The sequence below is a fragment of the Mya arenaria genome, chromosome 5 (genome assembly GCF_026914265.1).
Source record: "Mya arenaria isolate MELC-2E11 chromosome 5, ASM2691426v1".
Taxonomy (NCBI): Eukaryota; Metazoa; Mollusca; class Bivalvia; order Myida; family Myidae; genus Mya; species Mya arenaria.
Window position 1 is genome coordinate 27,190,525 of NC_069126.1, and position 144,179 is coordinate 27,334,703.

Consider the following 144,179-nt stretch of genomic DNA (forward strand, 5'->3'; position numbering starts at 1 on the left):
AGTACGCGGCTGAATCCACATGATTCTGACAAAAAATCAAAACAATCGGCCAAAGTTGCAGTATGCGTATTTGACTATATGATCCTATAACTGTCAAATTTCTAGTACTAAAAAAGGCACCTCAGAACGCCTAGAATGTACCAGATTGTTTTCAATAGTTTCTGAGGGGCATGACCCCAGACCCCATATGTTATATCTATGTTGATTATCACAATTTGTAGATGCGAACAATTCTGTTGACAAACACTATTGCACCCCCTACCCTTCATTTCAGAATTTTATTGATTGAAAGTAATTAATTAACATGTACACGAGATGCATAAAAAACGAAATCATATGATTATTTATATTAGCTTATATACTAAGTTGACATTTGTCTATAAATGTATATCAACATGTAAATAAATCATGTTAATAAGTATACATCATCGTTTAAATTAAATGTTTAATAAAGCTGGGTGTAATTAATCGCTTCATTTGCGTCATACATTAAAAGCTTCAAAACGAGTGCGCAGTCATGCGTGTAGCGGAACAGTAAGTGAAGCGGGTAACTTCCTCCTTTCACGCTACAGGGGAGCGCATACACTCCTTGCATTCAGCTAAATCGAAACAAGGAAAACGCATTGAATTGAACTGAGGTAGAAACACCCAAATGCTTATATAATTAAAATTACACAAGGAAAGAATTCGCGTACCTTCGTGGTAACACTGAAAATGGAGTAAAGTGTTAAAATGCGGTAATAAGTGAAGTCATAAAAATGGACCCCAGACAAATATTCGACCTCTCGAAGCTTGATGACCTTACGGAAAGGTCCATTTGTGACACCCTAAAATCCAGATATCGCCACGATGTCATCTATGTAAGTAATATATTTAATATTGAGTTAAACAGTATATATTTAAGAACATCACACGATTAACTGTTCCATAAATCCGAAAATGTAGGCTGTATTCTAAGAATATTCTTATGATTCTTAAAAACAGTGAACATTGGCTGTTTTGTACGTGTCAAGTTCAAGTTTCAAGATTTATCATTGTCAAGACCCGTAATGTTTGTAATATGTGTTAACATTAAACAGAACAAAGTAGAATACACAAAAAAAACATATGAAATAAAACAGCATACATTAATGCAGAATGATACCCATTAAAACACTTATATTAAACCTAAATTAAAGCAAATGATTAAACTGAAACTGAAACTGATTTATTTCATTAAACGCCTATTTCTATATAAATATTCAATGGCGTTGTACACACAATACAAAATATAAGAATCACAAATTATAGAACAAAATCAAACACTGAGACATATACCATATAAAACATGTCAAACGTAGGTAGCAAAACTATAAAACAATAAGAGAATTATTAAAATATTAACAATTCACGATACATACTACTTCTAAAAATTTAAATAACCTGCTTTAAAAAATGGATCGTTGTGAGTAAAATAAATTTATACATCGATGCCACGAATAACAGAGGCTCGAATCAGCTGAATTATATTAATAAAAATAAAAATAAATTATACATGAGCTTGATTAAGATGATAAAAGTACACTCAACTTAAGACTTTAAACACTTTAAATTACAATATATTACAATAAAAAATAAATCAGGATTCTAAAAATTCATATAAATTTCACAGAACACAAATAACAGAAACACGGATAAGTCCAATCAGTCTATCTTCTATTAAAACCACAGTATGAAAAATGACTAGAAAAATGCATAAAAATCTCTAAAGAAGTGAGTTTTAAGATTCTTTTTGAACTGTTCTATGGAAGACGAGTTCTTGACGTGTACAGGCAGTTTATTCCAAAGAACTGGGCCTGCTGTAGCGAAACCCCGGTCAGAGAATGTTTTTCGCCTATTAAATGGGACATCGTAAATAAGTTCCGACGTAGCAGAGGATCTCAAACCGGCACGTCGATGCATTTTTACGGTCAATAGTTCCGTGAGATATGATGGGGCATTTCCGGTTGAACAATTAAACATTAAACACAGTATCTTAAATTGAATTCGTGCTTTAACTGGCAGCCAATTGAGCTCGAATAACGCGTCTTTAGCACTGTCATATTTTCCACGCTGAAGAACAAGTTTCGCACACATATTTTGTATACGCTGCAATTTATATAAATCACAATCAGCTATTCCGTAAAGTAATGCATTACAATAATCGAGATGGGAGATGACAAGCGACAAAACAAGAATTTTGGTAGCGTCTACGGTCAGATATTTACGGATACTTTTAATCCTCAGATAGTTAAACATAGCACTTTTACACTTAATTCGAATATGTTCTTTAAAATTTAGAAACTGGTCAAGGTAAGCGCCCAAATATCGCACAACTTTCACGGACGGGATATTGTCACCTACAATGTTGATTTCAGTTGTGCAACATTTATTTAGTTGAGAACTATGTCCGAATAAAATAAACTCTGTCTTCGATGTGTTCATCTTAAGTTTATTCGCGTTCATCCACTCATTTATTGTGGTCGCACACTCTTCAAGCTCTTGTATGGCACTGTGCTCCTCAAGCTCCGAGGCAGGCCGGAAACGCTTGCCGGCAATATGGTCATCGGCAAACCCGTACACGGAAATTGACGGTGGAATGACGTCAAACAGTGTGCCAACTTCCCTGAGGAACACTGCATTCCAGTGACCTCGAGGATGACATGGCGGCGTTGACACTCACACGGCAACTTCTGGGACGCAGATACGAATCGACCCACGCCAAGGCCGAGTCAGCAATGCCATACTGTTTGTGGAGGACATCAAGCAGGATGCCGTGGTCTACAGTATCGAAGGCGGCGCTGAGGTCGAGTGCAATCAATGCCGTCACTTCCTGTTTCTCCATGCCGTCCAGCAAGTCGTTGACCAATCTGACTATTGCCGTTTCACACGAGTGATAGCGTCTATATGCAGACTGGTTCACCGGAAGGAGACTGTTGGCTTCGACGTGCTCATTTAGTCTTAGTAAGGCTGCCTTTTCAATCACTTTTGAGAGGAACGACAGGTTACTAACAGGTCTATAATTAGATAGATGAAGCTCGAGTCCCGCTTTCTTCAGTAGTGGTCGAACGATAGCCTGTTTCCAATTGGATGGAAATACACCTTCTGCTAGTGATAAATTGACAATTCGCGTAATACATGGTAAAAGTTCGTTTAGAAATGACTTCAATATATGAGTTGGTAAGATGTCAATGCTACAAGACTTGGTATTCAGTTCACTTATAATTCGCTTAACGTCCGTTTGCGAAAGCTCCTGGAAACTGTTGAAACACAAGGTGTCCTTAGGAATAGGCTCAAAACACTGGTAGTCATTGAGTGCATTTCTGATAGTGGCAATTTTGTCCATAAAAAAATCTGCGAATTGTTCAGCTAACGTTGTGTCGTTCACGGCAGAGGGCATTGGATTTTCAGATTTGGTGCCAGTAAGTTCGGACACTATACGATACAGGTGTTTGGTATTTCCTTTTGCGTTTTCAATTTTGTCAACCATGACTGTTTTCTTCTGTTTGCAGATTTCATAAATGTACAAACTTCTGATTTGTTTAAAATATTCAAATTGGTCCTGTTGTCTGTACTTCCTCCAAATACGTTCAGCTTTACGTAAGGTACGCTTAAGCTTCATGATGTTATCATTGAACCATGCTTTTTGTTTCCTGACAACTAGAGTTTTCTCTTTAACAGGGGCATGCTTGTCAACAATATTTTGTAATTCTGTTTCAAATGTGCACACTAAGGTATCAATGTCCACGGAATCAAATGGCATATTCAATAAGTCACTGGAAAATTCGTTGCTGCAAACATTCTTCCAGTTTCTATACGTAACATGTTTGCTTACAATGTTGTCTTTTTCTACACTAATTACTGATTTCACAACGCAGTGATCCGATATATATGGACCCTGTTCACACTTGACTACGCTAATGCCATGAACAACTTCAGTAATGACTAGATCCAAACAGTGTCCACCAGTATGAGTGCTAAAGTTGACATGCTGTTGTAAACCCATCTCATCAAGACAATTGTTAAAGTTCGTGGTTACATTGTTTTCCTCATTTATGTGTAAATTAAAATCGCCCATCAGTATGAGACCTGAATGGGACGGAAGGACTTCTTCAACAAAGGAGAAAAAATCAGCGATGAATTGTTCAGACGTGGCAAGACAGGGAGGTCGATAAATTCCCACTACATGTACCGTTATACTTTTAAATATCAGTTGCCAAATCCCATACTCAAAACTGTGTTTCGTTCCTTTTTCTAGTCTTCTCATTTCGATACCAGTTTTACATACTAATGCAACTCCACCCTTATATTAAACCTAAATTAAAGCAAATGATTAGTATATTCTCTGTAAAGCACCATTGTTCATTGGGTCGAATATGATTAATACAAGACAGACTTAGACAATAGACATTAACTATTAACTACTATATAAATTAGCCTAAGCGCTCCGACTATTAAATCTGACTTATGAAGATTTTAAAAAGGATAAAAAGGCTATTAAATAGAAAAGAATCAAAATAGTACATTTGACATATAAACAGTAGAGAATTAGATGGAGCCTGAATAACACCATCATAACTTAGGTGTTATAAACTTGAAAATTAGAATACCATGATAATAATGCTGTCGATAAAACATCATTTATAAACATAGAACGAATGTTTAATAGTTGATGACACATTTAGTCGGCTATTTTTCGAACAAGTACATAACTATACATGTAGAACATAACGCACCAGTCAATTGTAACCACAGCCTTCCCAGGTGGAAATGGGCCGTGTTTTACCTTTCCGGTAGCCCTCAGTGCCGAGGGAATGTGGTGGTTTTGTTTTCGCTGTGAAAATAGCGGGGAAAGGGCCTTACCTAGGTGTCCTGGGTTGATGGGGCATTTGGCTGGGATGTTACCAGCAGTTTGTCCCCGCAGGGTGAAGATTTTACCCGGGCTTGGCTGGACCGAAAGTCAAAGTCCCCACTATTCCCCGGACCTGGGGGTGCCGTGGTTAAAATTGACTGGTGCATTATTGTCAGTACTGGCCTCAGAGTCAAACAAAAACTTGTACTTTCTCTTTGTTAAATGCAGATTTTTCATAATTGTATTTTTCTTTTACAGACGAATGTTCAAGACATTCTAATTGCAATTAATCCAGAGAAGCCGTTGAAAATTTACGATGAGCAGGTAAATGTTTTTAAATGTACTTTCGTAATCATTTTCAAGTCAGTTTAACAAGAAGTTGCTTCGACAACACGTTTTGCATGTTGTGGAATGTTTATTTTTCAAGTTCAAAATTCTTAACTTTAAACATCATCAGTAAACGCAGTAAAAGCCAAAAATTGCCCTACCATTTAACACAATTGGCCATTCAGGTCTTTGTTTCTGAGAAAACATTGTTGCCAGCGGCATCGTTTTTTAAATTTTAAAAAAGTGAACTATTTTATGATGTGTTCATGTCTTTGAATAAAGCAAGTATACGACTGCAACCGTTGTCTCAAATTTAGCTTAACTGGAGAAGTTGTAATATTCTCTTTAAAACATATCTTCATATTTGTAATATGCTGATGTATTATCATCATATGAGTAAATACGGTTTAAACCAAATATGTTACAACGGATCACAAGTGTATCCAATTAACTTTCAGACCAGTAAATATTTGAATGCTTAAAACCAACGATGATACTAACAACGTATTTAACTCTAACGAGGCCCATTTTTCTTTTAAACATGAACAAACACATCAGATTCCGGATCTATTGTTCGACCGCCGAATATAATGAACTGGATAATAACGACACTTCAAATAACCATTATTTACTTTTGGCTCTGGCAATACATTTATTAATCAATATAAAGTCTATTTACGTAACAGTCTCACTATTCACATTTATTAGCATGAGTTGTTAAAACTCAATATATATATATAATATAATATGTTCTGTAATAATGTCATTATATCTTTAAGCGAGCATGACTTTGCTCAGTATACCGCAGCTATAGTATATGATATGACAACATGTGAAATTCAAGAGAGCTGCCTTCTGGAGAGGTTTTTTTCATACAGTTTACTGAAACAAAATGGACAAACTAAATCATTTGTAGACTCTACAATTCTCATTTTCAAAAAGCGCACAAATTGACATCTTCTAATGCCATATGTTCTACCGCAATAAGAACTCAATTATCAATGTATGGATTATCCAATTTTAAAGAACAAAAATCATTAAAACATCGTATATGATGTTGCAGTTTAGGATTCTTCTGTTATACGTAAACTGGTAAAATTCAGGTACAGATAAAGACATTAGCCTTCATATTTTTTTTAATTAATAGCAACATACATGTAGCCGCAAGTTCCCGCGTTAAAAGAGCGCAAATAATATCGCTTATTTATTTCTTAACTGTACCAAAACTATATGCATTTTTGGTTCTGATCATTAAAGTTAAATGTGTTAACACGATAATGCATGAAAATCAAAAATAAATGAAAAAAATTGCGTGTACACCGTTGACCCTGGTTGTATGATTTACAGACTCACAGAAGATACCACCCGGATAAAGTGGCACTGGAACACGAGCCGCACGTATTTCATGTTGCGGCGTTATCCTATGTGCGAATGCTGGATACTTGCGAAAATCAGGTAACCGCCAGCATACTTAATATTCCCAACTGTTAATTTATTTCTGCGATACTATGCCCTCGTGTCTTATCATGCACACAAATAACGTACAAAGGTCTTAAAAACCCCGGTAGTTTTGGTAATCCCCAATACTTTCACTGACTATGACATGAGAGAAGCCCCCTCCCCCTTACCGTAAGTATCTCCACTGACCAATAACGAGGAAAACCCCAGGCGTATTCACTTACTATTAGGTTAACCCACATTTTTTTCACTGACCATGATAATGGGGAATCCCTAGTATATCATCTGACAATGACATAAGGGTACCCCCTGCATATTCACTGACCATGGCATGAGGGTAACTTCTAGTATATTTACTGACCATTACATGAAGGTAACCCCCTGTATATTCACTTAACATGACCTGAGGGTAACCCCCTGCATATTCACCGACCAAGGCATGAGGGTAACTTCCAGTATATTTACTGACCATGACATGAGGGATTGCTAAGGTACGTTGGACTCCCCCTGTTTATTCGGTGACAAGGACACGAGGGTAGTCCCCCCAGTATATTATTAACTGACCATGGCATAAGGTTATCCTCAAATATATCACTATAATAATAATAATAATAATAATAATAATAATAATAATAATAATAATAATAATAAAAATATAATAATAATAATAATAATATAATAATAATAATAATAATAATAATAATAATAATAATAATAATAATAATAATAATAACTTTATTTCATGAAGATAACACATTAAGTTACATAAGTAACTTCTTTACAATGTGGTTCTCAGTGGATTCTAAAAGCATATAAATATACATTTCTCATTCAAACAATAACAAACAAGACGACATTCAAACACAACATATACTATGTTCGAAATTCTGAAAGACAAAATCAATCGCATTTAAACAAACAATTTAAACAGACAATCATTCACTAAAGTGAATGTTCTAGTCACTGACCTTGACTAGAGGTTTACCCGAATAATGCACCAGTCAATTGTAACGACGGCCCCAGAGGTCCGGGGATATACCAGGGAGGGCCGGGGAAATGGGCCGTGTTTTTACCTTCCCGGTGGCCCCGCAGTGCCGGGTGAATGCGGTGGTTTTGTATTCGCGCCAAATTTAGCCTTAATTAGGGTCCCTGTGATGCGGGGGGGGGGCATTTGGCGGGGATTTTATCATCAGTTCGTCCTCGCAGGGAGGGGGTTTTACCAAGGCTTGGCTGGACCGAAAGTGAAAGTCCCCGCTATTCCCCGGACCTGGAGGGGCCATGGTTACATACATACGTAAAATATATATCATAACAATATAGTATGTGAACGCAATTTTCAAGTCTAAGTTAATACTCTATACAAGATTCCCGCCTGCAATTTAAGTTTGCATTACAAATACAGCAAAGAAATGACTGAGAACATCTCTGTGTATAGTAGCACTCGTAACCAGTCAATGTTATTTTAGTAAAACTGCATTTCAAATAACATCAATCACAATTTCCATGCTGCTGTCTGCTAAATAATTTTATTCTTAAAAAAACACACAAAACAAACAATGCATTGTCATTTTAATTACGCTAAAGTTTGAATTATTTAAGTGTACACCTGTACCGGAGTACAGGTAGGTACGCCCCTGCAAATACATGAATCAGTATGCCTTAAAATTAAAATATTTCATACCTTAACAGACATAAAACTGGGAAGTATTTTGGATTATATTGAAAATGCACTTGTTCTGGATGATGACGTTTCATTGCTAAAATCTCTTCAGTTGACATTTGGATACACCTAACAATTGTCATGATGTTTATGTTAAATTAATGCGCCAAGTTTCATCTTCCATCCTGTTTATCTGTATTATATACCATTGCCCAATATTGCAGATATGATGTTTTTATAAAACAATATTAAAGCGTATGGTTTTCACTCTTCGCTGTGATAGCGATTTTCTAGTTAAGAAAACACACACACACACACACACACACACACACACACACACACACACACACACACTGAGGGTCACTTGACATTATAAGGACCAGCCAGGCAGCCCCCGAAGGTGCACCTTGGTGTCCATTCACCTTCAGGGGCTGCGTGGCTAGTCCTTATAATGCCATATGGCCCAACATGGTTCGTTATATTTCTTGTCTTATACCGAACGTTTCATGTAACCATTCAGTATTTTCTAAAATGGGTTTGATGTGTTTTATTATTAAACAAAGCACTTTGAACTATGAACTTTTATTCGTATCAATATATGTATCGGACTATTACAGTATTTACACTTCGATAAAATTATTTAAAGAACAATAACAAAGATAATTGAATAAGTTTTATTTTAAAGAAGTTTTATTTGCAACATGTATTCGCCGTTGTTAAAATCGCAAGCCGCACTCAACAATTTTATGACGTCAGTGGTCAATATATTATTTTTGGCAAGGTAAGGACCGGATTAAAATATGATATGGACCACTGAAATCATAAAACTGGATTTTTATCAAAATACAGTGACGTAAGGACCGATCGACTTTTCATATATATACAAATAGGGACATATTTATGTAAGGTATAGTATTAAAATATATAGTGGGATACCCCTCTCACTATATGCAGACATTCACGAAAAATCTGACCTCAAAGGAACATGTTTAATTGAACATGATTGGCATTTGTTATTTGAACTAACTAAAGCTTTTAAAAATCCGAATTCAACAATAATATTCCAGGTCATCATTGTGTCTGGCGAGAGCGGAGCGGGGAAAACGGAGAGTACCAAGTATATGTTAAAACACATCGTGCACATGTGTCAGAGTAATAACATGGCGCTACACGAGAAACTCATTGAGGTAAGTATTAAACATTATGGGTTTGGGGAGGGGGGGGGGGGGGCACACGGTGAAACACATTGTGCACACGTGTCAGAGTGATAACATGGCGCTACACGAGAAACTCATTGAGTTAAGTATTAAACATTATGGGTTTGGGGAAGGAGGGGGGGGGGGCACAGGGTGAAACACATCGTGCACACGTGTCAGAGTGATAACATGGCGCTACACGAGAAACTCATTGAGGTAAGTATTAAACATTATGGGTTTGGGGGGGGCACACGGTGAAACACATCGTGCACATGTGTCAGAGTGATAACATGGCGCTACACGAGAAACTCATTGAGGTAAGTATAAAACATTATGTGTTTGGGGGGGGGGCACACGGTGAAACACATCGTGCACATGTGTCAGAGTGATAACATGGCGCTACACGAGAAACTCATTGAGGTAAGTATTAAGCATTATGGGTTTGGGGAGGGGGGGGGCACACGGTGAAACACATCGTGCACATGTGTCAGAGTGATAACATGGCGCTACACGAGAAACTCATTGAGGTAAGTATTAAACAATATGGGTTTGGGGGAGGAGGGGGGGGGCACACGGTGAAACACATCGTGCACATGTGTCAGAGTGATAACATGGCGCTACACGAGAAACTCATTGAGGTAAGTATTAAACATTATGGGTTTGGGGAAGGAGGGGGGGGGGCACAGGGTGAAACACATCGTGCACACGTGTCAGAGTGATAACATGGCGCTACACGAGAAACTCATTGAGGTAAGTATTAAACATTATGGGTTTGGGGGGGGGGGCACACGGTGAAACACATCGTGCACACGTGTCAGAGTGATAACATGGCGCTACACGAGAAACTCATTGAGGTAAGTATTAAACATTATGTGTTTGGGGGGGGGGGGCACACGGTGAAACACATCGTGCACATGTGTCAGAGTGATAACATGGCGCTACACGAGAAACTCATTGAGGTAAGTATTAAACAATATGGGTTTGGGGGAGGGGGGGGGGGCACACGGTGAAACACATCGTGCACATGTGTCAGAGTGATAACATAGTGCTACACGAGAAACTCATTGAGGTAAGTATTAAGCATTATGGGTTTGGGGAGGGGGGGGGGCACACGGTGAAACACATCGTGCACACGTGTCAGAGTGATAACATGGCGCTACACGAGAAACTCATTGAGGTAAGTATTAAACATTATGGGTTTGGGGAGGGGGGGGGGCACACGGTGAAACACATCGTGCACATGTGTCAGAGTGATAACATGGCGCTACACGAGAAACTCATTGAGGTAAGTATTAAACATTATGGGTTTGGGGAGGGGGGGGGGGGGCACACGGTGAAACACATCGTCCACATGTGTCAGAGCGATAACATGGCGCTACACAAGAAACTCATTGAGGTAAGTATTAAACATTATGGGTTTGGGGAGGGGGGGGGGGCACACGGTGAAACACATCGTGCACATGTGTCAGAGCGATAACATGGCGCTACACAAGAAACTCATTGAGGTAAGTATTAAGCATTATGGGTTTGGGGAGGGGGGGGGGGCACACGGTGAAACACATCGTGCACATGTGTCAGAGCGATAACATGGCGCTACACAAGAAACTCATTGAGGTAAGTATTAAACAATATGGGTTTGGGGAGGGGGGGGGGGCACACGGTGAAACACATCGTGCACATGTGTCAGAGTGATAAAATAACGCTACACGAGTAACTCATTGAGGTAAGTATTAAACATTATGGGTTTGGGGAGGGGGGGGGCACACGGTGAAACACATCGTGCACACGTGTCAGAGTGATAACATGGCGCTACACGAGAAACTCATTGAGGTAAGTATTAAACATTATGGGTTTGGGGAGGGGGGGGGGGGGCACACGGTGAAACACATCGTGCACACGTGTCAGAGTGATAACATGGCGCTACACGAGAAACTCATTGAGGTAAGTATTAAGCATTATGGGTTTGGGGAGGGGAGGGGGCACACGGTGAAACACATCGTGCACATGTGTCAGAGTGATAACATGGCGCTACACGAGAAACTCATTGAGGTAAGTATTAAACATTATGGGTTTGGGGAGGGGGGGGGCACACGGTGAAACACATTGTGCACACGTGTCAGAGTGATAACATGGCGCTACACGAGAAACTCATTGAGGTAAGTATTAAACAATATGGGTTTGGGGGAGGAGGGGGGGGGCACACGGTGAAACACATCGTGCACATGTGTCAGAGTGATAACATGGCGCTACACGAGAAACTCATTGAGGTAAGTATTAAACATTATGGGTTTGGGGAGGGGGGGGGGCACACGGTGAAACACATTGTGCACACGTGTCAGAGTGATAACATGGCGCTACACGAGAAACTCATTGAGGTAAGTATTAAGCATTATGGGTTTGGGGAGGGGGGGGGGCACACGGTGAAACACATCGTGCACATGTGTCAGAGTGATAACATGGCGCTACACGAGAAACTCATTGAGGTAAGTATTAAACATTATGGGTTTGGGGAGGGGAGGGGGCACACGGTGAAACACATCGTGCACATGTGTCAGAGTGATAACATGGCGCTACACGAGAAACTCATTGAGGTAAGTATTAAACATTATGGGTTTGGGGAGCACACTGTGAAACACATCGTACACATGTGTCAGGGTTAAATCATGCCGCTACACGAGAAACTCATTGAGGTAAATATTAAACATTGTGTGTATGGGAGGCACACGGTGAAATACATCATGTAAATGTGTCACTATGGCGCTTTAAAAGAAAATCAAACACACATCAAGACGGGTCGTATACCTTGCGTATGTGTGAGGTGTGGTGAGAAATACATGGTGAAAATCATCAAATAGCGCTGCACAATAAATATCGCTCGAACAATAAAGGTGGGACATATTGCTAGCGTGTGTGGATGGGTATGGGGCTGCACAATAAATAGCGCTCGAACAATAAAGGTGGGACATATTGCTAGCGTGTGTGTGGATGGGTATGGGGCTGCACAATAAATAGCGCTCGAACAATAAAGGTGGGACATATTGCTAGCGTGTGTGTTGATGGGTATGGGGCTGCACAATAAATAGCGCTCGAACAATAAAGGTGGGACGTATTGCTAGCGTGTGTGGATGGGTACGGGGCTGCACAATAAATAGCGCTCGAACAATAAAGGTGGGACATATTGCTAGCGTGTGTGTGGATGGGTACGGGGCTGCACAATAAATAGCGCTCGAACAATAAAGGTGGGACATATTGCTAGCGTGTGTGTGGATGGGTATGGGGCTGCACAATAAATAACGCTCGAACAATAAAGGTGGGACATATTGCTAGCGCGTGTGTGGATGGGTATGGGGCTGCACAATAAATAGCGCTCGAACAATAAAGGTGGGACATATTGCTAGCGCGTGTGTGGATGGGTATGGGGCTGCACAATAAATAGCGCTCGAACAATAAAGGTGAGACATATTGCTAGCGCGTGTGTGGATGGGTATGGGGCTGCACAACAAATAGCGCTCGAACAATAAAGGTGAGACATATTGCTAGCGCGTTTGTGGATGGGTATGGGGCTGTACAATAAATAGTGCTCGAACAATAAAGGTGGGACGTATTGCTAGCGTGTGTGTGGATGGGTATGGGGCTGCACAATAAATAGCGCTCGAACAATAAAGGTGGGGCGTATTGCTAGCGTGTGTGTTGATGGTTATGGGGCTGCACAATAAATAACGCTCGAACAATAAAGGTGGGACATATTGCTAGCGCGTGTGTGGATGGGTATGGGGCTGCACAATAAATAGCGCTCGAACAATAAAGGTGGGACATATTGCTAGCGCGTGTGTGGATGGGTATGGGGCTGCACAATAAATAGCGCTCGAACAATAAAGGTGGGACGTATTGCTAGCGCGTGTGTGGATGGGTATGGGGCTGCACAATAAATAGCGCTCGAACAATAAAGGTGGGACGTATTGCTAGCGCGTGTGTGGATGGGTATGGGGCTGCACAATAAATAGCGCTCGAACAATAAAGGTGGGACATATTGCTAGCGCGTGTGTGGATGGGTATGGGGCTGCACAATAAATAGCGCTCGAACAATAAAGGTGGGACATATTGCTAGCGCGTGTGTGGATGGGTATGGGGCTGCACAATAAATTTCGCTCGAACAATAAAGGTGGGACGTATTGCTAGCGTGTGTGTGGATGGGTATGGGGCTGCACAATAAATAGCGCTCGAACAATAAAGGTGGGACGTATTGCTAGCGTGTGTGTTGATGGGTATGGGGCTGCACAATAAATAACGCTCGAACAATAAAGGTGGGACATATTGCTAGCGCGTGTGTGGATGGGTATGGGGCTGCACAATAAATAGCGCTCGAACAATAAAGGTGGGACATATTGCTAGCGTGTGTGTGGATGGGTATGGGACTGCACAATAAATAGCGCTCGAACAATAAAGGTGGGACATATTGCTAGCGCGTGTGTTGATGGGTATGGGGCTGCACAATAAATAGCGCTCGACTAATAAAGGTGGGACATATTGCTAGCGTGTGTGTGGATGGGTATGGGGCTGCACAATAAATAGCGCTCGAACAATAAAGGTGGGGCGTATTGCTAGCGCGTGTGTGGATGGGTATGGGGCTGCACAATAAATAGCGCTCGAACAATAAAGGTGGGACATATTGCTAGCGTGTGTGTTGATGGGTATGGGGCTGCACAATAAATAGCGCTCGAACAATAAAGGTGGGACATATTGCTAGCGTGTGTGTGGATGGGTATGGGGCTGCACAATAAATAGCGCTCGAACAATAAAGGTGGGACATATTGCTAGCGCGTGTGTTGATTGGTATGGGGCTGCACAATAAATAGCGCTCGAACAATAAAGGTGGGGCGTATTGCTAGCGCGTGTGTTGATGGGTATTGGGCTGCACAATAAATAGCGCTCGAACAATAAAGGTGGGACATATTGCTAGCGCGTGTGTGGATGGGTATGGGGCTGCACAATAAATATCGCTCGAACAATAAAGGTGGGACATATTGCTAGCGTGTGTGTTGATGGGTATGGGGCTGCACAATAAATAGCGCTCGAACAATAAAGGTGGGACATATTGCTAGCGCGTGTGTGGATGGGTATGGGGCTGCACAATAAATAGCGCTCGAACAATAAAGGTGGGACGTATTGCTAGCGTGTGTGTGGATGGGTATGGGACTGCACAATAAATAGCGCTCGAACAATAAAGGTGAGACATATTGCTAGCGTGTGTGTGGATGGGTATGGGACTGCACAATAAATAGCGCTCGAACAATAAAGGTGGGACGTATTGCTAGCGCGTGTGTTGATGGGTATGGGGCTGCACAATAAATAGCGCTCGAACAATAAAGGTGGGACGTATTGCTAGCGCGTGTGTTGATGGGTATGGGGCTGCACAATAAATAGCGCTCGAACAATAAAGGTCGGGCATATTGCTAGCGTGTGTGTTGATGGGTATGGGGCTGCACAATAAATAGCGCTCGAACAATAAAGGTGAGGCGTATTGCTAGCGTGTGTGTGGATGGTATGGGGCTGCACAATAAATAGCGCTCGAACAATAAAGATGGGGCGTATTGCTAGCGCGTGTGTGGATGGGTATGGGGCTGCAAAATACTGTCGTTTACGTCAGTTATATACAAAGCGTGTATGTAGGGTGATGACTCTGCAGAAACATTATATAGGGTGGTGAAGATATCGTGTACCTGTGTTTGTGTGTTGTGGTGGTGGTAGGCATGTCGCTACACAAGAAACTTCTTAAAGTGGAAAGAGGATTTTTGACATTATTGGACCTTTTATAGTAACATGGGACAGGGTTTGTTGGGAATTCCCAAGTACATGGTTAAACAGTCTGTAAGACACATGGGATTTCTGAAGAACTCATTGAGGTGTTGAAATACCAAAGCCATTGCAAAGCTACATTGAGGTTGTTAAGCATTATTTTTTCCATAAGTTTTATATTTTGATTGGAAAACAAATTAGCATATTAACAAACAGTGTTTATCACTCGTAAAACAAATATCATATTGTATTTTACCTTTTTGATGTTTCAGATAAACCCTTTGCTGGAAGCCTTTGGCAATGCTCAGACTTCTTTGAATGAAAACTCAAGCCGATTTGCAAAATATTTGGATGTTAGTTTTACAGACAAGGGCCAGCTTGCAGGAGGTAAAACTCAGTTGAAAAACTTTGGTTAATGTATTATGTGTTGAAATTGAAAACAGCTTCATGCGTATTAGCGATACCTTACAACAATATTCGTGTACTAGATAGAGTTCATCTAACCTTTAAGTTGATTCATTTAACTGAACTGGTGTTGTGAATTTGGCTATTTTCTCGATATCATTTTGAAGATTTAGGTTTTCCTAATCGGTTGAAACCATTGTCTTACAGCTGCAGTTAGGGACTACATGCTTGAAAAGTCAAGAGTTGTCCATCAAAGTCTCGGGGAGGCCAATTTTCACATTTTCTATGCTCTGTTTGCTGGATGTCCCACAGATGAACTGGGTGATGTGTTTTTGAATAAGTCTGCCACAGAGTACAGGTATCATGTTTTTTGTGCTAGGCTTAAGCGAACATGTTAAGTAAACATCTATTTTACCATATCTATTTTTGACAATGAATGAGCACTACAACTAGTTGTTTAAAAATCAATAATCCCTCTTATACGTTACATTAAAGGCGGTTAGGCAGAAATTGTATATGATTACTATACTTTTACGTATTTTATGTCTATGTACCAGAACATCATCGTAGCAGCGTACAATAAATATGATAATATCAATATACCTTAAGGATTTTGAAGAGCAATCCACATCGGCTACACAGAAGAAACTACGAAAAGCATGCACGAATATTTAAACAAACAATGACAGTCCTGGAAAAGATAGGGGCGGTATGTATATGTACTTAAACTTACAACTCTCTTGATCACAAGAAAATAAAAAAGTCCCTCAAGAAATGTGTTTGATTGCTTGTAGATAATCAAGTATTTAAATAAAGACAAAACACAGTTAAATGTTGCTTCCTAGGCACTTGAATAGAGTTAGGTTGATTATCCTAAATGTTGCACTGTTTGATAAGAGAGAGAGATACAGCGATGATAATGTAAGGCGCCATAATGATATTCTGGAATGAGTATTTATTTCTTAGAATTGAGGTATAGCAATGCAGTACTGATTATGTTGGGAGAAGAACTGATTATGTTGGGATCAGAACTGTTTATTTTGAAACTGTACTGATTATGTTGGGACAAGTACTGATTGCGGTTGGATCATTAAGTAAGATGTTGGAAGCAGTAATGCTTCTGTTTGAAACAGTAATAATAATGTCGGGAGCAATACTGATAATGTTTGGAGCAGTAAAGGATATGTTGGTTGGAGTACTGATTGCGCTGGTAGCAGTCATGATTATGTTTGGAGCAATAATGATTATATTGGATTCAGAAATGATTATGTTTGGAGCAGTACTGATTAGGTTTGGAGCATAAGGATTATGTTGGGAGCAATAATAATATGATGTATGCTAAAGGAGAGAGATACTGTGATGATGATGCTGGGAGCGGTTATTCATGTGGCAGAAATTGAGTTCGAGGAAGGACATGCAGGAGAAACACAGATAAAAGATGGTCACGCTTTTGAATATGGTACGCGTAACATAGAATGAAATAGTTCCAATCTTGTACAGATATCAGCTGACGTGATGGTTTCCATTAATATCCAATGCTTAAATCATTTCATATTTTTTCGAAAAAACACACCCCGAATACAATGCAAACCAATCGGTAACATCTATGTGGCATTTTAAGATAAAGCACTCAACGATATACATTTTTGTGACTGATACTATCGCTATCTAAAACAGTTTAACTTTACACGTGTCTTGTATTTTAGCATCAACACTGCTGTCGTTGGAAGTAGAGGACTTTGGTGAGGCACTGATTTCAAGCAAGCTGGTTGTCAACGGTAAATGATACGTCTTCATATATAATCAACCTTAGTTATGGTATGGTATGCAGGATTACTGAAAAAAATGTTTTGAATAGAAAATATAATAAGAAGTATAATGACTGAACAATTACAAATTAAATAATTCATTTCACGTTTTTGTCATTTATATGTTTATACGGTCATGTAACCTAAACCCTGTTTTGACCATTGATAAAACATTAATTTCTTTAGCCGAGCAAAAGATTCGGTATAAGACGGTGCGCCAAGCAATTACAAATTAAATAATTCATTTCACGTTTTAGTCATTTATATGTTTATACGGTCATGTAACCTAAACCCTGTTTTGACCATTGATAAAACATTAATTTCTTTAGCCGAGCAAAAGATTCGGTATAAGACGGTGCGCCAAGCTGAAGATGGAAGAGATGCACTTGCCAAAGTCCTGTACGAGAGGCTATTTGGTTGGCTCGTCAGGCAGATAAATTCCACCCTCCACCCAGGAGATGACTAGTAAGTAAACATACTGAAAAAAGACTGAGTAACGTTGAATGAGTAACAGCATTGTAACTCCCGTTTTTCGCCATCGGGTAATTAACACTTAACTTATACGAATGGCACCAACTCTAGGCCAAAAATCCGCAACATTATTTGTGCGTGTTTTTTATTACTTTGTCAAGATTTCATCATGGCAAAACTCAGAGACCATCATTTGTTTAATTACCACTTAAAATATTTATGTTGCTGACTTTTGGCAATTCTTGTAAAGGTTTATCAATGTCAAGCTTTCGACATATCCACATTTATTCCAGTTGCATGTTGACCTGTCTGCACAAATCTTTACCAAATTAAATTAGGAACATTTGAATCTATTCATTTGCATACATACTTCTTCCATTAAACATAAACACCCTGTTTGTTTGTTTAACAGCTCAAATGCGGCTACAAGTATAGGCATATTAGATATAGCAGGATTCGAGAAAATGAAACAGAACAGCTTTGAGCAACTTTGCATCAACTTAGTGAACGAAAAACTTCAGAACTTCATGAATGACAGCATATTTACAATGGAGATGGAGATTTATCACCACGAAGGAATTAAACTCAAAGGAATTGCTTTCCAGAATAATGATGACCTCATTACTATGTTTGAAACAGTAAGAAGCAAGTATTGTTTTTCGAGTGATGATACATCGATAATAATGCTTGCTATCGAAATAAACACCGATCGTACATTGTAAGAGGAGATGCTCGTAATCCGTAATCGCATTTTGTATTCTATTATTCTCTTCTATTCGTATATATTATACTTGCAGAAAGACACCGGTCTCTTAGCAAAACTTGACGAACAGTCCCTCCTCACCCATGGGTCTGATGGAGGGTTTGTAATAGCCATAAAGTCGGCATTTGAGGGCAACACAAAATTTCCAAGAAATCCCAAGGATGCGATGTTTTCTATAAGGCATTTTGCGGCGGTTGTAAGTAGTTTATTGTATGCTTATAGTTCTTCTTGTAGTACAAATGCGCAAACTATCACTACAGCAACAACGACAATAAAGACAACATCTGCTTGAAATAATAATGTTATGAAAATGATAACTAGTAGAGTTTTATTTCGAAAATATACGTATGATAATGATGGAAGATGTTTAACCCCTGTAAGTGATACGCCAATTATTTGTCACAGGTCGAGTATGATTCGGTTGGTTTTGTTGAGAAGAACCGGGATCGGCTAAATCCCGAAGTGTTGGAGGCGCTCCGAAGGAGTGACAATCCCTTCATAAGTGACCTTTTTACGGTCAAACGTGGTCCTACAGGCACTATTTCAGAGTAAGCGTTTCTATATTCGAAATTCATCATAATTTAGAATACAGGATTGTAGCTAGTTATGTTTGTGTGTGTATAAAGGCATTATCATTGTTGTAATAAGGGAACATTGTGTTATATTATACGACATTTCTTTCATTAAAATAACAAAATTGAATTCATAAGCATTATGCATAAATGTTTGTCATTGTAGACTCTATGCACCCTTCCGACCATCTGTACGAACAGAACAGCGCAATAAACTAGGTCAGACAAAACTCGGAATGTCCGTTGGTGGAAGGAATTTAGCGGTTGAACTTGGACGGACTATGAAGCAGAAATACGGGGATATTTTACCACCAGGTGTACACAGCAGAGGACAACCAGGGGCGAAAAAAGGACAAACTGTCGTAGCATACTTCAGGGTAACAAATGTTCCCATTAAGAACGTAAAAAAGTGCAAATCTAAAGTATGAATTGTAAGATCGAACGTTTTTAATATATCCGACCGACAAACTTGGATGTCCAGTGACCATAAATTATTTTGATACCATTTCTGAGGGTTTTATATGTAGAATGAGAATATGTTAATATTGTACCGATAGCAATATTACAACCACGCTACTTTGGACTCCAACTATTTTAAAATCGGACATTTCACGTCCAATTTTCGTTGAAATAAAGCACAGTACGAACTGCAAACGCACATTCTATGTGTAATTTAGCTTTGGCTATTTAGATTTAATATAAGGAATCAGCAAGCAATCGACTTTCAAATGATACCAGTATTACATGGGGTCAACAGACATCAACATTTAACAGAATGGTTAATGGAGCTATCAAAGAGATAATCTTAAATGACAAAATAACTGCAGTTATGATTACATACCTTTTCTTTACAGCAATCGTTGTTGCAACTTGTCGGAAAGCTAAGGAATGTTGAACGCCCATATTTCGTCAAGTAAGAATACCAGATTTGTTCTGTTGTTGTTTGTGGATGTTTGTGTTGTTGTTCTGAGTTAATGATTTTGGCCTCGTGCCATTGAACGGCGTTGATGTTTAAGCTTCACATGTAGAAATAAAACATGACAAATTATTTTAACATATTTTGTTACCGCAGGTGTATAAAGGCAAACCCAGCTCATGCCGCAGACCGTTTTGAGGACCAAATTGTCAGTGATCAGTTGAAATACAACGGCCTCGCTGAAATAGCAAAGATCAGGAAGATGGGGTTTGCTGTGAGGATGATGTACAAAGATTTTGTGAAAAAGTAATGTGCTCCGAGTGCTTTTTCTTCCAATACATTGTAGTTGTAGAAAGCCGTTTTAGTTTGATTGTATTATTTGGTTATAAGATCGTGCTTATAAGATTTAGAAGTTGACGTACTCATAACTTTCTTTGTTTGGGTTAGATTCGCAGAAATTGTTGAGGGATACGAATTGCCTTCGGATACCATTGAATGTGTGCAATTTATTCTCAGACGAATAAACACACATGAATCAGAAAGACGTTTCGGGAAAACGAAGGTAGTAAATGTAAAATTTGACTCCAAATTTTTTGACAATGACATTATAACAATATTGATATGTTGGATATGGTTTTGCTATTATTCTTTGAATCACAAATGCCAACTTCTTTTTCATATTTAAGCTGATCAAGAACTACGTCTACTCTCCTACTCCTACTACTACTACCACTTCTACCACTACTACAACTACTACTCCTACTCGTACTACTACTCCTACTACTACAACTACCACTACTATCACTACTACCACCACTACTACTACTACTTCTACTACTAGTACTACTCCTACTCCTACTCCTACTCCTACTACTACTCCTACTACTACTCATACTAACCCTTTCCTACTACTACTACTACTACTACTACTACTACTACTACTACTACTACTACTACTTCTACTACTACTCCTACTACTACTACTACTACTACTCCTACTACTACTACTACTCCTACTACTACTACTACTACTACTACTACTACTACTACTACTACTCCTACTACTACTAGTACTACTAGTACTACTACTACTACTACTACTCCTACTACTACTACTACTACTACTACTACTACTACTACTACTACTCCTACTACTACTACTACTACTACTACTACTACTACTACTACTACTACTACTAGTACTACTAGTACTACTACTACTACTACTACTACTACTAGTACTACTAGTGCTACTACTACTACTACTACTACTACTACTTCTACTACTACTACTACTACTACTACTACTACTACTACTACTACTACTACTACTACTACTACTACTACTAGTACTACTAGTGCTACTACTACTACTACTACTACTACTACTACTACTACTTCTACTACTACTACTACTACTACTACTACTACTACTACTACTACTACTACTACTACTACTACTACTTCTACTACTACTAACTAACTATAGTGAACTTTAGATATGTAATTATCTGAAATCGTCCTTGTTTTTCTTTTCGGTTTAGATTTTTTTGACGCAGGAGTTAGACAACAGACTCAACAGGAAATTACATGAAGTGCAAGAAGAAAAAAGAAGGAAAAGGGAAGAGGAAAGGCGACGCCAAGAAGCGGAACAGAAACGTATTGAAGACGAAAAGCGACGGAAGGAAAATGAACGACACATGCAGGAAGACAGAGCCAGAAAATTAGGCAGGGATGAACAAGAAGACCCAACGTTTGCGTTTCACAGCGGAAGAAATGACGTTATGGAAGAGCACTCTATATATGATCGAGTAGGGGTAAGTGAAATTAAGTAAAACTTCAATTGATAGTTTATATACGTTGTATTTTGTAAGTTTATACAATATATTCTTAATAAACAGGATGAAGACTCTGATAGAAGCTCACCAATTCCTGGAAACCAAGAAGATACTTTTGTCAAAAGCCAAGCCAATAAGGTAACAATTCGTCCGCTTCAGTTAGCATGAAAAGCCATTTATTTCCTTTTAAGTCACTATATTTACAATAAATTCACAAACTGATAAAACAAACGCTAACATGAATAATTGCTGTCCTATAAATATCTGAAGTCTTTTGTATTATTATTATTATTATTATTATTATTATTATTATTATTATACAATTGGCATTTTGTACAAATGTATATACAGAAACAAGAGAATAGCAAGACAAGTTCGAGTTCCAAGTCTCCTAAATAGTAAGACATTGATTTATTTCTCTTTTGTATAATTTTGCGTATATCGCTCTACTATTGAACGATTCATTATCCGTCTACGCTATAACATACTTATCAAGCGTTAATTTGTATAACCTTGTTACAGCCGTACTAAACATCGTTTGTTTTAATAAACATTTTAGAGAATTATGCACATACATTTTGCATGTCCAATACCTAAGTACCATACAGGTTTTGTTAAGGAAGTAAATAGAGATGTTACGATACGTTCAGTGCTACGTCGTCCAGATATGTAGACAATTTTAAAGCGTATGAGTTTCGTCTTTACGTTTTGTCGGTAAACGGGACAGGTGTAAATTTTGTGATCTACGTTAACATATCATTTCCGTCCGTACAAGATAAACGCTTACAACATCTACAAAACAATGAAGAAATGAGTTTTTGTGTGAATTAGTCAGCTTATCCGTATAAATGGAATATTTCGAAAACGCCTTGTATGACGAAGCGAACCTTCTACTTTTCGAACAAGTACACATACAAGAAGTATTTCGGAACATTTTGTTTGTATTAAAGTTTCTACTTCAGTTTTGAATGATATTTAACTACTATTTCAGTTTTTGGGATATTCCTCAAATGATAACGCGAGAACTGAGTTCTAGAGATGTGGATGAAGAAAGAAGTTTGCAGGTTTTGAAAGGGATCACTTACGTGCTGCTATTCTTGGGAATATTTTGGTGTGCAATTGTTCAGAAAATCAGCCTGGTAACGCTTGTTGCCCACCAGTATCCGAGACAGGATAATGCGACCGAATCTGAAGTGCAGGTTTGTGGTCATAAAATGAACAATAAATTATCTTCAAATGTTGTACAAATGGCATTTTATTGAAATTCAGATCTTACTAATTTGTATGAAATATTACAAACTGTACAATATTTATTAACCAGTCAAGACACAGTCACACTAGTCTAGTGGTTCCACGACATAACAGGTGAAATTGTCTTGTGACGCTACACACAACTATACTTATAGTCTGGGTCGGTCAAACGTTCAGCTGAGCGACCTCACGACATGTATAATGATAGTCACGACTAATTCTAAGACAGGGTCGTAAGATATGTTGTGGCGGTCGCAAAACTGATCGTGCGACTGATCCTCTAAGAATTGTCTTCTGTAAGATTTTTGAATGAAACCCCGATTGTGATCGTAGGATTACAAGAGTTTTTAGTCACAATGCCACAAAACGTAGCCTTTGGCTTACGATAAAACTTATTTTATTAGATATGACTCAGACTTAAGTATAAAACTATGCTCGTACAAAACTTACTTTTAAAACACTTTCAAATTCAGTCTCGAAAACTTGAGGCAACAGGCAGACATTTACTTCTAACGCTAGCGATATTTCTACCTTATGGCTTCACGTTTTTGTCGTGTACATTCAAATGGCTGTTTGGGCGGCTGCCAATGCCTAGCTGTGGAACATTACTTTTTGTAAGTAAATTATTTTGCATGCATGTCAACAATAAAAACATTGTCTACCATAAGTGCATAAAACTTATAGCATCATGCTTGTGTCGATTTCCAGTACTAGTGCCAATTTAAGAGACTATGAAAGGGTTCCGTTTGATAGGATTGGACCCAAAACGTTTGAAACAAATGCAGAAATACATATCGCCACAAAAGCTCTCTTTTCAAACGAACCTCTTAACCTCTGACCATTCCTCAAAGAGTGTAAACTAATTGCTACTGAGTGTTAATCTGTTCTTAAATAAGTTGTAAAATTTAACCTGATATTAGGAGGTTTAGGTAGCGTAGGATCGTATCTGATCATTGTCTGATCAAACTGTGTCGTTTTCACCATCGCTAAATCATAAAACAATAATCTTCTGTTTCAGTGTTTGCTGATGGAATTCGTCCATTCTGTTGGCCTGTGTCTGCTTGCCTTTGTTATACTACCTGATATGGACCCAATGAGAGGAATTATGTTACTGAATGGAATCGCTTTCCTCCCATCCATACTATTTCCCATTTGTGGTTCGGCTGTGAAACACCATGGTCAAAAGAAGAGAAACGCACTGACAACATTGATTGTGTTTTGTTTAAACATTCTCGTAGTTTTAGTGCAAGTGGGTTTCATAGCTGTTGTGCTGATGTATGACAATTTTATTGAGACGAGTCACATCGATGTGGAATATTACACTTCGGGTTTGTTTATAGCAGCAATGGTATTTGTATCATTTTCGTGGTGGGAAAATTTCACTGATGACAGGTTTTGTGGGACGACAAGCTATGGCGGATGCACCAAAAGCTGGTTATTAAAAATGAAGTTTGAACTACAAGAGTCAAGACCAATTGTTTTTTTATTCACCAGTTTTCTTAAGATCGCCGTTACAATTGTAGCGAGTTGGCTCACCAAAATGTATAAACCGCTATCAGAGGATGAATTTTCTCATGTCCATAGCATAGCAGATGTACCAATCAAAGACGCCTTAGATTACATTGAATCACAACCGTTGAAAGAAAACGTTGCAATGCTTGCACTTGTACTCGTAACTTTCTTCGGAAACTACTTTGCCACGACTTGTTGTAAACTGAAACTGCAGACGGTATCATTTAACATTCCCCTGTTGCTTTCGACACCTACGGCTGTTGTCTTGGTAGCGTTAGATTGCGACTATGAGATTTTAAACATTTTTACGAATGAGGGTCAGAACGACTGTAGCAATGATGACTTTATTCGCAAAGCCCTGGTGTATATATGTGGAGGAATAGTCTGGGCTTCGCTGTACTGGCTTTGTCGTCATATATTCTACCCTGATATTGAACGACTCGCTAAGCAAGAAAGGTAAATCCGACGAACGGTATGGTTTCAGTACATTCACATGTTATATAACGTTGTTACTGTGTTTTCCATTGAATGGTTAATTTGGTAATACTGCATTTTGAAGTTTATCATTAACGTTTGGACTGAAAACTTTTTGCTGATTTCTTTCAGGCTGTTCATGAATCCATTTTACTGCAGCGTTTTGTTTGAGCAAAATTTGATACTGAATCGACGACGGCACAACAGAAGAGTCATTCGAGAAGTTAAAGAAGATAGCAAAGTGTACTACAGGTATATTTTCCTCATATTTATACCAGCAGCATGTCTGCAGCATCGAGCGACTGATCGTTTCGTAACACATGTTTGTCTACTGCTTAACGGAATTCTTTAATCGATATGTTTCTTATGGTATTGACATTTCAAAAACAGTCCCGATATTACATATTCATCGCCTATAAACATATTTAATAAGGAGTTTTGAAACATCCGTATATATTGTTGATTTTTCTTCAGCCTTTCCCATTATAACTATAAAATAAACATCGAGGGTGAAGAAGTGGAAGATTTAAATAAAGTAAATGATACATCAAAATCTAAAGAAAATGAAGAGAGTGAGGAAGCAGAGGACCAGACGAACCCGAAATTTCAGGAAGTCCCAATGATATATGCATGTGCGACAATGTGGCATGAAAATAAACAGGAAATGCTGCAGTTGTTGAAGTCAATATTTAGGTAAGTCTGACACCGATAAAACCAAACATTGACACCTATAACACCAACCATTGACACTGATAACACCAACGATTGACACCGATAACACCAACCATTGACACCGATAACACGAACCTTTAACACAGATAACACCATTTATTGACACCGATAACACCAACCTTTGGCACAGATAACACCATTTATTGACACCGATAACACCAACCTTTAGCACCGATATCACGAACGACTGACACCGATAACACCAACAATAACACAGATAGATAACACCAAACATTTACACAGATAACACCAAACATTGACACCGATAACACCAACGATTGACACCGATGACACCAACCATTGACACAGATAACACCATTTATTGACACCGACAACACCAACCTTTGGCACCGATAACACGAATGATTGAGACCAATAACACCAACCATGACGAAGATAACACCAAACATTTACACAGATAACACCAAACATTGACACCGATAACACCAACCATTGACACCAATAACACCAAACATTGACAGCGATAACACCAACAATTGACACCGATAACACGAACGATTGACACCGATAACACAAAACATTGACAGCGAATACACCAACCACTGACACCGATAAAACCAACCATTGACACCGATAACTTCAAACATTGACAGCCATATCACCAACCATTGACAGCGAATACACCAACCGCTGACACCGATAAAACCAACCATTGACAGCGAATACACCAACCGCTGACTTCGATAAAACCAACCATTGACACCGATAACTGACACCGATAACACCAAACATTGACACCGATAACACAACCATTGACACAGATAACACCAAGCATTGACACCGATAACACCAGACATTGACACAGATAACACCAACCATTTACACCGATAACACAAACATTTGACACAGATAACACTTAACATTAACACAGATAACACCAACCATTGACAATGATAACACCAACATTTGATACATATAACACCTAACATGGACACAGATAACACCAAAAAATGACACCGAAAAAACAAGACCAATTGGAACAGATAGCAACATCATATAACACCGATAACATCAACAATTGACATTAATTGAAACCGATAACACCATCAGTTGACATCGTAAAGACTAACATTTGACACGGATAACACCTACAAATAAAGCAATGACACCAACACATGTCATCGATTACACCGACAATTGACACAGATAATACAAACAATTGATACTGATATAACGAACACTTGCACTATCTTTGCTTTTGACAATGAAGCTTTTTATTTCCTTAGGATGGATAAAGATCAAAACCTGCGTCGTCATTCTGAAACAATTTCTGGCAAACGTGACAAGGACTTTTACGACTTTGAAGGTACAATTAAGGGATTTGACGTTTAAAAAATGACATTTCAATTTTATAAATGCGAATATCAAAATGTATTCTGTTTTTAATGCAGTTTGGTATACATGTATGGTAGGATAAACACACTTAACCTCTTACAGCTCACATCTTTTTTGATGACGCGATGAACGGCACGTTACCTAACGACTTTGTCAGACTGTTGTTATCCGTGATTGATGAAGCTCTAAGGTAAATAATGCATACAGTTCTGGTTTTTTAACAACAAAATGTATAAGTTGCTTAATAATTAGTACGTACATGATTAAAATTCAAGACTTTGCCATAAGTAACTGTTTATTAACACAACTTCCAAAGTATGACTTTGCTTAAACCAACAGCATAATAAATTTATATTGGATCACTTTAATTGTATAGCTCAGTTCATCACAGACGAATGAAGATGAAAAACACGTTCATCGTCCCTACTCCATATGGCGGACAGATTGTTTATCCTATGCCTGGTGACAACTTCCTGTTTGTTCATCTTAAAGACAAGTCCAAGATAAGGCACAAGAAAAGATGGTCTCAGGTGAAAACATTGATCACCCTTTCGTTTTCCCTATTTCGGTTTTCTTATTCAAGTACTATAAACTAATAAGAAAATCATTTACATTTACATTGAGTTATGGAACCTCTTTTATTTCATGTATATCGATGAAATAATGAAAACTATTGGTGAATGATAACTTGATTGTGATAACTTGGCGAAGACACTCGTGATTTTTTTGTTTATGTGACCACTGGTAAAATAGAATAGGATCTTTCACTGAATTCAACAAATATCCTCTATAATAACATTTATATTTAAACAATAATTAACTTATTGTATTTGATTCTGCTGAGAAACAGAAGAGCTCTTTGTTCATTGGTTTTTTTTTCAAAATATAAACGTTTTTGCGGAACGTAGCTCGTAGTAATCAAAGTGCGTTTGCTTACTTGCAGGTCATGTACATGTACTATTTACTGGGATTTCGAATCGTGCGATTGTCCGCGGAAACAATCAAAAAAGCTTTAAACGATGAAGACAAGATAAATAACTTGATAAGTTGGGGAGAAGGCGTCGAGGCCAGTGCCGGGAATATCGGCTATAGCCATGTGTTCAGGGCATTTGATGACCAAACTCTTCGAAAGGTACACTATTACTTATAAAGCTATTCATCGTGGAGACGAATAGTAAACATACTTTAATGGGGCGAGGAATCAAGTGACTTTCTCATGATTCTGTCAAAGAAGTGATTTAGAAGTAAACGTCACTTACTTGTTTGTTTACATCGGTTGTGACCTGTGGCGACCTATGTGAGAACCCCTTTAAGTCACGTGATTCCTCACCCTGATATCGGACTAACTGAATAAGAGGGACCATTGTGTGATCCCCACTCTGAGATTCGTCGATGATTGGTATTGGCTATCACCCATGAATGGTCAATGGTTACTAACAGTGTGCATATCATAATGTAAAACTGCTTCATGTGTGTAGCTCTGAAGAGCTTTACATTTTGCATTACGTTCACAGCTCTTCAGAGCTTTAAATTTTGTATTACGTTCACAGCTCTGAATAGCTGTAAATGTTGTACTACGCTCATAACGTTCATCGTAAAATAAAGTCTTACACCCACTATTATATTGTAATCAAAATACCAATAATTACACTAATAAATTTGTAAAAAGAGAAAGCGTAAATGTATTACTCGGATGTTGATTTAGTAAATAATTGTATGTTTTTGTCATACATTTCCTAGCTGAACAATACGTATCTGTTGGCTCTTGATGGAGATGTTGATTTTACTCCTGGCGCTGTAAAACTCTTGGTGGATCGTATGAAGAAGAGCGAAAAAGTCGGTGCAGCTTGTGGACGAATACATCCAATTGGAACCGGTATTTGAAGTATTTAGTTTGAAACCTGCTGCAATTTACTTACATCCCAAGTGTTTACAAATGTGTTAAAGGGGGGCAATCAAGTTTTACACTTGATAGACGCACAAAAGAACCGTTTTAAATTTAATGCACTATTGTGTTTACATTATTTGACCTACATGATTTTAACAAGAAATGCATATGATTTTGTATAGATACAAAAATATCAGCCTTGATAAGTGAGGTTTTGAATTAGTAGTTACGTAGCCACAAATGTACAGTTAAAAAGCGCCAAAATATCGCTAACATTTTTTATCTGTACGAAAAGCATGTTATATTTGACTATATTGACTTAAAGATCAAAGCAATAAGGCCATTTCTTTGTGTGATAAATAAAAATATCAATATTTTGACGTTTTTTTTCTACTGGAAAATATGTGGCCACGAAGCTAAAAATTGAAACTCCATTTAAAAAAGCTTATACTTTGGTAAAACCAACCCACGTGACGCCTTTTACTGTTGGTTTCATCGCAAATGCATTTTTTATGACTGATAAACAAAATGTTAAAAAATATACTAAAAGTACAAAATTTAAAGCTGTCACAGTTTCTATATTGTCTCTGAATTTCAACTCAAAGAGGATGTTAATTAGCCTATTTTGCAATGTTTGGCCATTAAATATTTGTTTGATACTTTATTCTCAGTTAAAAGAATCTATGTTTTCTGTACAGAAAACCCTTTAAAATGGTACTAAATAATAAAGGGCCACCAGGTTCCCAAATTTACATATGTGTGTATCGGATACACTAAGTAAAACAGTTTCAAGTACTACACTGGTCAAGGGGAGAAACAAGCTTAAGGCGCTTTAGATTCAAATTTGAAATAATAAGATGTTGCTTCAGTTTTAGCGAAACTGCATAAATGTATGTATATTTGCGTTCAGCTTGAATAGTGTTCCAATATTTTTTTATTTGTCTTAGGTCCAGTGGTGTTGTTTCAGAAGTTTGAATATGCCATTGCTCACTGGTTACAGAAGGCAACCGAACATGTTCTAGGATGCGTATTGTGTAGCCCAGGGTGTTTTTCTATGTTTCGTGGATCGGCCTTGATGGATGATAATGTGATGAAAAAATATACGATTCTTCCGACAGAGGCTTCACATCACTTGATGTACGATCAAGGTAATGACAGCTTATTATCATAATTATGTTCTGTTGTCTGTTTGTTTGTTTTTGAAAATGTATACTCCTCTTGCGCTTTCTAAAATAAAAATAAAAATATATCCTTGCAACTGCATTTTAATTTCGATGATCGCAACATCTTCAGAATACCTAAGTTATTACCTTCGGAATCATAATACAAAAGTGACGCTTATAATTGGTCATATGACGTTTTATCGCAGCTAAGTATACGTGTCTTCCAATGAACAATTGACGTCACTGTATAAACAGACAAATCTATCCTACGCTTAGTTTTCTTGAAGAGTTATTTTAAGCGTTGTAGATTGACTATCCTAGAGAAAATTTGCAAACAATAAATATTAAAAAATAATTGAATATTTTAGAATTGCTGTTCAGTGCGCAGATAATTGTGAAGTTCTTCACCAGCAGTACACTGACCATATGTTTTCATACACCGATGAACTGTGGACTACTTTAGCACATTTACTTCCACGCCTTTAGCTCTTAATTTGAAAATTGCATATTATTGCAGGTGAAGATCGATGGTTGTGTACGTTGCTTCTTCAGCAGGGCTACCGGGTCGATTATGCGGCTGGTTCAGATGCATTTACATATGCACCAGAAGGATTTGCAGAATTTTTCAATCAACGACGCCGTTGGATGCCCTCGACGGTTTTCAACATCATTGACTTGTTGGCGGACTACCAAAACACAGTTTATATCAACACCAATATAAGCATGCTGTATATCATTTATCAAGGAGCACTATTGTTGTCTACTTCGATCGGACCCGCAACAGTTCTTATGATGATCGCCAGTGCAAATTTGATCGTGTTTGGTACAAGTCTTATTTGGGCGTACATTATTGCTCTTTTACCAGCCGTGTTCTTTTGCATCATTTGTTTCTTTACGAAACCAAAAGTTCAAATCCAAGTTGCCGAATTACTGACGGGCCTGTACGCATTTGTCATGGTAGTAGTTATTGTGGGAACGATTGTTATTGCAGTAAAGGACAGTCCGTTTCATCCTAGTGTTTTGTTTATGTCCTGCTTAGTGTTGGCGTTTGCATTCGCCGCATTCCTTCATCCGAAGGAATGGACTTGTGTTGTGTACGGAATACTGTATTTCGTACTCATCCCAACAGGATTTCTACTGCTCGTAATTTACTCAATAGCAAATCTCCATGTAGTTTCTTGGGGAACGCGCGAAGTCCCAAAGGAGAAAACAGAAAAAGAATTGGAAGAAGAGAAAAAAGCACAAGAAGAAAAACAACGGAAAAAGAAAGAATCAAGTTTCTTCGGAAAATTTCTTCCGTCCTTTCCAACAAAAGAATTCAAAGATATGATGAATGTATTTGTGGAAAAAAGTAAAACGGAAAAATTGCCTGAAGGTAGTGAAACAGTGGAGCTGTTGCGAGGTATAAATGAAAACATGTCTGATTTGAAAAATTACATGAAAAAATCGATTAATCCTTCAGAAGAAGCAAGGCACAACCCAACAGTAAGAATAAATGTCCAAGAGCCAGTGATTGAGAAGCAAGAGGACTTTAATTCTAAACATACTAGGACAACACACAAAGGAATCCTTAAACATGTTAAGGAGGAGCATAAAGCACCCGAACGTGACGATTTGGACAATCCCGCATGGGCCGAAATCCCAGAGCTTACGCATGGTAGGAAGATTAAAATGGTGGAAGAAGAGCTGAATTTCTGGCAAAACTTCATAAGCAAGTATGTCAAACATTCAGTAATTTGATTTTCTATAGTATCTTACAGTGAATATTTATTTTAGTCAAATAAATTATATTCTGTTTTATTTTCAGATATCTCCACCCGTTAGAGTTTTCTAGTCAAAAGAAAAAGAATGATGAAAATGCTCTGCTTGAATTGCGGACAAACATATCGACCGGAATGATTGTGACAAATCTGCTATGGATTGCTTTGAACTTCATGTTTCAATATACAAGCCCAACAAAAATCAAACTATTTGGCACGACGGTATATTTAAACTTGCTTCTATTTTATGAAAATCAGTTTATATTTAAGACACACCATGATCAATAATCATCAAAAGTATCTGCACATCTGAGGAGATATTATTGAGTATATAATTTGAACATTTAAGTAATAAAATCGCAATAATGACTTTAAAACTAATTTTAAACCGCAGCTTTATAAACGAAAATGTATTCATCGTTATTTCATACAAATTAAGAGCGAAACAGATGTGGAAAATTTGGAGGAAGGCAATATGGAAATAGACACAGACAGCGGCCCAATCAAGGGTTTGGAGGTGGACATTCTTGGGCTGCTATTTATTATCTTCTACGTGCTTATTCTTCTTGTCCAGTTCATTGGAATGCTCTTGCACAGATACGGAACTATTCTGCATCTTTTGTCAGTCACAAAAATGCCAAGTATTCGCTCGAAGGTAACCATTGTTCGTTGGCTTCAAATCGGTCATGTGGGTTTCCTCTGGGCACTCCCGCATTTCTCCTCTACATAAGATAACACATTGTGTTGCGGCGTGCCAAAGAATGCTGTTCAAATAATGTTGTTATAACTTCGTTCACATTCGTTTTCAAATCAATAACTAAAATTAATTGATGTATTTTTTTAAATGAAAACAAACACGAAGAAAATGACCTTTAAAAATAAAAATCAATTATGATATATCAGTATCGTCTTTCAGAAAACATCCTTGTTAGACAAACAAACAAATATTAGTACTCGGGAAGCTAAATTATTGTGTGAAAAGCTGCTTAATGTTAGCGACGATGATGAATCGGAAAGTGAAGAAGAAAATGAACAAGACAAAATACAACAACTTGAGGCGCTTCAACGCACTGGTGTCAGGTACACTGTCATGAGTATTTATCATCGTTCCTGCAGTTATAGTTACCAACAAAATATAAAAATACACTATTACTAATGGTATTATATCGATTTTAATTAAACACGAACACTAACATCATTAGAAAGACTGGGAAAAGAGCTTTGATACCGGCGAAGATAAACCTACAGTGAGAGTAGAACTAGTGCTTTGCAATATTAGCTTGTGTCAGGCGGCGGTTTGGAGTGTTGTCAGGTTAAAGTAGCTGTAAAGAAATGTTAAATGTGTAGGCGTAAAGCAGTTATTTACAAATACATTTTATCATAAATGTATCTGGATATATGCATTGAGCCTGCGCGGGACATCGTTTGTGCTCCTTATGGCTTGATTCCATACCCTTTGTTATTGGTCCCAGATACCACCTGTTTGTCAAAGGAAGTGAATGCATGAACGCACAGTCATGCTTCTAAATTGTGCACAATTCCTTATGACCATCATCCAATATTCCAGTTGTTATACAATTCTTTTACAAATATTAATAAAGCATTGTTATGATATAATTGGAGGCGAAGAGTTATCATTATTTTACAACACAAACTATCACATTGCCATCTTAATTTGATGCTTAAATGTCCATTCAATTCACAATTCCACAATTTTGTATGTTGTTATAAAAAGTATTTCCATTTCCTAAAACTATTTATTTTAATGGAATAAGTGTACTTAACAATAGTTACTATTATTATATCGTTGCCCTAGTTTTTATTAACTCCTGAAAGAGTAAATAAGTTTGCCTCAGGTTAGTTTTCTAAGGGTCATACGTCTGATAATATTAAGTTAAAGTTACATTACTTGTTATAAAGGAGTATATTGTTACTGGTAATAAATAAAAACGATGAATCTTTTCATGTTATTGTAAATTTCAGACGTCCAATTACATTCAATGCTAACAAGCTTGATTCAACAACACGCATGCGCGAGTCTCTGAGAATGCGCAACTTCAATTCAAATCTTGCTTCGAGCATAAACGTTCTCCATCAAGATCTTCAAGCAAACAGGGATCGAATGTCAAGTCCGCAATCAAACATAAGGCAGCGGAGTGAATATGAACGAAGACGACAGAGGCTGACTGACGACAGAGTGCGTCCCCTGGAAAGGAGAGTAAAACTTCGGCCTGGTCATGAGATGATCGAAAATGACGTTCGGAGGAAATATAGGTAAACGTTATGAAGGCAGTGACTCACAGTGTGCAAAAAGTTTGATCAATACTCAACGGTAATCGTTATATGGAGAGTCCATTTGCACTCTGTAGCATCACTGTGTGGCCTGCATCATAATCCTGTTTTTATTCATCTGTTACATTGAAATTGGATTATCGTTCAATATCTACATATTTATTTTAACGAACTGCGTATTACTACTTTTGGAATACGAACATTCTTTTGAAATATTCTTTATATTGCACATGTAATTAACAATACTATTAATTAATTAATTAATTAAACAAATTCAAATTAAGTATTAGTTCTGTGGTTATATTAATTCTATATGATTTAAGTATTACTCTTTGCATTTTAATCGTAGTAAACGATTTTCATGAGTATCAATTAGTTAAGCTTAATATCTATGCGAAAAACTATAGAAACAAGCTCAGTAGCAAAAAATTTAAACATAAACCCCGTTTAATGGCACTTACGTCTAAAATTATAATCATACTGGAACTGTTGATATTAAAGTAACAGATATGACCGGAGAAACGGGAGAAACAGAGATATGGACCTTATACCCGAAGAGTCTAGGGGTCCGAGTGATCCAGTGTATAATGAAATAAAAGCACAAGGTAAACATTTTTAAACGAACGATTTTACTTTGTATCGGGTTTCATTAAAGATGCACTCTTACTTCCAAATAAGATTTACCACAACTAATATCACTGTTTTGAACTTTTGATATATCAAAAAGATGAATAAATATAGAAAACATTGGTTCTTATGAAGTATACCGAGGAGTTTAATTTGATAGAAAGGTGCAGATATTATTGTATTTCTACATTGTGAGACTATAGTAGATCATAATTCACCAATCATATAATATTTTTTTGCGTTTTTAGCAATTAAAACACGGTTACAAACTTGTTACCAGTAATTGATATTTTCCATAAATGTATTATTTAGGAAGTAGTAAAAGATGTATCACTCAAAATTTATATTTGATATGCATGTGTATGTATTGATTTTGAATAAGAGTGTCGATTTAATGTTTACAAACAAATACATATAATTCCCCATAGTCAAGTGTATTCGAACATTACATGTATACCATGTTTCTGAGGTTAATGATTCGTTGTTCCTATTTCTAGGCACAATGGGTCGACGTCTTGGGCGCAGACTTAGAATGTTTGAGCATGCATCCCGGGGGCATCAAAGAAACGGGAGTGCATTTCGAGGGCATCAAAGTAACGAATCGCCCAATACAGCAGACAGTCGATTTTGATGAACTTGTGAAAAGGATCGAGTTCTCTGAATATTCTGTTGATGATGATGATAGGACAATTAAATCTGAGTTTGATAGGGATTTAAACACACACTCGATCTACTATTCGAACAACTATTCGAAAATATTCATATTCTTATAAGATACAATATTCCAAATTCTATCATGGAGATTAACTTTTCTAAGGAGAGCACACAGCACCAATTTAAATAAAACAAGTACAACGTCTTGTTCTTTGAAGCCTTTTGATATAAATGACAAATTGCACTGCATTTAAAAAAGACGTATAGGTCTTGATTGATTTAAGTTATTTAACACTGTACTATATTTACACAAGATGTGATAACAAAAATAGCCGTGTGGGCAACTGTATCCAATTGGAAATATTTGTCCATTTCCCATAGAAAACAATCTCAGGTGCATAGGGACGGTTTACAATGTAAGGATGCTTTATATTTAAATACGTTGTAAATAGATCGCGCAGTAATTTCAATTTAGCAGTTACACCTATGGGCAATACTCTTAGGAATCTTAATTATTTATGCAAAAATTAAAGTCACCAGTGCCAATATGAAATTATTAACACACATTGCATGTTTAAACACTACACTGTTATTATTAATTTTACGTAGTACTTCTACTGATATACAGGCGTACATTCAATGTTGATTTCGATTGACAATTGCTGAAGAGTTCCGACTGCTACTGATCAGCTTCAAGGATGAACTGATCTATGAGAAGCTACCGACTAGATTGTCTGTGAAATAGCTTTGCACATGACCATTAGTGTAGTCACAACTGTACTTTTGTATGTTTTATGCACATTTTACAAAACATTTTACAAAACAACCGTTCTTTATATGTCATAGATACATACACATTTTTATATCTTATATTTTATATCAAATAATATTTCTAAATGTCCGAAGTATTTTTCTGAATATGCCAAATATTATCTTTCATTGATTTACTTTCGTTGGGGGAAGGCGGTGTGGTTGAAAACATTTACATTACATGTACGATAAAGACTTACCAATGAATTATGATTATTCGGGGAGTAAATTAGTATTGCTCCCCCTTGCTTCAATTTAATATAACTATGCATTGTTACTATACATTTTTTATATGAATGCTCTCTATCTTTATTGCTGAAACGTTTTTAACTCTATTGATTAACAAATTATTTTGTAAATAAGTAAAACTATGCATTGGCTCTATACAGTTGCAATGTAAATGTTCCTTATCTTTATTGCTGAAACATTATTTATCTCTATTGATTAACAATCTTTTTTGTATATGAGTAATATCTTCAAACCATACGTGAGTAAGATTGTTTATTATAGTGGATGGTGACATGAAACAAAATAAATGATGTAACATACGTTAATAAACACCCGTTCCCGTTGGCCTATGTTACTATACGTTTGTTTCTTGGTTTATATTAATGAACACTCTAAAATTTTAATAGACGAGTACAGTTTCGTTCGACCTAAAGCCATCTTTAAATGCTTAATTTTTCAGACACATATGTTTAAAAATATTTAACTTTTTTCATGTTTTAATAAAACAATTTTAAAAAACACTTTTGTTTTACTGATTCAATTGTCATGTAGTCAGCGATAACAAGTTCTTGGTTAGACAATAGTATTAACCTTTTTCAATGAAATTTCTGATTAAATTTAAAATTTCCTATATGAAGAGAAGATAAGTAAAATGAAAAAAATAAGACAAAATGATAACACTTTTTTTATAAAAGAAACATTAGTTTGAAGTGTATGTAATAAAATGAATCACTAACCGCACTTCATTTGTTACTATGTAAAAATGGTTACATTAAATATATTTTTCATTTAGCAAAGATATTATAATTAACATTAGAGAGGGAGAGACACAGAGGGAGAGTGAGAGAGGGGGGGTGAGAGAGAGGGGTGAGAAAGAGGGATGAGAGAGGGTGGGGAGAGAAAGAGGGGGAGAGGGGGTAAGAGAGAGGGGGTGAGAGAGAGAGAGGGAGAAAGGGGTGAGAAAAAGGGAGGGGTTGGAGAGAGGGGTGAAAGGGACAGAGAGAGGGGGTGAGAGAGAGATGGGAGAGAGAGGGGGTGAGAGAGAGAGGGGGTGGGGAGAGAGAGGTGGAAGAGAGGGGGTGAGTGGGAGAGGGGTTGAGAGAGAGAGAGAGAGAGAGAGAGAGGGGGAGTGAGAAAGAGAGAGGGTGAGAGAGAGGGGAGGGGGAGAGAGGGGGGAGAGAGGGGGTGAGAGGGACAGAGAAAGGGTGAGAGAGAGGGGATGAGAGAGAGAGAATGAGAGAGAGGGGATTGAGAGAGGGTGAGAGGCAGAGGGAGGGTTAGAGAGAGAGGAAAGAGAGAGGGGGTGAGAGAGAGAAAAGGAAAGGGAGAGGGAGATAGAGAGGGAAAGAGATAATTAAGACGGAAGGTAGGAGAAGGGAAAGAAACATAAGGTTATAAGATTGCGTGAAAAAGTATGATGAGCAGAGAAAGAGATGAGTGTATGGGAAAAAAAAATGAGTTAATTATACTCATTCACCGATTAAGTAATACTTTTATGACTTCCGTTTTTTTGTCTTTAATCTATTTATATCATTAATACAGATTCTATAAATATATGTACCAGTATCATAACAAAGCGTTACTGTGACGCGTTTGGCTATGACAATGAAAGGTGCTAAAAATGCAATGAATGGAAAAGGGTTTACAACTTCAGTTGCATACCGGCAGTACATGTTTAACTGATATTGCTATTTAAATGTTTAAAACATAACCCATTGTGATGCCACAACATATGTATTTATAATCGATGGCAGGATTTTGCTGTCTGTTATGTTTTTTACACTGTCACTCATCAGTTTACCTCGTTTTTTTATTCTCGATTGAATATAATTTTGAATATACTTTTCTTTTTTAAAGCCATTTCAAATGATATCAGAATAATATCGGTTCACCAGGCATCGGGAATTCACATATTGTGTATCGGATACTTTAAAGTATACCGTACATCAGAATACAAGTGTGTGCTTGGATTAGAAAATCCATATGCGCTTGTACAACATAAACAACAAAGTTGTTTTTTTAATTGTACCTATGGAAAAATGGCGGAAAGTAGTGAAACAGGGTTTAATCGAAAGTATGAACGATTTAAAATCTACACGTGAATGCGTTTAAATTTATCGAAGGAAACCAGACTCGCGCCAAGTGTAATATGAGGAAGAGGAAGACGATACCAAACACAATGGCCAGCAAATAAATAAATAAAATTCTAATATGACACGGTTAAAGGTGTGATTTAGAGAGCGAGGGTATGGTGATTTAGAGAGCAAGGTTGTGGTGATTTAGAGAGCGAGGGTGGGGGTGATTTAGAGAGCGAGAGTGGTGTGATTTAGAGAGCGAGGGTGGGGGTGATTTAGAAAGCGAGGGTGGGGTGATTTAGAGAGCCACGCATGGGTCTAAATCCCGGAACTTAAGCGTGGCAGGAAAATTTAAATTGAGAAAGAAGAGTTATCTTTCCGGCAAAACTTCATCAGCTTGAATTTTAAACAGATTTGCGGTGTTGAAATAAATATGCATTGTATTAAAGATGTACTCTCACAGACTGAACGATTTGACAACATTTTTGTCGTAGAACGAGCCATTTTTTTCCGAAAATGCATTAAAACCACTTACATAAGACTGCTGACAAAAAAAATCGATCGCAGATTTTTCCATTTAAGTTCAAAAATTGATGTTTTGTGCAGTTTTCTTAAACCGTTAGTAACGGTAAAGCCATAAAACATTTATTTTCAAAAGGAAATATGAAAATCTACGATCTGATCTTTTGTCAGCAATTTTTAATCGTTGGTTTGCAGAGATTTACGCAAAAAATTGCTCTTTCCAAAACAAAAAATAAAAAAAGTTGTAAAAACAGCATATCTGTGAGAGTGCACCTTTAAATGTTAAAGTTATTATATTTAAAATGTGCGTCTCTCAAATAGTTGTTCCCGATAAGAGTGGTCAAGTCAACACAAATAGGATGATAAAAAGTCTTTGCTTTAGCAAACATGATAACAGGATTGTTTGTGACAAAACCGGTATGGTTTTGGGTTACAGACCACTAAATAAATATTCTATATATTCTAACGTATATTGGCAAATTTGCATATTCCCTCACTTTTGTAACATTTTCTTCATATTGTGTTACTTTTTCCCCTTTACTGAAATGAAAAGTAAACTTGGGACGATTTTACTGGGGGTGGGGAGTGGCGGGTCACCCCTGGTTCCCCTTGTGTCATTTATTTCGGTGAAACCCTTAATAAAATTGTATATAACTATTAAACAACGGAATATTTTAACATAAAAAAATATTAAGTTTACATAAGTGTTACTTGCAGCACAAGTATTCTTAACATACTCTAGCTTAACAATTTTATCAAGGACATAATTATGAAATTTGAGCAAAGTTGTTTTGCCAATTGCATTCTATACGTCTGCTGTCAAGGGCGAAGCGCAGGTAGAATATCTTGAGGCAGGACAATTTATATAGACGATAGAATGAACTCCAGAATGTGGGTAACTCTTTATCATTTTCTACGTGATCGTATTCACTGTTCATTTAATATGCTTGCTCTTGCATAAAAACGCTCCCTTTTTATAACACCTTTATTCAGTCACAACAAGCCAAATTTTCGGAGATTTATGCATTTAGTACGCATTTTAAAGACACAAAGAAGCTGTAGATATTCCCTTCCAATGAAAGTGCTAATCAATTATGTAAATATTGTATAGTAATTGAGTTCTGCAATTTGTGCAATTTAGCCTGAAGTTTTGCGTGTGTTCGCACGAAATGGCAGATCGCTGTATTCCATATTTCAGAAAACATTAAGACTAATATTAGCAATCATTAAGTTCGATCCATGTGAAAACAGCAAAAATGATGGTAATACTGTACTGATATAGATAACAAATCTTCTTTGAAACTGAAGGGTCAAGACCCTTGTTATTTGGTATGCAACCTCATGTTGTTGCCCTTTACCAAGATTGTTTAAATTATGTGCCTTGGTTCGAATCCCGCAAAGTCCCTTGGTTACCAGGTTTTCTATATACTTACATAGTAAACATTTTCAAAATCGTCTTCTCTTAAACTTCAATGCCAAGACTTTTGATTATTGGAAGGTAGCTTATTAAAGAATTGGCTGTTTACCAAGATTGCTTAATTCATGTACCTGGGGTCAAAGCGGCCTGCCCTTGGGATCCCAGGTTTACTATATATTCTTATAAAGTGAATAGAAAATATCTTCTCTAAACCACCAGGTCAAGACTTTTGATAGATTGTATTTAGCCTCTTGCAATGGCTTTTAACTAATATAGTTCAAATTATTTCCCTGGGGCCAAAGTGTGCCTTAGGAGTTCCAGGATTTCTATATTCGTATGCAGTAAAAACCTTTGGAAACCTCATTTGAAACCAATGGCATAGACCCTTGATATTTGGTTTGTAGCGTCATATATTGGTCTTTTACCAAGTTTGATAAAATTATGGTCTTTCAGCCCAAACTTGCCGTCCCCCTGTGGTACCAGGAATTCTGTAATCTTAGTTACTATGTGTTGTAATTTTAAAAACCTTTGAAACTACATGACACAGACCATTTGTATTTGGTATGTATTCTTATGTTGTTGGTATTACCAACATTGTTCGCCCCTGGAGTCAAAGCTGACCACATTACCTAAATTAATAGCAACCATTGACGTCCTTAGCAACTAAATTATTTCCGACTATCCACTTACTTACCTAGTAAAAAATAAATTACAACCATGACTTTCTTACCAACTACCTTCATACATAGTAATCAATAAATTCCTTAGCAAGGAGGGACTATCTTCTTGTGATCCACTTACTTCCCTTGTAACAAATGAATTCCTAAACTAGCAATGCCATTTTTAAGGACTGAATGACTTCTTTAGCAACCTATAACTTCTTAGCAACCATCTACATCCACAGTAACCGAGTACTTTCTTAGCAATATATGTATTCCTTAGCAACCACTTACTGTTTTAGCAACCGATTACCTAATAAGCTGCTATGTACTTCCTTAGCAGCAAATGACTGCATTACACAATTTCTTCATTTATAGCAACCAGTTATTACCATAACAACTACCTACATCCATATCAACCAATGATATCCTACACAACAATTGACTTCCATATCAGTCGGCTTCCATTGTCATCACACACATTGTCCCTTGGAACAACCAGCTGACAATGTTTTGACTTCCTTATTAGTCATGACATTACTCGGCAACCACTTACGTCTTAGGCAAGCAACATCAACCTTAAAAACCACTGACTTGTTGGACATTTTAAATAGGTGATCATGTTCATGTAGGGACAGTTTGTCCCTTTTGTTTTTGTTATATGAATGTTGAGCTGGCTCGACAAACAACATTTCACAATCAGAACCGAACGTTGAAACAGCGTTAGAAATATGACGTATGAATACGGTAAATGTACTTAAATCCACATTGTAACAACGTTGACATCACGATGTTGTGTATTTTGACAAAATTCCTAAACAACTATGTTTTATATTTTGACATATCCATATTAAAATGTTTGCAATTTTTATCTTTGTTTATACATTCTTTTATAAGAAAAGTTTATATAAAATTATACATAACACTCTACATAATGGGGACTTGTGGATTGAAAATTGGTTTAGTATGAGATATTCATAACCTTGAGCTTAACTCCATTGGTGAGGGATAATAAGTCTTATTTGGAAGTATTCATGTTTAATATAAGCCTAAGACTTAAGCTTAAGTATCTGTAAATTCCACAATACACAGGCTCCAATTTTTCGAAACTTCTTATGGTTAACAGGCTTGAGTACCTTATTTCAATAAGCCAAAATACATGCTTAAATTTTATTCTGAATAATGAAAAATGTTTTTTTTGTTATTATCATAAAGATATTCCTGTTTAAAGTGTATAAAAACTTAAAGAAGTAAATATAACGCAAATTATAAAAAAACAAATAATAGTGAGCTTAGCTTATCCTGTTATAAGAGAGTTTCGAGAAATTGGGGACTGGTGTTTTTACGTTGAAATCTCAACGTCTACAACACTTTCGAGACGTAACATTCTTCACAAACGTTTCAACGTTGAAGAATGGCTTTCAACGTTGTTGAGCCTGCTGGATCTTTTATTACAGTATGAATCCCGACTCTGTTGGCTCAGTGTCTTACCCAGTCAATGTTTACACATTTTCGCAAATTCTGATGTTGCCATTTGAACCAAGGGTTAATGTTTCCCGGTAATGCATCTGAAAACCTATATTATAAATATTTTACCCTTTGATACCGAAATTGCATATAAATAAATTTTAAGTGTAAATAAACTATTCTGTTTTAGTGAGGTGCGAGCACATGCCAGTAGAGTCAATGAAAAAATAGAAAACTGACAGCAACAGCTCATGCTCATATACACAAACATAAGGATAACTTACATATAATAGGCTTTAAGCCTTTTGTAGAATCGCGTTTCTAATGTTGTTCAAAATCGTGGACTTCAAAGACAATATTTGAGTATATATATTAACGTTTGTCAGTTTCTTACTTTTAACACTCCTTTTTTATATTGTTCTACAAAAAAAACGTGCATTTTACAAAAAAAAATCATTAGCAAATCTATTCACATACAGTAACTTGCAGTTTTTAGAAAAATGATTTCCCTTTCCAAAACGAAGTTTTACAAATCGTTTTAAGTGTTTAAATAAACCTTGCAACATTGATTACCATGAATAGAGATAGACGTGCAACATTGATTACCATGAATAGAGATAGACATGCAACATTGATTACCATGAATAGAGATAGACGTGCAACATTGATTACCATGAATAGAGATAGACGTGCAACATTGATTACCATGAATAGAGATAGACGTGCAACATTGATTACCATGAATAGAGATAGACATGCAACATTGATTACCATGAATAGAGATAGACATGCAACATTGATTACCATGAATAGAGATAGACATGCAACATTGATTACCATGAATAGAGATAGACATGCAACATTGATTACCATGAATAGAGATAGACATGCAACATTGATTACCATGAATAGAGATAGACATGCAACATTGATTACCATGAATAGAGATAGACATGCAACATTGATTACCATGAATAGAGATAGACATGCAACATTGATTACCATGAATAGAGATAGACATGCAACATTGATTACCATGAATAGAGATAGACATGCAACATTGATTACCATGAATAGAGATAGACATGCAACATTGATTACCATGAATAGAGATAGACATGCAACATTGATTACCATGAATAGAGATAGACATGCAACATTGATTACCATGAATAGAGATAGACATGCAACATTGATTACCATGAATAGAGATAGACATGCAACATTGATTACCATGAATAGAGATAGACATGCAACATTGATTACCATGAATAGAGATAGACATGCAACATTGATTACCATGAATAGAGATAGACATGCAACATTGATTACCATGAATAGAGATAGACGTGCAACATTGATTACCATGAATAGAGATAGACATGCAACATTGATTACCATGAATAGAGATAGACATGCAACATTGATTACCATGAATAGAGATAGACATGCAACATTGATTACCATGAATAGAGATAGACATGCTGTTGAACAAATTATTGCACAGTTGTATCATTATAATTATTTGTTCTTGCGTGAATCTGCGTCTTTTGAATATTCTCTATATTGCATGTGATTTTGATATGATGACACGTATACAAAAAAGTTTATCAAGTGTCTTATACAGTCGAACCCCGCTAGCTCGAACTCGATTGGCTCGAAATCCTCGTTTGCTCGAACTGGACTTAACAAATAAGTTTATAAAGTGTCTTATACAGTCGAACCCCGATGGCTCGAACTCGATTGGCTCGAAATCCTCGTTTGCTCGAACTGGACGTAACAAATAAGTTTATAAAGTGTCTTATACAGTCGAACCCAGATGGCTCGTACTCGCTTTGCTCGAATTTCTCGTTTGCTCGAACTGGACATAACAAATAAGTTTATCAAGTGTCTTATACAGTCGAACCCAGTTGGCTCGTACTCGCTTTGCTCGAATTCCTCGTTTGCTCGAACTGGACGTAAAAAATAAGCTTATTATGTGTCATAGAAGTAAAAACGATCTAAGAACTGGAATATAGATAATTTTTATACACTGTCAATAACGATAGTACAGCTGTGACCGGTAGAATCATGGCTCATAAACAGGGAGAGTCTGTGGGCCGCGCTATTCAGTGAATGATGAAGTGAAAATACTGGGTAAAAGATATTGTGGTTATACATAAAAGAAACGACAATTTATCTAAATATCATAATTTGTTTTTTTACTAACAAGATCTTTATCTCGACAGCGTTTCAATTGATCATAAAAGCATACAAATATGGCCACAAAAATGCAGTATATGGTAAACACCCATGAAATCAAAATGTTTCTTTCTTTTTATTCGCGCATGGAAAACGTTTATCGCACATTTTACAATGTGCACTAATGCAGCAAATTGACTTTATTAGTGCTTTCCTTAATGTTTGTACCTCCGATTTCAGGAACTTCAAATGTACGAAATATTGCTCTAATAGTATCGAAGAAACAAAACGCGAAATACAACAAACAGATGCAAAACAAGCAGTCGCTTTTGAACTAAATGCAGACAGACCGAGCTTTTTCATCAAAATATCATGTTATATATTTTAAGTAAATTAAAAAGTAAAAGTAATTAATAGTTAGATGACATGATGTAAAATTTAAATGATTAAGAATGGGCGGAGTGCACAGAGCGAACGAGCCTTACTTTATCATTTAAATGTTACTTCAGGTCATCTGACTGTTTAAGAATACAACCTCATTGGCTGATACATTGTCAACGTAAAGTCTGCCACAGGAAGTGTATATTGAATAAGTGGCAGTAGGTGGACCTTTAAACACCCGCGAAAGTTGAAATTCTTAATGATTAAGTCTAGTACTTAATGATTGCCTTTCTTCAATTTCATTGGCTGAAAATGCAGCTTGTTTTCTAAATGGAATTGGTTTTCTTGTGCAACTTAGCTAGAAGTAGGGATTTCGCTTTTCTTGAAGTTTCATTTTTATTATTTTAACTACGAGAGTTTACAGTGAAGTCTACGGCGGAGGGTGTTGGCGCTTCTGTCCCAGAGTACACTCCAACCCACGTTGGATCGATTTCGCTTGGCTCGATTTCCTTGTTGGCTCAAACTGGATATGAAGGATCATTTTTTTACTGTAAGGATTCCCGTTTGGCTCGAGTTTCGAAAGGCTCGAAGTATTTTGGCCGGTCCCTGAGATTTCGAGCCAACGGGGTTTGCGTATAAGTACTTCACGTGAACATTTCCAATAAAAAAGAAACATTTATTTTCATACCTTGGATCTAGTGCTATATACGATAGACACTTATCGGTAGTGCAAAAGTAGACATTGCATTATTATTTCTTTACGAAGGATATACGTTCAATTAGTGATCTGTTACGTCTGTCACGTGTTCCCAAAGAAAGATGAAAATCTAACAATTTATTAATATTGGTCAAAACACGCAATCCGTGATATTTGTCTTTTTTGAGACAGAAACGCGATGAGTGCATATACATTTTGTAAAAATAATCTTAAAAACTTTAATTCTATTATAAGTAATCGAATCAATAAAATCACATCGATTTGTTTTACAAATGTATATTCTCTCTAAACAATTTATTCCTTTTAAATAAGGTAACATGAAATTCGATATATGAAATGCAGTGAATAGAAATACCCATTCAGTACGTCAACCAATAGAATGGCGAGAGCTACTTCCTTCTCTATTCAGAATTAAATTCTACACCCCGCTCTTAAACCCGATATTATTTTATAATGACATAGTGCCGGGACGCATGACTTACTTCAAACGTAGTTCGCTGTTTGATCGTTGCGGTCAAAAAGAAAAGTAGTCCTTGAAGTTCGTCGTTCGTGTCTGCGATTGCAAATTCAGACGATATAAGTAATAAAGATTTGTGTTGGAACTATAACTGTTATGAATAGAGACGATCACAAGAAAAGATGTCTTAGTTAGCATTTGGATGGCAATAGTAAGTTACATCTTAGTTATATGTTAATTTACTCGTTTTAACAGAATGCGACAAAATATACCAATTGGGCCGGTTGTTCAAAACTTTGTTAAAGTTATCAACGTTGTTAACGTGATCGCTGTTAACGTTCAAATCTGTATTGATCTGTACGTTTCACGGAAACACTTATAAATGCTCTATTCAGTTTTTTTACGAATTTTGTGACGATATTTTAGCTGTACCTGTTTTTTTTATTGAAATATGAGAGCACATCATAGAATATTTCACCTTTGAATGTAAACAACGGTAATCAAGTTTGTGTTTTGTGTTCTGAACAATCCGTCCGATAGTATTTAAATCATTAATACCAGTAACTATATTCACTGGATTCTTTAATGTTCGGTATGATTAAAATTATGCTAAATCATTATTGATATAGATTTGTACATTTCGTGAAGTCGATCTACTCTTTATTGCGGAATATAATTTACATTTTATACTATGTAGCATTTTATTTTTACCTTATTAAGCTATTTACATATTAAGTTAATACGAAAAAAAGCTTGCTAAAAAGCAATCACGATCGAGGTGAATATTCAATACATAACAAAGGAAGATAGAGTGGCATAAATTTGAAGGCATACGTTCTCCATGAATACCCCATGAGCCATATGCCTCGTAGGTTTTCAATGTGAAGCGCGAAATTCGATACACACAAGTTTTGACAATACCTTAAAACGTAAAATATTGCGAATAATTGTAGATTTAGGAATGGCAATTTCGTGTTCTACATACTTAAATGTAAGTCGATACCAAGGTTATACTAGATAAGTGAAAAAGCCTCAACTATTTCGTTTCGAATTTAACTACGGCTATGTATCGTTCCATCACTGTATCTATTTCATGATATTATATCTAAACCTAACCATACTTTGTGTTTTGTGTAATTTATCAATTATTATAGTATGGTGGTCCACCGTGCCCAAGCGGAAACGGCCTTAGGTTATAACGTGGACCACCTGCATGCGATATGTGTTCGTCCCCAAACGTTTACTAGTTAATTAAAAAATATAAAAAACCTTCATTACATTGAAGTTTTCTACACTCATTGACTGATCTACATATTTGTATTTTGAGAGTAAACGTATCGAAATAGCAATGGACAAATTTCATTACAAGATTTGCGTATTTGTAAAAAGGCGTATGAATTAAAGTTCAAGGACAATACTAGTAACAACATCAATCGTATCTGTTCGGTAGTTTCCGTATTGATTCGGAAACGGAGCGAAAGTAATACCTAGATTTCGGTCATATCAATTCGCGGTTGTGCGGTATGCGCTAGTACGTCGATGTATCATATCCAGTGTGGAATACCTTAAATTTAAATATATCACCTGTCAAAATGACACTACATGTTCATAGAAGTGTCCACTGTTAACGGCAAAGACATGTTTTAAATAGGTGTCCTGGCGAAAGTTTAAATTGACTTCGGTACGCCTGATCAATACAGATTTCAAACAAGAGTATCCTTGTTTTGTATCCTAACTCACAAAAATGAGTCATTTTTTTATAATTGTTGCTCGAATTAATTATTGCCGCTGTCAATACATAAATTATTTCTTATGCCGACCATCAAAATGTGGTCAACACTTAACCTATGTATGATTGACACGTAAGGGAGAGTGTGTAGCCAGTGTGTGTGCACCACGTGATAAACTGCGTCATAAATGCTACGTCGGAAGGCAATATTTTGCCTCGAATGAAGAATAAACAAAGATAACTTTCCTATTTCTTCACCATTTTAAAGGAAACAAAGCGCAGTCTACGCCGCTTTACAAACCTTTTCGCAATACGGCCGTCTGACGGAGCACTGTCAAAACATTATTTCGGAAACAGTTTTGTCGAAGTGTTTGATGAAACTAATCACCTTATCAAACTCAGGTAATAAAACGAAGACGTGGCTCTTTAAGCGGCTTAGAACGCCCTTTGTTCCATTCCTGACGTACTTAAAGAAAAGTTATCTTTGATTGAAGTCTTCATTTTAAGCAAAATATTGCCTTCTGACGTAGCATTTATTTATGACGTGGTACACACACACTGGTAACGGTAGTTGTCCAAGTTCGTGTTGATATGGACTACCTTTAGCATTCTCCGATCGCTAGATTTGTTATACGTTTTGAGGGAATAACCGATAAAGAGGGCACATACAAAATATACGCAAAACAGGTTATCGCAAAACGCATTTACCGTATTTTCCCATGTTAACAACAGGAAGGAACTGTACATGACCTACAGAAAAGGCGTATATGTATCAGTGAACCTATAGGCTACACGCACACGCGCTGATATCGACTTCGTACACAATTTGAAATAAAACTTTAACAACTTATACGTATACTGGTAATTAAACGTACAAGTAGTGTCTTGTAACCTCTCCTTGTTTTTGTTTTTGTTTTTAAAAAGCGACACATGTTATTGATATAAAATAACAAGCGAACATGATTTCTCTATTGAAATGCTTCACATTTAATAATACTCTCTTAAATTTAAGATTAATGAAAAACAAAAATAATGAATTTAAGATATACAATGTTTTTTATGTTGTTGTTGTTTTTTTCAGAATGTATAACAACTCGTCACACTCCATGTGACTAGCACAGGAAGTGACGTCATGGAGATGGCAGAGATTCTGGATTCTGATCTCTCTCGATTGGACAACCTTACAGATGAGACCATCTTGAAGGCACTGAAGGGAAGATATGACAGGGATCTGATTTACGTAAGCTTTATTCATATATAAGTATTGTAATACCACAATGAGCCGCAACAAGCATAAATGTTGTTAAAATATGATAATGACGTCATAGATTCTCTGGACTTAAAATATATTGGCTTCGTCCATGATGGTCCATGGTTCTTAAATGGCCTAGCATCAGCTTTATACAAGTGACCCCCTCCCAATTCCGTGTATAGAAGACAACGTCTGTGTATTTACCTTGAATTTTATTGCTGTCTGCTGTCTGCTGTCTATCAGATCTCAGATCTGAGTGTCCTGCTGTGCCGTTCTGGAGGTTTAAATATAGAAATGAACTAATTATCTTGTCTAAAAGATTGTTTGTTTTTTATTTGTTTTGTTTTTCAAATTATAATATAATTAATGCTACAACGCTTTTGAATAAGAGTAAGAAAAATGTTATAAGTAAAATATGATAGTCAATTAATATGATTTAACCATAATGCTCCATAATTAGGATATTGCATTGGTGACCATGTATTTAAAATGGAAATAAAATATAATTTATATAACTATTAAAACACTTGTTGTTCTTACTTATTTATTTTTTAGTTCTCATCGGTTAAATTAAGAAATACAATGCCCATGCAAATTGTTTATACAATAATTGGTTATTTATTAGTGAGACAATAAGATAATCTACTCTAAAAGTGTCGAATCTAAATGGCCCTGAGCCATAAACAAATACACAGATAATTGACCACTGCTGTGACTTCAGTCAATGGATGCACAGCAGAGAATTGTCATGCCAAACATTCCTTTAACTATACTAAGAAGTTAATGCTCATTTTGAATTAAAAATTAAAGGAGTTAGTAGGTTCGCTCTCACCCGAATATGGTTTCCTGCGCCCCGTATATCCCATATCGGGTCACCTACTTACCCCGTTACGGATTATATTACCTCGACAACCTTTTTATATGTTTACATGATTCATTTATTCATCGGAATATTCATCGGAAAATAGGCGCCGTTTTTGTACTATATATTTGGTGACCAATATGGAAAAACGGATTTGGAAAAGGGAGAATCGGGTAATGCTCATCTGACTTGATTTCGTTCATATATGATTTAATTTGACCAAAAATCAGCAGGAGCCTCAAAATGTCGATGGGCATCCTTCATACCAAAATTTATGTGAAAAGCTACAGAAACAAGCTCAGTAGCAAAAGGTTTAAACATAAACCCGGTTTAATGGCACTGGGCAAACGACATATAACATAAAAACAAAAATTCACAAATAAGGAACACGGAAGAACAGCACAAAACTCCACAAACAGCACAATGCATACATACTATATATATATATATATATTAGGATTGTTAGGTACTGCCTTTGAACGGTCAGTAAAATGTAAATTTACTGGGAGTAAACCTCACTCTTATCCCAACAATCGTAAATAAAGAAAAACGCAAAAGTTGTGGAAAATGTGCTCATTGACTAGATTGACGAAGAAATTTGTGAACAATATTCTCGTTCATAAAGAAAAAAAAAACAATATAATTTTGAAATATATCCACGCTGACAACAGAAATACGAAATATACATAGTGAAAAAATGTACTTCGATGTCCCTTGAAAATAAAAAGTGTATACTTGTCATTACTATAAAAAAAATTCTCCTCTGAGTGTAATCGATCTGTCAAAATTCAGGAAGAATAAATTGGCTGCCAGCAAATGAATGGTTATTTAAATTGTATACAATTGTGTAATTATTAATCCTTGAAGAGATATTCCCCTGTGAATGATTTTGCTATTTTGTTTAACCCTTTGAAAGTTGGTTCCTCTATAGTGCAGACAAAAGAGCTCGTTCGTTTGCTGAAACTTCCTGGTCTTAAAAATATTAGGAGTTGATTTTAATGATATAGCCCATGTTAACATGCATTTTTAATGTTTGAATATTAAACATTTTTTATTTACAGTCTGACGATATTTTTTGTTATATTTGGTTTGCACTTTAAAAAAATTAAGAAAGCCGAGAACCCGTTGTCTAAGTATGAATATGTATTTAGTTCACTTTAATATCGTATGGCAACTTTAAACGAAAATCAACCTATTGTATTACACTTAATTTTGAAATAAACATGTTTTGTATTTATTATTCTCCTGCTTTAAATTGCTTTAATAGTAAAAAGCGTTCCATGTGATGGTCTTAAGTTTTCGTTTACTTATAAGTTATTTTCTAGTCGATTTCCAATGGTACTTTGTATCTATCTTATCGTTTCATTACCTTTTGAATAAATACATGTTCATTTCTAATGAATTGAATATAGTTTGACATATGGAAACTGTTTCGTTTCATTTATTTAGAAACACCCACAAGATGTTTGTATACAGATATGCATGAAAAGGCTGCGTGATATAAATTAATATACATTTGAATACGTTTCTATGTTCTTGTTTTTGCACTATTACGAACATTGAAAGTCAGTGAGTTGTTATAGAGTAAGATCAGAATTATGTTTAACAATTACAATAAACAAATATACATACAAATATAACAATACAAAACATATGCTATATCCATACAAAATATACAACCATATCCATACAAAATATACAACCATATCCATACAAAACATACAACCATATCCATACAAAATATACAACCATATCAATACAAAATATACAACCATATCCATACAAAAAATACAACCATATCCATACAAAACATACAACCATATCCATACAAAACATACAGCCATATCCATACAAAACATACAGCCATATCCATACAAAACATACAACCATATCCATACAAAACATACAGCCATATCCATACAAAACATACAGCCATATCCATACAAAACATACAGCCATATCCATACAAAACATACAGCCATATCCATACAAAACATACAACCATATCCATACAAAACATACAACCATATCCATACAAAACATACAACCATATCCATACAAAACATACAGCCATATCCATACAAAACATACAGCCATATCCATACAAAACATACAGCCATATCCATACAAAACATACAGCAATATCCATACAAAACATACAGCCATATCCATACAAAACATACAGCCATATCCATACAAAACATTCAGCCATATCCATACAAAACATACAGCCATATCCATACAAACATACAACCATATCCATACAAAACATACAGCCATATCCATACAAAGCATACAACCATATCCATACAAAACATACAGCCATATCCATACAAAACATACAGCCATATCCATACAAAAAATACAACCATATCCATACAAAACATACAACCATATCCATACAAAACATACAGCCATATCCATACAAAACATACAACCATATCCATACAAAAAATACAACCATATCGATACAAACATACAGCCATATCCATACAAAACATACAACCATATCGATACAAACATACAGCCATATCCATACAAAACAAACAACCATATCCATACAAAACATACAACCATATCCATACAAAACATACAGCCATATCCATACAAAACATACATCCATATCCATACAAAACATACAATCCATACAAAACATAATACCATATCCGTACAAAACATACAACCATATCCATACAAAACATAATACCATATCCGTACAAAACATACAACCATATCTTTACAAAACATACAACCATATCCGTACAAAACATACAACCATATCCATACAAAACATAATACCATATCCATACAAAACATACAACCATAACCATACAAAACATACAACCATATCCATACAAAACATACAGCCATATCCATACAAAACATACAGCCATATCCATACAAAACATACAGCCATATCCATACAAAACATACAGCCATATCCATACAAAACATACAGCCATATCCATACAAATCATACATCCATATCCATACAAAACATACAGCCATATCCATACAAAACATACAGCCATATGCATACATAACATACATCTATATCCATACAAAACATACAACCATATGCATACAAAACATATGCTATATGCATACAAAACATACATCCATATCCATACAAAACATACATCCATATCCATACACAACATACAACCATATCCATACAAAACATACATCCATATCCATACAAAACATACATCCATATCCATACACAACATACAACCATATCCATACAAAACATACATCCATATCCATACACAACATACATCCATATCCATACAAAACATACATCCATATCCATACACAACATACAACCATATCCATACAAAACATACATCCATATCCATACAAAACATACATCCATATCCATACACAACATACAGCCATATCCATACAAAACATACATCCATATCCATACATAACATACATCCATATCCATACAAAACATACAACCATATCCATACAAAACATACATCCATATCCATACATAACATACAACCATATGCATACAAAACATATGCGATATGCATACAAAACATACAAACATATCCATACAAAACATACAACCATATCAATACAAAACATAAAACCATTGATTGATATCTGTACAGATACAGAATCGTCGGTTACCCCGACTCACTACTGCGCTGTGCTTCGTTGTGCACCGTGGGGGATTTGGCTGAGAGCATTTCGTAACCATAAATAATTAATGAGGCAGTTTCATTGGTTCCGCAAGGAATCAGATGCGTTCCCGTTGAAAAATATGCTTGCCAATGCCGGAATTGAACCGGGTCCGCCTTTTTAGTTAAAAAATAATAAAGATCAGTCCAGACCACTCGGAATGAAGGCTAGTGCAGCTACAAGGTTATCAAAGACTATCTTATGGTCACATGCGAAATCATTGGAAGAATAGTTGCCTCCCCTGCATGCATATTCTTTAAAACGAAAAGTTGTCGGAATTTAGTGCCGAAGTTGCTTACGATGGAACTGCAGCAAAAATGTTAAGTTCATGTTTTGTTTGAAAAGTTTACAACCCTTTGTGTGTGCCAATAATACAACTGCATATACAATGGACCCGCTCTTTTCAAAAAGAGCATGTTGATAGTCTATTAAAGTAACATTCAGTTGTTGCACAGAATAAATGTATTGTTTAGCGCGCTATTCACTGACTAGTTATTTGCATACTTTAATATTATCGTCATATTGTAAGTACAATAGCCAAGTCGCAGTTCAACTACCTGTTTAAAACAATCCGATGTTACAAAAATCTACTGGACCAAATAGCTCAGCTGATTTTTGAACTCCTTTAAGAATGGCATGATTCAAAATTATCAGTGTTTTACTGTTACTGAAAGAATTATACTCGTATATATTGTATTGATCGTTGCGTATTCAGTGTGTGTAAACCATATAATAAATTATGTCATATATGCTACGTTGGAAGGCAACATTTTGCTTTAAATCAAAGATAACTTTTCTTTCACTACACCATTTTAAATCAAACAAAGGGCAGTCTACGCCGCTTAAAGAGCCCCGCAATCGTTTTATTACCGAAGTTTGCAATGGTGATTAGTTTCATCAAACACTTCGACAAACCTGTTTCCAAATAATGTTTTGACAGTGCTCCATGAGACGGCCAGTAAGCGGCGCTGACTGCGCTATGTTTCATTTGTTTCATTTAAAATGGTGAAATTTAGAAATGGTGAAGTAATCTTTGTTTAAAGTCTTCATTCGAAGCAAAAACTTGGCTTCCGACGTAACATTTATGACGCAATTAATCACGTGGTATACACACAGTGTCATTATTCTTTCGAAAAATAGAACTTGAGCAGAACATGTACTCTAAAATCATAAATTGTTATCAAGATTTTTTTTGCTATAGAATCACTTTTCTTTTTAATAATGACCATAAATTTATTTATCAACATAACTTATGAAAGAATGCACGTTTAACAGAATACAAACATATAAGGTTTTGTATAATGTTATGCTGCTGTTCGGTAACATGAGTTGAGATCGGGATCAAGAATTGGTATGTATGTTATATCGAGGCCGGGTATACAAGGTAATATGACACCAAAGCAGAAGTTCATTGCTATCAAACTACTTTGCTAATATATTGACACAATGAAAACAAGTACAAATGTCCTCAAGTTAAGGTGTTAAACTGTTTAGCACAACGTTTTTCTCAGGGAAATACCCCTTCTTTGTCGGTGAATATTTTTTTCAAATACAAAAGCGGAAGTATTCATTTATGTCTTGGAGATCGTGACCAAGGCTGAAATTCAATCTATATATATATGTATAATAAACTTTATGAAATGAATGCGAATAATTTAGCAATACAGGAAATAATACAGCAAATTATAAAATCACATGATATAATCGTGATCCTTAATTCGTCAGTCGAACTAATTATAAAGACATTGTCTCTCACGGTGCTTATTAAGTTACTGTTTATTGATTTGATTCCAATGCCAACTGCGTTATAAATGTGCTAGCTATGTTATTAAAGGGACACACTATAGGTTGATCCAAAAATAAAAATTAATGTTAATGCGTTATTATTTTTAACTCATCTGACTTGTATGATCAAAACAAAGTATATGATCTGTGTTCATATCAAAATGATTGGCCTTTATAATCCACCAATTTTCCAAGTAAAAAAGTGGCAAAATAATGCTAATAATTTATTATCTGTTCACAAATCATATGAGTTTTTTTTTGTTTTGATCATTAAAGTCAAGAGCGTCGGACATGCACATAATAATGTATTAAAATTAAAAACAATATGTGCTTAGTGTGTGGTCGGCATTAGGCATTTGTGCAATTAAACTAAACATTCAATCCACCCTAGACCAGACAACATGAACGCAGGAATAATTGATATAGTATATTAAGTATTCAGCAAAGCTTTTGTAATGTTGTCACCCGTAGACTCTCATACATTGATGTTTCTGGTATGGCTGGTCTTGTTTTAATGGTCTTTAAAATTTAAATACTAATCGAAGAAAGTACTAGGGAGCGTTTAAAGTGTAGCATTAAATATGTATTACTGTCAATGTACAGAATCTATCGTTCATATACATGTATAAGTATTTCATAATTGGGCAGTATTTCTGTTCGTAAGATCAATCTTATAGAATGTTATCAATAACTCATAAGTCATACTGTGTCGATATCATTAGTCTGTAAAAGTGTTTATACTTTTATATCTATTTAATAATTTTAAAAAATGTTTCCTAGATACATATTCATTCAATACCCGAAAACAGCAAAAATCAGAAAATTACGGCCCTGACGTAATCTTTGTATCTGGTACATATAGTTGCATAATAGTGTACAACGGGAATGACGTCACATCCTTTGCGCAAGCGGTGTTGATTATAAACCTGTAATTTTATACAGCGAATATTATCTTTCTATATTTGTTACGCGGCAGCCTCTCGATCATTAAAAAGTGAGGAAATAAACCCAGTATATATTATAGTTTGGCATAGCCTGTCCAATCCTTTGTAAATTCCTTTGTATGCATGTTTCTACTGATAAAAAATATATAATGTCCTACTCTTTCATTTGCAGACGAAAGTACGAGATATTCTTATCGCCATCAACCCAAGAAAACCACTCCCAATTTATGAAAATGAGGTAACTACGCTAAGATATGTATTTTCTTTCACCTTGCATACAGATGTGATATCTATTTCGACTAAAATGGGAAAAATGCATATCAGCATCTATAGATGATTTTATGAAACATGCTTTTGTTTCAAATGAAACAATTGAAATGTCCGGGGCAAGTCATTGTGAAATACTGCATTCATGCACAATATTTATGACGGTGTTAAATTCTTCCTCATTATAAGCGAAATGTAGATTTTAAGATAGAAGAAGTTTTGTGTCAAAGCCAATATAACCATTGCGTGCAAGGTATGTATTATTTCAATGCAAATGTTATTCAATCCGTTTATACCAGATTTTATAAGTTGAAAATTTCCCTTGATAAGCATTGTCATTCTTTCAGAACTGCTACATTTGGTGTTAAATATTCAGTTCAGTATGCAATGATACTAGCACAGGGTAAAGTGGTTTAGACGTCCTCCTGTCACTCAAAAGAGCAGCTTTAGACTCTCAAAATGAACGCAAAACTCCCTATTTCGCGAAACATCTATATTCCATTTCAGCGGGATTAAGTTCTGCTTTATATATTTGTTATGGTATAATTTGGTTAATATTTATATTCTGAAGATCTTTTGAACTTATATTTATGAAAATCACTATAAACAAAATTGCATTCAGCAAAATCAAGGCTAAATAAGAAATTTGGCTTTAAATGGGCTCGCTCATGATTTTGGACCAACAAATTGTTTTCCCGCAACTGCAGCTGAAAACACTTATTTTAACATTATTTTACTCGATGATATCGAAATTGCAGAAAAAAATACAATAAAAGTATAACAATAATATCTTGGTTTAAGTTGGTTTGCTACACTTTATTTCGAAACACACAAGTGCTTTAAACAACCTATGGTCGAGTACCTTCTTGAGCGAGTTGTTCTCCTTCCAGGTTCATGAGACGTATCACTGGGACCGGTTCACGGGGGATTGTGAGCCGCATGTGTTCCATATCGCCGCTTCAGCGTACAAGCGTATGCGCGACACTGAGACGGACCAGGTTATTTTCTTTAGAGATTTCACAAGAATAATCTTTTGAGATTACCTAATACCCCATCCACAATCAGTGCAAGCTTAAAAATATATCGTGGTGTACATTTGTTAACAGATCTTCAAACTTTTTTTTCACCAAGGATTGTCCTCATTATGTACGGAATATAAATGAAGTGACCTTAAAACCAGCTTATAATTTGCGTGTATCGAATATCAAATTGCATCCATTTAAACATTTCTAGCTATGCGTAAATATGTAATGTGTGTTTTCATCCTTGCAAAAAATACTCACTTGTTAAGTAATTCTGTTCTCCAGGTCATCATCGTGTCTGGTGAGAGCGGAGCGGGCAAAACGGAGAGTACCAAGTACATGGTAAAACACATAGTACATATGTGCCAGAGTGGTAACATGGATCTACACGAGAAAATCATTGAGGTACGGATAGTTAAGTTCGAAATTTTGAAGTCTTCGGAGGAGAGAATACAATAGTACATTTGTATCACATGTTTCATAAATTAATACCAGACGATTCGTAGCCATTGTACAGCTATATTTACGTCCAACTCGACATATAATTAAACAAACATAAACAAAGTTCTTTAGATTAATTTCCTATTTACTTAGGTGAATCCATTGTTGGAGGCTTTTGGGAATGCCAAAACGATCCTGAACGAAAACTCGAGCCGGTTTGCCAAATACCTTGACATCACTTTCAAAGAAGATGGACAGCTTGCAGGGGGTAGGGCCAGTATTTATTTCCTAATGGGTGGATGCTACACATGCAAATTTAGACATTAGATATGTATCTGTCTTGTTACAATATAACTATGCCATGCAATTAGAGCCTAAAAGGTTGAGACAAAATTTTAACGTTATTTGCGATAACTTAACAGCTGTGGTTCGAGACTACATGTTGGAGAAGTCCCGAGTAGTGTTCCAGAGCCCGGATGAAGGCATCTTCCACATTTTCTACGCTCTCTTCTACGGTTGTCCTCCAGAAAAGATGGAGGACCTGTTTCTCGCATCAGACATGGACCAGTTCAGGTTTTAATCTATTTTAACCCTTTACATTTTCGACGCCTGTTTATCGTCCACATATTAATTGCTCCCTTCTACCGTTGGGTTAGGGTTAGAACATCTTCATCGCTTAAGATATAGACCAGTACAGAAAGTAACTTTTATACTAGTACCTCGCTCCAGACGGGAAACAGTAAAGGCAAGGAACAACTGGTGTTATGTTATGCATATTAGAGAAACAGAGGTAAATATTGGTGAATAATAACTTGATTATTTATTTTCACTATGAATCGAGTGAAAAATGCATAGAAAGACCGTAAAAATGAATTTAAGCTTTAAACAATTTAGGCACATCTATTGGTCGATAATGTTCTAGCATACATTACTTCATCAGTTCTTTCTTTTACATATCAGTGTTGTGTGTAAAATGATGGTGTTTCGATTTGTGTGTACATTGTAGTTCAGCTGATCATATGTCATATGTATTGATTTTAACAGATTTCTGAAACTGTATTTTATTGTTATTTTTCAGGATTATGCGAAGTGACGCGTACGCCGTTTACAAAAAGGATGAATACAAGGAAATGTACAACAAAATCATGCACATCTTAGATCTTATCAAAGCAGTAAGTCTTCTATAAAAAAAGAATCTGACATTTGCTCCATACCCCCCTTGCATGAATACTTTTTACAGTTCAGCCGAACACCATGACACCTTAATTCAATAAATAAAACACGAAGTGTCATTCGGAACTTCACGGCCATTTTTATCGAAAACAACCTCGGATGTATTTGGACGGTTTACATACTCAGAAATCGGTATGTTTACGTCCGCTGCAAGTAGATCGCGTAGTTATTTAATTTAGCAGCTAAACTTAATGACTTAGCTCTTGGGAATCTTAACCTGTTTGCAATAATACACTTCTCTGGCTATAAATTTTAACTTAGATCAATAAATACAGGCTACAACTACATTTAATTAATGATATAATTAAGAAATAATACGAAATACTTCAACAGATGTACCGTCATACATCCAAGGTTGTTTTCAATAAAAAAAATGGCCGAGAAGCTCCGAATGACGAAGTGTAGAGTTTCTTTCGTTCGTACCGTTTAATTCAACAACGCAAACGGTTGTTAAGATGTACTTTGTTTTGCAAATCAAAACATCATGGCCTTATAAATTTAAATTGATTATATATTGGTATTTTCAGAGATTCTCCCCTTTACATTGTTTAACCTGGCAATACCTAGGGTTGCTTCTATACTGGTTCTGTCATAAACACTCATGACCATATGCTTTGGTTGTATAAGCATTGGATAAACCTTGTGTCTAGAATTTCAATTAGTATGCAGTTATGTTTTATGAATAAGTTATTGCGTTTCTACTAGTCGTTTTCCTGTTCTAATTTGTTCATTCTTAGTTAAATTTATGGTCCTACTTTTGACGATCTTATCTTTTTGGGTTGTAATTAGTTGCTGCAGAGGTGGTTACTAAATGTGTAGAGAAGTATGTAACGGTTAATTGAATTTCAATGTGCATTTATCGTACAATTTGCATTCGCCCCTCGCTTACCTGTAGTCACATTCTAGGACAGAGAAGTCATGCATATGATGCTAGCAGCTGTCATCAACATCACAGAAATAGAGTTTGAGGAAGATGATAAAGGAGCTGCGACCATTAAAGATGCAGCTCCTTTTGTGCATGGTATGTAAGCCAATCATAAACAGTCGCTATGTCAAAGTGGTTGGGACCTCGGGAAATACTTCGAGATAACAAACATTCCATATAAAAGAAATATAAACCATGCCTAACTTAACCCAACCATTCGCATAAAGATCGACATACCCAGACGATCGTGATAACAGAGTTCGACATAGCGATTATCGACTTTAAATGTTCATACGAGTAACTCCTACAACATAAATCATAAGTATGTTTTGTAAACCATCACTTCCTTCTCGCCATGGAATTTAATTAAATACCCTTGGGCTATGTACCCTTGATATTTTTAAGTCAATGGTTGCCACACTAGTATATAATAGTTGTATTTTGCATAAAATTAACATATGATTAAGTGTATGAAAACAATATGCATAATGTTATACATTAAACCCCATAAAGGTAGAATAATAGTTTATTTAATGATCATTTAGATAATGATTCACTCAAGCTTCCACACAGCTTCCACACTTCTATGTATTTTTCAGCTTCACTTCTTCTACAGCTGGATGAAGAGCTTTTGGGCGAGGCCCTTATTTCAAGTAGACGGAAACTAAAAGGTAATATTGTTTTTAACCGTAATTGTTTGTATCGGTTAGTTTCTGAGGAAACGGTTATCGGAACATTTTCAAGGCCAATTTGAAATTATGATGTTGCAGAAAGTGGTCCAACATTATAATTACATATCCCCATTGCAATCCTGAAACAATCCAAATCTTCTTTAGGGAACAATATCCATTTGAAATTTTGACAAATGCTTTCTACAGTACTATTGTAAACTATATAAAAATGAAATAATACAATGGAAGCTGCAGGGACAAGACCAGTACTGCAATAGCACACATTAAAAGAAACATATACTGACAAGGCAGGCTAAGGTCTAACAAAAACTTATCGGGGGACACACACACACAAAAAACGAAGACAGACCAAATACGTATTATCATATATTTGCTTGGATTACCGCATTGGAACGGTCAGCGAACCAGGAATTCACTGGAGTTTTCACAGTTTTGAGTACTCAATCTAAGACTTGTCCCAGCATTTATCAATAATAGCAACATTTAAACTTAACATAAAACCAAATGGAAACCATGCCTTTTTCTCTTTTTGTGTCTTTATTTTGTTGTTCTGCCTTTTGAGGTTACACGTTAGAAGTGTTGATCAAGATTGTAGTATGTTTTTGTCTACATGGCCTGTCCCTTTTGTTCGTATTGCACGTTTTAATTGTGTGTCCCATCTCATTCTGCAACTTGCTGCTTTATCCTTACCAAAGAGGGCATAGTGGCAAGCTACAAGACAGTGAAGCAGGCTGAGGACGGGAGAGACGCACTTGCCAAGATCCTGTACGAGAGAATGTTCGGATGGCTGGTCAGGGTCGTCAACCAAAGCCTGCACCCGGATAGACTTGGGTGAGTCGGAAAGTCTGTGTAATTGTCTTAATTGTACTAGAGTAATAATTTATGAATTTTAAGACATTGTTGCAAAGTTATTTTAAAGGTGTCTTACCTTACAGTATTTATTTATTGTTTATGTAATCATGTTTTCGAAAGTTTCAGCAAGTTCCGACAACGATTGCTCAAATTTCTAAGCGTGTTACATTATTGTATTAAACGTTGGCTGTTTCAGCTGATACCAAATATTCAGTTTTCTAAGCTTCATGAGAATAAAGTATAACAGTTCAATATTTGGAACGGAATCGTTTTTAGTGACTGTATGACAACCATACCCAAACAGACAAAATCCTTCACCAGTTCTTGTAAAAACGGACAAAATCCCCCACGCTTTGTACTATGTTTCATATTGTTTCTGCGTAGAAATGCTGTAAAATTAGATTTAATGATATAGTATATGGTTTGTAATATGTTCGTATATATGTTAAAACTACATTCGAAAAGGGTCAGAAAAAAATATATGATACGTGTGGATTTAATCCGCCTATTCAAAAATAGTGGATGGAGGATTTTGTACAGGATATTTTGTCCTTGTCTCATGCTGATTGGTTTGTTTTTTTGATTGCGTTGGTTACGACATTTTTAAAAAGAACACGTGTAACTCTTAAACATTACCATGTTTATTTAGTATCAACATATTTTCTTTGTCCAGGACAAATATTTGTGGAAATATAGGAATCCTCGATATTGCTGGTTTTGAAAAACTCAGGAAAAATAGCTTCGAACAGTTGTGCATTAACATAGTGAACGAAAAACTCCAAAACTTCATGAATCGGAGGATATTTACGATGGAGATGGAAATTTATCAAGATGAAAACATTCACCTGGATGGTATAAGCTTCAAGAACAATGATGACATCATCGAGATGTTTGAGCAGGTATGTCTTAAGTTGAATTGAAGCCGCTTTACACTTCACATTGTCAGTAAAAAAATGAAATTATAACTAGTACACAGCCAAACTTTTGAAATGAATAAGCACGTACTTATTTTCAGCCCAAAACTGGGTTGTTAGCGGTCCTAGATGAAGTTTCCAACTTCAAGCAAGGGTCGGACCAGGCGTTTGCTCTTCAAATCAAGAAGGCTTTTAAAGAACATCCAAACTTCGTGAACCAAGGCGTAGAAACAATGTTTGGAATCAGCCACTTCGCTGCTATGGTGAGTGGTACATACGAGGCGTAGACTATTTTAGTATGATTATTGTTTGAACTTTTGAGATAATGTTCATGTCTATTTCATATTAAGTGTGCTTCCTATAACATGTTCATAAAATGGTTCGTATGTTGCATGGCCTGGTGGCCTAACTGCAAAATTATCATTGTAATTGTCACATAGAGTTATTCCATATTTTACCATGCAGTCGTCTTTGAAAACCCGTCAGAGAGAACATATTTTTTGATAACATTACAAACATCTCTACCATTTCGAATCGTTTTTCACCATTTCAGTGAAGACATTATATGATTGAACAACAATTTCATTAATTGATCAATGAATTTTCACTTGGCTAGTTGGCGGAAACAATTTTACCTTTTAGAGCATTTCTTTAGCCAGACTCCTTTGAAATTAGGTTATTACTGCAGCCGGAGCTGGAGGGTGTTGACATCAATGCATCGTTGCTGTAAATAAACAGTCTAAATTAAATCGAGGCAACATTTTAAGGGTACAATTAGGGCACTGTCATAGTCTGGATGTTGGCGTCGTCGTTGTTGTCGTACTGCAAAAACTAAATCTTTGGCATAACTCAGCAAAATATATTCAAAATGCAACTTGTTTTGCCAGATACGATTCGACCATAAATACCCATAATAATGACTTTAATAAATGTGATTAAGCTACTTGTTAGACTGAAAAGAAAGTAGATTAGCGCTGACAATGGCTTCGGGGCGCCCTTGTTTATACATCTTATGTACTTTAACATATTTTTGTTTGTTTTAACAACAGGTCCCCTACGACGCTGAAGGCTTTATGGAGAAAAACAGAGATCGCCTCAATCCTGAACTGATGGACGTTATGAAAGCAAGCACCGACGAGTTCATAAGTGATCTGTTTTCCGTGAAAAGGGGACCTACGGGCACAATATCATCGTAGGAATTTTAATAATATAAAGTATCCAAGTACATTTATTATTACATGTATGATGACATAAACAAAAACAAAAAAGCGAGTACGTGTATAATAATAGTGACAGCTATAAATGCCTCCATGTTCCTGAATATACCAGAGATTTTTTTTCCTTTGTCTAACTATATTTACTTCACTGTTCCGAATTCTTATCATTAACTTCGTCTATATATAAGAGCTTATAAATCATTTGACAAACATTTAATTTGATATTAACATAAAGAAAGCAATAGTAGTGTATACTTGATCATTAATTTTGTTTATTTAAGGACACACATGAACTACCGTCAGTCCACTCGTCATCGGCCGGGCCATCAGGTGACTAGCACTCAGTTAGCCAAGGTTAACATCATATATATTATCTTGGTGGTTTTGCTTTCTAATATTTATATAACATGCCTGCATGACACATAAACAAAATAATCAAAAAATAGAACAACAATATAACATAAACCCCAATAGGATTAAATTCCTTTAAAGTGACGCTTGTATATGTTATTAGTGCAAAAGGCTCGGGTTTGAAAGTACATGTATTATTATAGAACTATGTGGTCATAATATATATGTAGCTGGTATATTCATAGACACTTTGTATTTTGCACTGGATAAAATTTATTATAACGCTTTTTTGATTCCTAGCGCTATAACAATAATCTCCTGCAATGTTTTCCCTACATTATTGTGTAAACAATACAATAAACCGGTTAAGGAAACATATGTCAATATATCCCGTCTGTATGTGTTAACAATTCGCCTCAAAATATGCGTCTTTCGAAACGCTTTAGCCCAGGGTTGATTAAAAGACATTGAGTGCGATGAAAGAAAAAAGTAGTTCGTCTTGATTTAGAAGTATCAAGCCAAATTGAATATCACAAATCTACATATTAGTTTTTGAAACTCATTTGAAAGACAATTCATATGTAATGTAATGTGAAGAATATTGTTTACATACATATCTCATAAATCAACAATTATAATGTAACGCAGGTGAAGCTTAAGCAGACACCAAAGGGACAGGAGCTTGCTGCCCAGCTGGGCAAGAGCTTGAAGACCAAGTTTGGGACTGTGCACAAACCGTCCAAAACAAACAGACCAACACCGCCTGATCAAACCCTGGTCGCATTTTTCAGGGTATTACACTTTATTAAGTACACGTTAATAAACTTTTATCTTAAGCTGTATTCATGTCAGCTGAACCTTTACTGAAATAAAAAGCAATGAATCATCTAATAATCAAAATGGAAGTTAACAGTTAAGGACACATAATGCAAACAGTAATTACTGATTAATAGATAGGCAACCCGATAAAGGGGGACATATTTTGACAAATAAAAGCATAATGTTTCATTCATATGAAGTACTTATCAAATGTATTTGATAATTATTTTTCGCAGAAATCTCTGCTAGACCTACTTGCAAAGCTCGGATCTGCGGAACCTTTCTTTGTCCGGTAAATGATTTTGAACTTTTAATGGGATTTTGTAAATAAACAATGACTCAACTGTGTTTTTTTATATTAAATGGTTAATTTATTAAAATAATTTAAATGAATGAAGAACAATTAAGCTTAAATAGCATAAACTTCTTTTCAACGACTGTTTTTTTTTATTGTTTTCGCCTTAAACATTATGTACTTTATCTAATTGTTGTTCGCCAGATGTATTAAGGCTAACAACACCCATCGAGAGAATGAGTTTGATAGTCAAGTGGTGAACGACCAGCTGAAATATAACGGCTTAGCCGAAGTTGCCAAGATACGGAAAATGGGATTCGCTGTCAGGAAACCGTTTCAAGAATTTGTGACTAGGCAAGTTTCTTCTATAGTTCTTTTATGCGGACAGGACCTTTTTAACAGGACAGTTTCTTGTCGCTTGGAATATCAAGCAACTGTTCTTAAGAACAGATTTAAGCGTCTCCTACACCAATGTTTGAACGTTGACCATGATGTGTTTACTTGCAATGAACCGAGACCGCAAATTTATACTTTGGATGCATTATGTGGTTTCTAATGGCCCGTCTTCCAGAATCAAAATAACATTTGTTTACGATTGTTCTATTATTTTATGTGTTTTTGTCATTAAATAATTAGTATGATCAAGGAAGATGTAAAGACTATCATGTGTATTGGAATTAAACATTTTGAAAGTTGATGTAAAGGATTATTATATTCAATAATTTTATCCTCTACACTTTTTTATCAAACAAAATAAAATGCCAACAAGCACGTCATGCTACAGAAGCACATACCGTGTTCTTTAACATAACTAGCTCTTATTTTGAATGACTGTTATCAGGTACCGATGCTTGTCTTCTTTCTTGATCCCCTCTGGAGAACTGCGAGGTCAGGCTGAGCAAATCCTGCTGCAGTCTCCGGCAAAATATCACAAGTGTTTCAGACTTGGAAAAACAAAGGTATCACATGCACTTTTTCAAACAATTAGTCTTTCGTTATTCAAGATGATAATTTCAAGCTATTTAACGAAACAGTAGTCATGCTGTTATTCTTCTTGTTTTAATAAGAACAAACAGAAACTAACTGAACCCCAATATCAATATAGTAAGCATGTTCTTTGTCATTATTGTAACCATAACAAAGTTAAGCTGTTGCTGATTTTATTCTCCTCAAAGGTCTTCTTTACTCACGAATTGGACACGCATTTCGAAGTACTACTTCATCTGCGACGGAAGATTGCATCAAAACAAGTAACAAAAGTCATGAAACGAGTTGCACAAATCAAGAAAGCGGAACGGCTCGAACGCGAGAGACAAGAGATTGAACGTAAGCGTCTGGAACAGGAGCGCTTGGAGCATGAACAGCAAGAGAAGGAAAAAAAGGAACGCGAGAGTCAAAACAGCGTTTACGAAAACCCAGATGTCACACAAGAAGAACACTCAGACCAAGAAAATACGGCTAGTTCCGATGAGGATAACACTGGAAATGATCCACTGATAACTTTGGGTGGAACTGCAAAACCTATATTAGGTGGTACTTTTGACCGAACAAAGGAAAGCACTTATACAGGAGGAAGCTTTAAAGACTATAGAGGAACTAGGGTAAATATATGACTTACACTCATTTCTGCACCTTTTATAATCTACAGACTAAAAAATTGAAAGTATTTCTGAGTTTAGCTCTAACATAGCATAACGGAAAATATCTGAAAGAAATATTCTGCTTATTGAACCATTTTAACCTTTTATCGTTCTTAACGTTACTGAAATTGTTCAAATCTCAACCGCTTCTTTCTTAACTTCACCTCAGCAACAAATTTCTATACCATTCATAAAGCAACGATCTATTGGATTTCATTTAATAATAAAGTATGTTTTGCCACTGATCGTTCAAACCTGAAGTAGTTGGCAAACATTTCTAAAGAATAATGTCTTTTTCCTCTGTATAAGATAAGAGTAAGTAATATGCGTATTAATTATACAGTTAAAATTATGCATATTAACAAACATATTTCGCAGCGAGCTCCCTCCCCAACCCCTGGACCATCGAGTTCCGAGAGCAGTTCTGTATATGACAATGTTCCGCCGACAAACCCACCGACGCCACCAGTCGTGAGTGTGATAATACATGTTTGTATGAGAGTATTTCATAAAGTTCTGTTTATAATGTTATAATGTTTATACATGCCTAATTCGCCATTTTTCTCAAAACGTTTATATATAAAACATAAAAGTTTCGTAGAAATTGATGAAGCAATGAAAAGGGTTAAATTAATTTTAAAGTAGTATACCTCTTATCTACTAGCCATTATTTGGATTGTGTACTGCGGAACTTTTCATTTATTTTCATATCAAATTGCATTGTTTATTTGATCAAAATGAGAATATAAAGAAATGTACTGATATCAATGGAGATTTATTCGTGATGATTATAAATTTATTAAAATTTTTAAAGCTGGCCACCCTAATTTGCGGAAATACACCTTTGGCTCTGAATACGATGAAAGAAGAAAATTGGCAACACATGGTTTAAGATATCGCTTATAAGTTAGGGATTTCAGAAAGGATCTTAATTTTTAATCTGACCAGAAAAAATGAAATTAAAAAGAGCATGTTTCTGTTAAAAGGTAATAATAACCAAGTCCAAATCAACAAAAATATCATTGTGCTACAACCTATTTTCACAACATTGTTTCGTTGTTTGCTTTGCCCATGTCAAAGCCTCAAAACGTGCATTCGGGGAGGGAATTTAATACTAGAATTTACATAAATGTAGCCGTGCCCTTAATATTCACTAAGACAGACTTCATTCATGGTTTTAGACAATGGATATAATGATTTTAAGTATTTTCTGTGGGACTACAGCGTGTATCTATTGTGGCTTCTATATTATTTACATACATCAGAACTTCTTGAAAAACCCTCGTATGTTATGTTTTAATTAAATTTAAAAATAAACATACATACTGTTTCAGCTCAAGCTCGTTGTTTTAAACATTAATCTCTATCGTTTCTGTAACTCGTTATATTCCAGCCAAGCCATGACCACAAGAAACAGATGAAAAAGCAAATACCGTAAGTTGTGTGCCTCTTACATGTGCTTTTAACATGCATGCACTTATAATTATTCAGTTGGTTGATATACCGATATGGACGTGTAATGACTAACTTAAGCCACTAAAAACAAACACCCGAGTATACTTATTCCCCTGCTTTAAAAGCTGTAAATGAATCAGGCGTGTCGTTACGTTCATCTGTCCGTCCGTCCGCGCGTCTGTCCTTCTTTCGTGTCCCTTCAATAACTTTGTCATTGATGGTGGGATTTCGAATTGATTAAGCAGAATTAACCTCCATAAGAGTATGACGTGTCGTGCCCAAGACCCGGGTCCTTAGCTCTAAGGTCGAACTCCAAACAGTGTCAGTTATGTTACATTGTATATACAACTTAATAATGGTTTTTAAGCTTTAAAGTCACATGGCTTGATCAGTATCTCTTCACGTGTTTTAGAATAAGATATGTGGCTTTGTGACACAAGTGGAACATTTTGTCTACATTGAAGATTCAAGTTTGATCTCGTGACAAATAAGAAACATTTTCTTTGTACAATCCTTCATCTATATTATTATACCTTACGTGCCTTTCCTTTAGAAGATTACCTATAGTCATGATTAGTTTGTAATGTCAAATGTGATATTTTTACCCCGTCCCCCTAGGGCGTGTCTCGTGCAAAACCCGTGTACCTACATCTAAGGTCATGGCCACACTTAGTGTTTGTTTTCTATGGAATTCTGCATATAAGGACATATATCGTAGGTGGTCGTGTCCGGTCTATAACTTTCTCTTGTATGGTCAGATTTTAAAATAACTTGCCTCTTGGGTTCGAAATACCAAGACAACGTGTCACGAGCATTACCCGTCTTTCTATCTCTAAGGTCAAGGTCGCACTTAGTGTTTGTCAACTATAGAATGCTACATATAAGGATACAGAGTATAGGTTGTCGTGTCTGGGCTGCCGCGTGCACACCCCGTGTTCCTGCCTTTAAAGTCGAGGTTAAATTTACTGTTTGTTTACTATGGATGGTTTGCATAAGACTAACAACAACACTGACATATTACAGTGACCATGCGTAGGTCTCATATGATGTTTCTAAAGATCAATGCGAGTTTATGAGAGAGTTTTATGTGTTCCATTTGGAACCGGAAATGTTTTATCATACGACGTCATTATAACGCGGGATACATTTAATAACTTCATAGATGGTATTCGGCCGACTGTTTAGAACTTTGTTAAAGTTTACAACGTTGTTAACGGCATCGTTGTAAACTTTCAAAACTTTACCGTTCTGTAAGTTTACTGGATACACTAGTGAATTGTTGTAATTATTTTAGACAAGTTTTGAAGTTGTACTTGTTTATATCTAAATATGTGAGCACATCATAAAATATTACACCTTTAAATCGGAAAAGATGTTGTTGACAAATCAAACACTTCAATGGCAGACGTAGCAGGGGTAAACAATATGTGTTAGGTAAAATAAAATAAATACCAGATGCCATGGAGGGTGATATCATATAATGTAAACCCTCGAAATGTTAGTTGCAACCTTGGTCGGCATTTACTTTCTCGGGTTAACATTTATGCTATCACACTCCATTGCATCTGATATTTCTGTGGTATATCTAGTCTACCTTTCTGTATCATATATTAAGCGTAAGACGTAAACTTTGAGTACGATAGTTTGCAATGTTTTATTGACAAGATGCTTATTCCACTGAAAGAATCTTTGATTAAACAGAATATAATGTGAATATATATTTATTCGAAAGGTTTTGGGACGTAGCTCAGATCATAGCGCGAGAAAGAAGAATCCGAGACGTCGATGAAGACCGCGGTTTGCAGGTCATTAAAGTTGTGGCGTACATCGTTTTCATTGCTGCCATGCTCTGGTGTGCAGTGTCACAAAAACTGAGCCTCATGACGCTCGTATCGCACCAATACAATCGAGGTGAAAATATCACAGAATCAGACTTACATGTAAGTGTTGAATATTTAGGTTCCATGTCTTTTAAGATTAAGCGATGTAATTAAGCGATGTAATAAATGAACACGTAAACTGGTTAAAACCCCCAGTAAATTTAAATTTTACTGACCGTTTCTATGTGGTACCTAACAATCCTTGATAAAAATACCTAGTTTATATATATATAGTATGTGCTGTTTGTGGAGTTTTGTGCTGAGCTTCCATATTTCTTGTTTGTGATTTTTTGTTTTTGTGCTCTATGTCTTTGGCGTTTACCCAGTGCCATTAAACCGGGTTTATGTTAAAAAATGTTGCTAATGAGCTTGTTTCTGTAGTGTTTCTACTCTCCTGGTAAAGGATATAAGTAAATTATTTTTTTACAACTGATAAGTTAATTTAAACTGAATTAAAGCGGGACTGCAACGTTCTTCTTTCTTCATTGTGGAATAGATTTTATACACCTCCAACATATACATGCGTTTATTTTCAGGAGAATTTGGTAGAAGCTACAGCAAGACATATTCTTTTGGCGATTGCCATTTTGATCCCGTATTGCCTGATGTTCCTGTCAAGTATGTTCAAGTGGATGTTCGGTTCTTTCCTTTTCCCAAACTGGGGGACTGTATTTTTCGTGAGTATTTTAAAATGTTTCATCTTAAAGTAAGTAGTCTTTTAAATTTCTTGTAATGACTATTGAGTGTGTCAGTTCAGTCAATTCAAGGTACAATCAATTTTGAAAAAAAAATCATTTTGAATTGTTATTGTTCGATTGTCCTAAACTGAGACATTGTTCAGAGTATTTAGTTCCATGTGGCATATTTCTAAAATTTGAGTTAAAATAACATAAATCAGTTTTAAACTTTCACCAGAAAAAACATGTTTGAGCATATCCCGTTTTATTAGCGCACTTGAGAACGAAATTATTTGCTTAATATTTTCAGTGCGTCTTCATGGAAGTCATGCACTCTATCGGTCTATGCATATTAGTGTTTATAGTCTTGCCTGACATGGACACTGTAAGAGGCATTATTCTGATAAATGGTGTCGCCATTTTGCCCTCCTTGCTATACCCGATCTGTGCTTCGGAGGTGAAGCTACACGCAGATCATAGACGACGCGGTATCACACTCAACAAGGCTGTAACTTTTTGTCTGAACATTGTTGTTGCAATTGTCCAAGTTGGGTTTATACCTCTTGTTTTAGTATCAGATAATTTTCTTGAAACCAGCTGGATGGACCGTGGGCTAGCAAACATTGTTTATTTCATCATAGGAATGATTTTTGTGTCATTTTCTTCGTGGGAAAATTTCACCGATGACAGATTTTGTGGAAAAACAAACAAACAAAGCTTAATAAAAGGATGGCTCCTCGGAGTAAAATTTGACCTTCAAGAATCTCGACCTGTTTTGACATTTTTTACCAGCGTGACGAAAATCGGGGTAACGTGTCTATTGGTATATCTCACAAAGTTAGGAAAGCCATTTGGCGGAGACGACGAAAACTCTTTCACTCATTCTATTGCAAGCATTTCCGCAGGTGAAGCTTTCGCAAAACTTGGAGACCTACCAATCAAAGACAATTCAGCAATATTAACGTTGACCCTTACGGCTTTCGTTGGATATTATGTTGGCTACACATCTTGTAAGTTGAAGTTACAACGGCTTGCCTTTAGCCTGCCTCTGCTCCTTTCAACACCGATTGCGGTCTTGGTTGCACACTTTGACTGCAGACACAACTGGCTTGACCCATTTACGAACGAAGACCGAAACCAATGCCTTGATGATGGTGTTCTTGGTCTGATCCTTCTCTACGTCACTGGAGCGATCATTTGGCTGTCAATATACTGGTTATGCGCGCATATTTTCTATCCTGATATTGAACGACTTGCAAAAACTGAGAGGTAAATGTAGATTCTTTACATGACATTGGCCGGTCACAAGTGTTAAATATGACGTCAACATTTTATTTCCACTACAGTCTACAAGATACGCCTGATATAAAAGCTCTCGACCGATGTGTAATAGAACTAAATGTTGGTTCACCAAGTATCAAAAGTGCATTAATTCTGTTTTGTAGCCTCTTTGCAGGGAAAATGACTCTCTGATTTCTAAAACTGCCCTTGATGAAGAGAGTGATATTTGAAGATTTACAATAAGTATTCAAACGGCTTGATCTTATTCTTTAAACGTTTGACCTATTTAATTGTTAACATATTCACACTAAAATATGCTCAGCTTCATTTAAATTTTAGTGTATCACTGCTACTAATTTGCATTCATTTTATTTATTCATAATGCACAGTTTCTTTATCGTGACATTTATTCCAGACTGTTTATGAATCCATTCTACTGCGGGATATTGTTTGAACAGAACACGCTGTTGAATAGAAGACGCCACAATCGGAGAGTCAAAAAGGAATTGAGAGGAGATGACGAATTTTTCAGGTAATTGTTTATTTGGTTTCTAATATATATTAAAAGAAAATACTTACTCGAACTTCACTTAACGTTTTAAATGTTTATGTATTCAGCAGGTTAAAAAAGGAAACGCAAAGTCATGAATAAACTTATCGTTTCCAAATGGAGAGACATATTGCTAAAATGGACAATACAATGGAAGAAACCTGACTTCTTTATGAAAATAGGAATATGATTTTAGAATATCACAGGCATATTATCTATATTAGGTAACAATAGTTTGAGCAGAAGATGTGAATCAAATTCAATTCGTTTTAACTGGTGGGTGAATTATTGCAATAACCAAATGTATAAACACAACACATGCCAAAAATAAGAGATCCAAGTATATTTAATTAAAAAAATATAATTTAAGTCTGAATTTGTGTGGATTATGCTGTTGTGTTGTTATGTATGTTTGTTTGCGTGTGTGCGTGCGTGCATGTGTGCGTGCGTGCGTGCGTGCGTGCGTGCGTGCGTGCGTGTGTGTGTGTTTTCAAATCTTTCAAATACCACACCATGGACTGATAATGGATTTTGAATGAATTTCAGTTTGTCCGAGTTCAACTTTAAGGTCAACGTTGAAGGAGAAGAAGAAGAAGACAAGGAAACTCCGAGCAAATCAAGGGAGAACATGGGAAATACAAATGTTGTTGGTGATATTGAAGAAGGCTTTTTGACTAATAACGAAGATAATGATGACGAAGAAACTGATGTTAATTCCGATAGTTACCGCAACCCAAAATTCCGAGATGTGCCGATGATTTACGCATGCGCAACAATGTGGCACGAAACGAAAGTAGAAATGATCCAATTGATGAAATCAATCTTTAGGATGGACAGAGATCAAAATCTTCGCAGGATGGGAGAAATACTGGCTATGAAAGAAGACAAAGACTTTTATGAAATGGAAGGTAAATCAGTAGAACAACAAGTTAACTGAATATATTAATTATTGTCTTGTAGGTGTACAAAGTGTTGCAAAATCTTTTCATTCAAATTATTTATGTACATTTTCTATTTATTCAAGGCCTTTAAAAAACATGTTTATAGATTAATTGATCAAACATATTTATTCACAGCGCCATGCTTAAATATAGACACCTTTGTTATTTAGCTCACATTTTCTTTGACGATTGTATGGAACTTGACGATGATGGCGAAATGATACCAAATCAGTTTGTGAAAAGTCTTCTTTCGATCCTTGACGAAGCCGTTAGGTAAGTAACGATACGTTCTTTACCTAGTTATCTTTTATACTCAAATTTTAGAACTTTTTTCAGACACATGAAGTTGATGAAATATTGGATGTATGATAAAAAAGGATGTACATTATCATTTTTCAAATCCGATAACATTTTAATCAACATCCAAATATCGTTAGTTATATTGGTTCTACAGTTTATGAAAGCATAACTGCCTTTCAGTGTATGTTCATGTATATTGCATTATACTCTAGGATTTTCTCGTTTGATAAGGCAATGCATTGTTACAAGGTTCTGCCTTTCACAACATATACCGTCGAGTTTTACTAAACGCATGCTTCGCAATCGATTTACGGTGTGATTTAAACTCCTTAAAATAGCTCTAAATACATTTTTACTCTATTTACAGTACAATTTACTCTAAGTACATGCTTTATAGTTATGCGCGGTGTAGTTTACTCTAAATGCATGTTTTTACTTCATTTGCAGTGCACTTTACTCTTAGCGCAGGCTTTTTACTACGTGTACAGTGCAGTTTACTATAAATGCATGCCTTTTACTCCATGTCTAAATGCACTTCACTCTAAACGCATGTTTTACTTCATTTACAGTGCAGTTTACTCTTTATGTACGCTTTTAGCTCCGTGTACAGTGTAGTTCACACTAAATGCATGTTTTTACCTCATTTACAGCGCAGTTTACTCGAAGTTTATGAAGTGCAAGAAGCCTTTCCTCGTACCAACTCCATACGGGGGACAGCTTGTTATTTCAATGCCCGGTGACAATTTCCTTTTCATCCATCTTAAAGACAAGGCGAAAATAAGACACAAGAAACGTTGGTCACAGGTAACACTGCACTATATTTTCCCCCAAAAAATGACAATTCAATTTACAAAATCGAATTCGCATAAATATCAATATTTCACTTTTATTGCCGCTTACATTTATAAATGTTGGGATAAGTGAGGTTTTGGACATATTTATTAGTTTGAACCCCTAGTAGACTCAGGTGTTTTTCATGGACTCGAGTTCACTGACCGTTCAAAAGGCGGTTATCCCATATTTTATTGGTAAACGAAGTTTGATGCACGTGTAGTGTGTACGTTAGTGTTGTTCGGTGGTATCGTTTCATTTAATCATTGACAGCGCATATTCGGTTGGTCGTATAGCAGTTTTGATGATTAATAAAAAATAGATTGTGCTGAATTTAATTGATGGACTAAAAGACATGTGGCTATAAAAACCAAACGGCATACAAACCGAATTTGAGTTTTATATTTCCCTTTTACAGGTCATGTACATGTACTACTTACTTGGTTTCCGTATTGTGCGACACTGCCAAGAGTACGTGACTTCGGCTCTAGAATCAGGGAAAATCAACGAGCTAATCAGCTGGGAGGACGGAGCGAATGCAGCGGGAAATATCGGGAAAAGCCACATTTTCCACGTATTTGATGAACAAACGAATAAGAGGGTAATGTTTCTAATGAAATAACAGAATGTTTAAAATGTTAATAAAAAACATGTTTTATTAATATTTAGATAACTCAAACAGTCGTGGCTCCATTCAAGAAATTGATTTGTCTTGCGCAGAGCCGTCTGTTTGTCTTATTTAAGACTAAGCAACATACTTTTGTTTCTCAAATCAAACAAAATGACGAAAAACAAAGCACAATCTGAAGGAAGTTTATTCAAGGCCAAGAGGTGTTTTAAAATCTACATAATATGCTAATGATAATAATGTTTTATAGAACTTAAAAATGGTAATGGATGTTACAAATATTGTTTCTTTTTAAAACAGATTTAGAGTTGAGATCTCAGTTCACTGTAAATCGCTTTTTATAAGTTTACTGACTTTCATTGTATTATTCATAAGGGCCATATACATCGAAACAAATCTAGCTTAGAAGCAACATCATTTGAAACGAAAGAATGAAAGCTCAATACGCACTAACATAACCTTAACACAGTTTAAACTGCATATCTTCCTTTACCATTCTGTCGTGACTATTTTGTTTCTTGCGTAAATCACTTGCCTATTTTTCAGGTACTATTACCAAAGTAAATCCTTCAATTATGCTTATTTTTTTGGCTTTGTTGTTTTATTAAGATACATATTGTTCAAACAAATACTCATGGAAAGACTAGAGGGTGAATTGTGACTGTTTTCAAGACAAAATAGTGTAAGAACAACCAGAATAGGGTTTTTGTTTCATACACACAGGCTAGCAATACATTTATCCTTGCTTTGGACGGAGACGTTGATTTTTCACCTGGGGCTGTGAAACTTCTTATAGACAGGATGAAAAAAAGCGAAAAGGTTGGAGCCGCTTGTGGTCGAATTCATCCTATTGGGACAGGTAAGACAGCTTTATTATCACTCCATCATCCACCTAATATGTATTTTTCATACCGAAACAATTTAAAGCAATAACCATTTTTTGTTCAAAGAAATATCAACAATGACAACATTTAAAAGCAACGAAACAGTCATTATAATTAAGTTTTCTTGAGTCATAATGAATCTTATAAGTACATATAATATTGGGATTATAGCGAACAAGCCGGAATAAAAACACATATGACTAAATTAAGACTTTTTTACAAGCATGGGCTTACTTCAAACTTGGGGGCTTGTGTTACTTTCAATCGCTGAATTGTTGAAATATATCGATGAACTGGTAATAACATAAATAACATAAAACTGCATGTACATTATCACTTTATCAAACAACAGATAAATCTCAACTCACAGTATTGCTCAGGATGCTGTCTCAAATCGGTGTTTTTGTCATAACCTGAAATAAATATATTATTTCAGACCAAACAATGAGTCCTTCATATATATAATATTAACTGGTCAAGTTCTATTACTTCGTGAGAAATAAATTGTCCGTTAGATGCGTACAAATCAAACAATGCAGGGTTTCAAGGGATGCTCAAAGTTTAAAACAGGAATTATTCATCGAAAAAAAACAAACACAAACAATGAATGTGCGTGCGCTCTGAAATATGTAATCACAGCTTCAATCTTAATGCAAAGTTCCCATACTGTATCGGTAGTTATTAGTATTATCGCTCCAGCGGGAGAAATATTATACTGCCCAAATAAATGTTGACCGGTACTGAAATTCACTGAGAAAAAAAACATTTAATGTCACACCTAGACACCAGAGTGCGTTTTTAAAGTATAAGCTATATTCTATTTGTGTAACTCATTGAGATGTGCATAGTGCGTGTGTGTCATTTATTTCCGTTTGGATTTGATACTGTTGATGCTTAAGAATATCATTGCAGCGGTTGGGATACTGGACTTGTTTATTTTGCATTATGTCCACGTTTTTACAGGTCCTGTGGTTTGGTTTCAAAAGTTCGAGTACGCCATTGCCCACTGGCTCCAAAAGGCTACGGAGCACGTTCTTGGATGCGTCCTGTGCAGCCCTGGTTGTTTCTCACTCTTCAGAGGATCTGCTTTAATGGACGATAACATCATGAAGAAGTACACAATCATTCCTACCGAGCCAGCGCATCACTTGATGTATGACCAAGGTAGGTTGCTAATTTATGTGGTCACATATATTTCAAAACGTTTGGTTGTTGGTAAGAGAGTCAATACAAATAAGTAAACGTTTTACTTTTAACTTCATTTAATCCCATCGTTTAAGTTTACCCTTGATTATGTTTAAGGTGAGGATCGCTGGCTGTGTACGTTACTGTTGCAGCAAGGGTATCGAGTAGACTACGCCGCTGGAGCTGATGCTTTTACTTACGCACCCGAAGGATTTGGAGAGTTCTTTAACCAACGTCGAAGGTGGATGCCATCGACGGTCTTTAACATAATCGATCTGTTGGCAGATTACCAAAATACAGTATACATCAATTCCAACATCAGTATGCTCTACATTTTCTACCAGGCTTCGCTATTGGTCTCTACAATCATCGGACCAGCGACAATACTGATGATGATCGCGGGAGCCAACCTGATTGTATTCGGAACAAATTTGATTTGGTCATACGTAATTGCTATGATTCCCGCAATTTTCTACAGTATAATATGTTTTTATGTGAAGACAAAAGTGCAGATACAACTTGCTGAGATATTAACAGGAATATATGCTTTTATCATGATGATTGTTCTAGTTGGAACTATAGTGACTGCAGCCAAAGAATCACCGTTCCATCCGAGTGTTCTATTCATCTCGTTTCTTGTGTTTGCTTTTATGTTCTCGGCAATGCTGCATCCCAAAGAATGGACATGCGTAATTTACGGAGCTATGTATTTCATCCTGATACCGACTGGATTTCTTTTGCTTATAATCTACTCAATGGCAAATCTCCATGTGATATCATGGGGAACAAGAGAAGTTCCTAAAAAGAAAACGAAGGAGGAGATTGAAAAAGAAAAGAAAGACGCAGATGAAAAGAAAAAGAAAAAGAAGGAGCGAGGCTTTTTCGGAAGATTCATGCCATCTTTACCCATGAAAGAATTCAAAGAGATGATAACAAAACTAACAGAAACAAAGAGAGACGAACCTATGAAGGACAATAGTGAAACTGTTCGTCTTCTAAAAGAAATGAATGAATGTATGCATAAGCTTGTAGGTGAAAAAACACATGGTGAAGATGCTAAAGCCCCGGAGGAAACCATACCAAAAACAATTGATGAAGAGCCTGAAAAAGAACCACCTTCTTTTCGTAAGACTTCACAAGAGCCAAAAGGTATTCTTAAGAAGTCTGGAAAACACAATGAAAAACGTCTGTCTGTTTCAGTGTCAGATAGAGATGATGAAATTATCGGAGAACAAGATAAACCTACAGAAAATAAAAAGCGCAACGATTTGGAAAATCCTAAGTGGGCGGAAATTGACGAACTATCTCATGGCAAGAAAATCAAAATGGTTGATGAAGAGCTCCATTTCTGGGAAAATTTTATAGCAAGGTATGTTCTTAGTGATTCAAATATGTAAAGCGAAAATTAATATGCACATATGTGTTGTCCTTATAAAGAAAATGCATTATGCATAACCTAATAATTATAATTTCAATTTTAACCGTTACAGGTACTTGAAGCCGCTGGAGTTGAGCGAAGAAAAAAAGAAGAACGACCTCAATGGTCTTTTGGAACTCCGAACAAACATATGCATTGGGATGGTTATTATAAATCTGCTATGGATTGCCATCAATTTTATGTTTCAGTTTACTAGTCCAGCAAATATCAAGCTTACCCAAAGTACTGTAAGTAATAAGAGTTGTATTCTTTTTTTTGTTTAAGTAATGAGACAAACATATTTATAGTGAATGATGATTAAGATTTTCCGCTCTATATATATATTGGTTGGTCGTAGAATCTAATAAGTATTCGAAATATTATCATATTATTGTCTTTCATGCGATTTACTAAACTTTTAGATTCGGGTATGCTATTAGGATTGTTGGATGTCCGTCGTCCGTTTGTCTGTCCACAATTAGCTTGTGAATGCTCTTGCATCTACACTTTAATGTTCTAAATCGATACAATGTATACTGCCATGAGATCACGATTATTGCCCAGATCGGACAACCACGCCATGAACAATGTGTCTTGATTTATCAAATAAAGCTACATAGAACATGTTTGTTTTTGAACCCTCTAGCAACTACAGCTTTCATGAGATCGGTGGTCTTTATGAAATCTAGGTCAAGTTCAAATAAAGTCATGTTAGGTCAAGACTAACAAATGATGAAATATGACAGATTATAAAAGTAAAAAATATGTTTTTCACCTGAATGTTTTGCTATATTCTCTGTCAGGTTTGGTAATGGGTCATATCAAATGAAACAAAAAGTTACCAGGTCATATAATGGGAAAACCCTTTTTTACTAAATTGAAGATTCAATAGGCGTCGATCATTTTAAACTTGTTTGGAATAATTGTTTTGATAAAATCTCAGTCAAGATCGAATACGGGTAATGTCTTGTCGAAAGCGTAGTCAAAGCTCAAGCCACAGAAAATTCTTATAAACATAACAGAGGTATATTTTCATCAGATCGGATGAAACCGAGATTTAAAAAAAACTAAGTAAAATCCACAGAATATCGTATCTCATGTAAACGATCATGACCCATTTTGCACTCTTTTCAATTGTACCTATGGCGTTCTGGTTTTCAGGCATCGGCTTCAGGCGAAGATATTGAGGAGGAGCAGGTTTTGGAGGAATCCGACTCCTCAAGCTCAAATCCAATAGCGAATCTGGAAGTTGACGCTCTGGGTCTAATGTTCGTCTTCTTCTATATGGTCATACTGTTGATTCAGTTCGCCGGAATGATTATGCACAGATGGGGAACCTTCTTGCACCTCGTTTCTGTGACAACGTTGAGGAATCCATTCGACATGGTATGTTATTGTAATAGATAGATACAAAGATATAGTTAAAGTGTAACAATACATGTCACATAAAAATAGTGAAAAGAAAGCGATGAATAACATGTATCGTTACAGGTATAACTATACAACATATTGTACACGAAAAGAAACTTAAGGTTCATTATGGTTCGTCATAATGTAAAGTTTGAAATAATTAAATTTGATGTATAAAGTATGTAATACTTATCAAAGGACCAATAAATCGTTTCTTTTTAAGACAACTCGTGAACTAACAGTTAATAATATCCCTTTTAACATGACTTTATCTCACTTAAGGAGAAGTTGAGAAAGAAAAGAGATGAAAGAGATGCAGAATTGATGGAGAAAAGGGACAGACATTTAAGCAACAAGGAAGCAATTAGGGTTCGGAAACTGTTATTATATAATGGTGCTATAATCCGTTCTTGTCTTTTGACATTTAATACCTTTTGTTGAGTCCTCTTAGGCATTGATACATATGCCTTCTATAATATCATAGTTAAACGTTCTACATATTCTTTTACACCAAACAGACGACAATTATAACCAGTATAATTTTATAATCTACTGTTTCCTTCTTCAGGTCTGTGAAGATATTTTATTAGAGCCCTTACCTGACTACAGTGACAGCGATAGCGACGATGAAAGTTTTACTCATAACGATGAAGAACAGTTGAAAGCTCTTCAAAAGACCGGTACAAGGTATGTGATATGTAACCAAATAGTATATATACTAATGAAACAATATTACAAATTAACATAGGAGAAATCTAGTTTTTTATGATATCAGTGGTTCGTAAAATAGTTTTGGTCGGACCGGACATGTCAAAAATGTATAATGGACCACTGACGTCATAAAACTAGTAAACACATATATCCTTACAAACTTATTTAATAAAGTAATTGTAATACAATAGCAGTGCTTGAAATGCACTTGGGTGTGTATTGTCCCGTGTCATATGTAAATAACTTCACGGGAATTTTATTTCTTTTAGACTTGGTGTCACTGTAAAGGGAAATCAGATCGGTGCATCAACAAGATGTTTCGACAGAAATACAATGGGGCAGTCTGCAAGAATCCAAAACCTTAGAATTTCAAAGAGTGCGAATATAATCGCGAACACTCTTAAAGCGACCAACAATAGAATAGTTTCACCGGAGGGTGAACAAATGCGTTTTGAGGCTCAAAATTTATACCGAAAACAGAAAGATAAATATGTAGACAGACCATTACCGCAAGTCCGTAAGAAGCGTTACAATCTTGGACCAGGAAGAAGGGCAATGTCTTCCCAATGGGATCGGTACCTTTCGTAAGTAGTACATATATAGATCATTTTATGCAGCAGCCACACTTTAACCATTTGTGTGTTAACGGATTTTTTTTAAATAAATGAATAAGGCGCCTAGAAAACTAACTAGGTAATTCAAAAATATTCAATCAGTCTCGGACTTCCAGATTCCGTCACCACTTCTGCAGTCTGAAGTATTCATTAAGTTGCACCGTTTAAGTATAAACACAAATTCGTAAATAAAGAATTGGGACACTCCTCTCAAGCCCATTCTGTATCCGTAAACATTCTTTATGAAAATCCTGAGGGAAAATTTACTTAGAATGCATATTATTCTGAGTTTATTACTACCATCAAACCATTATTTTTTATTTTATTTTTTAAGATTTAATATTTTTTATTACAATATCATATTTCAGAATGTATGCATATACTGTTTTTAAAAAACACAATGTTGATGTAAAATTAAAAGTATATTGCACATGCGTCAAAATCGTGACATGCAAGCCTCGTTATTCTCTAAACGTAAGTTAACCTTGTAATGTCCAGGAGGCAAACGGCAAGAGAAGGATCCAATAATCTGATAGATGAGGATGATGCTCCTGATGAGGAAATATACGACGTTATTTCCAAACAAGGTAAGACTTGATCCTTGTGTCTCTATGCAGGATCTGGAGAAAGCTTCAGGCCCAAATTTCTCGAAACTTCTTAAGTCCCTTATAACAGGATTAAGCTAACATCACTACTTTTGTTGGTCTATAAAATGTGTTATATTAAATTCTTCAAGAAATTTAAGTAATTATGTAGGAATAATCTGTATGATTATCAGAATAAACCATTTTTCATTTTATCAAAATCCATTTTTAGTATGTATTTTGGCTAATTGAAATAAGCGACTTAAGCCTGTTAAGCTTAAGAAGTTTCGAGAAATTGGGGCCAGGTTATCGGGCTTGTCCCTCTATTTTCCATTATTGTATAAAATTAAAATAAGAGTACTCAAAAACTGGCCTAAACCAAAGTGGGTTTATCTAGACTATTAGATGGTTTATGTCTTTGAACGTCCAGCAGTATCTTGCAACTACCAATATAATTATTTCATTAAGTGAATTTAAGTACTGAAACGTTAAAGCTGCACTCTCACAGATTGAATGTTTTTACAACTGTTTTGTCTTGGAACGAGCCATATTTTTTTTTTGCGAAAATCTACAAAAGCCAGTTATATAAGACTGCTGACAAAAAATTGAGATCGCAGATTTATGTATTTATGTTCAAAAAATGATGTTTTATGCATTTTTCTTAAACCGTTAGTAACGGTTTAAGCCATAAAACATTAATTTTCAAACGGAAATATGATCACGATTTGATTTTTTTCAGCAATCTAATATCGTTGGTTTGCAGATATTTACGCAAAAAATTGCTCTTTCCATGACAAAAAATAACAAAGTTGATAAAATGGTAAATATGTGAGAGTGAAACTTTAAAGGTTCCCCTGAAAGTTAAAAAGGCCGCATTATCTCAACATATACTGATTAACGCTTTATTGACGTTGGTCGAAACTTTCTGGATGGTTGCCATGTGTTTTGGATTTGCGTTTATTTTTGTTACTGATGTTAAGATTTATTGATGTAGTTTTATTGGGTCATTTAGTACAACTGAGTATGCATAATACAACACGTGCTTTTTAAACATTATTCCGAGGATATGGTATATGTTCTGATTCAAAGGATTAAGCATATTTTCAAAAGCGCTACCGGGCTGTTTTTTCTTAAACTTTGTAAATCAACATTTTACTTACCGTTCAAAGGCGGTACCTAACAATCCTTGATAAACACCCCTAGTTGTTTTATATAGTATTTTTGTATTGTGGAGTTTTGTGCTGTTGTTGCATGTTTCTGGTTTGTGATTGTGTTTTTGTTCTATGTCTTTGGCGTTTACCCTGTGTCATTAAACGGGGTTTGTTTAAACTTTCGACTACTGAGCTTGTTTCTGTAGTTTTTCATATAGATTTTGTTCAAAGGTATGACGTGTTTATTAATAACATATGGGCACTTTATATTTAAATAAACAGGAACAGTCGGTCGCCAGCTGGGTAGGAAGCTGAAATTGTATTCGCGCACCGACCAAGTAAGGAAGAAAGGTGTGCACTTCTCTAGCTCCACAACCGATCCCAGACCAAGACCAAGATCGATGGTATGAGATACTCTTGTTCTGTATTCGACCTACAATAGAACTGAATTTATACGCCTGACCCAATTTTTTCGGAACGTTTCTCAAAGCTGCACTCTCACAGATTTACCGTGTTTACAACTTTTTTTATTTTTTGTCTTGGAAAGAGCAAATGTTTGCGTAGATATCTGTAAACCAATGATATAAGATTGCTGACAAAAAATCAGATCGTAGCTTTGCATATTTCCGTTCGAAAATTAATGTTTTATGGCTTAAACCGTAACTAACCATTACTAACGGTTAAAAAAATGCATAAAACATCAATTTTTTAACTTAAATATAAAAATATTTTTGTCAGCAGTCTTATATAACTGGTTTTCATGGATTTTCGCAAAAATTGTCCCGTTCCAAGATAAAAAATAAAAAAAAGCTGTCAAAAAGTTCAATCTGTGAGAGTTCAGCTTGAAGCGTGACACATTTTGTTTTGCAAAATTACTTACATATGATGAAACGTAGCGACAGTGGTCATCGAATTTGTTTCTAAATGAAATTAAATAAACGTTAAAATCCTGTTCCCATCTGTAGTCTCTCCTGTTAATCTGAGCGAACCAAGAAACTGTGCGTGCCAAAATATAACCCCAGAAATAGCTATTTTTAAAAATAACTAAATCTAAAAATTGCCACTAGCTTTCAGGTAGTACATCTCTATGTAATAATTAGATGACATAACACATCTGCAATTTTCCATTGAAAACAACCTCGGTCGCATGCCGGTACATCAGTAAAAGTAGTTCGTGCCATTATAATTATAGTTTTAGTTAATTGTAGTATTTTAACTTGTATGTTGTATATCCAGGTTTGTTTGTTTTTGCCAGTGAAGTGTTTTACCCAGAAATAATTAAGACTACCAAGAGTAAAGCTTTAAGTTTAACTTATAAATTAAAATTCCTACGCTATCATATTAAAGTGTAGTTAAATGTAAGGATTTCTGACATTGTAAACCGTCCATTTACATTCGAGGTTGTTTTCGATGGAAACTGGCCGAGAATTTCCGAATAGTTATGTCATTAAGCAATCAAGTACGTATTCCGATTACATTTATTGTCCAATTTTATTTTCACTCGTGTATAGGTCCCTAGTTATCCAAACGGACCAACCAGAAATGGGTATAACAACGTCCGGCTTTAAAGGTTTTATATTTTTACGAATTGCCATTACTCTAGGCTGGTATACAATATTGGGCTTCATTTGATCTTAGAACGATGTAGCTAATCGGATTACTGGTTATTAATAACTGACAAATACAGTGAATGAAGTCAATGATGTATGACCTTAAGATTAACTTAAGCTGCATGTTGAAAACAACAAAAATAAAAGTTACAATTAGAAAATTTAACAAATAGTTAATTTTATTATAACGAAATTAGTTTAAATTAGATTGATTAAGTTCAATATTGAATACCACTATTTTTTGTATATAGGGCATATTTGGACAAATATCTGTAAATAATGCATGTTGAGATGGTGAACCTGTTTTTAACAAACCGCTGGTCGCACGAGATAATAATTTTATAATGCTGATTGTTTTGTTCGTTTATTTACTTATGTCTGTATAATTATAAAGTTTATCTTCAAAATTTGCAAACTTAGACAAGCTTCCTAATAATTTCTACATTAATAGAGAAGGGCCATTGACACTTCTCAAAACACAATGTTATTTGCACAACTGTACTCGTATTTAAGTTAAAATATATGTAATAAATATGCTTTGCATGCAACATATAACACTTACTATTTACCTTAGTCTGTATAAATGTATAAAATTGCATGATTGCTGAATAAAGGTTGGAACGCAAATCATAATACTAATGATTTGAAAAGTAAATAATTGTTGTAAAATATTGAACATTTATTTATGATTGTAAATTCTTCAGTACCACCTTTTCTAGTAATTCCTTTCGAATTAAATTGCAATATAAATCCGCAATGAAGTAAATGTATTGTAAATGTGTAACAGAAATAATGCCATTTTTAATACAATTTGACATTTATCAATTTGACAGTGTTCATTGTTTGAAAGTCCGCTTTGACGTGTTAATCACATGTTAGCGCGCACAGGGCTGGGATACAATTCACAAGACGTCATTTCCGTTATGACATTATATGTACATTAGTTTGGCGCGTTTTTTAAAGTGCAAACTAATGTTTTTCATTTGATAAAAAAGTTAAAAAAATGTCTGTTTCAGTGTTTGATTGCAATATGTTCCACCTCTTCAAAACCAACACTAAGTTGCTATGCCGCTTGTGTAGTACAACCTGTTGTGCTCGCTCGATGAAATTTATTTAGATCTTTCACTGAAACAATCATATCATTTATCCGCTATATATCTCACTCTTTCAGGACATGTTCTAATCGGTGATGCACACGCAACATGACAAGGACTTAGACATTCTATAGAGAAACACTCGTCTATATCGTGTTTCTACTGCAATATATCTATTGCAATTTTTTGAGACCTGTCCTTCCTGGATCAAGTTTTTTCCGTTGACAATAACTTATATTTTGTGTTAGGAGGAGAGAATAGAACAATGTGTATTTTGTTTAAACAGTCGTATGCATACATGACAATCGGTCACAGACAAGTGTTTACAAATAGAAATTTAAGAGTACGAATGCCTGAAATAAATTGAAATGATATTTTAGCAGTGTATGGCAAAACTATGGGTTTACTATATTTTTATTAAACGTCTTAAGTATTCATATACATTTATGAAATGATGAATGTGATGGTGTTAATACACATGTGTGTGAAACAAACTCTTATTCGATAGGTCATTCATAAACAGTAACAAATAAACATAGTGAAGTGCCATTATATTTTCGGGAATCGATGCTGTATATCCAATGATGGTTACAGGTGAAACACTTCCGGTATATCTATATATGAGAGACACCTAGACTGGTATTTCAAAATTGGTCTTAATTGGATCTAAGAACGATGCAGCTAATCGGATTACTTGTTATTAATAACTGACCAATATGGTGAATGAAGTCAATCATGAATGACCTTAAAATCATCTGAAGTTGTATGTTGAAAACAACCCATGCCTAGCTGCAATGTACAAAGACTCTTAAGATATCCGAAACACAAATATGTGACTTCTGATTGACTGGTGACCCCATATAAGTTGGCATTATTCCAAAGAGCTTTATTTGCAAAAATAATTGTTACAATTAGTTAGAAATTAAAAAAATAAATATTATAACAAACAAATTTGTTCGTCCTTGAAAAAAAGAGCAAATAGTGCATTTCACATCCGAGTTAACTTCAAATAAAGTCCAAAAATAGTAGCTGCAATACTTGTGTAAATAATGCAGTTTAGGTAATTTATTTAACATGTTCGTCATCAGCAACTACTATCCTTTCAGTAAGTTATCAAAATTATATGAGGTCAACTGGCATCACCAACATGGTTAATAGAGCTGCAGAAAACAAGTTTATTTGTGGATATTCGGATATCTTAATCGGGAGTATCTAGTTTTTGTTTTTGTAGAGCTGCAGCAATTCAATCGACCAGTCGCCATTTGTCTATCCATCTGTTGACCAATGATAGGACTATTTTTCGTAAATAAATAAAAGCACGTGGTTGAATGATCCAATAATTAACCGGAAAACCTCCGCGAGTGATCCGGACAAATTGCAATAACTGTTATGGCGACTGGTCAATCGACACAGATCCTTTGGCCATGATTCCTTGTAATAGAAGGTATCATTTTCATGTTTGTTATTTTATATGTGTTATATTGTTTTTACAGAGAACTACCTGTGATAAGCTTTAAAGTTAGAGTGTATTTTTTCAAAGTGTAGTATTTGCTTTCATCGGATGCAAGCATTGTATGTTATTGTTATAGGTTATAGGCATGCATTCACCAAAATAGAAAGGCCTGGAGTGTCGCAGACACTCAGTTCATTAATTTGGTTAATGTATACTTATAGCCGTTCAAGCAGCTTTGTGTTTGAGAATATAGTCTGTCTACTGACCTAGCCTATGTTTCAATATATCGATTAACTTGATTAAAATCAATACCGGCTAACTGTTGATTTACTAAAAATAACTGTTGTTTTTTATTGATTTTGTTTTTTGCTATATTTCATTGATGCATGACAATGTAGATAGTTGAGCCAAGTATATTCAGTTATATATGACGAATAGGATTGTTAAAAATCAATCAAAAATGATTAATTTTCGCTCTTGAATTTACTTACTATTATAGTATGTGTCTCTTTACGAAGTCGATTTCACTTATGTCATAATATGTCATTTGTTTTTAAATTAAGCATTGGCTTTTTTTTAATGGTGTCTTGTGTTATTTTTCTTAAAGAAAACTTGTTGTTATTGTTATCCTTGTATGCAGATTTATAATATATTTATATATTTGCCTCTATACCTCGACCAGTGGGAACACCTCAGCTATTTTCCATCGAAAACAACCTCGGATTTATATAGGAGATTGTCCATGTCAGAATTATTAACATTTAACTACTCTGCAAATAGATCGCGTAGTTTTTTCCCTTAAAATCTTTACTATTTATTTAAAAATACATTACACTGGGGAAATTTTAACTTAGTAATACAAATTACACATTAAAACACTACAATCAATTGATATTAGTATCATTAATATTACAAACGAATTTAACTGATGTAGCAGCATGCACCCGAAGTTGTTTTTTGATGGAAAATGGCCGAAGGGCTTCGATTGTACCTCGACATTATTGGTCCGGTACCTGAATGTTAGGCCTTCAGACATCCACTTTCTTTACTGTTTTAATTGATTTTGTATTTCGTTTTAGAGTGCCAAAGAAATGTGTTAACAAGCATGGCCATTCGATGCACTGCTCCTTTTGACGTCACAAATGTGACGTCACGCCAAAATAACGTTTTTGAAATGATAAGTAAAATTTATGGTTTACTATAACAATGACTTTGAATTTTGTTTTAAATTGTTATGGAACCCTTGTCAAACATTTATATCGAAAGAGTCATTATTTTAATAGATCTAAATATATGTTGGGGGGGGGTCTAAATAATTAAGGACGCAAACATTGCTTGCTAGTGGAAAGTGTGTTAAGAAGTTGTTATTAATCGTGAAGGAAATGATGCGGCAATATTCCTTAAAATGGGAGAAGTTCGAAAATAATTATAGCACATCGAAAATTATGTCCGAAGGCCTAAATTGGGTGTCGGTAATGAACTTTATAGAAATGTTTATAATATTCTTATGGTCTGACAAAGTATGCTATACAGTTCAAGTATGTTATACAGTTCAAATGAACGCTTTATTGAAGAGTAACAGCTGTTGCCTTGGTAATTCGTCTTATTATCCTAGTATTTGTGATTGTAATACCCATTAATCCGAAGTAAATATTCATGACGACGTAATTGACGTTTTTTTTTTTTTTCACGTATTGTTTTTGATTATACTTGTACTAAATAGTATTAACAGTATGGAATACCCAAATTCAAAGGATACAATTAAAAATACCTGTAAGCTTGTGCAAGCAGCTGTTCTTAACGTAGTTTCGCTACATAGACAATGGTTTAAGACAAAGCTTCTATGTTTGTTTTGGTAATTCTAATGTTTTTATGAATGCACGTGTGTTTCAGCTTAGAACCCACGTATAGACTTATATGATGTGATGTTGCACATTACGTCATGTATAACGTGCACGTGTATTGTTACATATTTAAATACACTAATACTCATGTCCATGTTTTTTGAAGTGTTTTGTAACTAAGATCTTTATTTGTACTCTCGGAATTTTCCAATAAAATTCACTCATATCGCATGGTTAGAGTTGTTGTTGTTGTTTTTACTTGCGATTCCTAGTGAAAAGTTGATTTTCGTAAACAAGGTCGATGATGCTATGCAAACAACACCCTAATTCAATCGTCCTGATTTTCACTGCAAACAGGGAAAATTCAGCCAATCTGAGACGTTTCGCAGTTTTTTTTATTTATAGATTCGTTGGGAGTCGGCGAACCGTGGCGATTGTCTGTAGCCATTGAAAAAGGGTCTGAGAAACCCAATTAGGACTACCTTGGATTTTATCCTGTCAACAACAGGTCACACACTATTAAATAAATTCCCTATATATTCCATAGACAAATGACCAATTTTCACGCAAAATAACACTGAGTTCTAGTGATTCGGAGCTGGAGGTCGTGGGTTCGATCCCGGGCCGCGTCATACCGAACGACGTTAAAAGTTGGTACATGTAGCTCTCTAGTCCGGCGCTCGGCATTTAAAGGGTAGTGCTTGGAAAAGTGGTGTATTCAGTACTGGTTCTTGCAATGTCTGGATTTGAGTGCGAATTGCTGTCACTTCTATCTCATATCACTTATGGCATTTAAAAACAATTTAAGCCGTTATGGCGTCACGGCGGGGTCAAGCCATAGTGCAGCCAATGGGCGCGGGCAGACCTTGATAATCTCAAACAAACAAACAAACGTGTCGAACAATGCGGTGAAAATTTTAAATAAAAAAGTAGATCAAGTAGATCTATCTTGTTCAGCCTGTTTTTGAAACGACAGACCATTCAGCTTCAAAAGCTATCAATATAGAATTAAGCAAGTGGTCTGAAATATAAAATCATTTTTGATTAACTGCCATATGTTGGTTAAAAAGAAATAAGGTAATGACAATTCATGAACGATTCCGAATTGGTGTAGTTTACCCAAGAGTCCAGCTTTTCATACTTCTAGTTAGATTTTTCAATATCCTACCTCTGATGAATTAGGATGAAGAAAGAAAGAAAAGCCAATGAAATATTTGAAGAATTTAATAAAATCTACTGGTGTTTTATACATGCAGAAATTTTAAGCAAGGTATTAAAATACGACAAACTAATAGAGAAATATTGTGCCCCACCGGGGTAGGAACAGGGGGCAAATTGTTGATGAAATCCATCTCGTGAGGTGATTTTTCCAGTGTGTTTATACTACGTGATAAATTACGTCAGATATGCTACCATTTTAAATGAAACAAAGGGCAGTCAATGCCGCTTAAAGGGTGCCGCCTTCGTTTTATTACCGTTTTAAAATGTTTGTCGAAGTGTTTAAAGAAACTAAGCTCTCAATCAAACTCTGGTAAATGACCGACAAAGGGGCTCCGTAAGCGGCGTTAACTGCGCTAGATTCATTTAAAATGGTGAAGAGATAGTGAAGTTACCTTTGTTTAAAGTATTCATTCGAAGCAAAATGTATCCTTCCGACGTAGCATTTATGACGCAATTTATCACGTGGTATACACACACACACTGCTTTCAGGTTTCAACAATATTTGAAATGGTGGGGCAACACGTTGTCAAGTGAATATCCATTCGGAACACCTCGGCCATTGTCCATCGAAAACATCCACGGATGTTTGCCGGTATATGAGTACAAATAGTTCGTAAAATTTCAAATAATAGAATTAATTAATTGTAGTCTTTTAACGTATATGTATCAAAATTTGAAATGATTTTCCAGTGAAGTTCATTTTTTGCTTAAAAAAGTAAATGCTAAATGTTTTACTATTAAACTGAAATTACTACGCGATCTACTAGCAGCGTATTTAAATATAAAGATTTCTGATATGTAAACCGTCAACCGAGGTCGTTTTTGATGGGAAATGACCGAGTAGTTCCGAATGTTGTATATAAAGAGCATCTATTAGACACCAAATGCCAATATCATGTACTATACCTACAAAAATGCAACATACGAAGTAATGGAAGAACAATGCAATATATAGAAATGGTTTATAAACATAAACTTATTGTGCAATTACAAAGAGCAAATGTGTGAAGCATACAATTTACATACAATAGCAAGCAAGCATAGTGGAACAACCCGTTTGCAAATTTCCTAATGTCGAGTTCAATGACCATTCCAAAAAGGCAAGTACTTTTTCCATTCACACTTTCAAACATGTCATGCCACGTTGGTACGTATCTACTTAAGTGAGCCGCCATCATGTGGAGGTTTTTCACTGGTTTGTCTCAACGTGTTACATGCAGTTAGAGCGTGAAGGGTTCCCATTCCGTAGGAAAATGTTGAAGATTACATAATAGGAAAATAAACCTTTGTAAGCATATGGCAAAACACAACTACTGTACACATTAATTTCCATATAAAACTTTACTTAAGGTACAATACTCCTGTGACCTACGTCTGCAAATAATGTGAATTTTGTATTCCTGATGACGCCATATTATCTGGATGATGTGAGTTGAGAAAGACTTGTAAATAATAAACCAATAACACAAGCGGGTCCATAGGCGAGATACACCCTCAAATCGTCCAAGTTTACGTTTTATTTCAATTATAGAAGAAAAGGGTAATATAAAAAGATGCCATAATTATACGGGGTCACTTATCATCACAATTTAACATGATGATCAATCGTTCGGAACTCCTCGGCCATTTTCCATCGAAATCAACCTCGGATGTTTGCTGATACATTTATGGAAGTAGCTCGTATTTTTTCAAATAATAGTATCTATTAATTATAGTTTGTTTACGTGTATTTTGTATAACTGAGTCTAATTTGGTTGCTAGTGAAGTGAGTTTTGCATAAATAAGAGGGAAGGCAAGTTTATCTGCTAAATTGAAATTACTACGCGATCTACTTGCAGCGTAGTTAATTGAAAGTATTTTGACGTTGTAAACCGTCCAGATATATCCGTGGTTTTTCTCGATGGAAATTGGCCGAGGAGTTCCGAATATATGATCAATGGCACGATAAATTATTTGTACATTGAATACCTTAAGCAAAAAAGAATTCAAGTGCATACAATTATGAAACTATCTACATATGCAAATAAAAACAGTGATTTAAAAGTCATTATAAGCTGAATTCACATGAGCACGAGGAATTTGAAATCGCTCCGGCTGAACAAGCTCGTTGTTCACTAGCTTCCGTTCGCGCCTGCGCATGAGGACGACCGCCATTACCAAACATGCTATGAATAGGATCAGGATGATCACTCCGAGGACGACAATCACGGAGAAGATCGAACTGTGTGCCAAACATGATCCCACTGTGGTTTCGACTTGCTCCTCGCCTAAACAGAATAAAAGTTTATCACAGTCAGAACATTTTGCATTACGTTCTCACAAGCACTAGCGGATTTAGAGCACCCGGTGCGCACCCCCTTTAGAATCGTCCAAGTTTATTTTTCTATATCAATATGGGAGATAAAAAGTAATAAAATACGCTAAAAAGCACCATTTCCGACCACAAATTGTTAAAATGTTCTTGAGGGAGTGACCACAAACCCAATGCAAATAGTTTATGCTATACACATTTTCGGTTCGGAGGTTGGGTCGTATGTCAAAAGTTTCCCTCCCTAAGTTACGCCCCTATTAATGTCAATTGCTGGATCCGCCCCTGACAAGTAAATTTGTAAAGGATACCGACCAAATAAAGGGTGCTTCTGCATAAGAAGACCTGTGCACAGGTTTCCTGCGACACGTGGTGCTCCAAGTAACCCGTGCATACGCCTTGGCTATACTAAAATGCCGATGTACGAGGTCGATGTCCGACTTACACATCGCAAACATTATTGCATTTTGTATCGGAATACACGCCTTGTGAAATTTAAGGAATTTATGTTTTTACATGTCTCTTTATTTCTTTCAACTTATGCACCAGTCAATTGTACCCCCCCCCCCCCCCCCCAGGTCCGGGGGTATACCGGGGATTGCCGGGGAAATGGGCCGTGATTTTACCTTCCAGGTGGCCCCGGAGTGCCGGGTGAATGCGGTGGTTTTGTCCTCGCGCCATTTAGCGGGGATATAACCAGCAGTTCGTCCCCGCAGGGCGGGGATTTTACCCGGGGTTGGCTGGACCGGAAGTCAAAGTCCCGCTATTCCCCGGACCTGGGGGCCGTGGTTACAATTGACTGGTGCATTACTTTTAGAAGTAAATTTATCATTATTCATACTTATTACATATGAACATATGGATTTGTCTAAGAAATCCAAAGATTATCCGTAAACTTTTTATCAAGTTTAATTTGACAAGATTAGTTCAGTTCTTTCAAATAGAATTAAGCTATGTTGATCATTCTTAAATGAATTAATAGTTTCTATTCAATTACAATTAAGGTATGTACTCATTCTGTTCATTCTATTTTTTTCACATGTTCAAATTTAATGTGGTATGAAAATTACAAAATAATGTGAACACAAAATTTAGCTATAAAGTTGTCTGTTCTTCTTAAACAGTTCACGGTATCGCCAAATGACTGCGTTCTTGTCAGTTACATAAGCAAAAAAAACCAGAAATCATGTGGGTCATATTTCAGAAAAAACGTATCCTTATCTGTTAAAATGGACATTTACAATACATTTAGGATTCTTGTGGTCAAATGAATAATCATACATGGATGATTCTTATCTCAACATGTTATTGCGATTAAAACACCACTCAGATTTCATGTATTAAGGGCAACATATGATTTCTGAACTAATCTGATAATATGTAAGATTTCACTTTTCGCTTAAGATGCATCTGTAATACGGCCCAAGGGGAGGGGGTGCGAGGGGACGAGAGGGGAGGGGGTCTCATTTAATGATTTTAGTCGTACCTTCAATAATCTTAAATCTATGAAAACGTCACAAATGGCAACGCATTTACATTTTTATTTCATCAACTTTGTGTTCACTTTTAATACTGGCTAAAGTTCAATTCACTCAAGCATTTAGCAAAGTTATGAAAATATGACACTCAGATAATTTCAATTTACGACTAAAATCAACTAAGGTTTTTATTGAAACGGTCCCCAGGTCCCCAATTTCTCGAAAGCTCTGAAGTCCCTTATAACAGGATTAAGCTTAGCTCACTATTTTTTTCTTTACATAATTTGCGTAATATTTACTTTTTTAAGATTTTGTATGCTTTAGATAGTAATAATCATTATGATAATCACAATTAACCATTTTTCATTAATCAAAATCCAATTTAAGTATGTTCTTTGCCTTATTGAAATAAGCAACTTAAACCTGTTAAGCTTAAGTAGTTTCGAGAAATTGGGGTCGTTTCTTACACGGGAACAGGTCTGCTTCTAATACTAGACCTGTCTTTGAGACAAATTTTTCGGCATTTTTTTTAACATAAAAACTGCAATCTCATTTTTTGATCCGTGAGAAAGCAGCTTTGAATTAAGAACTATTTTACATTCTTCTACGCATAATCTAGATATATATCTTTCAGACAAGGTATACCAGTGCTGGCGTCCTTCAGCGTCTCGCCAGGATTGAGAACGGTGATGACGGCAGAGACAGTGCGTTCCTCGTTATCATCCCCCGCAGCACGCCTCTTACGCCTACCTGGAAAAATAAAATATTTTAAAATTAGACAAGGTCGTGTTTTGTTTACATTGCACTTACATATTTTCATACTGCGGCTATAATCGGAACGTGCATCATTCAAAGTTTATTCATTTTTGATCTGGTTCATCGGGATCATTGAAAGTAATAAAAGGATCTCTTTAATATGGTCTGCTTTGGAAATTAAAAATAGTGCCTATTGTTTGTCAAGCGGTTTTCTTCATACATAGCCGATGGTGGTAAGTAATTAAATGTAAGTAATTGTACCAGGACAAACAATACGATGGAAATGTAAACACAAAAGTAGATCAAGTAGATCCAGCATGTTCATCCAGTTATTGAAATCACAAACCATTCAGCTTCATAACTTATAAATATGGAAGGAAGTCTATGGTCTGAGATGGTATATTCATGCTTTGATTCACTGTGATGTGTCAATTAAAATAAATGAGGTGTAATTTGACCTTTACCTGTTGTCTCGCTAGTAGTAGGGTCGTTAGCAGCTGTTGGTGAGCTTGTTGGTGTCTCTGCTGGTGCTTCTGTTGGTGGGTCTGTTGGACTTGTGGCGGCGGCAGCAGCAGCAGCAGCAGCAGCAGCAGCAGCTCTTACTTCGGCACAATTAGTTGGCTGCAGCAGATAAGTAATCGTAAGTGCTGTTTAAATATTGATTTTGTTGCTGCAGTATTTAAAAATATTGATTTTTTTGGAGAGGTTGGGCGAATTAAAGTTTGGGCTTATAACTGTAACAACGTTTCTTCAGGAGTTTCGAAGAGCTGTGTGAAGCTAGATAAACATACGACATTGGACATTGGACATTCAAAATCGAATGTTGTGCTGGCAAGACATTGGACATTGTACATTCAAAATCGAATATTGTGCTGGCATGACATTGGACGTTGGACATTCAAAATCGAATGTTGTGCTGGCACGACATTGGACATTGGACATTCAAAAATGAAAGTCGTGCCAGCACGACATTGGACATTGGACATTCAAAAATGAATGTCGTGCCAGCACGGCACTGGACATAGGACATTGGGATTTCGAAAATGCATCTCGTGCTAGCACGACATTGGACATTCAAAATCGAATGTTGTGCTGGCACGACATTGGACATTGGACATTCAAAATCGAATGTTGTGCTGGCACGACATGAATGTCGTGGAAGCACGATATTGGATATTGGACATTCAAAATCGAATGTTGTGCTGGCACGACATTGGACATTGGACATTCAAAAGTGAAAGTCGTGCTGGCACGACATTGGACATTGGATATTGAAAATCGAATGTTGTGCTGGATCGACATTGGACATTCAAAATCGAATGTTGTGCTGGCACGACATTGGACATTCAAAATCGAATGTTGTGCTGCACGACATTGGACATTCAAAATCGAATGTTGTGCTGGCACGACATTGAACATTGGACATTCAAAATCGAATGTTGTGCTGGCACGACATTGGACATTGGACATTCAAAATCGAATGTTGTGCTGGCACGACATTGGACATTCAAAATCGAATGTTGTGCTGGATCGACATTGGACATTCAAAATCGAATGTTGTGCTGGCACGATATTGGACATTCAAAATCGAATGTTGTGCTGGCACGACATTGAACATTGGACATTCAAAATCGAATGTTGTGCTGGCACGACTTTGGACATTGGACATTCAAAATCGAATGTTGTGCTGGCACGACATTGGACATTCAAAATCGAATGTTGTGCTGGCACGACATTGAACATTGGACATTCAAAATCGAATGTTGTGCTGGCACGACATTGGACATTGGACATTCAAAATCGAATGTTGTGCTGGCACGACATTGGACATTGGACATTCAAAATCGAATGTTGTGCTGGATCGACATTGGACATTCAAAATCGAATGTTGTGCTGGCACGACATTGGACATTCAAAATCGAATGTTGTGCTGGCACGACATTGAACATTGGACATTCAAAATCGAATGTTGTGCTGGCACGACATTGAACATTGGACATTCAAAATCGAATGTTGTGCTGGCACGACATTGGACATTGGACATTCAAAATCGAATGTTGTGCGGGCACGACATTGGACATTGGACATTCAAAATCAAATGTTGTGCTGGCACGACATTGAACATTGGACATTCAAAATCAAATGTTGTGCTGGCACGACATTGGACATTGGACATTCAAAAGTGAAAGTCGTGCTGCCACGACATTGGACATAGGACATTGGGATTTCGAAAATGAATGTCGTGTTAGCACGACACTGGACATTGGACATTCAAAATCGAATGTTGTGCTGGCACGACATTGGACATTCGAAATCAAATGTTGTGCTGGCACGACATTGGACATTGGACATTCAAAATCGAATGTCGTGCCAGCATGATATTGGACATTGGACATTCAAAATCGAATGCTGTGCTGGCACGACATTGGACATTTGACATTCAAAATCGAATGTTGTGCTGGCACGACATTGGACATTGGACATTGAAAATTAAATGTTGTGCTGGCACGACATTGGACATTTTTGAAATCCCAATTTCCAATGTCGTGCTGACACGACATTTATTTTTGAATGTCCAAAGTCCAATGTCGTGCCTGCACGACTTTCATTTTTGAATATCCAATGTCCAATTTCGTGCGAGCACAGCATTCGATTTTAAATGTCCAATGTCCAATGTCGTGACAGCACAACATTCGATTTTGAATGTCCAATGCCCAATGTTGTGCCAGCACAACATTCGATTTTGAATGTCCAATGTCATATGTTTAGCTAACTTCACACAGCTGTTTCGAAGTCAAATTTTACGTGTCTTAGCAATATTAAACGTAAATTAAGTTTATTCGGTTCTTCTTTTTCGCATTTTGATCGTATGGTATTGTTATTAATCCAATTTGAACATTTTATATCACTTTGCGACTTTTCGATATATTATCCCCATTTAACGTGAAAACCTCTAAAGCTCGATAAGGGGACAATTTTTCAGTCTTAAAAAATGTGAAATGTTATTCAATCCGCTGAGCTTTACAAACAATAACGTTTAATCATTAAATTATCGATGCCAACGTTAACTAACGCCATAAGCGTTATCCAGCACGCTAATGACGTCAGTTAACGTTGGCATTGATGCTTTAACGAAAACACGTCAGTGTAAGCGTTCGCTATATAATAGATAGCTTCTGCTGTGATATGGGTACAAGTTCAACAAGGTCGATACTGGATTAAAGTTGTTTTCAATATGTGGGACTGAAAACTCCAGTCTGACTTTCACACTCTTTATATCGTTACTAAATCAATAGAGCTTAAAAACTTCCCAAAACTTAGATTAACTATTTCAAATGCATAACTCAAGAAATCATGCCATTTCTGCAAAACTTCTTGGAAAAAAACTCAGCAGAATATACAAATCCAATCAGGACCAAGATAACATAAATCATTGACCAATCAAATTGCTAGATTTGAAACATGCCATGCCGGTTATTAGAACAAAGGTGTTCCAAGTACGTTACTTGTCAAAACGGCAAAACACTGTCTGGTCATATACTAAACGGTCTGGTCACAGTTATTCAACGAGAGTTTAGAACAACCGGGTCAACAATCATTGGGCAATGATAAAAAGTCATAGACATGAAGTACGTTTGAGTTCTTTAAAAATATTAACAATAACACAATCATGTGTTACTATAAAACTGGAAGATATTGAGGAACAGTGGTCGACGTGTACCAGAGGTCTTCGTTACGCCCAGCTATTGACGTTCAATCAGACGAATGGTAACTACGACAACGATGACTATATTTTTGATAGCGTAGATGACGGCGTAGGTGACAACAGGTACAGCCGATGGGAATGGTAATGTTTATGGGGCTCTCACTTCGTGGAACGGCCCAACACTTATTTTTTTCAAGTCAATACTTTTATTCTCTCGAATTCATGTACAACAAGAAAACATTGAGGTGCATATTAAATTCAATGGAGTATATAGGCTCAAATCAGATATAACATAAATAGATATTGGTGATAACGTGTACCATCATAATCTTTAACATAACTATTTAGATTTGATACCTATAAGAAGTTAAAGAGCATTATAGTGTAACGTTATATTCTTGTCATAATACTATTACAAAACAATGGGTGAGTCACTTTTTTAGTAAGGAACCATTGACAAAGACACTCTAGGGAATTTGCTATGTTGCATTGTTTAATTGCGATGTTGTTTGTCACGCGTTGAGTTTCTATTTGGTAACTGGGCTTGTTTTCTCTATTGTGGTTAAAGGAAGTTATAACGAAGTCATACCATTCGGAACTCCTCGGCCATTTTTATCGAAAACAACCTCGGAAGTATGCCGGTACATCATTTGAAGTAGTTCATAAATTATTTTAATTATATCATAAATTAAATGTAGTGTTTTAGTTTGAATTTATTGAATGAGGTTTGAATTGATTGCCAGTAAAGTGTTTTATTGAAAACATAATTAAAATTCGCAAAAGTAAAGTCATTCAGTTTAACTGCTAAATTAGATTACCACTCGCTCTACTTGCAGCGGACTTAAACATGCGGAATGCTGAGTGTGTAAACCGTCCATATACATCCGAGGTTGTTTACGATAAAAAAAATTGCCGAGTAGCTCCGAATGGAAGTCATAATTAATGGTTCTAAAAAAACGGCATGGAAGTTAACTTACCGCGTTGCAATCTTCTGCTGTTTTGCAGGCTTTTGCCTTGCAAACTAACCCGATCTTCTGTGAGTCTCTGAATTTGAAGGCGGTAATGGTAATCTTTTTTCCAATCTTGTTTTCGAAACTGGTGTCTACTTGTTCGGAAGTCGTGGCTTTACCTCTAGCTGTAGGGCAACTGTGTTGAGGGAAAACATTAATTGAAGTCAGTGAGCAAAATATGGATATTGTCTTCGCATTTTAACCACCAATCGCCCGGGATAATTGAAATGTTGTAAATATATCCAAAGCAAGAGTGAAAAAAACAAATACAACATTCTCATAAAAAAAAGATAATTCACTCATGATTGCAGAAAGGATCTGCTTGTCAAGGGTGATCACTGCGTAGGATATTGGAAGTTGAGTACTCATCATTTTAATTGATGAAAGCTTTAAAACATTCCGTATAGGAACTTGAACGGATTTAGATGCTTGAGATGAAACACGGCTGTGAAACTATTGCAAAAAACGTGTGGAAAGGTCTAATGTCTTACCCATTCTCAAAAACGTTGTAGATTTTACTTTCACCACCCTCGAGGGTATTGTTGGCTACGCATGACTCGAACCGAACTGACGCAAAACCTAGAAACAGAGTGCATGTTATGACAAGGTGAGCGTTAGATGACTTACATAACATAAAAATGAGCACAATTAAAGGTAGCAATTTGCATCATCTTGCTGTCCATGAAAGAAAATACACTGACAATGTAACTAATCGTTTTAAGAAAACAAAGACAAGACAGATAAATAAGTTCTAGGTGTTTAGAAACACTTGTCGACGCCAAACTCACTTCCTGTGTCGACGTTGAGGAAAACATTGACGTCAAATTTATCACCGACTATCAGTGAAGTCTCGGAGTCAAACATAGTACCGCTGTCCTTCGTCAGAGCCATTTCAATCGGACTAAAAGACTTGTCTTTAGTAACCTGATCCAAATCTCTGAAAAATATTTGTAAACAATGCCGGGCTGATTACTCGACAATTTGTTTAAAGCTGCACTCTCACAGATTGACGTTTTGATATTTTTTTGTCTTTGAACGAGCCAATGTATGCGAAAATGCTTGGAAACCAGTCACATTAGACTGCTGACAAAAAAAAAATAGATTTTTATATTTAAGTTCAAAAAATGATGTTTTATGCATTTTTCTTAAATCTTTAGTAACACTTTTAGCCATAAACTATTATCTTTCAAACGGAAATATGAAAAACTGCGATCTGATCTTGTATTAGCAGTCTTTTATCACTGGTTTGCAGATATTTACGCAAAAATTGGTTCATTCCAAGACAAGAAATAAAAAAAGTTGTCAAAATGGTGAGAGTACAGCTTTAATATGCCATATATAAACAAATTATATATACTTTCACTGGTTGTTCCAAGGCGGGACCCAGATATTCCTTTTCGAAGTGGACGGTGTTACAATTATCAATATTGCGACCTTAACATGCTTTGATGTTTTTTTTTGTGCGTCAACACGATCTGTCTCTCAATCGGAACACCTTGGCCATTTTCCATCGAAAACGACCTCGGATGTATGCCGATACAACAGAAGAAGTAGTTCGAAAAATTAATAAATATAATAATAATAATAATAATAATAATAATAATAATAATAATAATAATAATAATAATAATAATAAAATAATAATGGCCGAGGTGTTCCCATTGCTATCTTCTATTTAACACAGCGTTAAGTGTGGCTTGCTGTGTATTTGTAGCATGACTGCTTTTTGTGCAACAAAAAAAAAACGCAGTCGGAAAACCTCGGCCATTTTCCATCGAAAGAAACCTCGGATGTGTATATGGGCGGTTTACAATTGTCAGAATTCTTAACATTTAACTTCGCTGCAAGTAGATCGTGTAGTAATTTCAAGTAAGCAGTTTAACCTAAGGACTTAACTCTTAGGAATAATCATTATTTAAGGCAATACAACACCTCAATGGGAACCAATTTTAAAATAGTAGTACAAATTGCTCGTAAAAAAACTACAATTAGTTATTATTATTTTTTCTTATAAATTTTACGATCTACTTCTATTGATGTGTACCGGCATACTCGATTGTTTTTTATGGAAAATGGCCGAGAAGTTCCGAGTGTAATATTACGCCACAATGCGCGTTCTTTTGCCGAATAACTCTGGTAATAAGACCCAATGCACAAATGCATTAAATAGCAATCCCATATGTATAAGCTTCTTTTTACATTGTTTGTTTGTTTCGAATATTGTTCTAATTTTACATTGGTCTTGAATCTAGTCCGCTAACGATTTAGATTAGATGACTGAGGGCCAGAGCGGAAAAGTTATATATCAAGTAGTGTTTGGAATCGGTTCCAATTTCACTATCGATAATCGGTTCCACTCAAGTAACCGATTATCGATAGTACAATCGTTTTTGTTTTTGTTTTGTTTTTAAATACTAGATGGAACCTGAATTGTAGTTTTATTCATGCATAGTATTAGACTTCCAATCATTATGTGCATATACGGTCTATGATTGAAGATATTAAGTGTAGTTGTATAAAAAATAGTTGCTTATTGTGGCTTTCATAAGCCATTTTGTTAAAGATAACATCTGAACACATATTTTTGTTCGTTATTATTTTTTTATTATTTTTTCGATGATCGATTATAACCAAATGCAATCGATTATCGCCGATTTCAGGCCCAAACAATCGATTTTCGATTATAATCGATCATCGGAACATGACTTATATCCTGTCTGCAAGTTATTGTTCGTTTACACTGTATGTGCTGACATCGCTATTTCCGTTCCGATAACTCATTCATCTACCCCTGAATACACTTCAACTAGGAGATTTAGTCCCCGGAAGGAGAAATGTTGGAATTCAAATTTTCTTCAATTTTAGCTTGTTTGGGTGAAGTTAATGTTTCTTGTATAATTATTTGTATTTAAACAAAGAAGTACACAAAGAACATAGGCTTCACCCAAATAATTTGAATTATAACTTTTCTTTTTAATCTCTCTGTTGAAGAGTATTCAGGGGGAGAAAAAATGTTATTATCGGGAAGGACAATACCTTTGGGTACAATCGCGACGTGTACACACGTTGGACTCGATTTGTTACGCTCAGCGAAACGGGTCAGTCCAAGGTTTCCGTTTTTTAAGGTTAGTTAAGTTTGAACTTCTTTATTTTAAAACGATTATGAAAAATGTTTTGGGGCTAAAGAAATTATCGTATATTGTAGTAAATAAGCTAGAAATAACGTTGTAATGGTTCCGTTCCATTCATCGACGAATGGAGTTCAGCGAAACGGGTCGGTCCAAAGTATCCGTTTTGGGGGTAGTTTAGTTTAAACTTATTTATTTTACAACGATTGTGAAACAAGTTATTACAACATAATATCAATCACTATTGTTGGCACATTTTGGGCTTAAAGACATACTCGTACGTTGAATTAAGTAAGCTAAAAATGAAACCAGAAATCAAATTGCAATAAGTAAACCCTTACGTCACTGTGAGGGAGACGTTACTGATGTCCTGGTATATCTCAACAACTCCGCCGACGTGGCTACATGTAAGGTTGTATAACTCGTCCAGACTTGTACTCAAGTTTGGCCAATAGCGAACGATCAGCAAAGCCGAGTAATCCATATTCTATCAAAATGTAAAACAGCAATCTGACAATTGTGACACGCTTGTAGGAGGTACCTATGTGTAACACACTAACATTAAATGAAAAAACAACATTTAATCATGGAATGGCTTAATATTTTAGACAAATTTAGTATGATACACAGTTTCTGTTTTCCCGTTACTATAGACTTAATTACAATTATCTTTCATGGCATAGAGTCACTGGCACCGGATATAATAATACTAATACTATTATACAGTACCAAGAGCATATTTGAAAAAAAATATTTTTCAATATTTTTTTACATATTCGGTATTATAATTTTTAGTAAGCAATTATAAGATTTTTTTTTTATTTAAAAAAAAATGTTTGAGTTTGAAAATCCGGTGCCAGTGCATAGAGTGTAAGGTTCATCCCAGCCCTAGCATATCTATTTTGCGGAAACGAGGATTGGCAGTACTTTCCATGGCCGCTCGTGTTTAAAAGATGCTAGAAAGTAGGTTCATCCCAACCCGAGTGTAGAACACCCTGCGAGAGGGTTGGGATGAACATATCTTACACGATCGGCCATTGTTGGTGCTTTTCTCCCATTTCAGTTAAACAAAATAAAGTTTAAATGTATTTTAGCGGTGACTCTTTTGTGCGTAGTAAAGATTATTCGCGTATAGATATGTTTGGATCAACTTATCTGGGGTGAGAGAAAAAATATTTCCAGCATTATTTTGGGTGGGAAAAACTACATTCATGATACATCTTAGTAATCAATCATACAGATGATATTAATCGTACAAAAAAGCAATACATGTAAGTGTCTTTTGAATAATTGAACAGAGCAGAATATTATTTTGACTCAAGCAAAAACAGCTCATCATTATCAATGCTAAGACAATCAAAATCAAAGTCAAACACTCCGGTTGAACTTCTCCCAGGATATATCAATCATGTACGAGCTAATATTAGTAATGAAATTGTCAATTATTGAGACAATAACTTTTTTACCTCACCGCCTTGATCAGCGGGTGATAAGAGGCTTGTCGGGCAATCTGTGGTCCCTTCGGTCGAAAGATCAAAGGACGCATTGTAAGTCTTATATCCGTCAGCAGTGGTCGGTGATTTCACGCATGTTTCTGTTACAGTGGTTGCAGGGTTTGCCGGGACAATCTCAACTGTCCCGGTGAAACTGTCCGGAAACATCAGGATATAGGTCGCCGAATCCGCAGTGCAGTCGATTTCAACTAAAACGTCCAATTCAAAAGGTTGAAGATTAAAACAGTTTGTTTATACATCAATTAATTTGAATTGGCAATATACAAATGTGTAAGCAATACACATTTGGTCGGCCAAGTACACTGAAATATACAATCGAACACTGAAATGAAATAAAATTAAATGATTGAACGTTTGTCTCTCCATAGAGCTGGTTTTATTATTTTAAGCCCAAAAGAGCTGTTTAACCAGCATTCACCGCAGTGATTTGATGCTATAAGCGTAGTCCAAGGACTTTCTGATACTCTTAGATCACAGAGGTGGTAATCAGTACTGGTCTTAATTGGCTCTCAGAACGATGTAGCTAATCGGATTGCTCGATATAAATAACGGACCTATACAGTAAATGGGGTCAATGATGTATGTCCATAAGATTGACTTAAGTTGCATATTGAATACCACCCCTGCATACCAACCACCCCGAAATCATAAAACAAAACAGTGGAATATCATAAGTTCCCACTCCTTGTCCTCAATGAAAAGAATTGGAAATTTAAATGCCACAACAACAGGTTCCTTAATATGATGGATAAAGAGCGAATACAAACATAACCATAACAACTTGTACCTGGTTTAATTCAATACCTCCCCTTAAAGTCATACCATTGCACTAAAGCGTTGAGCAACAGAATGACTACATCGAGGCTCTGTGCGCCTGATCTATTTTTGTCAATGAGGGGTAAATTGTTATAGTGAAATATCACAAGTACCCAATCCTTGTCCTTTATAATCATTGTGTGGGAACGGACACCGGATATAGCTCAAAAAGTGATAAGTAAACAGACAATTATGCACTTGTTTTTCTTTACCAGAGGTAAGATCTTGCTGTGTTAACGCTTATCTACCGTATCCACAAATTAAACAAGTGTTTTAACTAATAGCTGAATGCTAAATTTGGCCTATGGTATACTTTAAAGTGCTTACGATTTAGCAGACCTCGAAAAATGTTTCTTCAAATCTGAGATGATCACCCCAACACTTACAGATTTTTGACATGTATTGTTATTTTAGGAAATATATCGAATAAATAAAAAAATCTGAACCGAAGGATTTCACAATCATAAGCTCAACTATTTTTATTGTAAGAACTGGCAATGTAACTTTTAAACTGTTAAAGATACGCCCTTAGAGATGTTCACAGTACTGTACTGGGGATAGCCGTATTATGTACTGAGGTTAGTTTCAAAGTTGAGAAATGTGTCCTGGTGATAACATGTAAAATGGGACAAAATTTGATAGTTACACTGTTAATATACAATATACATGTTTCGAACTTTCAAATAATCTGCAAAAAGTGAGAGTACAATTTGATGAGAAATTATTGAGCAAACTTTAGTTAACAATGAGTTTGATCCATGCTCTCCTAAATGAACCTAAATATGCAAGCTGCTTAAATATCAGGGTTGGTCACAATACATACTTTCTCACTGAAGTGAACGAGTAGAGACCATTATTCTGTTCTCAGTAATAGCAACATCGACCCAAGCTTAGAAAAGCTTCACATGTTCCAAATATCTCATTCCTTACTGATGACTTTCAGTGTGCAAAAACGTACCTACTTGATTTACCAAGCAATACTATATATATGAATAACAAACGCCAAATAAATTCTACGGTCATATGTTTTGTGTTCCTCAATAAATCAGATTACCGGCGTATTTAAAATATTTAAATATTTGCAAATCGAACGTTGATGCTTGTGAAAAACACATCATGGTTAACTAATCTGTATGAATGAAACAGTTTCAAGTGCATACAGATACGAAAAAACAGCAACCTTTTATTGCTCTCATCCCTCGATATGGACAACATCGAACAACTTCCCTCGTGCTCGCGTATAGGTAAATGGCCGTAATCATTATCACAGTCTCGTTATTCTTATTACATCGTTACTATCCTCAGTCCACTTAATAGCTAGCCCCTGTGCAGTTATTTATTTGCTTCATCTATCCCCAGTACACCGCAAGGGCATCAAAAGGTATGAATATCTCCGTAACAGCAAAACATATCGTATTGATATCTTGCACATTACTAGATAATGTAATTACAATGAAATCGCTCGATTCAGTTTTTATTCTTATTTTCAATTTGTTGATTTATGTTTGAAATCGTACCACATATATGAACATTTGTGAGCGATCATGCAACTTTCGGCGAGTATTGGGCTATTATACAAAAGAGGAGACACATTTCCATCATAGTCGTATATTGCACAGGGTCAAGTTATTTGAAACTCTTCGATTTTGATAAATATATAACCATAAAATACAAAAAAATGATAGAAAACTTTCCATGGTTCAAAATAAAACGGTTATCGACTTATCACTTTTTGAGCTATATCCGGTGTCCGTTCTCACACAGTGATAATGAGTATTAAATATAAAACCACAAAGTTTCTCATCTTTATTACCGGTGTGTGTATACCGCGTGATAAATTACGTCATAAATGCTTCGTTGGAAGGCATCATTTTGCTTCGAATAATGACTTAAAACAAAGATAACATTTCTTTTTCTTCATCTTTTTAAATGAAACAAAGTGCAGTCCATGCTGCTCAAAGAGCCTCGCCTTCGTTTTATTAATAGAGTTTGATTAGGTTATTTGTTTCCTCAAATATTTGAAAACCTGTTTCCAATTGTTTTGACAGTGCTCCATCAGGCGGTGGTTTTGAGAAAAGGTTTGTCGAAGTGTTTTAAGAAACTTAACCCTCAATCAAATTCTAGTAAAAACCAAAGGCGGGGCTTTGTAAGCGGCGTATACTGCGCTTAATTTCATTTAAATTGGTGAATGAATGGTAAAGTAACATTTGTTTAAGTCTTCATTTGAAGCAAAATATTGCCTTCCAACGTAGCATTTGTGGCGTAATTTATCACGTGGTATACACACACTGAATACTAGACGACTCCTTTTTCTGGTAATCATCTACTTGGAGTGCTAAAATCAAAACACATCAAGGCCCTGAATTGCGCTCCTAGCAACACGCCACTGTTGCGCATTCACGAGGGACATAATGATGGTGTATTGATACGTTTGCGGTCTGTTTGTGATAGTTGTACGTGTGTGTTTCTCGTTAAGTGTCGTTTCAGCTCTAAGTTTGTGCCATTATACAAGTTTTATGGTTGGGGTTTTATACTTCTTGGATTGTCTCTATAGTTTCCATTGTATTATTAAAGAACATAACCTGAACAATTCGCACACTTAAATTAAACCTTATCTTTAAAAATACGTACCGAGTGAGGATTCACAATTGGTTCCATAGTACCCATAATCACAGGCACATACATCTGTCACGTCTGTAAAACACTGACCGTTAGCTCCACAGTCAATGGTTTCCGCCGCACATGGAACAGCTGGAAAAAAAGCATTTTGTTGAGATACAATTTAATGTGAAAACAAACAGGGTGTAAGCGAAACATATGATATACTTTAAAAGTTCAAGCTAAAAATAATTAAGTAGTAGGTTAATTATAAAAGAAATATGAGCTGAAAAGATTGTAAAATTAGTTTTGTCCACCAGCTTTTAGTGAGGTCAGTTCAAATATTAATCCGTATTCCTGCCAATAAAAATTGAATATACTCGATGTAGATGAATCCTGTCTTCTAGGAAGGTACATGAATGAAAGGGGTGTTCTAATTTGGATCTAAGAACGATGTAGCTAATCGGATTGTGTGACGTCAATGATGTATGACCGTAAGACTGACTCAAGTTGTATATGAATACCAACCGTCGGCTATGGGCAATGTTAAAAAGTTTTTGTCATTACTTACACGTAATGGTTATTAAAATGATGAATATAATAATAAAATACATTACTTTCTAAAGCATTCATCCATTCAGGATTAAAATAGAACCTTAGATTCAAAACTGCTGGATCACAAAGAATGTGGTTTAATTTGGCGCTAAGTAATTGATCAAAAGACAAGAGACGTACAAACACGCATGCATAAAAAGAAATTATACACTACTTACTGTTATCAACTTCGCATCTATAGTGGGTTCCATTCACGCATGTACAGGTACCATCATCGTTACAAGTTCCTCCATTTTGACAGTCTTCCAGTCGCTTACAATTGTACATACTGTACACTGCAAAACGATTTATTATTCTTGTATATTTTAACCCAATGGCCACAGTAAAACGCAATTTTGCAATACAGTCAATGACATCTGTACACACTTTGCACTGCAAAACAATTGATCATCTCTATATGTTTTAACCCAATGGTCACAGTAAAACGTAATTTTGCAACACAGTCTGTACACACTGTCACTGCAAATGTACGGAATGCCGTTAAGGCTACCGCTTGTGAATGTGTTGATATGAAACGCGATACTCGATAGTACGATGGTGAAAACGCGAAATCACGAAACTACTCGCGTTTCAAATCAAAACATTCACGGGCGATGGCCCTCACGGTATTCCGTACAAATGCGAAGTTGGCCTGTGATACAGTTGTACAGTGTATTCAGCAAAACGCACAATTCACATTTCAATCGGTTACAATTGAATAATGCATACTTGATAGTGCAAGTTCGGTTGGTAATTGTGTACTCTTCGAACACTGCAAAACACACATTTTTTACATCTTACTCCATGAAAGTTCTATACAGTACAGTGCAAATTCATTTGGTAGCTGTGTATTCAGTGAACAGTACAATAATTTAGAACAATACAGATACTATTTGACAACATATGGTTGAATTTACCTTGATATTTACAATACAATTATAGACATACCCCTCGTGACCAACATGCAGCAGAGAATAACAAAAGTGACCCGCATTGTTTCTTTATAGATGACAACGGAAATCTGAAACAACAAATAATATAATTTTTAATCTGAGAATTCGATCTGTTTTCACTGACCGTTCCCAATGTAATAAGCCAAATATGCATTGATACATTGTGTTTTAATTTTTATGTCATCTGTGTTTGCAGTTGATTAGTACCCATATCCGTGTTGCTTAGAAGAAAGTCAACCAAAGCGAAGCCGTAGTGAGATATGATCCTTATTAGAGACAATCATAGCGCAGCAATAGTGTTAGATATTGATTCTATTTGAGACAATCATAGCGCAGCAATAGTGTTAGATATTGATTCTATTTGAGACAATCATAGCGCAGCAATAGTGTTAGATATTGATTCTATTTGAGACAATCATAGCGCAGCAATAGTGAGATAATGATCCTATTTGTGACAATCACGGCCCAGCAATAGTGAGATAAGATCCTATTTGAGACAATCACGGCGCAGCAAAAGTGAGATAATGATCCTTTTTGAGACAATCACGGCGCAGCAATAGTGAGGTAATGATCCTATTAGAGACAATCACGGCGCAGCAATAGTGAGATAATGATCTCATTTATCACGGCACAGCAATAGTGAGGTAATGATCCTATTAGAGACAATCACGGCGCAGCAATAGTGAAATAATGATCTCATTTATCACGGCACAGCAATGGTAAAATAATGATCCTATTTGAGACAATCACGGCGCAGCAATAGTGAAATAATGATCTCATTTATCACGGCGCAGCAAAAGTGAGATAATGATCCTTTTTGAGACAATCACGGCGCAGCAAAAGTGAGATAATGATCCTATTAGAGACAATCACGGCGCAGCAATAGTGAGATAATGATCCTTTTTGAGACAATCACGGCGCAGCAAAAGTGAGATAATGATCCTATTTGAGACAATCATAGCGCAGCAAAAGTGAGATAATGATCCTTTTTGAGACAATCACGGCGCAGCAAAAGTGAGATAATGATCCTATTTGAGACAATCACGGCGCAGCAAAAGTGAGATAATGATCCTTTTTGAGACAATCACGGCGCAGCAATAGTGAGGTAATGATCCTATTAGAGACAATCACGGCGCAGCAATAGTGAAATAATGATCTCATTTATCCCGGCACAGCAATGGTGAAATAATGATCCTATTTGAGACAATCACGGCGCAGCAATAGTGAAATAATGATCTCATTTATCACGGCGCAGCAAAAGTGAGATAATGATCCTTTTTGAGACAATCACGGCGCAGCAATAGTGAGGTAATAATCCTATTAGAGACAATCACGGCGCAGCAATAGTGAAATAATGATCTCATTTATCACGGCGCAGCAAAAGTGAGATAATGATCCTTTTTGAGACAATCACGGCGCAGCAATAGTGAGATAATAATCCTATTTGAGACAATCACAGCGAGCAATAGTGAAATAATGATCCTATTTGAGACAATCACAGCGAGCAATAGTGAAATAATGATCTCATTTATCACGGCGCAGCAATGGTGAAATAATGATCCTATTTGAGACAATCACAGCGCAGCAATAGTGAAATAATGATCTCATTTATCACGGCGCAGCAATGGTGAAATAATGATCCTATTTGAGACAATCACAGCGCAGCAATAGTGAAAAAATGATCCTATTAGAGACAATCACGGCGCAGCAATAGTGAAATAATGATCCTATTAGAGACAATCACAGCGTAGCAATAGTGAAATAATGATCTCATTTATCACAGCGCAGCAATGGTGAAATAATGATCCTATTTGAGACAATCACAGCGAGGCAATAGTGAAATAATGATCTCATTTATCACGGCGCAGCAATGGTGAAATAATGATCCTATTTGAGACAATCACAGCGCAGCAATAGTGAAATAATGATCCTATTTCAGACAATCACGGCGCAGCAATAGTTAAATAATGATCCTATTTCAGACAATCACGGCGCAGCAATAGTTAAATAATGATCCTATTTGAGACAATCACGGCGCAGCAATAGTTAAATAATGATCCTATTTCAGACAATCACGGCGCAGCAGTAGTGAGATAATGATCCTATTTAAGCCAATCACGGTGCAGCAATAGTGAGATAATGATCCTATTTAAGCCAATCACGGTGCAGCAATAGAGAGATAATGATCCTATTTAAGCCAATCACGGTGCAGCAATAGAGAGATAATGATCCTATTTGAGACAATCATGGCGCAGCAATAGAGAGATAATGATCCTATTTAAGCCAATCACGGTGCAGCAATAGTTAAATAATGATCCTATTTAAGCCAATCACGGTGCAGCAGTAGTGAGATAATGATCCTATTTAAGCCAATCACGGTGCAGCAATAGAGAGATAATGATCCTATTTGAGACAATCATGGCGCAGCAATAGAGAGATAATGATCCTATTTGAGACAATCATGGCGCAGCAATAGAGAGATAATGATCCTATTTAAGCCAATCACGGTGCAGCAATAGAGAGATAATGATCCTATTTGAGACAGTCATGGCGCAGCAATAGTTGAATAATGATCCTATTTCAGACAATCAGGGCGCAGCAATAGTGGGATAATTATCGTATTTGAGACAATCACGGTGCAGCAATAGTGAGATAATGATCTCATTTGAGACAATCACAGCGCAGCAATAGTGAGATATGAAGATTCTGTTTGAGCAATCACGGCACAGCAAATGTTCTTATTTGAGACAATCACATGGCGCAGCAATAGTAAGATACGAAGATCCTATTTGAGACAGTCACGGCACAGCAATAGTAAGATACGAAGATCCTATTTGAGACAGTCACGGCACAGCAATAGAGAGATACGAAGATCCTATTTGAGACAGTCACGGCACAGCAATAGTAAGATACGAAGATCCTATTTGAGACAGTCACGGCACAGCAATAGTAAGATACGAAGATCCTATTTGAGACAGTCACGGCACAGCAATAGTAAGATACGAAGATCCTATTTGAGACAGTCACGGCACAGCAATAGTAAGATACGAAGATCCTATTTGAGACAGTCACGGCACAGCAATAGTGAGATACGAAGATCCTATTTGAGACAGTCACGGCACAGCAATAGAGAGATACGAAGATCCTATTTGAGACAGTCACGGCACAGCAATAGTAAGATACGAAGATCCTATTTGAGACAGTCACGGCACAGCAATAGTAAGATACGAAGATCCTATTTGAGACAGTCACGGCACAGCAATAGAGAGATACGAAGATCCTATTTGAGACAGTCACGGCACAGCAATAGTAAGATACGAAGATCCTATTTGAGACAGTCACGGCACAGCAATAGTAAGATACGAAGATCCTATTTGAGACAGTCACGGCACAGCAATAGTAAGATACGAAGATCCTATTTGAGACAGTCACGGCACAGCAATAGTAAGATACGAAGATCCTATTTGAGACAGTCACGGCACAGCAATAGTAAGATACGATCATATATATGAGACAACCATAGCAAAGAAATATGAGCATAAATGAGGTAGCCATATGAAAACAATATTTATATATGAGCATAGATTAGGCAACCATATCAAAGCAATTGTAAGATAAATTCATAGATGAGGCAACCATAGGTTAAGCAATAGTTAGAATTTTTAGCATTGGTGAATTGACTGTCAGAAAAAATATCTGCGAAAACATCCCGAAGGAATTTAAGTATTAAATAAATATTGCTGAAATCATGAAACTTGAATTCAAAGATATCAGAATAACTATTCAGTCAAATTATTTCATTTTGGCAGCATTAAATTTATATTCAATAATCGGTTAGCTCAATTATATGAGCGTGTTTCAACTTTCGTATTTTTAAATTTTATATATCGAGGATTATTTCGACGATTTCTTGTAAAGCTCTCTTTGTAATCTATGTGTTTAGGAAATTAATTGGAGACTTTAGTGTGATCATGGACGCAATGTGTGTATGACAACATGAGATAATAGTCGTCTAGAAGATTTATCAATTATGTGTTTGTTTTATAAATGAAATACAGTATACTCTCATTGTGTTCTATCATCATATAAAGTGATTACATTTCATTTTCAAGTCACCATGTATAATATTCCCGTATTTTGAATGATAATTCTTGTGTTTATCTATGAGCTACAGCTACAGGTTCTTAAGTTTCTGTCATACTTGACAATGCACGATGGTTGGTTACTGAAACGGTAAGATTTGAAGAAAAAAATACCCTCCCATAACCACACACATATGTAGCCACGTCCGGATTATCAAAGTTTTACGAACAGCTGGTAGCGATGGAGCCTACACTTTAAGTGGTAATATCGGACAGTCCCCTCCGAGTAAGTCGGGGTTCTCTACGAAGTATGCATGCACGTTGTTGGAGCTGATGCGGATCAGGCTCTAGTCCGTTTATCGGGTATGCACCATTAATATGGGCCCAGTCGTCAGACCATTAGACTCGTCCATTCGTCGGAAACCCACGACTTCAATATTAAGTCGTCAGAAACCCACGGCTGTCGTCAGAAATACATCATAGACCCAGTCGTCAGAAACCCACGACTTGTCCAGTCGTCAGAAACCCACGACTTGCCCAGTCGTCAGAAACCCATGACTTGCCCAGTCGTCAGAAACCCACGATTTGTCCAGTCGTCAGAAACCCACGACTTGCCAAGTTCTCAGAAACCCACGACTTGCTCAGTCGTCAGAAACCCACGACTTGCCCAGTCTTCAGAAACCCACGACTTACCCAGTCGTCAGAAACCCACGACTTGCCCAGTCTTCAGAAACCCACGCCTTGCCCAGTCGTCAGAAACCCACGACTTGTCCAGTCGTCAGAAACCCACGACTTGCCCAGTCGTCAGAAACCCACGACTTGCCCAGTCTTCAGAAACCCACGACTTGCCCAGTCGTCAGAAACCCACGACTTGCCCAGTCGTCAGAAACCCATGACTTGCCCAGTCGCCAGAAACCCACGACTTGCCCAGTCGTCAGAAACCCATGACTTGCCCAGTCGTCAGTAACCCACGACTTGCCCAGTTCTCAGAAACCCACGACTTGCTCAGTCGTCAGAAACCCACGATTTGCCCAGTCGTCAGAAACCCACGACTTGCCCAGCCTTCAGAAACCCACGACTTTCCCAGTCGTCAGAAACCCACGACTTGCCCAGTCGTCAGAAACCCATGACTTGCCCAGTCGTCAGAAACCCACGACTGGTCCTGTCGTCAGAAACCCATGACTGGCCCAGTCGTCAGAAACCCACGACTTGCCCAGTCCTTTGAGACCCACGACTTGCCAAGACCTCTAAAACTTACGACTTGTCCAGTCGTCAGAATACCATGACTGACCCATTCCGCTTCGTTTAAACTTTTCGTCGATGAATAAAGCGTAACGGAATGGGTCGGTCGTTGATCAACACGCCATGTAACTGTTTCATTAAAGATGCACTCTTATTCCCGACTGAGATTAACCACAATTAATACAATTATTTTAATTCCACAAAGGATGAATAAATGTCGAAAACAATGTTTCCTATGTAGGATACAAAGTTTAGTTTACTTAGAAAGAAAGGTGCAGAAAACATGGTATTTCTACTTTTCTTATGAGACGATAGTAAATCAGTAATTAATATCTTCCATAAATGCATTATTTAGTAAGTAGTTAAATGCTTATCACTCACAATTTATGTTTGTTATACATGTGTATGTATTGATATTTCAATAAGAGTGTCACTCTAAAAATATAACGAGTGTAAAATTACATTGTAAAGCATAAGAATTGTACTTACTATTTTTTACTCTATTCCACAATTGAATCTTGCTGTATTGTTTAATGTCACAATAAAGACCAGCACGAAAAAAAAAAGAATATTTATGAAGTAAATGTAAATGTCGCTGCAACGCGCTGCAGAGACTGATAACGAAGTCTGGTAGAAACTCATGTCATACAAACAATAAATCTGTCACAAAAGCGTTTCGTGTCGAGTTTTAATTTTCATCCCGTAATAATTTAAAGTCAAATTTATTTTAGCTTTAAATACAACGAAATAAACAAATTAAATTTATATCAAATTATAGCATTCAAAGATTATTATTAAAAGTAGCAAAATGTGTTTAAGTTTTTGTGTATGGTGTATGAAAAAAAGATCGAAATGAATTAAAAATGATAAAAAAAATCAAAAAAATGTTACTTCTATTTGTTCGATTTTATTTCTTGACCTTTTAAAAAATTGTTCTTGAAATTCCAAAGTATTAAAACGTAAACAGTTTCAATTTCAATTTATTGAACTAGACATTATAATTTGAAATATGGTTAAACCCTAAAAACATTTCCTCAAAAGTAACAGAATTTATAGGTAACACAATTTCTTAATGTTCTTAAAAGTATATCCAAATTTCCTTTATTAACATAAATTTCCTTTTACCTTACCCGCACGAGTCGCTGTCAGAAAGTAAATGAAAATTTAAGGCCCTCGACAAGTTTTTATTAAAGAAAACCACCCATACATTCAACATTCAAAAGACCCATTTCAGTTAAGTTACATAGCTAATTAGCATAACCACGCCTTTCAAGATTAATCTACGTAATAATTTAATTCTAATGGCCTTGTCAACTCTTATTCTGACAGTACGCCCTCAAAATTAGTTTTTGCAACACTTTCATCGTTTCCTAATTTCAATACGATAGATCTATCGTGAGGGAAGGAATAACGCTGTAACTTATACCTCGCTTGGCATGATTGTATTATTTTATTAAACGGAGCTAGAATCGATTTGAAATAAACTATTTGAATTTTGAGATCAATAGAAATGTATTGCAATTCTTGAAGTGTGGGAAAGGTGAAGATGCAAGGATTTGCTTTGAATGTCAGAATATATTTATATTTCTGTTAATGCACCATAGGTTTTATTCTAACATATAAATGAAGCATAATTAAGTCGGAATTACTCTTTGATATTTGTCCTACAAGTTTTGTTACCATCTGCATCAATATTGCCACAATTTGCCCTCAAACTTATTCCCACATAACCTCGATAATTCGAGGTTAAGTATATATTTCTTTCATCGATATTAAATGCACCAGTCAGTTGTAACCACGGCCCCCAGGTCCGGTGAATAGCGAGGACTTTGACTTTCGGTCCAGCCAACTCCGGGTAAAATTCCCGCCCTGCGGGGGCGAACATAAGGTAAAATCCCCGCCATATGCCCCCGCACCCCAGGGACCCTAGGTTAGGCCCAATCTCGCTATATTTTTGCAAAGACAAAACCACCGCATTCACCAAGCACTGCGGGGCCACCTGGAAGGTAAAAACACAGCCCTTTTCCCCGGCTATTCCCGGTATACCCCCGGACCTGGTGTGTGTGGGGGGGGGGTGTTACAACTGACTGGTGCATAAGTCGATGTTATAACGTTTGACTGGTCATTTCAAATCCTTCCGCGGTACAAATACTTCGGACGGTCTAGCTCTGATTGGTGACCGTTCAGTAACAGCAACGGTTAATGCAACACTGTAGCTATGGACGCATCAGAGTTATAGACAACGTTCGAGAAAGATCAGAACATAATAAATACAATGTGGGCGAACATAAGCGGTTACTGTAGAAGCCCCCCACCCCCACCCCCAACACACACACACCCAACACACCCTAAAATTTATCAATTAAGAATATGCAGACAATATACCAAAATACACAATTTTAGTGTGATATAAGCCAAATCGGTATTCGGGAAGAACCTTAAAGTGACACTCTTATTTAAACTCAATACATACACATGTATAACAAACATCAATTTTAACTGATTAACCTTTTACAACTTACTATATAATGCATTTATGGAAAATATTAATTACTGATAATACGATTGTAACCGTGTTTTTAAAAGCAGAAAGCGCAAATATATTAAATGATTGGTGAATGCTAAAAGATTTACCGTGGTCTACTATTGTCTCATTAGAAAGAAATACCGTGTTTTATGCTCATTTCTTTCATATTTAACTCGGTATCCTTCATAAGAACCTTCGGTTTCGACATTTGTTCATCCTTTTTGGAATATTAAAACAATATTATTAATTATGGTAAATCTTATTTGGGAGTAAGAGTGCATCTTTAAAATAATAATTTGATAAATAAAATAATGACTATGAAGAGTGTTACTGGACAAATCAGAAACGATGAATACTTGCGACTGAAACTTGCTGGTTTTCTTGGATTGTTTACAAAAAAACGAAACCGATCTGAATCCGTTTGAAGGGTGATTGGTATTTGACCTGTCATTCAATGTTCGGAAGTATCAAAGACCTTAAGGTCCTTTGTTGTTCCAAATTATCGATGACACCTGCGATGTACGCATTGCTCTCTAACCGCAAAACGTTCAGAAAGAGCTACCACATTTAAACAAAGCAATTAACACAGAATAAGGTTAATTAGCACTTTGAACCCTTTATCGGGGTACATTTCAACATGTAAAAACTAACGTAACTTTAAAAACACATTGACATTTGCCATATCCGAAGTGAGAAAGACTAATGTCAACAAAGAATCATTGACAAATGTATAACATAGGTTAAAGGTGATCGCCTTGTCGATATCCCTTTTGGTAGCATCAATTAAAACTTGTAACCCTTACAATTAGGGTCATTTCGCACGTTTCAAAAGTAAAACAAAAACCTTAAACATCCGTAAATATTGATATGATCTAATCAGTGGTAAACTATCTTTCTAGTCTTCAATTAACTTGTGGTTTGGTTCAAAACCGTCATTGTTAATATTTACACCGAGATAACCTATTGCAAAACCTTTCCCATCAATGTCAAAAACAAATCTGTCACAAACATTTTTCTCATGTTTTCTGCTCTTGTTTCATTTGGTGAAGTAAACAACATTTACCAAATTGCTCTAATGGGTAATTTTAATGTAAATATTACGGTCAATAATATAGTAAACAAACGAACGAATAATAAATGCTTTTAAAAACATTTGTCCGTACGCCCAAATTTTTCCTTAAATACTTATCTGTTAATAAAAACATAGATGTTACTATTTTCTGATATTCTTCATACTAATTGAATATTAGCATGGTCATTTGTTTCCAATTTTCTCGTCCTATGATCGTCACTGTCTGAAAGTCTCACTTCTCTGTCAGTATCACTCCATCCACCTACTATCATTTCGTGATCGTTGACCGTAGTCCGTCTGTCCGTCCGTCCGCCCGTCCGTCCCTCCGTCAGTCGTACGTGCACTCTTGCATCCACATTTCTGAAGGATTCCTGTTCAAACTTGGCTATATTGTATAAAGCGCTACTACATCTTGGTCGATTTTGAACAGTTCCAGTAAAACTTAGGCTGTCGGTGGTGTCATTCATTTAACCGGAGCATCTCCATTCAAGAATTAATTTACCTTTCACTACAGCTGGCGTAGATGTGTGACGGCTGTAAAAGTAGGCCCGTATTTTGTTGGCTATGTTATTATTTACTTGCTGCTCCCTCAACGTCATTACATATTTGCTTTGTAAGTTGTAGGGAGAATTGGCAGAGTGTATTGAAAATCACATAATCAATTAATGGATATAATCGGATAGGTCATTCCATCAATTTTTGATTTGATAATCGTTAATGTTAAAATGGAAGATGTTGTAAAATCGTCACATCAAAAAGCTTTTTGTTACTGTTTTTGGTTTACTAAAATTACCATCTTTCAGTTTGAAATGCCATCGCATAGATTCCAATGAATGAAAATATTTGTTTTCGACAACGATGATAAGTTTTGTCATATTTTTGACAATACTCGATCACCTTTTAATTCATAAAATGTACACACATAATCATTGTGTTATTCATATTTTTGGTGCATATTTCATGCCTTCAGGGGATCTCCATTAAAAAAAACCCTTTCATTTACATTTTTTGAAACCCAAAATAGCTAGGATTTAGTATTACTTTTATCATAGATTGTACATTTCTACATGATGATCCATAGTGTCATTTATTGCAGGATATATTATATTTATACAAGTAAAAAAATAAACCGGGCAACTCAGTTTGTTCCATTAATAAAGTTTGTAAACGTATGGTATGCTATGCTAGTATGAAGCATAAATTTATGAGGGGTTTGTTATAAATGGTTTCATTTAACAGAACTTCCTTTCAAAGTAGTGTCAGACTTTGTGATTAGTAAGAATTTAACACGAATTCAAATTTATTCGAATATTTTCTGAACAAAGTCACGTTGGAAAGCAACATAAATAAAACCATAATTGCGGGCGTATTCCTTCTATGTAGAACTAGTTTAAAATTTGATTAATTGCGCACGCAAAACATAATGTATTGTATAGCATGCATTGTCGCAGCTGTTTACTTGTGTTTGAGTTATGCGACAATTAACAATGTAAGGAAATGCCGGGAATACGTATGCATTTTGCAAAGGAGAAGGAGTGCATCTAGTGATTTTATTAAAGATATGATAACTGTATGGTGGTATTTAATATCCAATACATCATACACCGGTCGCATACTTAAAAAAATGCTTGATTTCATTCACTCAATGGACAGTTATTTATCACAAGTAATCCGATTAGCTACATCATCCTTAGATCCATTAGATCCAATAAAGACCAATATTGAAAACCAGCCCGGCTGATGCCACACTGTTGACGGTGGTTGTTCTTGAGGAAGGGTCAAGATCAATATGAAAATAATAAAAGCTCACGGACAAGCGTTTGCCAGTTTTCAAAGCTTTCTGCAGATACTAAATGTGCAAATTATATCTGTCAGACCTTTGCGATTTGAAACAACTTAAATGACCAGTTAAACTGATTCATGATTGATGTTAACTTCATCGAAAGCTTTAGAAAGGTCTAGAAATAATGTAGATATTCATATAAAGGTCGTCCAATGCCACGTCACGGGCTTGAAATACTTTGAAAAGGTGTCGATGTGTTCAGCATAGCATTATTGATAATTAAAGCAGCGTTACAGATAGACGCAATAGCCATTTCCCACGTGAATAATTGTTCGCTTTTTTCATTACTAGACTCTTACTTGAAAAATTAGCATGCTGAGTAATTAATACCCCACCCTCATTTTGGTTGGATGCATATTGAAATTATTTGTACTTTATACTTCAAACATATTTTTTTCTTATGCAGCATGCTTCCACGCCCGATTAGGCTTCAAATCAGTTCAATGAAATAAATTATATAATAAAATCAGATATCAATGCAGTAAAATATGAGAGTTAGATTAGAGAACAAACGCATTCAATAGTTTGTACTTTAACCGAAATTTCAACGCCCTTAATCTTATGTAAATTAAGTGCAGTGGAAAGAACAATCAGGTGTTTGGGAGGAATCCACAATTGCTCTATTTTCTTAAAGATGCGCTGTTTCTCCCAAATAAGATTTATCACATCTAATACAATTGTTTTAATATACCAAAAAGGATGAACAAATGTTTATCACTCAAAATTTATGTTTGTTATACATGTGTATGTATTGATTTTTTAAGAGTGTCACTTTAAACACTGTTTTAACAAAATAAGACTCGTATACAGATGTGTTTATGGTAAATTTTAATAATAGAACGTAACTTAATTGATACTGACACCTAATGTCTCCAAGATGTATTAGTACCATATATGTAAAAGCAGTGATTTACATATCATATATTACAGATACAGTAAAGAAAAATGAATACCTATTAACCCGATGTTGGGGGGGCGTTGTCTTTTTTTATTACTGTCATTGAATTTCGATGTAGTGATTACCCTTCCCATTAGCGGTTTGCGGGCGGAGGGAGCAATCGTCGCCACCTCCTCTTTCTAAAACTTAACTTTTAAATTGCAATATCGGACACAAAAATCTGAATATCTTTTAAAGGTCATTAAGTCACGCTTTACAAACAGCAGCAGACAATACATACATAAAGTATAATGATCACATCAAGTAATTTAATGAAAAATGGGTAAAAGTAATAGAATGAAGAAAAAAAGTAAAAAGAAAACAACGTAATAAAAATATGAATTCGAGATAGAAAAGGTATTTTCAAAGTATATTAAAGCAACTATACTTGTAAAAATTAGATGTATCACTAATATATATATTTATTATTATATATAATTAATTTTATGGGAGATAATCACATTCTCCTGGCTTCATGTACAAACGAGATTATACAAATATAGTTAATTACTATCCCTAAGTATATACAACCCACAATGCATTTGTATTGTATATGATTCGACTGTTGCATTAAAGTGCGGGAGGTGATCAAAGGTACCATTTAAAAAAGTGACATTATATTCATAAATACATTGTTATTGTTTTACAGAAAATATAAATATTAGCTATACATTTCATAGTTTTGACTTTATTCTTATTATTGCGTATTTTAAACAGAACAGAACAGAACAGAATTTATTACACGTAAACTATACAGTTTTTTTGTGTTTCATATACATATTAAATGTATTACAATTACAATTATACAATGTAGAGTGAAATATTAAATACATATTATAATCAACTTTTTTAAGGATGTACTGGAATTGTAAATCACAAATCTATCCAACTAAAAAGTATAAAGAACAGAACATATATTACAACACGTAAATTTTACAGTTTTTGTGTTATGTTTTCATTTCGCCTGGGAAACCATTATGCACTATTTTATTCGGTTGTCCGGTTAGCTCAGTGGTAAGCGCACTCGCTTCTCACCTAGGCGACACGTGTTCGATTCCCGGCTTTGGCGCATGTGAATTTGGTATGTGGTCACCAAGTCGGACAAGTGGGTTTCCTCCATGTTCTCCGCTTTCCCCAAAACACAAGACCACACTCTCGCATAAAATCGTGCCAACGAGAGTGATTGATATAATGTTGTAATAACTTGTTTCACAATCGTTGTAAAATAAATATGTTAAAACTAAACTATTTTAAACGGTTTAACTCAGCTGTGACAGCGACAAAATATTATGTTATCATGTAGAATGATATATCAACCGCGTCATACTAGCTCATCTTGACAATTTTAGGCTAGTTTTGTGGCACTAATGTATTTGCCGAATCGGGGACCATCTGGTGTCTAGCCCCCTTAAAAAATGCTTAAAGACGTAAATACAATAACATGTAAAGTTATGGTTTCATTGACTTGCTTCGCCAGCTGTACGGCCAGGTTTCACAAATCGATGAGTACAATAGTATATGTCACTGTAATGTCGAGGTCCTGTCAATATCCGAGTGCTATTGTTGGATAAAACTGTAATATAACTTTCGATGGGTTGACTTTATTAGCCATTAACTGTAAATACAACTTTGACTGTATCATATAACTGAATTAATTGAATAACCGTTATTGCCAATACTGCTTTTAAAATTTTCGAACCAGGGGGATTTAACACGCCTCTGCGAAACAAATTCAAAATAGTTTAGTATAAGATGATGTTTTACATGACTTTTTTCTTTGTTATCGATCATTCAGTCCCAGTAAGCAGCGGTTCTTATTTTGATCACTACTGATAGTGGTTGAATGCTTGTTTATCTGGATGTAATTTGGTGTTGATTCTTTAGGTTAAAAAAATATTAATAAAATATCAATTGGACACTTTCGAAGACATCAATGTTTCCAATCCCCAAATTTCACATCCGTATAAACGAATGGGTTTTCCGCATTTCTCAAAACAAAACAATTTAAATATCAAAAGTGTAAGTTTTTAAATGTTTCTCAGTAGAGAAATCATGCCCTTGATCAGCTTAATACTTTTGTTTTAATATTTGATCCTTTTCTTATTAAGCATAAACCGAGATATTTATACTAATCTTCTTGTTTCAAAACACTGTCTCCTTTTTTGAAAATCGGTTTTTTAATCGTCTTTCTTTGCCTATTATCGTGATTTTTTTCGTATTTATTTTTTTTATTTTTCCAGGTGTCACAACATGTCCTAAAAGCATCTAATGCGTTTTGTTTCATTGATTTGTTTCATATGTTATGTCTAATGGCTATGAATGTTGTAACATTTAATGCTGAAGAAATTATATGCATGTATTTATGTAATGTTATTCTTCAACGATATCACTAAATATCATCTGCATATAATAATATAAAAAAGTAAAACGTAACTCTTAGCCTTTCTAGAATAGACAAGAATGCTTTTAGACTAAAAGTATAAACATTTTCTTTGTAGAGGACCTCCAAACAACACTACACACACTAAAATACTCGTATGTTTCTGCTCTTAGGGATGGGGCGCACTCCCTATAACTCTAAATCCTAAACCCGCACCCGCTTCCAAAATGAATATAGTGAATCATTTTGTTTCCTTTGTTGTTTTTTTCTATTTAGTGACCTAGATATCGAAACTGTTACAAGTAGGCGGAGCTTAACCGTTCAACTAACAGGTGTATGTATAACTTACAACGCTATTCACTTAGTCACCACACGCTAGTTATCGAACGTTGTCCTTGACAACAAGGAATAAAAACAGATTTCTTCACCCACTTCCCTCGTGATAAAAAAATGTACACTTGTACTGAAACGCTCATGTATAATTTCAATATCTCGAATTGTGAGTGCAGCTCCTAATATATATCAGTTATTTTCAGCTCAATTAAATTTTTCACAAACTATTTAAGAACGATAAATTGTGTTTATTATTCGCCTTCAATTGATATTATTATGTTTCTAATGTTGGGAAATTGTTTGGAACCCAATGCATCTCCTGCTGTATTTTCTTTTCAACTAACATGTCATAATTTGAGACTTTAAACAAGCCAGAATTAATACAATCATTTGACAACAGCCAAACATTCTCACGTGTTAATTTGCTTTTGCTGTTGTTGTTTTTTCTTCAAATTTTAGTTTTGTTGGATATGAATTTGAAAATACAATCATGAAACGGCATCAATATGTTGAACAGGCATTACTAATACATACTGCATTTAGGCTCATTTATAAAAAAAAAAATAAAAAAAATAAAAACTTTTTATCGTTTTATCCGCAAAAAAAGTCATCGTGACCATTGAAAAAATGTGTTCATTGTATACAATGTGTGTATATGAAATAGTAAACCTTTATGTTATTCATTTTGAAATTATCATATAAATGTTAATTTTATAATACGTTTTACACATCGTAATAAAACTGTTGGACGTTATTTTAATTTGTAATTAATTCTGACGAATAACCAAAATAAAAAGGATTTTCTGAGTTTCATTAAAATAATAGGGATATTACAGAAGTAAACTACCTTGATAAGTCCAACTCCGAACAATAAAATGAGACATGACTTGAAAGTAATTTTAAATAGTCAGTGGCTTGCGTAATTATTACTCATAATAGATTATTTTATTGAGAAATACGTAGAAGAGTACAGATGTAATCCAATAGTTTACGGAACGTTGGCTATATAAAAATACAGGGGCATAGCATGCCGCTCAGAGAAGAAGGAACTCGTGTTCAGATGTTTTCTTATTCGTTGTAAACAATCGGTACAAGTTAGAAAACACACGAAATAAGATCATGTGTTCAACTATTAATCAAATAATACAAAAACGTTGTCTGATTTCAAGTTGACGTTAAAGATGCACTATTACTCCCAAATAAGATTTTCCACGGTTGATACAATTATTTTAATATACCAAAAAGAATGAATAAATGTTGAATTTGAAAGAAAGATGCAGAAAACATAGTATTTCTGCCTTATGAGATGATAGTAGATCACAGTAAATCTTTTAGCACTCACCAATTATTTAATATTTTTGCGTTTTCAGCTTTTAAATACACGGTTACAATCTTGTAATCAGCAATTAATATTTCCATTATTTAGTAATAAGTTAAAGGTTTTCCACTCACATTTATGTTTGTTATACTAGTGTATGCTTTGATTTTTAATCACAGTGTCACTAACTTGTTCCGACAGTATCGCGTATTAATACAAAGATATCTTTGACTAAACAAGAAAGAAAATGCAAACAGTAAAACAAAAATGTTCAAGTAACAGTTTCACCTATACTAGGATTGTTTTGCCTTGTGTGATTATGTGAATTTAATATATACTTGCCATAGTATGCGTATTATTCCTTTGATGAACAGAAGTCATATGTAATATAAGTGCAGTTCTAGAGAACCATAAACTCGTAAATCTATCATAACAAAACACGCACATTTATGGAATCGCATGCATCAATATTTAATACAATCTCCTCTTTCATACAGCAAAATGAAGGAAGTTAAGCTACGCTCTTTCCCCTTAAAAGAAACCTGGGCATGTTGTTTCAAGCTGTTGCCGTCCTGCATTAAAACGCCCTCTAGATGTACACTGGTGCTTGTGTTTCTGGTCAAAAATCGGTAAAACACGATTCATAACAAACATGAAATATATTTCTGTTTGTTCATTATCGAAAGCCTGTTGGAAATCATTGAATGGAATCAAAAGAAATGATAAATAACGAGTTATATGAATACGGTAAACAGGCGTGTTGTTAAAGAACATGACACTTTTGCAACGTATCACCTTTCTAACACAAAGGTGCTATATAAATTGCGTCTCTGCCTGTTTGCTGTCTCGACAGTGCAAAGTTTATTATTCTAACCTAGAACACTGTTCGTATTCGACCTTCGATTTGTTTATTAATTATGTGTGTATGTTGTTTTCTACTTCAGTGTTGACGCTCATGGCTCAGCCAATGGAATCGCTCCCTGGTTACAGTATATGGGTTATTCACAACACCGGCTAGTATAGAGACAGTTAAAGCCCATTCGGAACTCCTCGGCCAATTTTATCGAAAGCAATCTCGAGTGTATGCCGGTACATCAGTAGAAGTATGAATAATATTATTAATGAAATACAGTGCTTTAGCTTGTATATGCAGATCTTATTTTAAATTGATTGCCAGTGAACCGTTTTATTGCAATCATCATTAAGATTTCCAAGAGTTAAATCATTACGGCTATAACTGCTAAAATGAAATTACTACGCGATCTATTTGCAGCGTAGTGAAAGTGTACCGATTTCTGACATTGTAAACCGTCTATATACATCCGAGGTTGCTTTCGATAAAAATGACCGAAGAAAACGTATAGAAAAATGCTGTGCATAGAAAACAATTTAAGGCCGGTATGTTAATGTATGAATAAAAAAAAACTTTGATTTATCATTGTTTACCAAACGAACGCATTAACAATTGCTTTGAGGCCTCTATACCGCTAGGCCGCCAACTTCACGCCGCTAGGCCGCTTACTTCACGAACATTTTATATTTTTTTCTGATTGCAGATCGCCAGTTTTGAAGATAGATCAGCACATTTATGAAAATGCTTACTGGTTCATTCGGTACATTTTTAGAACCCAGGTTCAACCCAAATCTTGTTTATCTATGGCACACTAAAATAACAATTACAATGCATCGATTATTTTTCCAAATTCATGTAAGTGTACTATTACACGTATAAGAAGATATGGTGATAATTAAAGAAGTCCAACTTCAACACAAATTATTTATTTATGAAACAACGTTTCGGCCATTCGGCCTTCATCAGGTTGTATGTATATAATGAACAGGAAATGACGTCAACAAGAAGAGTCATAAGAACCTCACTGCTAAAAGAAGAATTGTCATTACATGTTGGCGGTTATATAGTAAGGGAGACACGGTTAATCTTTAATTGAAATAGTGTTCACTAAAGTTTTGACGAACTACATTTAAGACGCTAAATTGTTGACTGTCTAAACTCTTCATCTGGCATGCTTGATTCTGTCCATATTCGAAGTGTCTTTTTACACCATATACTTCCATTCGTCTGGAGTTCATTAGTTATGCGTGTAATATAAACTTTTTAATATGTTTGAAAAAGGGATTTTCCGCGCTTATAGCTATATATTATTGAATCTATATGATTACAGATAACCTGTAAACTATATTTGTATAGAGAAAAGGGTTTAGAAGGAGAAGGGGATTGAGGATAAAGACAGGAGAGAAAGAAAAAGAAGGGAAAGAGGATAGGGGATAAAGAGGAGAAGAAAACGAGGGGATAAAGAGAGGGGAGAAAGAAATGGGAGAGAAAGAGGAAGGGAGAAATATTGGAGAGCAAGGGGAGAGAAGATATGGGATAAAGAGGGGAAGAAAACGAGGTGAGAAAGAAAAGGGGAGAAGAGGAGGAGAGAAAGATTGGAGGGCAATGGGAGGGAAAGAAGATAGGGGATAAAGAGGTGAAGAAAACGAGGGGATAAAGAGAGGGAGAAAGAAATGGGAGAGAAAGAGGAAGGGAGAAAGATTGGAGAGCAAGGGGAGGGAAAGAAGATAGGGGATAAAGAGGGAAGGAAAACGAGGGGATGAAGAGAGGGGAAAAAGAAAAGGGAAAGAAAGAGGAGAAGAGAAAGGGGAGAAAAATAGATAGGGAGATAAAGAGGGGAAGAAAAAGAGGAAAGGAGAAAGAGAGGAGTGAAAGGGGAGAAGAGAACGATTGGGGATAAGAAGTGGGCGAAAGAGATGGGCAGAGGAGGGGGAGAAAGCTAGGGGAGGGAGACATGAGGGAATGGAGAAAGAGGAGAAAGAGAAGAGAGGGGGATAAAGAAGTAGTTGGAGGTATGGGAGAGATACAGGCGAAAGTGTGAAGTGACAGGGGAAGAAGAGCGAAAAGGGAGATAAAATGTGAAAGTTGAGAGGTTGAAAGCACAATAGAAAGTTTTTGAGATTTAAGAGGAAACGAGGGGAGGCTTTGTAAAGGACGAGAAAGTGTGGGGAAGGGAGAAAAAGATAAGAATGTAATCATTATTGGATAGACCTCGAAACATGTGCGACCACATACACATGTACGATGGTTGCTCAAAGAGCCAGATGGAAAGACAGAAGAGAGGAGACAGATCTCGTACCATGCACGACCACACGTACGAGCGGTGGCCCTGAGAGCCAGGCTCGAGAACCAGCACCGCTGGTTCCCGTACAAATGTACCCAAGATTTGAAACCCTGGGATTTTGTCATAATACACAACTTGAAGGTTTAAATGGTAGATTGATATTACAGTTTCGTGGAAATGTTAATTGTATAAATTCACGCAGTGGTACGAAAAAAAACTACATGTTATAAAATTATATTTTAAGAGCTCTATACTGGAATGACAACTGTTCAAAAATGAGTTAATTGCCTCATTTTAGCGATTTAGTATTATTATTATGCCTTCCGTTTATTGCTTGTTCAGTCTATTTATATTATTATTAAATATTCTATAAATAAGTGTATTATTATAATAACAATAATATACAGTAACGCCTTTGGCAATCACAATGAAAGGTGCGAAAATATGGCCATGAATGAACATTTTAGTGTAAGTTGTATACCGGCAGAAAATGATAGATTAACTTTTGAAATATGAAGAGTTCTGAAACAGTGCATATATCACTGCATATAGGTCGCGTAACGGTGCCCCGTTTAAAGCACCATTTAAATTTGAAATACTTAAACGTAGGCATGTTGTAATATAGAACAACGTTCAATAACAAGTGAGCGGTATAAGTGAATCGCTTGTTTTTGAACAGTTAAGCTTTGCCTTCTTGTTGCCGTTTCGATATTGGAATTAAAGGTACTAGACACCAGATGGTGCCAATATCGGCAAATACAGTATTTCCTCAAATCAAGTCTAGAACTGTCAATACGAGTTAGTATGAGGCCGATAATACATCACTTTACATGATTAAAAGCATATTTCGTCGCTGTCTCAGCTGAGATTACCTGTTTGAAAATAGCGCTTATTTGTTTCCCAGTTTATAGAGTGTATATTTAGCATGTGAAAATCACGTGATTATTACAGATACATATACCGACGCTAGTTTTTAAATTTACTGGGATTTACGTGGTAGACAAACCCAGTAAATTTTGAATTGAAAAAAAATACGCAAAAACTGCGAAAGATACATTGGTCGTAAGCGATGTGATACATCGAAGTAAGAGTCGATGCGTTGTACACAATAATATCAAATTTATGAAAGTTTTTGACAATTTTCGTTTTTCTTGCAATTGTATCATCTGGTGTCTAGTCCCTTAAATGTAAAGACGAAAACAAACGACACACTCCTGAACATAGTACCAACATTTATATACAAGTATATGCATGATGCATTGAAATCTCTTTTTTTACAAGAAAGTACATCTGTCGCATTCAAAATCGTATTAAGGTGACTGAATACAAAGTTGATTTCAACATATTCAGGCAAGTTTAACATCAAAACAAAAGCTTATTACTGAAAGGGTATTCCAACATAAACTTTGAAGAAATCCACACTTTAATTGAGGTTCGATCTATTGAGATGCTACGAACCGAATTGGTCTTTGGTCAAAATAACATAAAAATTGAGAATGCATTTTATCATGAGTAAAACCGTTTAATTCATTACTTGGGTTGGGTTGTTTTTTACATTGAAATGCAAAAAGGCGGTTTTAAAATGAAATTACCCTTAGACAAATATTTGTTGACATTTCTCATGCATAGTTGAAAAAGAATTATAGGTCTTAACCAACCTTTGTACTGATTTTTTACCTATTAGGCAGGTGACGAACCATTTGACATGTATTAAAAGGGAATTGACGACATATTAGAAAATACATTACATGGTTGAAATACGGCTTTTAACAAATTTGACATTAACAATCAATTTGCAATTGATAGGGACTCGTTATAAAATATCCAAATAATAAGTAACGGGATTGAGGTTGACACTTCAAGTGAGTGGTTTGAATCCACAAGATGAAGAATTTACTTTATGAGTCAGGCAGAATTATTGTGGATTATTTTCTTTTGTAAAACTGGTAAAATGAGGTCTCGGTTTGTTGAAATCATTCTTGAACTATATTTTAGACATGAAACCAATTAATAGGCAGTAAACTTCATTTTTTCAGTAAAGACCTCTGTAATTTATTTTAATTAGGTGAACCGGTAGATTTAAACAGTGGCTGACCCATTTAACGGGTAGTTTACACAATATGATGTAGACCACTAAAAGGCTTTAATGTCGTTAATGTATACTTATACAAAATAAATGGTTAAGCGACTGTGTAAGTACAAGTCCGTATCATTGGCAGAAACCAATACCGTTGTCCATTTTGAGAGACTATGGGAAGGTACCCCTGGTGGGGATCTTACCAAACACCTCTTGGGTAAGAGGCGGACACGTTTATCACTCGACCACTCTAATCCTCTAATACAACTGTATTGATCTCGCGTATCATAGGTATGTGAGGCCAAAACTAGCATTTCAAAATTCTGAACAAAACCGACCTTCATCCGGGTATATCATTATTATAGAATGTTTTAAATATAAAATGGTCAAAATTTAACATGTCGAGTTATATTTTTTTACTCCACACACAAATAGTGTAGGGTCGGGAGGAAAATGTAGGTCGGTCGGGTAAGTGGAAACAAACACTAAATCACCATGGCAGCGGTTGTTAAGAATCATTCATTACAGCATGGGCAAAGGCTTGTTTTCAACTGCATAGACGTGATGTTGCATAAGATTTACCATACTGATATACGTGCGAATCAATCGAATTAAGCATGCACATGTTAAACTGAATGTGAAAATTATGACTTGAAAATGCGTTGACAAATTGATTAAATAAGGTTTTACATTATAACAAAGACTGAGAGGGATTGGGTTATCGAGAAAGAAAGGTGGCCTCAACCTGTTGATATCCATCTGCACAATAAAGATGAAGCCAAAAAAATGAAAACGACTTTTGAAATAAGTAATAATTATTCCTACATAATTTCTAAAAATTATTGAAGACTGAAGTAAATATAACACATTTTATAGAACAACTTAGGGACTTGAGAAGTTTCGAGAAAATTGGGCCAGTCTACATGTTAATATGAATAAAACATATATTTACTTTAAAGAATTATCTAGATGCCATTTCTTCTGTAATAACTCACCGGTATTTATTGAACACACTAGTCATACATGCTTCCAGTGGTTATACGAGGGTATTACAAACAAGCTATGTTTCAAATGACATTCCATACTTGCCATTTCCCCTTAAAAAGCATACTTCAACATTGGCCAAGTCTTTGCAATTATAAAGTTAGATGACATGAAGTAAAATCTTAACGATAAAGAATAGGCGGAGTGAACGGACCTATAAACACCCGAGAAAGTTGACATTCTGGTTGATTACGCATAGATATTAATGACAGCCTATCTGCAATTTAATTGTCTGAAAATGTTGTTTGTATTCTAAATCTATAAAGTCTTGAAAATGATGAAGATCTTGATAAAGTAATCATAGCTTTTTGATTTTGAACTCAGCATAGTGAAGTGAAAACATGATCATAGCTAAAACAGTGTGGACATACCACGTGGTTTGTGACGTCACATTTAGTTATAACGTGAAGTAAAATACCGCTCGACTCATAAAGGATTATCGCTGTAAGTGTGTTATTTTTATATCAATTTTTATAAAACCTAGCGGAGGCTAAGCGGAAAAATGTACACTACACTCGGTTACTAAGCGACATGTTGAGTAAGTTATAGTTTTTTCAAAAATCGTGGGCAAATGCTGAAAATGGACAAAATATTGTTTGTTATGACGAGAAGCAAATTACGTTTCTGGTCCAAAAAGTTGTTTATATATATATTCACCATGTTTGCCTTAAAACGGAGGTCTCGGAATGCATATTCTATCCTCAGGATATATACATACCTAAAAATAAGGCATACAGTATATAGAACTATCAAATGTTTGTATTTTGTTATGACGAAAAGCAAAACCTATTTGGTTATGACGAAAAGCAGTTTTTAGGAACAATTGCCGACCTCGCTCCATCTTGCAATGAGCCCACTTTAAACCTGTTTTGCAATGAGTATCGGTTATGTCTTACAGCAATTAAAAGACATATACATATATGACAACTACGTGTCACGGCTAAGTATGTCACTCGATTTATTGATCAGAAAACATCATGATTCCAACAACACGTTGCATGTTCTTCATAAGCTTGTCTTGTATTGTTTGACAAAAATGGAGTTTATGTGTCGTCGGTAGGTTAGAAGTGCACCTACATGTAGTTCACATTAATTGTGTTTCAATTAAAACCCTTAAAACAATTGAATGTTACTTAAACGAACGTTCATAGAAGTAAACGTTGCCATTTTGTCTTTTTTCATTATCAAACTTGATTAAATGCATATTGATAGACATATGTTAAAGTGGATACTTCAGTGATAATTCTTGATGTCGAACAACTGAAGCAAAACCATGTTTATCGGCACAATAAAGAGGGTCAATGATTTAATCAAACAAAATGTTTGTTTTTTTCAGAATGATGCGGCTTCCCCTTGCCGTGACGAAGCGCAGCAGGCGAGCAAAGAAAAAACAAAGGGGAGGACGTAATTTCGTTTCATGCAAACATTAAGTGAGAAAAATGTTTCATGGCAAACAAAATGGCGGATTTAGAATGAAAAGGACTGATTCAGGAACCAACTTTTGCCTGGTAAGTGGACTTTTTCTTAAAATTTTGAGTGTATGCGTCCAGTATGTGGCGAAAAACATATTCTTCGATCGACATCTTAGTTAGGTATCATAAGTTTAAAGATAAAAAAGTTATTGATATTATTGTGGCTTAGGAGGCAATGTTTACAAATAAACGTGTTGATTATATCCACAATTTTTCGTATTTTCTCGGCAAATATGGCATATCGATGCATGTTGTAACTGTGCGTGCATGTATATATTCCTATTTTCAAAACTTCATGGTTTTTGCTCGACTGTACACGTTTCCTGTCCGATTTTTTGTTCCTTAAACCCCCCATTTTGTTTATTGCAAGCACAGTATCCACATTTTGCTGAAATGTAAACAAACATCTGCACAATTGTTAAGCCTTGAGAGGATACGTTTGACATCAAGGTTTATCACTGAAGTATCCACTTTAATATATGTCTATCAATATGCATTTAATCAAGTTGCACCGACGACACATAAACTCCATTTTTGTCAAAAAAATACCGGACAAGCTTATGAAGAACATGCAACGTGTTGTTGGAATCATGAAGTTTTCTGATCAATAAATCGAGTGACATACTTAGCAGTGACACGTAGTTGTCATATATGTATATGTCTTTTAATTGCTGTAAAACATAACCGATGCTCATTGCAAAACAGGTTTAAAGTGGGCTCATTGCAAGATGGAGCGAGGTCGGCAATTGTGCCTAAAAACTGCTTTTCGTCATAACCAAATAAGTTTTGCTTTTCGTCATAACAAAATACAAACATTTGATAGTTCTATATATTGTATGCCTTATTTTTAGGTATGTATATATCCTGAGGATAGAATATGCATTCCGAGACTTCCGTTTTAAGGCAAACATGGTGAATATATATATAAACAACTTTTTGGACCAGAAACGTAATTTGCTTCTCGTCATAACAAACAATATTTTGTCCATTTTCAGCATTTGCCCACGATTTTTGAAAAAACTATAACTTACTCAACATGTCGCTTAGTAACCGAGTGTAGTGTACATTTTTCCGCTTAGCCTCCGCTAGGTTTTATAAAAATTGATATAAAAAAACATACTTACAGCGATAATCCTTTTTGAGTCGAGCGGTATTTTACTTCACGTTATAACTAAATGCGACGTCACAAACCACGTGGTATGTCCACACTGTAAAAGTGAAAGATAAATTCAAAATAACACGACAACAAGAGCGGCAACTGTCTCAAAATACGCCCGTCCTGGCGTATCATGAGAGCGGACATTGTAAATACAGTTTTCGCCAATTTAAGGGTCATTACTCTGGAGTGACTCTAGCCACATGGCTGGTTAAGGGATATTATTCCCATACACATTCAGACCAAGTTTGGTGATGATTTGACAAAGGCTTCTCAAGTTATTGATCGGAAAATACCGATTTAAGGGTATTTCTATAATGAATGGGAGATAACTTTCGGGTGACTCGCCATCAGACTTGTTCGAGATAGTATGCTCATACGCCCTTGCGTCGCAAGTGAAACTTTACCTCCCGCTCTATGATCGGGCGTAAAAAAATAAGACAAGAAAATCTTTACTCCATGAGTAATGCCCAGTTTTGTTTTGAGAATGGAAATGCTTTATAAACTGCTAGTACCAAATGCATCTAAAAATACTCATTTAATGTTTGTGGTACTTCATTCAATTCTGTCGCATAGGTTTATTTTTTTCATTTTCAGTGTCATTTCAATAAAAAATCAAGTACGCGCTGACTGACATCAATGAACCTTCATTCATAATGTTTATCCGAATTAGTAGATAATTTAAAATCTTTAATTTGTATAAGCACTATTTTGTATGTGTTCGTACTTTGTTACTATGCAATATACATGTTGACGTAACTTATTATGAACAAATGTGTTGTTATCGATGTACATTGTAGAAGTCCGAATAAACCCTATGTCAATGTTACTTTAATCTCCATCTTAGTTTAAACAAAAAAGCCGCAATACGACGAAACCCGGAGTTCAATGATTGACGGAAGAATTTCAGCCTTTCTTGTGAGATTGAGTTTCAGCTGGTTTTCTGTTTTCAGTAACAGATTTTGACCCTGGCGACCACAAATGCAATCACATGGAAGTCCCCCATAATCTCATCCTACATAAGGAATACAATGTTCAGCCCTAATTAAAGTTAATTCGGTTTTATCAGTTTTTCTTTTTTAAGAACAGTGACCTTTATCTTCACCCTATGGAGCCTCAAACGCACCCAGTGAAATGTCTTCGCAAACTTTTCCTATATACCAAGTTTGGTCGCAATATGTCTACCCTGACTAAGGCTATTTAGTACCATCTTTTTTTTATTTTTAGTAGCAGAGACCGTTACCTTGACCCTAGGGGCCCCAAACACAATCCCATTAACTCTTCCTACATACCAAGTCGCAATATGTCAACCCTAACTCAAGTTATTCAGTGAAAAAACATTTTCTGTTTTTAATGATAGTGACCTTGAGCCTAAGGACCCCAAAAGCAATCTCATGAAAGGTCTCCATAAACTCTTTATGTATACCAAGTTTGGTCACAATAGGTCAACCCTAACTAAAGCAAGAACAAACCAATTGTCCATTTTTATTAACAATAGCCTTGACCCTAGGGGCCACCAACGCAATCTCATGAAAGGTCGACATAAACTCTTACTATGCACCAAGTTTGATGACTATCTAACCTACCTAAAATAACTTTGTAAAAACCTGATTAAAAAGTCACTTTCAGGGCTGAGCTGCAATACTGAAATAATCCTTTACAAGGCAGTCCAAACAACGGCTATATCCACCGCCATTGTTTTTTTAGTATTTTTTTCTTTTTCTCGCAACCCGACTGTTACGTCGAATCTGACCAAAATTGTGTGTAGTGTAGGTAAGATCAATGTCAAGGTTATTTTGGCTAAAAAAAGAAGGAAAATGAGTCCTTGATTTATAACATCGATGAAATAGTAAGCCAAGCCTTAAGTATTTTCGATAAAGTGATACACATATATATTGTGGTGATGTCATAACATTGTTTTACTGCTTTTGAAGAGAAAACACATGTTAAAAATATATTACCAAATTTGTGTCCATTGTTTTTTTTTTAAATATTAAACTTGTTTCACATAATGATAATGCTTGGTAGAGTGCGCTAAGTATCAATCTGTGCAACTTGTGTAACACTTTCATTTAACATTTATATCTTATCCACTATTTAGCACTGTCATAACATGGACCCGAAACTTTATGATGGATAACTGGCACAAATTGCAATTGGTTCGAGTTATTGAATCAATTCAGCTATTGTTGCTAAAAGTACATGAAATGTATAAAGTCAATAAATCCAGTAAGAATTGACATGTGTACACTGCTAAATGTAAAAAGCCCGGACACAAGCATGTGTACTTTGACCTTAAAATGTCAGATGTGACCTTGATCTTTGAGGTATGGTCCCGGGTAAAGGTCACTGCACATCGTCTCAATGAGGACAACATTTGTACCAAGTAATATGGTAATCCATCAATGCATAAGTAATAGCGCGGACACGAGCATGCGAACTCTGACCTTTAAATGTCGCATTTGACCTTGACCTTTTTAGGTATGGACCAGGCTCAAGGTCACTGTACATCGTCTTAATGAGGACAACATTTGTACCAAGTAATATGGTAATCCATCAATGCATAAGTTATAGCCCGGACGGACGAAGTGCATTCCTATAATCTCCTCCCCACCCTGTGGCGGGGGATTAAAAACAGTGCCTTAAATATTTACCAAGGACGAATTGGTTTCATGCATGTTTTGTATATTGTATGTTATTTACAATTTAACACAACTTTTGTTTAAGAAACTCTCAAAAGAACAGAACAAATTCTGTTTACAATATCCACTAGTCACTATTTAATACAAATGTAGTCTAAATGGAACATTTGGGGCAATACGAGCAAAGCAAATAATCATAAAAACAGATTTTTAAAATACTTTTATTGATTTGAACACAAATAAATACAAAATATCATGGTGCTTTTTTCTTTTTTTATGTTTATACCAATAATTTTAAAACATTTTTTAAAATAAAAAATGTACATGTATTGTAAAACAGATTATTGGATAATTAACCCAAGTTTATGGGAGGCTGTCAATTTACAACAAAAACACTGACAATTTAAATGAATTATTCTACCCTTAAGCTAAAAAAATTGACAGCTGGTTGTCACTTTACAAAAGATAATGACACACATCTTTAAATGTCAACTTTATGATCTGCTTTACTCATTGTCAAACCACCATGAAATAAAAATTTGGAAATACATATACAATCTAACAAATCTTTTGCATTAAATTCCTTATAAATGCACACAAATTAGTATACATTTCACATTTTAATTCCAGTGCTAAATGAACACTGGCACTATCAAAACAAGAGCAGTTGCTGAGGTGTGTATTTTCTTTGACACAAATCTTTTTGGAGATGAAAAATGAGTGTTGGATGATATAGATGAGAGATGTACACAGTTGAATATGGACTAGACACCCGACAAACACATCATGAGCCCCTGAAAATAAAACAGAGAAAAAGTTCTAGAATAATCAATAACGTTCAAGATCACTCTTAAATTTTAAAAAGGACCACTCTTAAATTTTACAAAGGACCAGAAATTAAAAAGTTTAATTTTTAAGATTACATATTAATTCAAGGAGTGCTTCACTGTGGTCGAAATTAGCACAAGCCCGTAAGCCTTGCACTGGTAAAATGCTTTTTGGTCTTGCTCAAATTCTTGATTCCATATAGCAGGGCTTGTTCAAAAATTTGATTTCAAGCAATAAATTTATTAGTATTCATGCTTGTTCATCCAAAAGTCTAATTTCGAACACTCATTGCCCCTAAGAATTCTGCTACACAATACAGGTAGAAAGTTTCAATGGATTCAATCTTATATTAAGTGTTGAACTTAAATTAAGATTCCTTCAAATAAATATCTAGCAAACTCTTTAAGGGTTACCCAGTTTTTTACTTCTTGAATGGTTCAAATCGAAGATGGACTGAACAATATGTGTATGCACATTCTTTTGATCTTTTCTAATTTTGTAACTCTGAACAAAGAAACATTATACATTATTCCCTCTTAAAAATGTCTTCTTAATTATTATTTAACAGGTTAATTTTTACTGTTCACTTACACAATGATGTTGTTGATGGGAATGTGGATAAGCTTGACGAAGAAACCAATGAATCCCATGATAGCAAAGCCAATAGCAGTTGCCATGGCAATCTTCTGGAATTCTGAAAAATAAATTAATCAGGTATGTTATTTAGCATATCAAGCGTAATGAATCATCTTAACTCATAAGATGTGAGAGAACTGTCATTTAAAGGCTGATGTCGGTTTGTTTTAGGCTAACTTTCACTATAAAAAATCACATGACATTGTAAAAATCACACAGCTTTTTTACCAAACTATTTATGAATATAATTTAAAGAAATAACCGATGAATTGCATGCAAAGGGAACAGCATAGGAGTCTTCTGACTAACAAATAAATCTCTTAAAATCTATGCGGATATTTCCTTAAATTGACTGAAATTGAAAACAATTATGTAAGCTTACCTTTTCTATCTGGCTTTGTGCATCTTTTAACCAGTCTGATTGAATCTTTGGCAAACTGTTTTGCGGGGTCAACTAGCTGCATAACCTGATCCATGTTTACTTGGGTTGGTTTGGGTTCTGTTATGAAGAAAAACAAAAATAATTTATAACTTCAATTGTATAGAGTCATAAATTAATGATGCAATGTTGTAAAAAAAACTAATCTGAATTATGGGTGTACAACAGGTCTTAGATTTACTGTTTACTGAAGTTTCTATCTATTTCCCAGCCTCAAACATGATTCCCTATCCAAACATTGTTCCCTTACAATATGCCCGCAATATGCCCCACAGGTAGGCAGTCAACACTAACTCAACTTATTGATCTTTTAAGCTAAAATTATTTTTATTTTATGGTAAACAGACGATACAGCCTGTCCCAAATGTGGCCCATATTGAAAGACCATACTGCTGAACTGCTATGGTCGATGCTATGGATTTAATAAGGCCTAGAACTAAATTATGGACCATATGGCTCCATTGAACAAAAATCAAAATATGTATCATCAGTATCATGAATGATGGCCGTGCCAGGGATAGGCTGTAATGTCAACTTTTCTTTTTTTCTAAACTGAAGAATAACCCCTTGGCCACAGCCCTTTGGCTCACTGTGTCTTAAATATAATTATTGTTGTTGTTTTTTAAATTAAGGCAGTCACAAACACACATGAATGTAAGTCTCAAACAAGATTTTGGCGATATTTTTTTAACTGAAAAAAAAATGTTTTATGGCTTCAAAATGATATAATTTCATTTGTAAAATACAAATAATGATCAAATTCTGTGCAATAATCGCCACATTTTTTTTATCCGAATATTTTTATCAATTGTAAACCTTACTTCTTCTTATTCGTAAGTCTATTATATTAAGTACAGTTAGTCAAACATTTAAATTAAGTAAATTTACAAAAAGAACAATACCGTAGCCTTCAAAAACAGCAAAAAATGTAAAAAGTGTTACCTGTCAGTCGAAGTTAAGATATCAACGTCAGCGACTTCCGGGAGAGAGACTTCCACGTCGGTAGACTGGCGTACAATTAATGACTGTCGTAATAGAGTTTAGTGATACCAGTCAACTCCAACTCACGAAAGGCTACATACAAGTAAAAATTACCGTGTCTTCTACGCAGTATTCGCCCTTGATTTATTTGCAATATCGCTACTTATTTTAACTAATAAACTTTTAGCGGATCCATGGAAGGGTTGGGGTGTACTTTTATTTTAATAAAGAAGAAAAAGTAAAATACGCCAAAAATGCACAATTTCAGACAAAATTTGTAAAATTGTAAAAATTTATTGGGGGACTACCCTTAATACCCCACTGCAAACGCCTTCAAACAAATATATTTCCGTTCTACGGGAGGGGTGCAAGGTAAATGGTTACGCCCTAAATCACCCCCCATCTTTAGTCAAATCCCGGCAACGCCCGTGTTTCAAACAACAATGAACCATAGTCATATTATTTTTAAGTATTTTTTTTCCTTTATTTTACTATCTCTAATACGTACGTACATGGAAATATCAATTGACATGGTGGCGAATAAGTGAAATGTAATAGTATAGATATATATATTTAATTTCTTGCATATAGGAAATATTTTTTGACAATAAATATTTATTAGGTTAGAAAAATGACTTCAGTTAGGAAAAAACTAACGATGTTTTATGAATATTGCCCAGCTGTCTAGATTATGCATACTACATAATATTATCTATTGACGAAAACATACTCATAATCTCTTAATTGGATAGTTTAACAGTTGGTGACAACCAGCGTCATGTTATATAAGAATAGAAAAGAACACTTCTTTTATTTGACGTTTACCATCATATTACATAGTCATAGCTTATTTATACTGATTCAACGTGTCACGTATTACAGTGAATCAGCAGCAGCTTATGATAATGCGTTTAAAGTACACGTGCCTTCTGAAGTTTCAACCAACCTAGTTGTATATATCGTGATCAAATATAATACAATATATGGCCCTTTCACGACATACGTGTAACCGACCTTGTACGCATATTTCAGACAACCACGATGTTGAAGGTTCATTAATTGTCGCAGAGTTTCTGCATTTCGCTTTTAAAAGGGCAAAACAAAAATAATTGGTTGTTTCCGATTTCCTTGCAAACAAATACAGGGCTTTATAACGATAGCCTTTATTTCATGAAACATAACTTTATATAATTTTACTAAGTTAATTGAAGTCTCCATTTTAACAGTATCTTTATTATTTGAACTGATGATATTTGGAGGACCGTGACAAACCTTTGTTGATATTAGAAAGATAGTAGGATAGTTAAATGCACCTTCGCACAAATTCAAATTCTCGAATGACTTTCGTTTGGCTGCCAACTGTTTTCCAACAAAAGTGGGGTCTGGACACACTATTCAAAATCAATAGGTCAAATTGTATCTCTTATTAGTGGTCAACATTTTAATCTATCCAATGGGAAAGCAGCATTACTCAAATTATGCAATACATTTATTCCAGTAAAAAAGCAGTCAGCCGTTACTGATTTTAATCAGGTGAAGCGGTATAAACAGTGGGTGGCCCTTTCAGTGGGTAGTCTATACAATTTAATGGTCAACATAATATTTTGTCCAATGAGAAGTCTTTCTCAGTTTCCCAATACATTTATTTCAGTAAATCAGCAGTCAGCTTATATTGGTCAGGTGAAGCGGTAGATAAAAAGTGGCTGGTCCAGTTAGTGAGTAGTCTGCACAATATATTGTAGACCACTTAAACAGTGTCGCATAAAAACCATTTATTTGTGTTTGTACATACTAACATTAACCATTACTTCAGGTTCGATATTTATCAAAATCATTCGCAACAACTCGGCCATTTTCAATCCAAAACAACTTTATGTGTATTATTGCAAATATAATTTTGATTTTAAAGAGTGAATTCATGAAGTTTAAATGCTGAATTGAAATTACATGTACCACGAGATCTACTTGCAGCTTAGTTAAGGGTAAACAATTCTGACTTTGTAAGCCGTTGTTTGTCTCTCTCTCTCTCTCTCTCTCTCTCTCTCTCTCTCTCTCTCTCTCCCAATTTTCCCCTTGCCCAATCCCCTCTTTCCCTCCTTCTCTCACCCTCTCCCACATATGTCTCTCCCTTTCGCCGTCTCTTTCTCCCCTTTTTATTCGCATATTTTAACAAAACACAAGTCACAAGTGGCCGCTTAAAAATTGTGTTCAGTGTATATTATTTACACTGGCAAAATATTGTATGCCACTAGTTTAACTATTAAGCCTTCCCAAACCACATTTGCAGGGACGAACATTATACTGTGTATGTTAAGCGTATAGTATTTGAGATACTGAAGAAAATATTGTCAATAATCTAATCATGAGAACAACCTGAAGTATTGGACATATTAATAGCGTTGTACTTTTGATGGCAAAGCTTCTATATCGATCAAACAGCGTTGCCAGGTGCTATTTCACAATACCGGGTTAAGAATAGGTCACCCGTTACATATCAACAACCATTTAAGAAGTGGGTCAGTTGTGTATGAAGCTTAAAGTAAGTGTGTATTATTAAATTTACTTTATTTTACATTATTTTGAAAAACAGAGATTTGAAAGGGAAACCGCTCTAGGTTAATTCAAGTTATACTCGTATGTTATGTTTTTGTATAATGAAAAGTTGAGTGTTAAATTCGCAAAAAGAAAGGAATTACGAAATATTCATTTATTTGAGGTCATGAACTGAATTATTCTTCCTCGTTTCAGAATTCGGAGGGTATTGTTTTGTCATCAATCGCTTTTAAGCCAGTTTGACGTTTAAATACAAAGGCTCGCATCAATAATGAGCAAACCACCATCAAAGTAAGTAAGGCGTGTTTACTTTGGGGCTATCTCTTATTGATTGTTATGGTTCAACTCAATTCGAGGTCATTGGTTATGTATTTACTAAACTAAATGGTTAAAGTGCGACTGGTCGCAAAACCTTTTTATATTGGTGAATGCATACTAATACTGCGTTAACCAGCTTAGTGTTCGGGATGATACCAGTAAAAAACGGATAGTGCTGATATATCTAGGTTACTCGTGGCTGATTCGAAAAAAAACACCATCCAATTACTGTAGACAGATATAATTCCGAATTCTTATGTCTGTGAGACTTTCATCTTTGATTAGTGTGCCCTTATTTGACCAAATTTGTCGAAGGACCTAGGTGGCTGGAACGGCTTTTAAACACATCAGTGAAAACATATTCCTTTATTAAATTTACTCATAGAAATGAAGTTATCAAATTCTTTTCCTGTCCCACCAACTTTTGCTCAGTTGAAGACTTACTTCCGTGTCAGCTTAGCCTACCATTTTGTTTTATTTCATTTGCAGATTCGTAGACGACCAACACTTCTGTGTTCTTACCCAGTTCGCTTTAGCATCGACTGCGGTAGTTTTATCTGCCCTTTCGGTGAATGTTCCGCACGATGGGAGCTCGGATATCCCATATTTCATATGTGGATTCATTCTTGCGGCATTGGTATGTTGGTACATTGCTTAAACCTGTCACGTAGTTTATATGTCGACTCATTCTTTCACTCTTTATGTGTTGGATAATTGCGTTAACCTGTTACGTAGTTCATGTGTGGATTCATTTTACCAATAATGGTATGTTGCCACATTGCGTAAACCTGTTACGTTTTGTTAATGTCTTATCTCTTATGAACATTTATAATAGGTTATATATTATAATAATACGTAGTTGCGAAATGTTATTTTCCTATTGCGAAAACAAACCCAGGTATACGTTAGCGAATTGTCAGAACGATTAATTGCAGCAATAAG

General features: G+C 35.7%; 4 protein-coding genes across 10 annotated transcripts in view; 3 read left to right on the forward strand and 1 right to left on the reverse strand.

Annotated features, from left to right (window-relative positions):
- Positions 1–612: 612 nt before the first annotated feature.
- LOC128234627 (chitin synthase chs-1-like) lies at positions 613–37,348 on the forward strand. 4 transcript variants are annotated; one of them, XM_052948978.1, is made up of 38 exons: positions 613–860; positions 5,129–5,194; positions 6,545–6,652; positions 9,383–9,502; positions 15,580–15,694; positions 15,920–16,070; positions 16,322–16,421; positions 17,057–17,171; positions 17,419–17,490; positions 17,850–17,985; positions 18,404–18,629; positions 18,789–18,950; positions 19,160–19,302; positions 19,493–19,703; positions 20,181–20,239; positions 20,399–20,548; positions 20,690–20,804; positions 21,787–22,059; positions 22,144–22,218; positions 22,432–22,478; positions 23,072–23,279; positions 23,805–23,945; positions 24,350–25,299; positions 25,450–25,569; positions 25,792–26,010; positions 27,297–27,376; positions 27,508–27,595; positions 27,782–27,935; positions 28,349–28,537; positions 29,146–29,281; positions 30,241–30,441; positions 30,974–32,171; positions 32,264–32,438; positions 32,656–32,871; positions 33,133–33,296; positions 34,200–34,490; positions 35,010–35,113; positions 35,633–37,348. In XM_052948978.1, the coding sequence occupies exons 1-38, from the start codon at positions 759–761 to the stop codon at positions 35,764–35,766; spliced, it is 7,314 nt and encodes a 2,437-aa protein (XP_052804938.1). In that variant the 5' UTR covers positions 613–758; the 3' UTR covers positions 35,767–37,348. The 4 variants fall into 4 exon arrangements, with proteins under 4 accessions (XP_052804938.1, XP_052804939.1, XP_052804940.1 ...); XM_052948979.1 differs by having other exon boundaries at positions 35,016–35,113; XM_052948980.1 differs by lacking the exons at positions 613–860; positions 5,129–5,194; positions 6,545–6,652; positions 9,383–9,502 and adding an exon at positions 12,049–12,102.
- Positions 37,349–46,717: 9,369 nt separating this feature from the next.
- Positions 46,718–90,370, forward strand: LOC128233850 (uncharacterized). Of its 3 annotated transcripts, none has more exons than XM_052947707.1 (42): positions 46,718–46,915; positions 49,515–49,673; positions 57,142–57,207; positions 58,127–58,234; positions 58,544–58,663; positions 58,853–58,967; positions 59,122–59,272; positions 59,778–59,871; positions 60,839–60,953; positions 61,457–61,528; positions 62,245–62,380; positions 63,075–63,300; positions 63,417–63,578; positions 64,365–64,507; positions 64,814–64,886; positions 65,532–65,675; positions 65,939–65,994; positions 66,202–66,351; positions 66,839–66,956; positions 67,173–67,598; positions 68,016–68,108; positions 69,031–69,071; positions 70,825–71,032; positions 71,509–71,649; positions 71,960–72,918; positions 73,346–73,462; positions 74,027–74,388; positions 74,592–74,694; positions 75,372–75,525; positions 75,971–76,153; positions 76,904–77,039; positions 78,028–78,228; positions 78,367–79,618; positions 79,740–79,914; positions 80,828–81,052; positions 81,359–81,445; positions 81,645–81,763; positions 82,057–82,371; positions 82,900–82,988; positions 84,419–84,540; positions 85,648–85,706; positions 86,918–90,370. In XM_052947707.1, exons 2-41 carry the CDS (start codon positions 49,566–49,568, stop codon positions 85,702–85,704), a joined length of 7,722 nt encoding a protein of 2,573 aa, XP_052803667.1. In that variant the 5' UTR covers positions 46,718–46,915; positions 49,515–49,565; the 3' UTR covers positions 85,705–85,706; positions 86,918–90,370. The 3 variants fall into 3 exon arrangements, with proteins under 3 accessions (XP_052803667.1, XP_052803668.1, XP_052803669.1); XM_052947708.1 differs by having other exon boundaries at positions 64,814–64,862; XM_052947709.1 differs by lacking the exon at positions 85,648–85,706.
- A 975-nt stretch (positions 90,371–91,345) lies between these two features.
- On the reverse strand, positions 91,346–116,693 carry LOC128236176 (EGF-like domain-containing protein 1). Its single transcript, XM_052951068.1, has 12 exons — positions 116,670–116,693; positions 110,216–110,288; positions 109,447–109,563; positions 108,707–108,826; positions 105,212–105,447; positions 104,087–104,232; positions 101,406–101,554; positions 101,109–101,196; positions 100,585–100,753; positions 96,366–96,522; positions 95,791–95,895; positions 91,346–93,626 (listed from the first exon to the last, which is right to left on the reverse strand). The coding sequence occupies exons 2-12, from the start codon at positions 110,259–110,261 to the stop codon at positions 93,397–93,399; spliced, it is 1,563 nt and encodes a 520-aa protein (XP_052807028.1). The 5' UTR covers positions 110,262–110,288; positions 116,670–116,693; the 3' UTR covers positions 91,346–93,396.
- Positions 116,694–142,754: 26,061 nt separating this feature from the next.
- The window catches only part of LOC128235063 (uncharacterized), a 4,316-nt gene continuing 2,891 nt past the window's right edge, over positions 142,755–144,179 (forward strand). The window contains exons 1-3 of one of the 2 annotated variants that reach the window (XM_052949769.1): positions 142,755–142,905; positions 143,115–143,210; positions 143,727–143,874. In XM_052949769.1, coding sequence (XP_052805729.1) covers positions 143,191–143,210; positions 143,727–143,874 — 168 coding nt within the window. In that variant the 5' untranslated portion in view covers positions 142,755–142,905; positions 143,115–143,190. Of the gene's footprint in view, positions 142,906–142,972; positions 143,001–143,114; positions 143,211–143,726; positions 143,875–144,179 lie in introns of those variants that run through there. The other variant, XM_052949770.1, reaches the window with a different exon arrangement.

What these genes read in the sequence shown, in the direction of transcription:
- LOC128234627 (XM_052948978.1), top strand. Translation starts at nt 759, where the DNA reads ATGGACCCCAGACAAATATTCGACCTCTCGAAGCTTGATGACCTTACG. An exon ending in GACGTTTCGGGAAAACGAAG is followed by an intron (nt 20,805 to 21,786) that starts GTAGTAAATGTA and finishes TTTTCGGTTTAG; the next exon opens with ATTTTTTTGACGCAGGAGTT. An exon ending in TCAAACTATTTGGCACGACG is followed by an intron (nt 32,439 to 32,655) that starts GTATATTTAAAC and finishes ATACAAATTAAG; the next exon opens with AGCGAAACAGATGTGGAAAA.
- LOC128236176 (XM_052951068.1), bottom strand. Translation starts at nt 110,261, where the DNA reads ATGCGGGTCACTTTTGTTATTCTCTGCTGCATGTTGGTCACGAGGG. An exon ending in CCTCAACGTCGACACAGGAA is followed by an intron (nt 101,197 to 101,405) that starts GTGAGTTTGGCG and finishes CTCTGTTTCTAG; the next exon opens with GTTTTGCGTCAGTTCGGTTC. An exon ending in TACTACTAGCGAGACAACAG is followed by an intron (nt 95,896 to 96,365) that starts GTAAAGGTCAAA and finishes TTATTTTTCCAG; the next exon opens with GTAGGCGTAAGAGGCGTGCT.
- LOC128233850 (XM_052947707.1), top strand. Translation starts at nt 49,566, where the DNA reads ATGGAGATGGCAGAGATTCTGGATTCTGATCTCTCTCGATTGGACAAC. An exon ending in TCAGACATGGACCAGTTCAG is followed by an intron (nt 59,273 to 59,777) that starts GTTTTAATCTAT and finishes GTTATTTTTCAG; the next exon opens with GATTATGCGAAGTGACGCGT. An exon ending in ATCCTTGACGAAGCCGTTAG is followed by an intron (nt 74,695 to 75,371) that starts GTAAGTAACGAT and finishes CCTCATTTACAG; the next exon opens with CGCAGTTTACTCGAAGTTTA.